General features: G+C 40.7%; 2 protein-coding genes across 7 annotated transcripts; both read right to left on the bottom strand.

The window, feature by feature from the left end:
• Window positions 1-35,416: 35,416 nt before the first annotated feature.
• Window positions 35,417-40,424, bottom strand: LOC147622797 (pentatricopeptide repeat-containing protein At5g27110-like). 2 transcript variants are annotated; one of them, XM_086822443.1, is made up of 5 exons: window positions 40,268-40,424; window positions 40,067-40,154; window positions 39,915-39,973; window positions 39,441-39,592; window positions 35,417-39,209 (listed from the first exon to the last, which is right to left on the bottom strand). In XM_086822443.1, the coding sequence occupies exons 1-5, from the start codon at window positions 40,337-40,339 to the stop codon at window positions 36,257-36,259; spliced, it is 3,324 nt and encodes a 1,107-aa protein (XP_086678569.1). In that variant the 5' UTR covers window positions 40,340-40,424; the 3' UTR covers window positions 35,417-36,256. The 2 variants fall into 2 exon arrangements, with proteins under 2 accessions (XP_086678569.1, XP_086678570.1); XM_086822444.1 differs by lacking the exons at window positions 39,441-39,592; window positions 39,915-39,973; window positions 40,067-40,154; window positions 40,268-40,424 and having other exon boundaries at window positions 35,417-38,948; window positions 39,043-39,203.
• Window positions 40,425-55,831: 15,407 nt separating this feature from the next.
• Window positions 55,832-115,125, bottom strand: LOC147622796 (katanin p80 WD40 repeat-containing subunit B1 homolog KTN80.4-like). 5 transcript variants are annotated; one of them, XM_086822437.1, is made up of 19 exons: window positions 114,760-115,125; window positions 114,404-114,534; window positions 114,084-114,201; window positions 113,768-113,994; window positions 113,390-113,492; window positions 109,652-109,722; window positions 109,496-109,570; window positions 109,277-109,420; window positions 109,011-109,185; window positions 108,126-108,689; window positions 100,242-100,301; window positions 100,032-100,171; window positions 61,758-61,886; window positions 57,392-57,466; window positions 57,167-57,279; window positions 56,887-57,003; window positions 56,626-56,694; window positions 56,290-56,409; window positions 55,832-56,187 (listed from the first exon to the last, which is right to left on the bottom strand). In XM_086822437.1, exons 1-18 carry the CDS (start codon window positions 114,779-114,781, stop codon window positions 56,349-56,351), a joined length of 2,394 nt encoding a protein of 797 aa, XP_086678563.1. In that variant the 5' UTR covers window positions 114,782-115,125; the 3' UTR covers window positions 55,832-56,187; window positions 56,290-56,348. The 5 variants fall into 5 exon arrangements, with proteins under 5 accessions (XP_086678563.1, XP_086678567.1, XP_086678568.1 ...); XM_086822441.1 differs by having other exon boundaries at window positions 57,388-57,466; window positions 114,760-115,081; XM_086822442.1 differs by having other exon boundaries at window positions 57,388-57,466; window positions 100,071-100,171; window positions 114,760-115,081.
• Window positions 115,126-144,179: the final 29,054 nt, after the last annotated feature.

The following is a 144,179-nucleotide window of genomic DNA, read 5'->3' as shown; positions in this document are numbered from 1 at the left end:
AATCGCCCGTGCTTTCCGGGTAAGGGAAGTTTTTCCGAGTCCGGTTTTGGAAAAACCGACGGATTAGTCTCTTGTCCGGATATCCGTGGGGACCAGGCCCCGAATGTGGGACCTGGTCCCGCGCGAGAAGTGCTACTTCTCGCGTGGGACCCCTGTCCCGCGCGAGAAGTGCTACTTCTGCTGCTAGTACCCCGAATCTGTTGCTCGGTGGGAACAGGGATCTCACAGTTGGTATCAGAGCGAATTGACTAATAAAGATCAACTGAGAAGCCAAAGATGTCAAAAATTTATCAAGAAGCACAAAAAGTTGTAATTGTGTGATATAATTCATACAATTTGATATTCAAACTGAAAATTCATAAATTAGCAATTGGGTCTTGAATTGGAAGTACCGCAATTGTATGGAATCTCGGACTTGCTTGAGGCCTAAATATGATAGTATTTACCTTATAGTTCCAAGTACCATGACTACCCGTATATACCGAGGGTATAACTGCAGCTCTTTACCGGCAGTATATACGAGTAAATCTAAGACTTGAAATTATAAGCGTTAATGCTATCCAGATGATGATTTCGAATGTGGTTGATATGATTTTTAATTCTATTTGAGAATTGATGAATTGATTTGGATGCTAATTGAAAAATGATGATTTCTAAAATTTAGTTGAAATATAATAACCTGAACAAAACCACAATGAGGGTGAATGGGACGAGTCCCTGTGATGATATTCATAACTGGAATGATGATAATGAATTCAGCAAATCACTATGAGATTAGTGGATTGTGTTGTCAGATTGCTATTGTTAACACTTGATCGGTATACCAAGTTAATGGATGACAAATTGAGAACTTACTTGACTGAAATTTCCGTGGAGGAATGTTCAGAAAGAAATTTGCGGTCTAATGGACCATTATCGCGTTAAAAATATGAATGTTATGATCCGAATGAATTATATTTAATGATGAGTTCTATATAAGGGATATTTATCCCAGTATTCTGTTGAGTTGACCAGAATATAAGGAACCCCAGAATAAATTGGATCTTAAGAAAAAGAGTTGTCCTCTACCTTGCGAGCTGAGGACATCTCGCATTTTTAAGTGGGGTAGAATGTAAGATTCTCCTCCAGCCTTCGAGGTATACAGGAGTAAGAATATCCCTTTTTGATCTTATAATTATTCTCTCTCTAAAATAAAAGAAAGATTCTGTTTAAAAAAAGGAAGACCCTTTCCCTAGAATACTTCTCAGGAGTCACGCCTGTTTTAAGGATTCAGAACAATGAGTTCAGAAGTGAAAATCGGTGTTTTGGATACCAAGGTTTTGGTTTTCATTCGAGTACGGCCCAAAAGAAGTTCTTTATCTCTTGGGGAGTGTAGGAAGTTATCTCCCAGATATTGTGAGCCTTATATTTGAATTCAATGAAAGTAGGTGACTTAGCCTACAAGCTTCTTTTACCTCCTCATCTCAAAGTTCTTAATGTATTTCATAGAAATATGTGCCAAACCCAAATCATGGAAAGACGGTAAAACTTCAGTGACAAGATACCGTTGGCTTCTAAGTTACGCTAGCTCCTTCCTTTATATAAGTCGTAACTTTTACTTGTCGCTCACAGTAATCTTACTTCCATCGATCTCCCTTCTTCTTAATATCCTTCATGGCTTGGCAACAGGAATTAGTTTTATCCATGATGATTTCTCACCTTCAAGACGCAAGCGAGTCTGTGAAGAAAGATTTTATAGAACAGTATGAGCGCTCACTTTTTCCTCACTTGGAAACTTCTGTAGCTCAGACCAAATGGCGGACCTATCAAGACATAACTAGGGTAACACCCTGGGGTCAGCAGCACTTTTGTAACAATGTCCGCTTGGCCATGGTTATTGAAGCCTTGGGTTTAGGTCCCCGATACTACTACGTCATGAGATCAAGGCATCTTGGTTTTTCTGAGCGAGTCTTCTTACTGGCGTGTTTTCTTCCTCATCAGAAGATATGCCTTTATCCCGTTTTTGGCTTGCCTCTCAGAGGTCCTTTTCTTAGATCACCTCATACCACTGAGATAGGTGCGGCAATAACCAACAGAATTATTCCCATAGATGAGTTACCTTATACGTGCGCAGCTTGTGAGTGCTGCTTTTGTGATCATATGATGGACGGACTTATGGAAGTGTAAAGAGTTCTTCTATCTTTACTGTATATGTTCCAAGAATGAATAAAGTTTAAATCTTGTTCTTGTCTTGACCCTTACTCTCTTTGAGACTTTTTTATTTGGTGGTTAATCTTAATTAAATTTTTCTCTAAGTCTCATGTTCGTGCATCTTGCGAAATTATCCCAAGTTTACGAGATGAGGACATCTCGCATTTTTCAAGTGGGAGAGAATGTAAGATTCCTCCCCAGCTTCTCAAAATGTCCAGCATCTTCCCCTGTAATCAATCCCCTCTTTAGAAATATAAAAGATCTTGTCTCTGCCTATTTTGACATAGGGAAATTTGAGAATCAACCGGATAATTTGGAAGACTGTGATCAGTGGTACTATGGTTTCATTAAAGGATTGTTTTAAAGTTAGCTGATGCTAAGAAAAAGGCAATTTCATATTGGGTGTGTAAGTGGTGTGCCTAATTTTATGTTTGCATGAACTTCCGGCTAGGGGGCCTTGGAACTCTTTTCCTTGGTACCCGGGACAAAACCTAACCAAATTCCAAATTGGATCCCATCACTACAGTGGTTGGGCGGTTGGCTAACCCATGGGATCGGATGGGGTTGTTGAAAGAACGATAGAGGAGGAGGAGACACACACACAGGAGCAAACCCTAATGTATATTCCAAACCCTAACCATAGAGGGAAGCCATGTCCACTCTCACACAAAGCATAATGCACTAATCCATAATCCACACTACTCACAATGAGTTGTGTCCACACTCTACTAACCCTAGCTATGTCCACACACTATGACCAGCTGGACACGCGGTCATTTATGTCTCACACATGTTCCTACCTAATCTGCCAGCACATAGCATAGCTGGCTCACTGACATCGAGCTTGAATATCTCAACAGCCCCTCTCAAGCTCATGATGTACTGCCGATGAAGATGTAGATGAGCTTGGGATATCAACACTCTCAACACTCCCCCTCAAGCTCATCCCATGTACTCCCAACATAGTCCGGAAGTACTCAAACTTCTCCCTGCTAAGTGGCTTCGTGAAGATATCAGCCACCTGCTCATCAGTCTTCACATAGTGAAGATCAACTGTACCATCCAGCACCTTTTCTCTGACAAAGTGATAATGGACCTCTATGTGTTTGGTCCTCGCATGAAATACTGGATTCTTTGCCAACTGCATACTGCTCATGTTGTCACAATGTATGACAACTTTCCCATCAAGAGGCTCACATAAATCTGCCAAGAGACTCTTTAACCATATAGCCTCACAAGTAGCAATGGCTGCACCTCTGTACTCAGCCTCTGTACTGGATAAAGCAACTGTAGGTTGGTTTTTGCTACTCCAACTCACGACAGCACTTCCAAGTGTAAAAGCATATCCACTAGTAGACCTCCTGTCATATGCGCTACCTGCCCAATCAGCATCTGTGTAGCCATGTATGTCCAAGCTTTTACCACTCTCATAGAATAAACCATAATGTGCTGTGGTTTTCACATATCTCATGATGCGTCTCACTGCATCCAAATGTGGTTTCCTGGGGCTCTGCATAAACTGGCTCACTAGCCCCACCGCATAACTCAAATCTGGGCGTGTGATAGTCATATATATGAGACTACCAACCATCTTCCTGTACATGGAAGGATCATCCAATTCCTCGCCATAATCAGCCCGCAACTTCACATTTTGCTCCAATGGTGTACTCATAGGCTTACACCCTGTCATGCCATACTTTGCCAACATATCCAAGGCATATTGGCGCTGTACTAACCAAGTACCTGCATGATCTTTCACCACTTCAATGCCAAGGAAGTATCTCAACTCACCAAGATCTTTCATGTCAAATTGCCCACTCAAAGCTTTCTTGACATGCATCACATCTGCACTATGATCACCTGTAATAATCAAGTCATCCACATAGATGACTAGTAAAACAATCCCATGCTGTGTCTTCTTCACATAGAGTGAAGAATCTGCTGTAGAAGTCTGAAAACCAAGTGAGATAAGATATCTACTCATCTTATCACTCCAAGCACGAGGTGCTTGCTTTAGACCATACAATGCCTTTTTCAACCTGCATACGTGAGTGGGATATCTAGGGTGTACATACCCTTCTGGCTGTGCCATGTATACTTCCTCTTGTAGATCTCCATTCAGAAATGCATTCTTAACATCCATCTGATGCATTTCCCAGCCATTAGCTGCAGCCATAGCAATGACTGCTCTCACTGTGCCCATCTTAGCCACTGGGCTAAACGTCTCATCATAATCCAATCCATGGGTTTGTGCATAACCCTTTGCTACCAATCTAGCTTTATGTCTCTCAATAGAACCATCAGATTTGCACTTCACTTTGTAAACCCATTTACATCCAATAACATTCTTATCCTTTGGTAGTGCAACCAAGTCCCATGTATCATTATGGACCAATGCGTCCATCTCCACATCCATTGCTTTTTCCCATACATGCTCTCCAATAGCCTCTGTATAGCATGTAGGTTCCACATGCTTCACCATAGATGTCATGTATGCATAGTGCATAGCGAAATCTCTGTATGTCAACCTGTCAACAGGATATCTGACCGTCTGGGATCTCCGCAATGCATGCGGGTCACTCTGTACACCTGTGACTCTAGCATGTGGTGGCACATATCTGTCCTGTCTAGCACCAGGTGTGCGTAGAACAGGTATGCCAAGTTCCTCATCCAAACTTTCAGAACTGGATGACTCATATCCTGTGATTCCAATTCCTTCGACTTTCTTTTTGCCTTTATCCATAGCACTACTCCCAGTGCTTACACTCTCATGCCTCAAACGTCCTGACCATGGACGTACACTGCTGCTCTCAGCTTCTGCTCTGCTGGCCCAGACATAGTAGTTGAACTAGAACTTGCTTGTGATGGCAAGTTCACAGGCACATCTGCTTCCAGTGACTCAATAACACCTTCATCTTTTGCTTTATACCAACTAGCAAGCTCATCAAACACCACATCACGTGAGATGACCACTTGTCTAGTTTGTGGATTATAACACTTGTAGGCTTTTCGATCCTGTGCATATCCCACAAATATACATTTCTCTGCTTTAGGATCCAACTTTCTTCTCCTTTCATCAGGCACATGCACATAGGCTATGCATCCAAAAACTTTAAGATGTCCAATGTCTGGCCTGTAACCTGTGAGTCGCATCTCTGGCGTGCTTCCATGAATGGCTGCTGTAGGTGTTTTGTTCAATATGTATACTGCAGTAGCACATGCTTCTGCCCAATAGTAATCTGGCATGCTCTTTTCATTAAGCATCGCCCTTGCCACTTCACATATAACTCTATTCTTCCTCTCAGCCACACCATTCTGCTGAGGTGTATACCTGCAAGTCAGCTGTCTCCTTATTCCATGCTTCCTCAAGAAATGCTCAAAGGCCTTTGAGGTGTATTCACCACCTCCATCTGTCCTCAGACATTTAATCCAACAGCCATACTGCTTTTCTGCAAAAGCTTTGAAATCCATGAATTTTTCCAATACTTCACTCTTCTCCCTGAGAAAATATATCCATGTCATCCTGCTAAAGTCATCAATGAATGTAACATAGTATAAGCTGCCTTTGATAGATGGGTTTTGTGCAGGACCCCATACATCACTGTGCACGATCTCAAGTGGCCTGTTACTCATATTTCCTTCTCTAGGAAATCTCAATCTTGCCTGCTTCCCAAACTGACAGGCTTCACAAACATGCATATGTCCATCATACTTGAACCTAGGCAATCCATTGACAATGCCTCTTGTTTGCATGTTCTTTAATCTCTGTATATTTATATGGCCAATCCTCTTGTGCCACATATCAATATCCTGTACCACATTCCTGCTCTTTGAGAACATGGCTAATTTTAGCTCAGGAATTCCAGCATCGCTTAAACAATCTTCCTTCTTTCTTGCCTTTAGCAATCACTCTACATCCATGTTTGAAATCTTCAACAAAGCATCCATGCTCATTGAAGCGAACCTGTAATCCCTGTTCCACCATTTGACCAACTGAGGCCAAGCTTTTAGTGATTGAAGGCACATACAGCACATCTGACATAGACTTTGTCTGACCATTATGCATGACCAAAGGTACACTTCCAACATGTGTAATGACATGCTGGGTATCATCACCTGTTTCCACATAGCCCTTCACATCCATGGGCTTCATATGCTCAAACCATTCTCCATGGCATGTCATATGATTTGATGCTCCTGAGTCCATGTACCATGTATCATCATTCTCAGCATTTGTTGTCATAGAACCCACAACATGCTTCATGGCAAACAAATGATTTGCAGTTCCATCATTGCTACTTGATGCATAGTTGCCACCATGTTGTGCATAGTTTCCACCATAATGACCACCATGTTGTGCTCTTCCCCCTCTCAAATCATTCTGTTTGCGAAAGCAATCTCTCGCCATATGACCATATTTGCCACAATAATGGCATTCCACATCTTGCATAGAATTTTGTTGGCCTTGCCAACGTCCTCGACCACGGGGGTTACCTCTGCCTCTTTGTGGTGCATATCCACGACCACCTCGAGCACCATATGAAGGCTGAAAATTTTGTTGTGGAGGTCTATCCTGCCATCCACGACCATTACCACCACGTCCACGTGATGCAAATCTCCCCCTACCTCTAAAACCTCTCTGCGAGTAAAATGCCTGATTTCTGCCATCATCATGGCTAGTAGATGCATCCAGAAATGAATCACTGAGCTTGATTTCCTCAACCAACAAGAGGGAAACCAACTCATCGAAGTCGGGTAAACCTGTACTCCTCACTGAGATAGATGTATCAAATGATTTGTATTCCTTGCCAAGACCACGCAAGGTAATATCCACCAAATCATCATCAGGCATGGGGGCATTTATTGTGGCCAATGCATCTGCAAACTTCTTGATTTCTTGCACATAATCATGTATGCTCCTTTTATTCCTTTTCACATTGTGTATCTGCTGTCGCAATTGAGACTTGCGAGCACTCGTATTTGTATCAAACATTTTGACCAAAGTATCCCATGCATCTTTGGGATTCTCAGCATCCTGAATGTGTATGAGCATAGCATCAGAAATGCATATAGACAAATAATGCAGCACTTTGAATGCTCTCTCTGACCACTGCTTATCAGCAATAAGCTGCTGCTGTGTAGGTTGCCGAGGTAGCTCAGGCTCTGGCTCAGCACCTGTAATGAGATTCCAAAATCCTTTCCCTTTCAAGAAACTCTTTATCCTGTACTTCCATGCCTGGAAGTTCTTCCTATCCAACTTTTCACCAACAATCTGAACTGGATTATCCGACATGTTGCTCAATGCGTACACCTTCCGCACACGTCAAATCTGTAAATGAGCCTTCCTCAGCTCAACCACACTCCAATTAATGTTCCAGATACTCCAAGATAGCCAACAAACTCCAAATTTGATGTAGAAAATCAACCTGTAATGATCCAAGATGAACTGACTCACGTAGTGCGGGATACCCTGAACTGACACGCCTTCCAAGGCTCCAGATCGCAATGTAATGGTGCAATCAAGTATGGGCAACTTGCATTCACACCTAATGAACCTCAATGTTGAGTATCAACTCCATTTGACATGTGTAATTATCAATTTTTGAAAACCCCTTTTTCTGTTTTTGGAAAAACCAGAAAAACCAGAAAAACCAGAAAAACCAGTAATGATTTGGCTCTAATTCCTTCAATATTTCACCAAATTGAGCAACCAGGAATTCATTTGCTTAGCAATAGTGTCCATCAACTCCATGTAAGAGGAATTTGTCCAATTGTAAAACACCAAAGATTAATTGCTCGATTAAAATGCTCTGTTTCTCTGCAACCAGTGGACAGCCTGTTTTAATCAGCTCATTCCCAGCTCAATTAAGCATCATTGGCCAAACAAATCACATAGCCCTCTTCTCCAAGATGTAAAGCATCCAATTGCTAAGAAGATTGTGGAAGATATCAAGCACCAAGTAAGAAATCGACCTCCTCGTAGTGAAAAAACCAGTTTTCTGCCCTGTTTCCTCCTGTCTGGCTGCGCCGCCTGTAATTGAGGTGTTTGGGAGTGATTGAAGTGTTATTTGATGTTGTATTTAGGTGCCCAACACACTTGGGTACATGTGCAACCCACCAATGCTTTGATTTTCACCAAAAATAGGCTCCAAATGCATCAATTTTTGACTGTCTTCTCTCTGTTTTGTGTGAGGTCAAAAACCAGAGTTTTCCACTCAATTAAATACATCCAAATTGCTCCAAAATTTGTTCAAGGCTTGCACATGGTTTTCTAATACATCCCTCTTTGACAAATGCATATGTCTTTTGCCAGAATCACTTGTATTTTCACCATACATCAATGTTCCCCAAGCTTTAATGGAAAGCTTCAAAAACCAGAATTTTGCCTTGCTTTGATTTGCTCTAAAATGCTTTGCTTTTGCCTGTTTCACCTGCAATCCGCTCAAGGATGTTTAGAAGACCTTACCCGGTAGGCCAAGCTTTCAGATCTGATAGTATTTGGTGTGCTCCAAGCTTCACAGCTCCAATGGCAGCTTCACAGCTTCTTTTCACAGCTTCTTCTTCTCCCTCTTCACTCACTCACTCATAAACCCTAATAAACAGCACAAGGCTCTGATACCATGTTGAAAGAACGATAGAGGAGGAGGAGACACACACACAGGAGAAAACCCTAATGTATATTCCAAACCCTAACCATAGAGGGAAGCCATGTCCACTCTCACACAAAGCATAATGCACTAATCCATAATCCACACTACTCACAATGAGTTGTGTCCACACTCTACTAACCCTAGCTAATGTCCACACACTATGACCAGCTGGACACGCGATCATTTATGTCTCACACATGTTCCTACCTAATCTGCCAGCACATAGCATAGCTGGCTCACTGACATCGAGCTTGAATATCTCAACAGGGGTTAGGCTGGACTGATGGATCCATAAATCGAGACTCAATTTTTGTTATTACGATAGATAAAGTAAATCCCGGATAGTAATTGTTCTATGGATAGGAATCAACGGCTGTGCCTCTTGATGGGGAAAAAAGCGTTGATTCCAATGATCCAAGTGCAAGTTTCTTCCTTGATCCGAACGAGTACCTTTATAGGTGCAATCGGATCAGCTTGATCAGTAATGGTCTTGACTACGTTAGAGTAAAAAGTTATCCTGGTGGAATCGCTCGTGCTTTCCGAGTAAGGAAAGTTTTTCCGAGTCCGGTTTTGGAAAAACCGACGGATTAGTCTCTTGTCCGGATATCCGTGGACGAGGCCCCGAATGTGGGACCCCTGTCCCGCGCGAGAAGTGCTACTTCTGCTGCTAGTACCCCGAATCTGTTGCTCGGTGGGAACAGGGATCTCACAGTTGGTATCAGAGCGAATTGACTAATAAAGATCAACTGAGAAGCCAAAGATGTCAAAAATTTATCAAGAAGCACAAAAAGGTTGTAATTGTGTGATATAATTCATACAATTTGATATTCAAACTGAAAATTCATAAATTAGCAATTGGGTCTTCAATTGGAAGTACCGCAATTGTATGGAATCTCGGACTTGCTTGAGGCCAAAACATGATAGTATTTACCTTATAGTTCCAAGTACCATGACTACCCGTATATACCGAGGGTATAACTGCAGCTCTTTACCGGCAGTATATACGAGTAAATCTAAGACTTGAAATTATAAGCGTTAATGCTATCCAGATGATGATTTCGAATGTGGTTGATATGATTTTTAATTCTGTTTGAGAATTGATGAATTGATTTGGATGCTGATTGAAAAATGATGATTTCTGAAATTTAGTTGAAATATAATAACCTGAACGAAACCACAATGAGGGTGAATGGGACGAGTCCCTGTGATGATATTCATAACTGGAATGATGATAATGAATTCAGCAAATCACTATGAGATTAGTGGATTGTGCTGTCAGATTGCTATTGTTAACACTTGATCGGTATACCAAGTTAAGGGATGACAAATTGAGAACTTACTTGACTGAAATTTCTGTGGAGGAATGTTCAGAAAGAAATTTGCGGTCTAATGGACCATTATCGCGTTAAAAATATGAATGTTATGATTCGAATGAATTATATTTAATGATGAGTTCTATATAAGGGATATTTATCCCAGTATTCTGTTGAGTTGACCAGAATATAAGGAACCCCAGAATAAATTGGATCTTAAGAAAAAGAGTTGTCCTCCATCTTGCGAGATGAGGACATCTCGCATTTTTAAGTGGGGTAGAATGTAAGATTCTCCTCCAGCCTTCGAGGTATACAGGAGTAAGAATATCCCTTTTTGATCTTATAATTATTCTCTCTCTAAAATAAAAGAAAGATTCTGTTTAAAAAAAGGAAGACCCTTTCCCTAGAATACTTCTCAGGAGTCACGCCTGTTTTAAGGATTCAGAACAATGAGTTCAGAAGTGAAAATCGGTGTTTTGGATACCAAGGTTTTGGTTTTCATTCGAGTACGGCCCAAAAGAAGTTCTTTATCTCTTGGGGAGTATAGGAAGTTATCCCCCAGATATTGTGAGCCTTATATTTGAATTCAATGAAAGTAGGTGACTTAGCCTACAAGCTTCTTTTACCTCCTCATCTCAAAGTTCTTAATGTATTTCATAGAAATATGTGCCAAACCCAAATCATGGAAAGACGGTAAAACTTCAGTGACAAGATACCGTTGGCTTCTAAGTTACGCTAGCTCCTTCCTTTATATAAGTCGTAACGTTTACCTGTCGCTCACAGTAATCTTACTTCCATCGATCTCCCTTCTTCTTAATCTCCTTCATGGCTTGGCAACAGGAATTAGTTTTATCCATGATGATTTCTCACCTTCAAGACACAAGCGAGTCTGTGAAGAAAGATTTTATAGAACAGTATGAGCGCTCAATTTTTCCTCACTTGGAAACTTCTGTAGCTCAGACCAAATGGCGGACCTATCAAGACATAACTAGGGTAACACCCTGGGGTCAGCAGCACTTTCGTAACAATGTCCGCTTGGCCATGGTTATTGAAGCCTTGGGTTTGGGTCCCCGATACTACTACGTCATGAGATCAAGGCATCTTGGTTTTTCTGAGCGGGTCTTCTTACTGGCGTGTTTTCTTCCTCATAAGAAGATATGCCTTTACCCCGTTTTTGGCTTGCCTCTCAGAGGTCCTTTTGTTAGATCACCTCATACCACTGAGATAGGTGCGGCAATAACCAACAGAATTATTCCCATAGATGAGTTACCTTATACGTGCGCAGCTTGTGAGTGCTGCTTTTGTGATCATATGATGGACGGACTTATGGAAGTGTAAAGAGTTCTTCTATCTTTACTGTATATGTTCCAAGAATGAATAAAGTTTAAATCTTGTTCTTGTCTTGACCCTTACTCTCTTTGAGACTTTTTTATTTGGTGGTTAATCTTAATCAAATTTTTCTCTAAGTCTCATGTTCGTGCATCTTGCGAAATTATCCCAAGTTTGCGAGATGAGGACATCTCGCATTTTTCAAGTGGGAGAGAATGTAAGATTCCTCCCCAGCTTCTCAAAATGTCCAGCATCTTCCCCTGTAATCAATCCCCTCTTTAGAAATATAAAAGATCTTGTCTCTGCCTATTTTGACATAGAGAGAGAAAATATTCTAGAGAGAGAATATTCTGATTTTGAATATTTTTAGATAGAAAAATTTCTAAATATTATTAAAATGAATTCCCCTGAAACAGAAATTCAAAAAGAACTTTCCAATGTGCAATTGGAATTTATTAGAAATGGGTATAAAAGACCTGAGCCTAAGGGTCTAGATTTTCAGAAATTTTTGGATTATGGTCCAATTAAGGTTCCTATGGGCCAATAGCATCAATCCATGTGTAGGGAGGAAATAAATCTAATTTGTAAAAGAAGATACCCAAAAATGAGTAAATGCTCACATAAGATGAAGAGTTGAAAATGTACAAGGTTTATTAGTAAAAAACTGTGAGCAATATTAAAAATATGAGATATTTTGGGTATCCAAAAATGAGTAAATGCTCACACAAGATGAAGAGTTGAAAATGTACAAGGTTTATTAGTAAAAAACTATGAGCAATATTAAAAATATGAGATATTTTGGGTATCCAAAAATGAGTAAATACTCACACAAGATGAAGAGTTGAAAATGTACAAGGTTTATTAGTAATAAACTATGAGCAATATTAAAAATATGAGATATTTTGGGTATAATGATTCCATTTTGACATATATGTAAGGAAGGGGAATTCTTTAAAGGAGGTGCATATTTCACATGCTTGAATGAGTTTTAAACTAAAAAATAATGTGATATTTTTATCTCTCCTCTCTCTTGAACCAAACCAAATCAAAATGGAACCAAACCGAATCAAAAAGGAACCAAACTAGGTCCAAATCTAGTCCAAATTCAACCAAACTGAATTTAAAAAATTCTAGAATTCAGTTAGCTCTGGTTAGAGCTTCCCTCTCCTATAAATAGAACATGAGTCCTTTGAAAAAAGGAGAAGAATTTTACTATACTAGAGTTATGCTGAAATAATGCTAGTTTCTACTATTCTCTAAAATTCTCTCCAAATTGAAGAAATTGGAACTTCCCTCTTTCTTCAATCCCCATTGGTGGCTCCATCAACGTACTTAACCAATTGATTGGTTGGGAGCCTCTACCGTGAACAAAGAATCAAGCAATTTGTAAGGTAAATGGTGAATTTTGATCTTTTCTATAATTTCAATGCTTTTCTCTTCGCAACCCCTCTCAAGCTTGAGAAGCTTAATTGGAATGGTTTTTGAATGCTATTGAAGTTAATTGATGAATGGTAGTGAAGAGTTACATAATTTGATGAATGCTATTGAAGTTAATTGATTAATGATAGGCAAGAGTTACATAAATTTTCATTTATGTTTAATTCAAATGGTTTTTATGTAATTTCTCTCTCTCACTCAAGAAATGGTCATGCTCATGACCCATTCTCAATCCAAATGAAGCTTTTCATAAAGTTTTTCCTTAATCCAAGATTAATCTATGCTTGAGGCCAAATTAATGGCTTTTTTCTATGCTTTTAGTTTATGTATTTCATGAATATTGATGATTCAATCCATTAGGGATTAATGATCCAATTAGGGGTCATTGTAATTATTTCCTTAAAGATAAGCTTTATCCCTTAGAAAAATTGAGATTTATCAGTCATAGCAGCGGAGCTATGGCAAAATTTTTATAAAAATTACTCATAAAATAATTTCATTCAAAGCATAAAAAGAGGACTTCCTACCATATTCTAGGAATTATCATCCTAGATTAATTGAAAGATATTCATTGTAATCCTAGAGAAATTGATTTTTATATTATGCATAATTGAATTTCATGCATAGAGGTATGCATAAGAGATGAATATTTTATTATAAAAGAGTTACTTTTAGCTTAATTGAAATTCATGCATAGAGGTATGCATAAGAGATGAATATTTTATTATAAAAGTGTTACTTTTAGCATAATTGAATTTCATGCATAGAGGTATGCATAAGAGATGAATATTTTATTATAAAAGTATTACTTTTAGCATAATTGAATTTCATGCATAGAGGTATGCATAAGAGATGATTATTTTATTATAAAAGAGTTACTTTTAGCATAATTGAATTTCATGCATAGAGGTATGCATAAAAGATATGGGAAGTGATAAGATATGATAAGATGCATATGAGATGAGTTAGGATGTGATAAGATGAGTTAAAAAGTGATAGGATGTGTATGGGATGAGGTAAGAAGTGTATGTGATGGGATAAGATGTATATGGGTTGTGATAGGGTGAGAATATGGATGTGAATGTGGATGGGTATGTATGGATGTATGCATGTATATGTGGATGCATGAATGTGGATGTATGGATGTGAATGAGGATGTGGATGTGGATGCATGGATGTAAATGTGGATGTGTATGTATGGATGTATGCATGTAGATGTGGATGCATGAATGTGGATGTATGGATGTGAATGAGGATATAGATGTGGATGTATGGATGTGAATGTGCATGTAGATATGGATGTATAGATGTGAATGGGAATGTGGATGTGGATGTATGGATGGGAATGTGCATGTAGATATGGATGTATAGATGTGAATGAGAATGTGGATGTGGATGTATGTATGTATGTGGATGTGGATGTATGAATGAGGACGTGATAATGGATGTATGCATGTGGATGTGGATATGGATGTGTATGTATGAATGTGGATATGGGATGTGGATGTATAAATGAGGATGTGAAAATAGAGATAAGTATGTAGATGTGGATGTATGGATGTGAATGTGGATGTGGATGTGGATGTATGGATGTGGATATGGAAGTGAATATATGATATGTGATGTGAAGGAATCTAAAGTGAAGAGATGGAAAATGAGGTGATTGGATGAGTACACATATAAATCGAATGTGGAATAAGTAATGTGGATTAATGAGGGATAATGTGGAAAAATGAGAGTTAATATAGAAACTGTATTTGTAAACTGTTTGTAAATGATGTTTGTAAATGGCTGTTTTATGTCAAGAATGCTGGGGAAGCATTTTGACCGTCTTGTGATTAAGGTCATGGAGACCTAATTGATAAAGTTGCAACTGCTGACGGAGGAAGATATTGGAACAAGGAGTAAGAGTTGTTTTTCTGAAACCGGGCATGGATCTGGTTGATTGACCTTGCTGGTCTTCAATGGATGAGTCCATGGCTCTTTTTATGGATCTGTTGGTTGATCCTGCTGATCTTCAACGAGAGTCCATCTTGATTTTTATAAGTGATTATATTGCCGAGTATTATGGGCTAGGAACTATTGAAAAGGCCCCTGAGTGGACAAGTGGTGAGCGTTCTAGTTGCCAATGATGCCATAGATACTCTGATGAAGGAATGATGGGAAATTTGAGAATCAACCGGATAATTTGGAAGACTGTGATCAGTGGTACTATGGTTTCATTAAAGGATTGTTTTAAAGTTAGCTGATGCTAAGAAAAAGGCAATTTCATATTGGGTGTGTAAGTGGTGTGCCTAATTTTATGTTTGCATGAACTTCTGGCTAGGGGGCCTTGGAACTCTTTTCCTTGGTACCCCGGACAAAACCTAACCAAATTCCAAATTGGATCCCATCTTTACAGTGGTTGGGCGGTTGGCTAACCCATGGGATTGGATGGGGTTAGGCTGGACTGATGGATCCGTAAATCGAGACTCAATTTTTGTTATTACGATAGATAAAGTAAATCCCGGATAGTAATTGTTCTATGGATAGGAATCAACGGCTGTGCCTCTTGATGGGGAAAAAAGCGTTGATTCCAATGATCCAAGTGCAAGTTTCTTCCTTGATCCGAACGAGTACCTTTATAGGTGCAATCGGATCAGCTTGATCAGTAATGGTCTTGACTACGTTAGAGTAAAAAGTTATCCTGGTGGAATCGCCCGTGCTTTCCGGGTAAGGGAAGTTTTTCCGAGTCCGGTTTTGGAAAAACCGACGGATTAGTCTCTTGTCCGGATATCCGTGGACGAGGCCCCAAATGTGGGACCCCTGTCCCGCGCGAGAAGTGCTACTTCTGCTGCTAGTACCCCGAATCTGTTGCTCGGTGGGAACAGGGATCTCACAGTTGGTATCAGAGCGAATTGACTAATAAAGATCAACTGAGAAGCCAAAGATGTCAAAAATTTATCAAGAAGCACAAAAAGGTTGTAATTGTGTGATATAATTCATACAATTTGATATTCAAACTGAAAATTCATAAATTAGCAATTGGGTCTTCAATTGGAAGTACCGCAATTGTATGGAATCTCGGACTTGCTTGAGGCCTAAACATGATAGTATTTACCTTATAGTTCCAAGTACCATGACTACCCGTATATACCGAGGGTATAACTGCAGCTCTTTATCGGCAGTATATACGAGTAAATCTAAGACTTGAAATTATAAGCGTTAATGCTATCCAGATGATGATTTCGAATGTGGTTGATATGATTTTTAATTCTGTTTGAGAATTGATGAATTGATTTGGATGCTGATTGAAAAATGATGATTTCTGAAATTTAGTTGAAATATAATAACCTGAACGAAACCACAATGAGGGTGAATGGGACGAGTCCCTGTGATGATATTCATAACTGGAATGATGATAATGAATTCAGCAAATCACTATGAGATTAGTGGATTGTGCTGTCAGATTGCTATTGTTAACACTTGATCGGTATACCAAGTTAATCGATGACAAATTGAGAACTTACTTGACTGAAATTTCCGTGGAGGAATGTTTAGAAAGAAATTTGCGGTCTAATGGACCATTATCGCATTAAAAATATGAATATTATGATCCGAATGAATTATATTTAATGATGAGTTCTATATAAGGGATATTTATCCCAGTATTCTGTTGAGTTGACCAGAATATAAGGAACCCCAGAATAAATTGGATCTTAAGAAAAAGAGTTGTCCTCTACCTTGCGAGATGAGGACATCTCGCATTTTTAAGTGGGGTAGAATGTAAGATTCTCCTCCAGTCTTCGAGGTATACAGGAGTAAGAATATCCCTTTTTGATCTTATAATTATTCTCTCTCTAAAATAAAAGAAAGATTCTGTTTAAAAAAAGGAAGACCCTTTCCCTAGAATACTTCTCAGGAGTCACGCCTGTTTTAAGGATTCAGAACAATGAGTTCAGAAGTGAAAATTGGTGTTTTGGATACCAAGGTTTTGGTTTTCATTCGAGTACGGCCCAAAAGAAGTTCTTTATCTCTTGGGGAGTATAGGAAGTTATCCCCCAGATATTGTGAGCCTTATATTTGAATTCAATGAAAGTAGGTGACTTAGCCTACAAGCTTCTTTTACCTCCTCATCTCAAAGTTCTTAATGTATTTCATAGAAATATGTGCCAAACCCAAATCATGGAAAGACGGTAAAACTTCAGTGACAAGATACCGTTGGCTTCTAAGTTACGCTAGCTCCTTCCTTTATATAAGTCGTAACTTTTACCTGTCGCTCACAGTAATCTTACTTCCATCGATCTCCCTTCTTCTTAATCTCCTTCATGGCTTGGCAACAGGAATTAGTTTTATCCATGATGATTTCTCACCTTCAAGACGCAAGCGAGTCTGTGAAGAAAGATTTTATAGAACAGTATGAGCGCTCACTTTTTCCTCACTTGGAAACTTCTGTAGCTCAGACCAAATGGCGGACCTATCAAGACATAACTAGGGTAACACCCTGGGGTCAGCAGCACTTTCGTAACAATGTCCGCTTGGCCATGGTTATTGAAGCCTTGGGTTTGGGTCCCCGATACTACTACGTCATGAGATCAAGGCATCTTGGTTTTTCTGAGCGGGTCTTCTTACTAGCGTGTTTTCTTCCTCATCAGAAGATATACCTTTACCCCGTTTTTGGCTTGCCTCTCAGAGGTCCTTTTGTTAGATCACCTCATACCACTGAGATAGGTGCGGCAATAACCAACAGAATTATTCCCATAGATGAGTTACCTTATACGTGCGCAGCTTGTGAGTGCTGCTTTTGTGATCATATGATGGACGGACTTATGGAAGTGTAAAGAGTTCTTCTATCTTTACTGTATATGTTCCAAGAATGAATAAAGTTTAAATCTTGTTCTTGTCTTGACCCTTACTCTCTTTGAGACTTTTTTATTTGGTGGTTAATCTTAATTAAATTTTTCTCTAAGTCTCATGTTCGTGCATCTTGCGAAATTATCCCAGGTTTGCGAGATGAGGACATCTCGCATTTTTCAAGTGGGAGAGAATGTAAGATTCCTCCCCAGCTTCTCAAAATGTCCAGCATCTTCCCCTGTAATCAATCCCCTCTTTAGAAATATAAAAGATCTTGTCTCTGCCTATTTTGACATAGAGAGAGAAAATATTCTAGAGAGAGAATATTCTGATTTTGAATATTTTTAGATAGAAAAATTTCTAAATATTATTAAAATGAATTCCCCTAAAACAGAAATTCAAAAAGAACTTTCCAATGTGCAATTGGAATTTATTAGAAATGGGTATAAAAGACCTGAGCCTAAGGGTCTAGATTTTCAAAAAATTTTGGATTATGGTCCAATTAAGGTTCCTATGGGCCAATAGCATCAATCCATGTGTAGGGAGGAGATAAATCTAATTTGTAAAAGAAGATACCCAAAAATGAGTAAATGCTCACATAAGATGAAGAGTTGAAAATGTACAAGGTTTATTAGTAAAAAACTGTGAGCAATATTAAAAATATGAGATATTTTGGGTATCCAAAAATGAGTAAATGCTCACACAAGATGAAGAGTTGAAAATGTACAAGGTTTATTAGTAAAAAACTATGAGCAATATTAAAAATATGAGATATTTTGGGTATCCAAAAATGAGTAAATACTCACACAAGATGAAGAGTTGAAAATGTACAAGGTTTATTAGTAATAAGCTATGAGCAATATTAAAAATATGAGATATTTTGGGTATAATGATTCCATTTTGACATATATGTAAGGAAGGGGAATTCTTTAAAGGAGGTGCATATTTCACATGCTTGAATGAGTTTTAAACTCAAAAATAATGTGATATTTTTATCTCTCCTCTCTCTTGAACCAAACCAAATCAAAATGGAACCAAACCGAATCAAAAAGGAACCAAACTAGGTCCAAATCTAGTCCAAATTCAACCAAACTGAATTTGAAAAATTCTAGAATTCAGTTAGCTTTGGTTAGAGCTTCCCTCTTCTATAAATAGAACATGAGTCCTTTGAAAAAAGGAGAAGAATTTTACTATACTAGAGTTATGCTGAAATAATGCTAGTTTCTACTATTCTCTAAAATTCTCTCCAAATTGAAGAAATTGAAACTTCCCTCTTTCTTCAATCCCCATTGGTGGCTCCATCAACATACTTAACCAATTGATTGGTTGGGGACCTCTACCGTGAACAAAGAATCAAGCAATTTGTAAGGTAAATGGTGAATTTTGATCTTTTCTATAATTTCTCAATGCTTTTCTCTTCGCAACCCCTCTCAAGCTTGAGAAGCTTAATTGGAATGGTTTTTGAATGCTATTGAAGTTAATTGATGAATGGTAGGGAAGAGTTACATAATTTGATGAATGCTATTGAAGTTAATTGATTAATGATAGTTAAGAGTTACGTAAATTTTCATTTATGTTTAATTCAAATGGTTTTTATGTAATTTCTCTCTCTCACTCAAGAAATGGTCATGCTCATGACCCATTCTCAATCCAAATGAAGCTTTTCATAAAGTTTTTCCTTAATCCAAGATTAATCTATGCTTGAGGCCAAATTAATAGCTTTTTTCTATGCTTTTAGTTTATGTATTTCATGAATATTGATGATTCAATCCATTAGGGATTAATGATCCAATTAGGGATCATTGTAATTATTTCCTTAAAGATAAGCTTTATCCCTTAGAAAAATTGAGATTTATCAGTCATAGCAGCGGAGCTATGGCAAAATTTTTATAAAAATTACTCATAAAATAATTTCATTCAAAGCATAAAAAGAGGACTTCCTACCATATTCTAGGAATTATCATCCTAGATTAATTGAAAGATATTCATTGTAATCCTAGAGAAACTGATTTTTATATTATGCATAATTGAATTTCATGCATAGAGGTATGCATAAGAGATGAATATTTTATTATAAAAGAGTTACTTTTAGCTTAATTGAAATTCATGCATAGAGGTATGCATAAGAGATGAATATTTTATTATAAAAGTGTTACTTTTAGCATAATTGAATTTCATGCATAGAGGTATGCATAAGAGATGAATATTTTATTATAAAAGTATTACTTTTAGCATAATTGAATTTCATGCATAGAGGTATGCATAAGAGATGATTATTTTATTATAAAAGAGTTACTTTTAGCATAATTGAATTTCATGCATAGAGGTATGCATAAAAGATATGGGAAGTGATAAGATATGATAAGATGCATATGAGATGAGTTAGGATGTGATAAGATGAGTTAAGAAGTGATAGGATGTGTATGGGATGAGGTAAGAAGTGTATGTGATGGGATAAGATGTATATGGGTTGTGATAGGGTGAGAATATGGATGTGAATGTGGATGGGTATGTATGGATGTATGCATGTATATGTGGATGCATGAATGTGGATGTATGGATGTGAATGAGGATGTGGATGTGGATGCATGGATGTAAATGTGGATGTGTATGTATGGATGTATGCATGTAGATGTGGATGCATGAATGTGGATGTATGGATGTGAATGAGGATATAGATGTGGATGTATGGATGTGAATGTGCATGTAGATATGGATGTATAGATGTGAATGGGAATGTGGATGTGGATGTATGTGGATGTATGTGGATGTATGGATGGGAATGTGCATGTAGATATGGATGTATAGATGTGAATGGAAATGTGAATGTGGATGTATGTATGTATGTGGATGTGGATGTATGAATAAGGACGTGATAATGGATGTATGCATGTGGATGTGGATATGGATGTGTATGTATGAATGTGGATATGGGATGTGGATGTATAAATGAGGATGTGAAAATGGAGATAAGTATGTAGATGTGGATGTATGGATGTGAATGTGCATGTAGATATGGATGTATAGATGTGAATGGGAATGTGGATGTGGATGTATGTATGTATGTGGATGTGGATGTATGAATGAGGACGTGATAATGGATGTATGCATGTGGATGTGGATATGGATATGGATGTGTATGTATGAATGTGGATATGGGATGTGGATGTATAAATGAGGATGTGAAAATGGAGATAAGTATGTAGATGTGGATGTATGGATGTGAATGTGGATGTGGATGTGGATGTATGGATGTGGATATGGAAGTGAATATATGATATGTGATGTGAAGAAATCTAAAGTGAAGAGATGGAAAATGAGGTGATTGGATGAGTACACATATAAATGGAATGTGGAATAAGTAATGTGGATTAATGAGGGATAATGTGGAAAAATGAGAGTTAATATAGAAACTGTATTTGTAAACTGTTTGTAAATGCTGTTTGTAAATGGCTGTTTTATGTCAAGAATGATGGGGAAGCATTTTGACCGTCTTGTGATTAAGGTCATGGAGACCTAATTGATAAAGTTGCAACTGCTGACGGAGAGTCAATGGAGGACATCTCGCGTAGCAAAGTCGGCCGAGGTCTTGACCAGCCTCGGTTCGATTAAAATGGTGAGCTTCCGGTACGGTGGATGAGGGACCAAGGAAGTGGCCTATGAGTGAAGCGCTAGGTCACCTGCGAAGGATCCTAGAGGGGCTGACCATACGGTGCTCGGGCTCTGGGTCGCCTAGGATACCCACGCGTGCGTCGAGGAAGATATTGGAACAAGGAGTAAGAGTTGCTTTTCTGAAACCGGGCATGGATCTGGTTGATTGACCTTGCTGGTCTTCAATGGATGAGTCCATGGCTCTTTTTATGGATCTGTTGGTTGATCTTGCTGATCTTCAACGAGAGTCCATCTTGATTTTTATAAGTGATTATATTGCCGAGTATTATGGGCTAGGAACTATTGAAAAGGCCCCTGAGTGGACAGGTGGTGAGCGTTCTAGTTGCCAATGCTGCCATAGATACTCTGATGAAGGAATGATGGGAAATTTGAGAATCAACCGGATAATTTGGAAGACTGTGATCAGTGGTACTATGGTTTCATTAAAGGATTGTTTTAAAGTTAGCTGATGCTAAGAAAAAGGCAATTTCATATTGGGTGTGTAAGTGGTGTGCCTAATTTTATGTTTGCATGAACTTCTGGCTAGGGGGCCTTGGAACTCTTTTCCTTGGTACCCCGGACAAAACCTAACCAAATTCCAAATTGGATCCCATCTTTACAGTGGTTGGGCGGTTGGCTAACCCATGGGATCGGATGGGGTTAGGCTGGACTGATGGATCCGTAAATCGAGACTCAATTTTTGTTATTACGATAGATAAAGTAAATCCCGGATAGTAATTGTTCTATGGATAGGAATCAACGGCTGTGCCTCTTGATGGGGAAAAAAGCGTTGATTCCAATGATCCAAGTGCAAGTTTCTTCCTTGATCCGAACGAGTACCTTTATAGGTGCAATCGGATCAGCTTGATCAGTAATGGTCTTGACTACGTTAGAGTAAAAAGTTATCCTGCTGGAATCGCCCGTGCTTTCCGGGTAAGGGAAGTTTTTGCGAGTCCGGTTTTGGAAAAACCGACGGATTAGTCTCTTGTCCGGATATCCGTGGACGAGGCCCCGCGAATGTGGGACCCCTGTCCCGCGCGAGAAGTGCTACTTCTGCTGCTAGTACCCCGAATCTGTTGCTCGGTGGGAACAGGGATCTCACAGTTGGTATCAGAGCGAATTGACTAATAAAGATCAACTGAGAAGCCAAAGATGTCAAAAATTTATCAAGAAGCACAAAAAGGTTGTAAGTGTGTGATATATTTCATACAATTTGATATTCAAACTGAAAATTCATAAATTAGCAATTGGGTCTTCAATTGGAAGTACCGCAATTGTATGGAATCTCGGACTTGCTTGAGGCCTAAACATGATAGTATTTACCTTATAGTTCCAAGTACCATGACTACCCGTATATACCGAGGGTATAACTGCAGCTCTTTACCGACAGTATATACGAGTAAATCTAAGACTTGAAATTATAAGCGTTAATGCTATCCAGATGATGATTTCGAATGTGGTTGATATGATTTTTAATTCTGTTTGAGAATTGATGAATTGATTTGGATGCTGATTGAAAAATGATGATTTCTGAAATTTAGTTGAAATATAATAACCTGAACGAAACCACAATGAGGGTGAATGGGACGAGTCCCTGTGATGATATTCATAACTGGAATGATGATAATGAATTCAGCAAATCACTATGAGATTAGTGGATTGTGCTGTCAGATTGCTATTGTTAACACTTGATCGGTATACCAAGTTAATCGATGACAAATTGAGAACTTACTTGACTGAAATTTCCGTGGAGGAATGTTTAGAAAGAAATTTGCGGTCTAATGGACCATTATCGCGTTAAAAATATGAATATTATGATCCGAATGAATTATATTTAATGATGAGTTCTATATAAGGGATATTTATCCCAGTATTCTGTTGAGTTGACCAGAATATAAGGAACCCCAGAATAAATTGGATCTTAAGAAAAAGAGTTGTCCTCTACCTTGCGAGATGAGGACATCTCGCATTTTTAAGTGGGGTAGAATGTAAGATTCTCCTCCAGCCTTCAAGGTATACAGGAGTAAGAATATCCCTTTTTGATCTTATAATTATTCTCTCTCTAAAATAAAAGAAAGATTCTGTTTAAAAAAAGGAAGACCCTTTCCCTAGAATACTTCTCAGGAGTCACGCTTGTTTTAAGGATTCAGAACAATGAGTTCAGAAGTGAAAATCGATGTTTTGGATACCAAGGTTTTGGTTTTCATTCGAGTACGGCCCAAAAGAAGTTCTTTATCTCTTGGGGAGTATAGGAAGTTATCCCCCAGATATTGTGAGCCTTATATTTGAATTCAATGAAAGTAGGTGACTTAGCCTACAAGCTTCTTTTACCTCCTCATCTCAAAGTTCTTAATGTATTTCATAGAAATATGTGCCAAACCCAAATCATGGAAAGACGGTAAAACTTCAGTGACAAGATACCGTTGGCTTCTAAGTTACGCTAGCTCCTTCCTTTATATAAGTCGTAACTTTTACCTGTCGCTCACAGTAATCTACTTCCATCGATCTCCCTTCTTCTTAATCTCCTTCATGGCCTGGCAACAGGAATTAGTTTTATCCATGATGATTTCTCACCTTCAAGACGCAAGCGAGTCTGTGAAGAAAGATTTTATAGAACAGTATGAGCGCTCACTTTTTCCTCACTTGGAAACTTCTGTAGCTCAGACCAAATAGCGGACCTATCAAGACATAACTAGGGTAACACCCTGGGGTCAGCAGCACTTTCGTAACAATGTCCGCTTGGCCATGGTTATTGAAGCCTTGGGTTTGGGTCCCCGATACTACTACGTCATGAGATCAAGGCATCTTGGTTTTTCTGAGCGGGTCTTCTTACTGGCGTGTTTTCTTCCTCATCAGAAGATATGCCTTTACCCCGTTTTTGGCTTGCCTCTCAGAGGTCCTTTTGTTAGATCACCTCATACCACTGAGATAGGTGCAGCAATAACCAACAGAATTATTCCCATAGATGAGTTACCTTATACGTGCGCAGCTTGTGAGTGCTGCTTTTGTGATCATATGATGGATGGACTTATGGAAGTGTAAAGAGTTCTTCTATCTTTACTGTATATGTTCCAAGAATGAATAAATTTTAAATCTTGTTCTTGTCTTGACCCTTACTCTCTTTGAGACTTTTTTATTTGGTAGTTAATCTTAATTAAATTTTTCTCTAAGTCTCATGTTCGTGCATCTTGCGAAATTATCCCAAGTTTGCGAGATGAGGACATCTCGCATTTTTCAAGTGGGAGAGAATGTAAGATTCCTCCCCAGCTTCTCAAAATGTCCAGCATCTTCCCCTGTAATCAATCCCCTCTTTAGAAATATAAAAGATCTTGTCTCTGCCTATTTTGACATAGAGAGAGAAAATATTCTAGAGAGAGAATATTCCGATTTTGAATATTTTTAGATAGAAAAATTTCTAAATATTATTAAAATGAATTCCCCTGAAACAAAAATTCAGAAAGAACTTTTCAATGTGCAATTGGAATTTATTAGAAATGGGTATAAAAGACCTGAGCCTAAGGGTCTAGATTTTCAGAAATTTTTGGATTATGGTCCAATTAAGGTTCTTATGGGCCAATAGCATCAATCCATGTGTAGGGAGGAAATAAATCTAATTTGTAAAAGAAGATACCCAAAAATGAGTAAATGCTCACATAAGATGAAGAGTTGAAAATGTACAAGGTTTATTAGTAAAAAACTGTGAGCAATATTAAAAATATGAGATATTTTGGGTATCCAAAAATGAGTAAATGCTCACACAAGATGAAGAGTTGAAAATGTACAAGGTTTATTAGTAAAAAACTATGAGCAATATTAAAAATATGAGATATTTTGGGTATCCAAAAATGAGTAAATACTCACACAAGATGAAGAGTTGAAAATGTACAAGGTTTATTAGTAATAAACTATGAGCAATATTAAAAATATGAGATATTTTGGGTATAATGATTCCATTTTGACATATATGTAAGGAAGGGAAATTCTTTAAAGGAGGTGCATATTTCACATGCTTGAATGAGTTTTAAACTAAAAAATAATGTGATATTTTTATCTCTCCTCTCTCTTGAACCAAACCAAATCAAAATGGAACCAAACCGAATCAAAAAGGAACCAAACTAGGTCCAAATCTAGTCCAAATTCAACCAAACTGAATTTAAAAAATTCTAGAATTCAGTTAGCTCTGGTTAGAGCTTCCCTCTCCTATAAATAGAACATGAGTCCTTTGAAAAAAGAAGAAGAATTTTACTATACTAGAGTTATGCTGAAATAATGCTAGGTTCTACTATTCTCTAAAATTCTCTCCAAATTGAAGAAATTGGAACTTCCCTCTTTCTTCAATCCCCATTGGTGGCTCCATCAACATACTTAACCAATTGATTGGTTGGGGACCTCTACCGTGAACAAAGAATCAAGCAATTTGTAAGGTAAATGGTGAATTTTGATCTTTTCTATAATTTCAATGCTTTTCTCTTCGCAACCCCTCTCAAGCTTGAGAAGCTTAATTGGAATGGTTTTTGAATGCTATTGAAGTTAATTGATGAATGGTAGTGAAGAGTTACATAATTTGATGAATGCTATTGAAGTTAATTGATTAATGATAGTTAAGAGTTATATAAATTTTCATTTATGTTTAATTCAAATGGTTTTTATGTAATTTATCTCTCACTCAAGAAATGGTCATGCTCATGACCCATTCTCAATCCAAATGAAGCTTTTCATAAAGTTTTTCCTTAATCCAAGATTAATCTATGCTTGAGGCCAAATTAATGGCTTTTTTCTATGCTTTTAGTTTATGTATTTCATGAATATTGATGATTCAATCCATTAGGGATTAATGATCCAATTAGGGGTCATTGTAATTATTTCCTTAAAGATAAGCTTTATCCCTTAGAAAAATTGAGATTTATCAGTCATAGCAGCGGAGCTATGGCAAAATTTTTATAAAAATTACTCATAAAATAATTTCATTCAAAGCATAAAAAGAGGACTTCCTACCATATTCTAGGAATTATCATCCTAGATTAATTGAAAGATATTCATTGTAATCCTAGAGAAATTGATTTTTATATTATGCATAATTGAATTTCATGCATAGAGGTATGCATAAGAGATGAATATTTTATTATAAAAGAGTTACTTTTAGCTTAATTGAAATTCATGCATAGAGGTATGCATAAGAGATGAATATTTTATTATAAAAGTGTTACTTTTAGCATGATTGAATTTCATGCATAGAGGTATGCATAAGAGATGAATATTTTATTATAAAAGTATTACTTTTAGCATAATTGAATTTCATGCATAGAGGTATGCATAAGAGATGATTATTTTATTATAAAAGAGTTACTTTTATCATAATTAAATTTCATGCATAGAGGTATGCATAAAAGATATGGGAAGTGATAAGATATGATAAGATGCATATGAGATGAGTTAGGATGTGATAAGATGAGTTAAGAAGTGATAGGATGTGTATGGGATGAGGTAAGAAGTGTATGTGATGGGATAAGATGTATATGGGTTGTGATAGGGTGAGAATATGGATGTGAATGTGGATGGGTATGTATGGATGTATGCATGTATATGTGGATGCATGAATGTGGATGTATGGATGTGAATGAGGATGTGGATGTGGATGCATGGATGTAAATGTGGATGTGTATGTATGGATGTATGCATGTAGATGTGGATGCATGAATGTGGATGTATGGATGTGAATGAGGATATAGATGTGGATGTATGGATGTGAATGTGCATGTAGATATGGATGTATAGATGTGAATGGGAATGTGGATGTGGATGTATGTGGATGTATGTGGATGTATGGATGGGAATGTGCATGTAGATATGGATGTATAGATGTGAATGGGAATGTGGATGTGGATGTATGTATGTATGTGGATGTGGATGTATGAATGAGGACGTGATAATGGATGTATGCATGTGGATGTGGATATGGATGTGTATGTATGAATGTGGATATGGGATGTGGATGTATAAATGAGGATGTGAAAATGGAGATAAGTATGTAGATGTGGATGTATGGATGTGAATGTGGATGTGGATGTGGATGTATGGATGTGGATATGGAAGTGAATATATGATATGTGATGTGAAGGAATCTAAAGTGAAGAGATGGAAAATGAGGTGATTGGATGAGTACACATATAAATGGAATGTGGAATAAGTAATGTGGATTAATGAGTGATAATGTGGAAAAATGAGAGTTAATATAGAAACTGTATTTGTAAACTGTTTGTAAATGCTGTTTGTAAATGGCTGTTTTATGTCAAGAATGATGGGGAAGCATTTTGACCGTCTTGTGATTAAGGTCATGGAGACCTAATTGATAAAGTTGCAACTGCTGACGGAGAGTCAATGGAGGACATCTCGCGTAGCAAAGTCGGCCGAGGTCTTGACCAGCCTCGGTTCGATTAAAATGGTGAGCTTCCGGTACGGTGGATGAGGGACCAAGGAAGTGGCCTATGAGTGAAGCGCTTCCTGCGAAGGATCCTAGAGGGTGCTGACCATACGGTGCTCGGGCTCTGGGTCGCCTAGGATACCCACGCGTGCGTCGAGAAAGATATTGGAACAAGGAGTAAGAGTTGTTTTTCTGAAACCGGGCATGGATCTGGTTGATTGACCTTGCTGGTCTTCAATGGATGAGTCCATGGCTCTTTTTATGGATCTGTTGGTTGATCTTGCTGATCTTCAACGAGAGTCCATCTTGATTTTTATAAGTGATTATATTGCCGAGTATTATGGGCTAGGAACTATTGAAAAGGCCCCTGAGTGGACAGGTGGTGAGCGTTCTAGTTGCCAATGATGCCATAGATACTCTGATGAAGGAATGATGGGAAATTTGAGAATCAACCAGATAATTTGGAAGATTGTGACTAGTGGTACTATGGTTTCATTAAAGGATTGTTTTAAAGTTAGCTGATGCTAAGAAAAAGGCAATTTCATATTGGGTGTGTAAGTGGTGTGCCTAATTTTATGTTTGCATGAACTTCCAGCTAGGGGGCCTTGGAACTCTTTTCCTTGGTACCCGGGACAAAACCTAACCAAATTCCAAATTGGATCCCATCACTACAGTGGTTGGGCGGTTGGCTAACCCATGGGATCGGATGGGGTTAGGCTGGACTGATGGGTCCGTAAATCGAGACTCAATTTTTGTTATTACGATAGATAAAGTAAATCCCGGATAGTAATTGTTCTATGGATAGGAATCAACGGCTGTGCCTCTTGATGGGAAAAAAAGCGTTGATTCCAATGATCCAAGTGCAAGTTTCTTCCTTGATCCGAACGAGTACCTTTATAGGTGCAATCGGATCAGCTTGATCAGTAATGGTCTTGACTACGTTAGAGTAAAAAGTTATCCTGATGGAATCGCCCGTGCTTTCCGGGTAAGGAAAGTTTTTCCGAGTTCGGTTTTGGAAAAACCGACGGATTAGTCTCTTGTCCGGATATCCGTGGGGACGAGGCCCCGAATGTGGGACCCCTGTCCCGCGCGAGAAGTGCTACTTCTGCTGCTAGTACCCCGAATCTGTTGCTCGGTGGGAACAGGGATCTCACAGTTGGTATCAGAGCGAATTGACTAATAAAGATCAACTGAGAAGCCAAAGATGTTAAAAATTTATCAAGAAGCACAAAAGGTTGTAATTGTGTGATATAATTCATACAATTTGATATTCAAACTGAAAATTCATAAATTAGCAATTGGGTCTTCAATTGGAAGTACCGCAATTGTATGGAATCTCGGACTTGCTTGAGGCCTAAACATGATAGTATTTACCTTATAGTTCCAAGTACCATGACTACCCGTATATACCGAGGGTATAACTGCAGCTCTTTACCGACAGTATATACGAGTAAATCTAAGACTTGAAATTATAAGCGTTAATGCTATCCAGATGATGATTTCGAATGTGGTTGATATGATTTTTAATTCTGTTTGAGAATTGATGAATTGATTTGGATGCTGATTGAAAAATGATGATTTCTGAAATTTAGTTGAAATATAATAACCTGAACGAAACCACAATGAGGGTGAATGGGACGAGTCCCTGTGATGATATTCATAACTGGAATGATGATAATGAATTCAGCAAATCACTATGAGATTAGTGGATTGTGCTGTCAGATTGCTATTGTTAACACTTGATCGGTATACCAAGTTAAGGGATGACAAATTGAGAACTTACTTGACTGAAATTTCTGTGGAGGAATGTTCAGAAAGAAATTTGCGGTCTAATGGACCATTATCGCGTTAAAAATATGAATGTTATGATCCGAATGAATTATATTTAATGATGAGTTCTATATAAGGGATATTTATCCCAGTATTCTGTTGAGTTGACCAGAATATAAGGAACCCCAGAATAAATTGGATCTTAAGAAAAAGAGTTATGCGAGATGAGGACATCTCGCATTTTTAAGTGGGGTAGAATGTAAGATTCTCCTCCAGCCTTCGAGGTATACAGGAGTAAGAATATCCCTTTTTGATCTTATAATTATTCTCTCTCTAAAATAAAAGAAAGATTCTGTTTAAGAAAAGGAAGACCCTTTCCCTAGAATACTTCTCAGGAGTCACGCCTATTTTAAGGATTCAGAACAATGAGTTCTGAAGTGAAAATCGGTGTTTTGGATACCAAGGTTTTGGTTTTCATTCGAGTACGGCCCAAAAGAAGTTCTTTATCTCTTGGGGAGTATAGGAAGTTATCCCCCAGATATTGTGAGCCTTATATTTGAATTCAATGAAAGTAGGTGACTTAGCCTACAAGCTTCTTTTACCTCCTCATCTCAAAGTTCTTAATGTATTTCATAGAAATATGTGCTAAATCCAAATCATGGAAAGACGGTAAAACTTCAGTGACAAGATACCGTTGGCTTCTAAGTTACGCTAGCTCCTTCCTTTATATAAGTCGTAACTTTTACCTGTCGCTCAAAGTAATCTTACTTCCATCGATCTCCCTTCTTCTTAATCTCCTTCATGGCTTGGCAACAGGAATTAGTTTTATCCATGATGATTTCTCACCTTCAAGACGCAAGCGAGTCTGTGAAGAAAGATTTTATAGAACAGTATGAGCGCTCAATTTTTCCTCACTTGGAAACTTCTGTAGCTCAAACCAAATGGCGGACCTATCAAGACATAACTAGGGAACACCCTGGGGTCAACAGCACTTTCGTAACAATGTCCGCTTGGCCATGGTTATTGAAGCCTTGGGTTTGGGTCCCCGATACTACTACGTCATGAGATCAAGGCATCTTGGTTTTTCTGAGCGGGTCTTCTTACTGGCGTGTTTTCTTCCTCATCAGAAGATATACCTTTACCCCGTTTTTGGCTTGCCTCTCAGAGGTCCTTTTGTTAGATCACCTCATACCACTGAGATAGGTGCGGCAATAACCAACAGAATTATTCTCATAGATGAGTTACCTTATACGTGCGCAGCTTGTGAGTGCTGCTTTTGTGATCATATGATGGACGGACTTATGGAAGTGTAAAGAGTTCTTCTATCTTTACTGTATATGTTCCAAGAATGAATAAAGTTTAAATCTTGTTCTTGTCTTGACCCTTACTCTCTTTGAGACTTTTTTATTTGGTGGTTAATCTTAATTAAATTTTTCTCTAAGTCTCATGTTCGTGCATCTTGCGAAATTATCCCAAGTTTGCGAGATGAGGACATCTCGCATTTTTCAAGTGGGAGAGAATGTAAGATTCCTCCCCAGCTTCTCAAAATGTCTAGCATCTTCCCCTGTAATCAATCCCCTCTTTAGAAATATAAAAGATCTTGTCTCTGCCTATTTTGACATAGAGAGAGAAAATATTCTAGAGAGAGAATATTCTGATTTTGAATATTTTTAGATAGAAAAATTTCTAAATATTATTAAAATGAATTCCCCTGAAACAAAAATTCAAAAAGAACTTTCCAATGTGCAATTGAAATTTATTAGAAATGGGTATAAAAGACCTGAGCCTAAGGGTCTAGATTTTCAGAAATTTTTGGATTATGGTCCAATTAAGGTTCCTATGGACCAATAGCATCAATCCATGTGTAGGGAGGAGATAAATCCAATTTGTAAAAGAAGATACCCAAAAATGAGTAAATGCTCACATAAGATGAAGAGTTGAAAATGTACAAGGTTTATTAATAAAAAACTGTGAGCAATATTAAAAATATGAGATATTTTGGGTATCCAAAAATGAGTAAATGCTCACACAAGATGAAGAGTTGAAAATGTACAAGGTTTATTAGTAAAAAACTATGAGCAATAATAAAAATATGAGATATTTTGGGTATCCAAAAATGAGTAAATACTCACACAAGATGAAGAGTTGAAAATGTACAAGGTTTATTAGTAATAAACTATGAGCAATATTAAAAATATGAGATATTTTGGGTATAATGATTCCATTTTGACATATATGTAAGGAAGGGGAATTCTTTAAAGGAGGTGCATATTTCACATGCTTGAATGAGTTTTAAACTCAAAAATAATGTGATATTTTTATCTCTCCTCTCTCTTGAACCAAACCAAATCAAAATGGAACCAAACCGAATCAAAAAGGAACCAAACTAGGTCCAAATCTAGTCCAAATTCAACCAAACTGAATTTGAAAAATTCTAGAATTCAGTTAGCTTTGGTTAGAGCTTCCCTCTCCTATAAATAGAACATGAGTCCTTTGAAAAAAGGAGAAGAATTTTACTATACTAGAGTTATGCTGAAATAATGCTAGTTTCTACTATTCTCTAAAATTCTCTCCAAATTGAAGAAATTGGAACTTCCCTCTTTCTTCAATCCCCATTGGTGGCTCCATCAACGTACTCAACCAATTGATTGGTTGGGGACCTCTACCGTGAACAAAGAATCAAGCAATTTGTAAGGTAAATGGTGAATTTTGATCTTTTCTATAATTTCTCAATGCTTTTCTCTTCGCAACCCCTCTCAAGCTTGAGAAGCTTAATTGGAATGGTTTTTGAATGCTATTGAAGTTAATTGATGAATGGTAGTGAAGAGTTACATAATTTGATGAATGCTATTGAAGTTAATTGATTAATGATAGTTAAGAGTTACATAAATTTTCATTTATGTTTAATTCAAATGGTTTTTATGTAATTTCTCTCTCTCACTCAAGAAATGGTCATGCTCATGACCCATTCTCAATCCAAATGAAGCTTTTCATAAAGTTTTTCTTTAATCCAAGATTAATCTATGCTTGAGGCCAAATTAATGACTTTTTTCTATGCTTTTAGTTTATGTATTTCATGAATATTGATGATTCAATCCATTAAGGATTAATGATCCAATTAGGGATCATTGTAATTATTTCCTTAAAGATAAGCTTTATCCCTTAGAAAAATTGAGATTTATCAGTCATAGCAACGGAGCTATGACAAAATTTTTATAAAAATTACTCATAAAATAATTTCATTCAAAGCATAAAAAGAGGACTTCCTACCATATTCTAGGAATTATCATCCTAGATTAATTGAAAGATATTCACTGTAATCCTAGAGAAATTGATTTTTATATTATGCATAATTGAATTTCATGCATAGAGGTATGCATAAGAGATGAATATTTTATTATAAAAGAGTTACTTTTAGCTTAATTGAAATTCATGCATAGAGGTATGCATAAGAGATGAATATTTTATTATAAAAGTGTTACTTTTAGCATAATTGAATTTCATGCATAGAGGTATGCATAAGAGATGAATATTTTATTATAAAAGTATTACTTTTAGCATAATTGAATTTCATGCATAGAGGTATGCATAAGAGATGATTATTTTATTATAAAAGAGTTACTTTTAGCATAATTGAATTTCATGCATAGAGGTATGCATAAAAGATATGAAAAGTGATAAGATATGATAAGATGCATATGAGATGAGTTAGGATGTGATAAGATGAGTTAAGAAGTGATAGGATGTGTATGGGATGAGGTAAGAAGTGTATGTGATGGGATAAGATGTATATGGGTTGTGATAGGGTGAGAATATGGATGTGAATGTGGATGGGTATGTATGGATGTATGCATGTATATGTGGATGCATGAATGTGGATGTATGGATGTGAATGAGGATGTGGATGTGGATGCATGGATGTAAATGTGGATGTGTATGTATGGATGTATGCATGTAGATGTGGATGCATGAATGTGGATGTATGGATGTGAATGAGGATATAGATGTGGATGTATGGATGTGAATGTGCATGTAGATATGGATGTATAGATGTGAATGGGAATGTGGATGTATGTGGATGTATGTGGATGTATGGATGGGAATGTGCATGTAGATATGGATGTATAGATGTGAATGGGAATGTGGATGTGGATGTATGTATGTATGTGGATGTGGATGTATGAATGAGGACGTGATAATGGATGTATGCATGTGGATGTGGATGTATGAATGTGGATATGGGATGTGGATGTATAAATGAGGATGTGAAAATGGAGATAAGTATGTAGATGTGGATGTATGGATGTGAATGTGGATGTGGATGTGGATATGGAAGTGAATATATGATATGTGATGTGAAGGAATCTAAAGTGAAGAGATGGAAAATGAGGTGATTGGATGAGTACACATATAAATGGAATGTGGAATAAGTAATGTGGATTAATGAGGGATAATGTGGAAAAATGAGAGTTAATATAGAAACTGTATTTGTAAACTGTTTGTAAATGGCTGTTTTATGTCAAGAATTCTGGGAAAGCATTTTGACCGTCTTGTGATTAAGGTCATGGAGACCTAATTGATAAAGTTGCAACTGCTGACGGAGAGTCAATGGAGGACATCTCGCGTAGCAAAGTCGGCCGAGGTCTTGACCAGCCTCGGTTCGATTAAAATGGTGAGCTTCCGATACGGTGGATGAGGGACCAAGGAAGTGGCCTATGAGTGAAGCGCTAGGTCACCTGCGAAGGATCCTAGAGGGTGCTGACCATACGGTGCTCGGGCTCTGGGTCGCCTAGGATACCCACGCGTGCGTCGAGGAAGATATTGGAACAAGGAGTAAGAGTTGTTTTTCTGAAACCGGGCATGGATCTGGTTGATTGACCTTGTTGGTCTTCAATGGATGAGTCCATGGCTCTTTTTATAGATCTGTTGGTTGATCTTGCTGATCTTCAACGAGAGTCCATCTTGATTTTTATAAGTGATTATATTGCCGAGTATTATGGGCTAGGAACTATTGAAAAGGCCCCTGAGTGGACAGGTGGTGAGCGTTCTAGTTGCCAATGATGCCATAGATACTCTGATGAAGGAATGATGGGAAATTTGAGAATCAACCGGATAATTTGGAAGATTGTGACTAGTGGTACTATGGTTTCATTAAAGGATTGTTTTAAAGTTAGCTGATGCTAAGAAAAAGGCAATTTCATATTGGGTGTGTAAGTGGTGTGCCTAATTTTATGTTTGCATGAACTTCCGGCTAGGGGACCTTGGAACTCTTTTTCTTGGTACCCGGGACAAAACCTAACCAAATTCCAAATTGGATCCCATCACTACAGTGGTTGGGCGGTTGGCTAACCCATGGGATCGGATGGGGTTAGGCTGGACTGATGGATCCGTAAATCGAGACTCAATTTTTGTTATTACGATAGATAAAGTAAATCCCAATTTTGGGCTCATATTCAAGGAAGAGAATGTAGGAGATGATTGAGGAGAAGTATGACTTCAACAATGATGTATTTTTTATGCTTGTATTCAACGTATATAGAGGCACTATCTATAATGAAGAAATATACTTGATTTCTCCTTAATGGACTCGTGTGTAATTAGGATGTGACTTGTCTTCTCTTAATCCCTTTTTAATCATCACTAATCATGTATCTAATCTAGCTTACGTGCTACCTTGATCCATCATAGCTTTAGCCTTTGCTCTTGCTCAAGCTCTAAACCATGAGCTCCAACATGTATGGCTCAGATACCTTTTGAGAGATCTTGGTGTTGGACATTAGTCTCCCACCTCCATCTTCACTGACAGCGCGAGTGTATTGGCCTTTTGCGAAGGAACCCACTGTTTCATGCTTGCACAAAGCACATTGAGATACATTATCATTAAGTCAAGAAGAGGCTCAGTGCAGGAGAGATTAGCCAAGCTTACGCCTCCACACACAACAATGTGGTAGATATGTTCACAAAGGCTCTCTTACAATAGAACATTTGGGAATCGATCAACCGCATGGTCACTTTACATGTTCACATCATCATTACACGGAGGATTTGTAACCATTTATATGGTAATAATGTGTCGACGCAGGTTAACAATGGACTGGAGCACTTTTTCCCTCCTTCGGAGGTTTTTTTCTCCAAAAGTGTGTACATTCTTATAAGTGTATATAAGTGACCTTATCATGTCACTTCACTTATACTTCACTCATCCTCATGAATCTACTTTGAGTGTTGTGTTTCTGTCTCTCTCCTTGCTTGTTGCATTTGTGTGTGTTGCTACCTTCGTCTCCACTCCAACGTAAACTCTCTTTTTATAGGAAAAACATGTCAAGTTGGATTCAGATCGGCCAACCCTTAATCTCAAAAATCCTTCCAAATGCTCTAATATTGTGCCTAAAGGGTGTCCCATCCATGCATGCCTTTGTTTGGGCATTTTTGGGCACCTACAGGGCTGCTAAATTGGCCCCAAATCAGCCCCAAACCTGGCTGTCCAAACACAACCCACAAAACTTGTCCGCCACCTACTTGCAGGTGCATCGCACATGTATCAAAGAACATCCACTGTGGGCCTTGTACTCTATCTAGCTGTATGTTTATCTCATCGCTTTGATGATGGGCTCTACCTTTTCAGTGAATACACTTCTTGTGTTGTTAACCTCAATCCAGATCTATTCACTAGTGTTTCCTGCTTGCTCTCTAGCTCTCATTTCTATAATTTTCTTTGAATCTTCCCACATACAATTGGCTGCATATATGCTTGCCATCTGGACATATCCTGCAGCATTCCCCTTATCACTTCTAACAAGGAAGTCGAAAGCTCGCCTGCCTAACTCCATACTTTTATATCTGGCACAAGAGCTAAGCAAAGCCAGCCAAACAACTGAATCAGGTATTGATGGCATGGTAAGTACTAAATCTTCTGCTTCATCTAATAGCCCTGACCGCCCAAGAAGGTCAATCATGCAAACTAAGTGTTGACGTGTGGGCATGAGGCGATAATCTTCAATCATAGATTTGAAATACTGTTGGCCCTCCTTGACCAGACCTGCATGACTGCATGCTGAAAGTAAGCTGACGAAAGTCACAGCATCTGGCTTAACACCATTACTTTGCATACCCTCAAAATACCATTGGGCTATCTTGCAGTGCCCATGCTGAGCAAAAGCTGTAACCATTGCAGACCATGCCACAACATCTCGCTCCGGCATCTTATTAAACACTTTCTCGGCATCCTCTAGGCTTCCGCACTTACCATACATGTCGATAAGGGCAATGCCAATATATAGGTCTGTATCAAGTCTCTGTTTCGATAATTCAACATGAATCAATTTGCCTTGATTGAGGGCTGCTATGCTAGCACAGGCCTTAAGAGCACATGCAAACGCAACACCATTAGGCTCTATTCCCTCCTGCTGCATTTTCTCAAACAACTGAAGGGCTTCCTCACCATGTCCACGCTCAGCATATCCTGCTATCATTGCTGACCAGCACACAAGATTACATTTTGAAAGTCTCTCAAAAACCCTACGTGCATCATCCAAGCTACCGAATTTCGCATGCATGTCAACCAAGGTGCTTCCAATAAACATGTCTGATTCAAGGCCATATGCTATAACTTCAGAATGGATGACCATGCCTTTATTCAAGTCTGATATATCTGCACATGCTTTGAGTACGCAAGCAAGTGTGAAATCATCTGGAATAACACCGTCCAACTGCATATTTTCAAAAAGCATGAGGGCCTGCTTACCCTGCCCATGCTCGACCTGCCCTCCAATGATGGCATTCCATGACACAACATCTCTCATCGGTAACTTGTAAAAGACTTTCCAAGCACTCTCAAGGTTTCCACATTTAGCATACATACTAATTAGAGTATTACCAATATATATGTCCTGCTCAAGCCCACCCATAATGATATCACCATGGAGCAGCCTGCCCTTATCTAATGCTGCAGTGCTGGCACATGCTTTAAGAGTGCAAACAAAAGTGATATCGTTTGGCTCCATGCCTTCCAGTTTCATCTCATCAAACAGCTCTAGGGCACACTTTCCATGGCCTAGCTCAGCATATCCTGCAATCATGGTTGACCATGACACCACATCCCTTTCCGGCAATTTGTCAAAGACTTTCCTCGCCTCCTCTAGGCTTCCACACTTGCAATACATGTCAATCAAGCTGCTTCCGACAAACAGATCCAACTCAAGCCCACATTTTTTGATATCCGCATGGATCAGCTTGCCCTGATCTAGCCCACCTATGCTTGCACACGCTTTGGCAATGCTTGCAAATGTGACCTTATTTGGCTCAATGCCATCCTCCTGCATACTTTTGTACAGTTGAAGGGCCTCTTGACCCCAACCGTCCTCGGCATATCTTGCTATCATCATGGACCATGCTACTATATCTCGTTCACACAACTTATCAAACACCTTACGTGCCTCCACAAGGTTCCCACTTTTAGCATACATATCGATCAGACTGCTACCAACTAAAAGGTCTGATTCAAGACCTTTCTTTCTGATTTGGGAATGAATAACCTTGCCCTGATCTAAAGCTCCTATGGTGGTACATCCTTTGAGGATGCACATATAAGTAAACTTGTTTGGTTCCGTGCCCATCTGTAGCATTTTCTTGAACAAACTGATAGCTTCGTCACCTTGCCCATGATCAGCATATCCTCCTATCATTGCATTCCAAGAGCCAACTTCTGGCTCCATCAAACCGTCAAACACTTTACGAGCATCGCAGAGATTCCCACACTTCGAGTACATGTAGATCAGAGCAATGCCGATATCTGTGTGAGAATCAAGCCCACACTTCCTGATAAAATCATGAATCAGCACACCTTTATCTTGATCTGGTACGATGGCACAAGCCTTGAGAACATAGACAAATATGACCTTATCTGGCTCTCTGCCCTCCAGTCTCATTCTCTCGAGCAGTTGAAGGGCTTCATGACCATGACCATGCTCAGTATACCCAGCAATCATTGTTGACCACGTCACCAAATCTCGTTCCGGCAACTTAGCAAACACTCTGCATGCATTCTCTAGACTGCCACATTTGGAATACATGTCAATCAAGGTGCTTCCAACATGTAGATCTGATTCTAGCCCATGTCCAACAACGTGGACATGAATTTCTTTACCATAATCTAAAGTCTCCAAGTCGGCACATGCTTTGAGAACTGCAACAAAAGTGTACGAACTTGGTGCAATACCCGTCTTTCCCATTTCCTGATACAGCATAATAGCTTCTTTGCCTTGTCCATGCTGGGCGTACCCAAGGATAATTGCACTCCATGTGAACACATTTTGTTCCGGCAGAGTGAGAAAAACCTTGATAGCATCAAGCATACTACCACATGAAGTGTACATGCGGATCAGGAGACACCCCAACTTAATATTTGACTCAAGATAATTTAAGATGATCAGGGAATGCACACGCCTACCAGACAGTATATCCTTGTTTTTTATGCATCCTTGCAAAAGGGGAAGGAGTGTTTCCAGACCAGTGTAGTCAGCACTTTGATGGAGATCCTGCAGCTGTACATCCTTGTGCCATCTAGGCAACATTTGATTGAGATCTCCAACCGACAAACCAGTATCCTCTGCAACCCTGGAAAGGAAGTCACAAATCACAAAATGCTAGTAAAGCTGCCCAGGCCTTCGATTTCCATACTGAATTGGCAATACTGGCACACTTGACCTTTTTTTAAAGAAATTCAGGTCCTTTGCAATATTCTAAGTGTCCTATTTTGAAATAGCAAATCCTTTAACCATTTTTATATGTGGTTTGCATTTGTGGTACAGAAGTGCAGTCTTTTCAGCATTACAAATGTCCAAATACCCGGAATGAACCTGAAATCGTGTAGATTCTTTGGGCGCTGACAAGGTTCCTTCAGATTCTTGCAAAGAAGGGAGGTTAGTTATCGCCCCATCATCTATCCACAAAGCTTGATCCGATGTTTGAGGCTTGAGGTCCACATGGTAGTTACTCATCTGTTGAAACACCATAGGTGTGGTCATTTTAACTCCATAATTAACCTCCATATATGTGCACCCAGCTCTGTGCAAGAGAAGAAAGCTTTTGCTGACAGTACAAGTGTGCTCAAAACATCCAAAATTCATGACTTATATGAACCAGATTTAGAGGATATGAAAAACATGGATTGAGAAGGTTTCAAAAAAGTCACATAGCCGATCTGCAATGAAAACTTAGTCAAATGGATGTTATAGTTATGTGGCTAATCTGCTATAAAAACTAGATTAATGTGGCCAAAATCTGCTATATGAACGAGCAAACGAGAGCTTCATGGCATACCTTCTCCAACTTCAATCTCTGGTCTGTCCGTTGTAAAGGGTGCTTAGTATTTGTTGTCTCTGAGCAACCCAAGCAAAGCAAAATATACATCAAATAAATGCAATACAAAATTTTTAATCATCCTTATATATATCATTAATATATTTACACACCGTGCATGATTGCATTTGAAGTTGGGCGAATTGGCAGAGTAGTTGTACGACTACTGTCATGGCTGGGATCGGGAAGCTTCCAATTCACCTGCAAACACCACATGAAGTGAAACCTTACCCCTATGATTGATAATTTTGTTTGCAAGACCAGACGCCCCCGCCCCCAAAACACACACACACACACACACACATTGAACTCACCTTGTGATAAGACTCGCCCCTCGGCCTTGCTTGCGAGGAGACTGTTGTGAAGCAATTGGGCCACACTTCCATCGTTCTTTCTTCAACGAACTGCAATAATACTTGCCTGCCTCAAGTGAGCATATCAGATCTACCTTCAAAATTATTTTCTTATAAATCTAATGGAAAGGTGACCAATAAAGGTTCTACACAAACTTTTTTATTTACGAAATCCCACATTAAAAAAAACATTATTATTGGTAAATAATATGATGGTTGAAACTTGACACTAAACTAGCATGGAAATAATCTTGTTATAATAATTCATTTGTATAATAACAATTGACATCTAGTACAACTTGTTATATTTCGTTATTGAATTGTGTATTTTTTCGCGGTCGAAAAAGGAAAATCCCAAATCTTTTTTCACACTCGCTCCCGTTCTCTCTAAAGGGTTCTCACCATAGTTGCTACAATGTTAAAATCACCTTCTATTTCTTCTTCTCTCTAAGGGTCTTATAAGGTGAAGTTTGTTACATAACCAGTTCTTGATTAGCCCACATACTACAGAGCTACCAACGACACACACACACACACACATACACATACATAACATAGTGACAGTCGTTTGTAGACTCACAACCCAATCATAGATTCGTTACTTTTGACCACCCGCAAGCATGGGAGAAAAGCTAGACAAAGTGAGGCACTTGAACTTCCACCTCGCATGCCTACAAAGTTGGGCCACCTCACATGCGAGCTCATATCCAAACTCATTGTTAAGCCTATTTCCTAAACAAACCAATGGGTCACTAGGAAATGTATCCTCTCCATAGTGTGGTCACCAAAACAAAGTAAGGAAAGCAGGAAATGTATCCTCTCCATAGTGTGGTCACCAAAACAAAGTAAGGAAAGCTTACCTTTGTCGTGAAATGTAAGCGATACCCGTTTTTAGCTTCCCAAGGGAGGCTTTCCAACCGCGCTTATGTTGCAACCAACTCTTGAAGCAGTTTCCACCATTGTCACCCATGGTGTTGGATGTGAAACTCCTTAGACAAGCCCCTCACAGCAAAAGGCAACCAGACTTGGGTGGTCAACATTAGTTGAAACTATGCATATGTGTGTCCTAGGCTAACTAATATGCATCTCTTTGTTGCTAGCATTACACTTAGCTTGATCATCCCTTGTTTACATCGTTATGAGCACACTAGAGTGAGATAATTAATAGATTTACGTGAAGTGCTAAAAAACCGCTTAGGTTGACTAATTTACAAAGTGATAAAAAAAAAATAAGAGATTTTATGGTGCCAATCACTTGTAATAGCTCTGACTTTATAAAGATGTTGACCCGTCAAAGCTGCCCACCTTATTAACCACCATTAAGTGGCTACTAACGTCCACTTTGGTTGGTCATTATTACAAAGTACTGAAAATTGATATAACTCGAAGCTTGGGTACTCCATAACTCTGGCAATGAAAATAATTATGGATGGGAATCGCTAGAGTTGTCCGCCTTGTTAACCAAGGAATTGGTTAACATCTCGTCCTTCTTGATGTAGGTCCATCCTCAAACCTATATGTGATGAAAGACAAAGTCGAGTGGTTGGTCCATGTGTCGATGAAGTAAAAGATGGGGACTTGAATATGGCGTGCACTAATGTCTTTGAAGCGCATTACAATCCAAAAATGCAACTCGTGTAGTTGCATTTGAATTGTCACACTTCTAGAGTCTTGAATATTTATAATTAGATATCACTGATGAGGTTGCAAATGTCAAGTGCAATGCATGTGCATGGGTAAAAACAATTAAATTGTGCCTAATGTAAGCACGCTTTACCATCTATGAGTAGCCAGAGAGCACCTAGGGGAAGTGATGCAAATGTAAATACTCCTAACCACCTGAGAGTAGTTAATCAAGCACCCAGGAGGGGGAGATGTCCCATGTCCAAGTCGAAATGTCAATCCACCTACCATCTACATTAAGGGGGTGAAGTATTTGTAAACCTCGCATCTAACTACCTTGCAGTAGCCTAAGAAAATGGGACCAAGGGAGAGTGTTGAGAAATGTGATGCCATTGAGCACAAGAGTTGGTAGGGAGTGAGTATGAGTAGTCCAAATGAAGTACAAGCCTAGCAAGCTACCACATGAGCAAAGGTGGAATTATCCCACATGAGCTAGCAAAGCCAATATTGTACCCACCCATATAAAAGTTGATCATTTCAAAGAAATATGAAGCAAGCTTTCAAGCCTCAATATGAGTACAAGTCTCAATCTTGTAACCTAATTGTGCTTGGGTCTTCTGTTTAATTAGATTAGCATTTTTTCATCATGTGTGTGCTTAGACGCCACCCACACATTGATTAGATTAATCACATTAGATTAGTATAAGATTAGTACTAATTAGATTAGCATTTTTTCATCATGTGTGTGCTTAGACGCCACCCACCTTAGATTAGATTAATCACATTAGATTAGTATGAGATTAGTACTAATCACTTTGACAATGCACATGATACCCATGATTTTAACATTGTTTTTTCCCCTGTGCTAGTAAACACCCATCTTGGGATACACTTGTCATCTTTGTACAACACACATTCATTATCAATCTATCATCTCATTGTGTGCTCCCTTGAGCTTCTCTACTATGTGTACGTGTGTGTGCATTTCTGCAACCCTATTTCCAACATTTAGTATTAGATCATATGCTCCTTGCCCCTGTTGTGCTACCACCTACCGTTCAACCCGAGTCACCTGTCTTCTTGAATCAGATCAAGGAGCCCTTCTGCCTACCATTCACCCCTCCCCCGAGTGACCTGTCTGCTTGAATCAGATCAAGGGAGAAGAAAGAGGAACATGAAGTGTCTAATACTTTTGTACTACAATTTGGTGGTCAAATTTTTATTCCGAGCACATTTTGGGGGCTGTTTGTGCGGTCTTCAATTTTTTGCAAACATCTTTCGGGGCGGGACCAGATTTGCACTATTCTTCTTCGAATTCTAGAGTAGTATTATCATATTTACTATAGATGGGTGTGCATATACACGTGAAAGCATCATCAGACACTCACCACACCAGATCTTGTCTACGAGCTACACTTCAGCGATATCAATCTCTATATCTTACGAGTAAAATTTCTATTGCATTTCTTTTATACACTTTCCAAATCTCCATTGTTAGTGGTCTTATTAGCAACCACCTTGGTTGCACAAAAGGATCACCTAGCACTTGTGCAGGTTGTGCCTTGCTTGGGTATTATTAGAAATGGCAGATAGTGATGTATTTTGAATGTTATCTGCCCCACTGAGGATAAGCTTGATGGGACCAACTACCCATTGTGGTCCTATATGATGTGGAATGTATTGGTAGCCAAAGGACTATGGAATGTTGGGGTTGAGAAGCGTCCTCATTCCTCAAATGAACATGATGTAGAAGGCACATCTATAAACATGGACTCAACTTCACATGGTACATTACCACCACATGACAACATACCTCCTACGTGTGGAACAACAAAGTGGGATGGAAGAGATATTCAGGCACACGCATTGCTTGCTTTGTCGTCTCAAAAGGAGTATCATTCCTCACATTTGGTCATGCAGGACTACTAACACATGCTTGGGATACACTTGTGTCATAGTATCAAGTACGTACTGAAGCACGTGTTGCTTATCTATGCAAGAAGTTAGAGTTAGAGCATATGAATAAGGGAGACTCCATGGACATTTTTCTTACAAAAATCAAGGATTTTAAGGAGCAGTTTGCTAGTGTTAATGAAATATATCATCCTGATAGTTCATTGGTGCCTATTATCTTGAATGCATTTTCGGACTCGTATCAAAGTTTTGCTTCTACCATTAGGAAAGGTAATCCAAATGCCTTAAAGTTTGAGGAGTTGGTTTCTGTGCTCTTACAAGAAGAGCAATCCAAGAAAAACAAATCTGTCTGCGTACAAGAGATCAGGCTTTTTCTACTAGTCAACAAAGAGGTGAAGGTAAATACTTTCCTTATGGTAGTTTTACAGGCCGAAATAAGAGTCATTAGGCAAGCCTACAAACAAGGAAAGCGACAAGTCAAAGAAAAAGGCCAAATGCAACTATTGCAAGCAAACTTGGTTACTACATTAATAAGTGCACGAAGCGGCTAGAGAAGGAGAAAAAGAAAGACACAGGTATGGTTGTAGTAGCGGGTATGTCAGCATCTAATGTGGAAAACAATGAATCTGCAAACTATGCACATGTTGATTGGGCTTTCATTGTGCAATGCATTTTTGACCCTTCGCATAAGCATGTATGCATGGCTGTTTACAAATGTACATGTTTGGTACTTTGATAGTGGTGCTAGGAAGCACATTACTTCTCAATTTATTCTCATCACCAAATTATTCTCACTACTGCAAATGGTAGAACAATCACGCTCTCAGATGTATTATATGTATCAGGGATCAAGAAGAAGTTTTTATCTATCTCTGCCATTACTAAGACTAGCTTAATGGTTTAGTTTGTGGATGACAGATATACTTTGTCTCATGGCCTTTTCAAGCTAGATGTCTATGAAACACAAAAGCATGTTGTATTTACAGTTTCTACCACAAAGGCAACACAGTTGTTGCTTTTGGTACTTTGTCTCATAGCCTTTTCAAGCTAGTTGTATATGAAACACAAAAGCATGTTGTATGTACAGTTTCTACCACAAAGACAATGGGTACTTTGTCTCATGGCCTTTACATAATAGATGCATATGAAAGAAAAAAGCATTTTGTATGTAAAGCTTTTACCACAAAGTCAATGGGTGATGCTAAGTTGTAGCATGCACGATTTGGTCACTTGAACTTTGGCAGTTTGCTATATATACATAAGCATAACATGGTGTCTGAGCTACCACATCTTGAAGCCCTTATCAAACATGTTTGTGAAGGCTCTGTTCTTGAAAAAATGCAGCAGGCAACATTGTTTCCCAAATATGGTTCAATTTAGAGCTGTCAAAAAATTATAGCTTATACACAGTGATGTATGTGGTTCTATGATCACACCATCTATTGGGGGATACATCTATGTTGTCACATTCATTGATGATTATTCCATACATACTTGGGTATATCCATTGAAACATAAATCAAAGGTTTTTATGTGCTTTAAGCACTTTGTTGCAATGGTTAAAAATGTTTCTGCATGTAAGATTGGTACCCTGCTTACTGATCAGGGGGGGAGGGGGAGGAGTATATATCTAACGAGTTTCATGCATATATGGCTGAAACACCAATGTATTGTGCCCTATACATGTCAGCAAAATGGTGTAGCTAAATACCAAAACAAGTCTCTCATGGAGATGGCACATTGTATGGTCAAAAGTTAGGAGCTACCTCATGGTTTCTGTCTAGAAGCAATCATGTGTGCAACATATGTTTTGAATAGGTGTCCTACAAAGGTTTTGCATATAATTATGCCTTTGAAGATTAGAATGGTAAAAAGCCCTCTATGGCTCACTTACACATTTTTGGTTGTATTACTTATGCACTTGTGCTTGAGAAACTTTACCAAAGAAATCCTGGCGATAAGACTGTTAAATGTATTTTTGTGGAGTATAGCTCGAAAAGTTAAGGTTACCATGTGGATTCTTATGAGTAGAATTTGCAACATGACAAGAAGGCCATTGGCACAAAATGGGTTTACAAGCTTAAACATAAAGCTAACGGTAGTGTCGAGCAATATAAAGCAAGGCTTGTTACAAAGGGTTATACACAAGAAAACGGCATTGACTATGGTGAGGCCTTTGCACTCACATCTCGTATGACTACTATACGGAATATTATTGCATTAGAAGCACATAAAGGTTGGAATGTATGTGGTTTTGTTTAGAAAGGTCATGAATCAAAATTATGCAGATTAAAAAAAGCTTTGTATGGTCTTAAGCAGGCTCCCCAAAGCATTTTCTCCCAAAGCATGGTATGAGAAAATACATGCATACTTGGTTGCACAAGGTTTTAACAACAATCCTACTGAGACAATGCCCTCTACATTAAGAGGACTAAAGATGAATTTTTGGTCATCGTGCTATGCGTTAGTGGCATGCTACTCATCACAGGCCCTAAGGATGATCATGTTTCAACTTTTATGTAGCTAATTTACAGAGGTCTTTTGAAATGTTAGATCTTGGTCCATTGCACTATTATTTGGGCATTGAGTTTCAGCAACATAATGATGCCATTGTTATGCTATAGACACAATACATAAGAGGCATTGTTGAAGAGGTTTAAGCTTGGAAACTACAAACGTGTTGCTACACCTATGGAACCTGGGGCAACTTAGTCTTGAAGATGCAGGTGACCCTTTTGATGCTCGCACGTATCAAGTTGTTGGATGACTTGTCTTCTTATGTAACAATGGGCTTGACATTCAATATAGGGTCTCAGTATTGAGAAGAAATAGCCCAGGTATAAAGCATTAGGAGTCAGTCAAACGAGTGTTCCATTACCTAAAGGGCACTAAGAATTTTGGGTTATTTTATCCTAAGGGGGTAAATCACAGTTACATGCATTTAGAGACTCAAACTATGCTAGAAGTTACGACTCACCCCACGAGTGTTTTTTCTTTCGCCTTGGTGATTCATGCGTATCATGGCTCAGCAAGAAGTAACCCATTGTGGCCACTTCTAGTAGCTGTGAAGCTTAGTACAAGGTAGCATTTACAACCTACAATTGAGTATGTTTGGCTCATATGTCTTATTTTTTATTTGGGTATTGGCGAGTCCTTAGCCACTAGCATCGTGATTCTTTACTGACAGTGAAAGCACTACGGTAATTGTGAGAAATCTAGTTTTTCATGCTTGCACAAAGCACATTGAGGTGCATTATCCTTATGTCATAAGGAAGAGATACTCCGTAGGGGAAATCAGCTTGGCTTATGTGCCAACACAAGACAACATAATAGATTTATTCACAAAGGCTCTCTCATCACAAGAGAAAGTTTGAAGCTTTCGCAAAGCTTTGAACTTACTTCCCTTTGGGGATTAGTTTGGGATCCCTCTCCAAAGAGCCTAGCATATCTTTGTATTTTTAGTGCCAGCTCACTCCTTATTCACACCATCACTCCCAAGGGGGATTTGTAGCCATATTTGGTAGTGATGTGTGTGAACACACTAGAACTAACTAGGGCACTTTTTCCCTTTTTAGGAGGTTTTTTCTCACATGCTAGTATACACCCATCTTGGGTATACTTATCATCTTTGTACAATACACATTCATTATCTATCTATCATCTTTTTAGGAGGTTTTTTCTCCAGTGCTAGTATACACCCATCTTGGTATACTTATCATCTTTGTATAGCACACATTCATTATCTATCTATCATCTCATTGTGTTCTCCCTTGAGCTTCTCCACTGTGTGCATGTGTGTGTGTGCGTGTGTGTGTGCGCGCGCATGCACGTGCGTGCATTCTTGGAACCCTATTTCCAACTGATAAACAACTACATTGCTTAGATTTTTTTTCCAAATCTCCACATATGAATACTTCTTAGGTTAAGAGAAAATATATGTATAGGAATTATTTCTTAAAATTTCCTAGATGACAATAGAGAAAACAATTTTCTAGATAGAGGAGACTTTAGAACTATAGGAAATTCCTTCCCATTCTCTTCCCTATATAGATGTTGGTTAAAGCTCCTCTTGAGAGAGCACCAAAACTTGCAATTTCTTCTTCTCAAAGAGCACCCTCCCTTTTCCAGGTAATCACCAAGGAGGCCTACCATGTGGGTATAAGCAATATATCCATTTCCTTACCCTCCCTTTGATCAACGTGGACTGCATGTTCACCTCTTTGTTTTCATCTCAAAATTAAAAACATTACTCTCTCCTCTCCTCAAACTTTCCGCCGAAGAGGTCCTCCATGACTACGTTAGCAATGCTCTACTTCTTGGAGTGTTCTTCTCTACACTACCTGCCCCTACTTCTCAGCCTTCAGCCCCTAGCCCTACATACACTCCTAAGGAAGCATCATACTCTCTCTCTCTCTTTTCATGGACATCGGTGGCAAGCAGTAGCCAAGGAGCTACAGGTGCCTCGATTTGCTATATAAGTAGGGCCATTTCTTTGTATTGATCACCAAATCCTTCCTTAGTGAAGCTCCTATGCTAGCATTTCTTATCTCTAGCCATGTTTTTGGTTCTCTTCTCTAGATGTGAGAGTGGAGGAGAGCCCTTGTATATTTCTTTTTACCCTAAATAATCTAGTGTATTGGTGTGTAGTCTTCTCTTTTAAAAGTAAATTCTTAGTTTGTACATACTTTAGCTTAATATCATCATGGGTGTGATAGTTATGATTGGGTATGTGTTTGGGTTGAAAAAGCATTACTTGCAAGATAGGGTTGTTGGGAGGTGTTGAAAGATTTGGAATGGTTTCTTATTCCATCCCTAGAGTGACTTTGGATACACTCCAACTAGTGAACCCGATGTGAAACAAAGCAAATGATGAAGTCAATAGCATGATCAACTCCATCACGAGTTCATCTCCATTAAGAATAGCCAATGAGGTTAATAAATCGATAATCAAGATACCCATCACCCAATTCTACAACTTAAACTTATGTCTAAATGACAGTTATTATCCTAACAAGCTTATTCCACAAGAAACTTTGAAAATCAAAAGATAGATCTCCTTTATTTATGTTGCATCAGATAGATATTCTCACAACAATGGCATGTGAGCTAGAGAGATAGGCAACTCTATTTTCTTCGTGCTATGATTGCGAGAGTAGTAGGTGAGAGGGTTGATTCTCCATCTTTTGAGAAAAAGAATAAAGGCTTGCTCTTGTCCTTCCATAAAGAAAATAGTCCTCTTGTTTAATGGAGAGAGTGAGTTGTGTAAGGTGACCTTAAGGGATAGAAAAAAAATCATCTATCCCTTAAGGTGACCTTAAGGGATAGAAAAAGAATAAAGGCTTGCTCTTGTCTTTCCATAAAGGAAATAGTGTCCTTGTTTAATTGAGAAACTGAGTTGTGTAACGTGCTTTTAAGGGATAGAAAAAAAAACATCATCTTTATATGAAGGAGAGAGAGAGAGAGAGAGAGAGAGAGAGAGAGAGAGTGAGTTGTGTAAGGTGGTATTAAGGGATAGAAAAAAATTATTAAGTAGAGAGAGAGAGAGAGAGAGAGAGAGAGAGAGAGAGAGAGAGAGAAGGGGGGGATGATTGATGGAGACTCACACACAAGCCTTCATGTAATCACCACAAAATCATCTAAGACTTGCTAATTTCTTGGTGAGGTTTTCCTATTTCAAGGTTTTTTAGAAGGAGAATCAAAGGCACCATTTCACAATCTTAGATTCCTTACTGTAAAAAGTTTTTGTACGGAGACAAGTTTAAGAACAAGTATTTGAAACCCTTGTTGATAGCTTCTTCTCCCATAATGTTCCGACCTTGACAACCCTTTCCACCTAATCAACCATTCCAAACTGAGCATATCAGCTCTCAATCAACATAATTCTGGACCATAAAATTCACTATCATCAAAGGTTGGTTCTTCTTTTTGGTGTTCCAAGGATGGCTAAAGTAATGGAGTCTCCTCAAGAACCATTAATCCTTCCCGTTGTCCCTTTGGATATCACCATTCTTATTTTCTTGTAATGACTAAATGGTCCTTACACTTGGATGAGACCTATTCTAGATCAAAGAACAATGGGAGAGTCAGGGTAAATCTTACATCTCTAGAAGGTAAAATCTTCACTTTCAGAGCTTCAAATTCCTTTACACAACTTGTAACCAAGTAGAATACCAAGCTCTCATCTTTGGTCTTAAGAAAGCCATAAATTTTAAAAAACAAAGAAATTAAACGCATTTGATGATTCACAACTAATCTACAAACAAATAATGTAAAATCTCGTCTCTTTTTGGCATGAGGGCCTCTCTCCACCTATATATATATATATATATATATATATATATATATATATATATATGTATAATCTGAGGATCAGTAGCCGCCGACCATCCCCCCTCGTGCAGGTTGTGCTTCTGTTCCCGGCCGGCTAGCCACTTTTGCAGTGATCTTCCACTGATAATATGCCCGTGTCTTCTTCCCCAATCGGTGTTCACTTCTTATCTCTCTCTCTCACGTGCTCGTGCTCGTGCTCGTACTCTCCTCTCTCTCTCTAATTTTTAATAGAGTCTCCATTCAACAGTTTTTTTTATTTTATGACTTATAGGCAAAACCTTAAGTTTGCATACTGTCGTCCAAAACTTAGAAGACTAAGCACAAAGGACTATAGGCTTTATAACATTAATCTAACTTGGTAGACTTACATGCTAGTCTAACATGGGCTTCAAGATGTTGAGGTCGAAGTTGAGATTGGGTAGGCTTTTGGAACATCTTGGCCGGGGCAGCCCAACGGCCTAAAAATGAATGTTGAAAATATCTTTGTATTCAACAATGATGCAGTGGGCTAAAAACCACTGCACATGTTGCTGGAAATAGTTGAATATCTGCTACAAAGCGGGGGCTTGGTTAATGTCGAACGCCAAAAGCTGGATCTGAAACCTAATGGTGGGTGGTAATGATGGGTTGTCCAGTGATGAAAGTCTCTACTATGAGTCAGAAGAACCTAACGTTGGCAATGATGGCTGGATCCAAAACCTAATCATATGCTTCTTGCAAAAGCTGTCCATGGTTCAGATCATCTAGTCCTTGGTGATATATGCTCCTTTCTTTTGGGGGCAGAATGAATGCTTGTATGTTGATTTTTTTTCTACCATCCAACCCCTCGTCTTCAATCCCTTGTATGTTTACGTCTTCCATCCTCTCAAACCCACCTTCTTTGGTCCCATCTATCCCTACATCCTCAGTCGTTGAGAAGACCCAATCCCTTGTATGTTTATGTCCTCCATCCTCTCAAACCCACTCACTTTCTCTGGTCTTCTGTGAGAAAGATGCCGCCCAGCTAAGCAAACACTCGGCCTTTACATCATGAACCTTGCATGCTCAATTCTTTTTTCTACCTATCGCTACATTCTCAGCCGAGGAAGCGTTCGCGACAAGAAGGTTCTGAAGGCAAGTACCACAGTCCTTGCAAACTAGGCGGCAGCAAGAGGAGATCTCTCAGGCAACTGGTAGGAGGTCGGAAAGATGCATGGATGGGACCAAAGGAGGTGGGTTTGAGAGGATGGAAGACATAAACATGCAAGGGATTGAAGACGAGGCATTGGAAGGTAGATAGAAAATCAGTGTGCAAGGTTCAGGATATAAAGGCGAGGAGCTTGCTTAGCTGGGTGGTGTAAAGAGGTGACAGCTGCATCACCTACTAGCGTAAAGGTGCTTAGCTGGGTAGCGTAAAGGTAGAAAAAAAAATCAGCGTGCTCCATCTGGGCATACTCCTTATTCCAAGATATCCACCAGCCTTTTACCACCTACCTCTCACACTGTTGGAGTTAAGTAGTTTGCAAAGGAGATTCCATATTTCATCTTACCATACAAAGGAGGACTGACTCCAAGATACATAGTTACCAAGTTGCACCATCATAGGTTCAGTAGTAAATCCTTTGAGTAGAAGCTTTTCCAAAACACATTTACCAGCCCACACCTTCACCATGGGTCTAGTACCTAATAAAAGGAGTGAGCTTACGGCTAGACAAGACGAGAAATAGCACTAATGTTAAGAGTTCTTTGTGAGCAAATATATATATATATATATATATTGGCACCAAAATGTTTTTTGCATTTCCATTAAATATATTCTATAAGATTTTCAAGAATAAGAGTGGTTTTCTAAAGTTTCATTTTAGTATGTAATGAGTAATGCTTTAAAAAGTCAATTAAATAATAATCCTCCATATCCTCTCTATTTAACGTAATAAAATGATGACCCTCCATATACTTTCTATTTGCATGCATTCAAGGTCTCACAATTCTCTATAAACACCTCAAAGGGCATTCAAAGAGTAGAGGGAGGGACAGAGAGAAAGAGGAGAGGGAGGGGGTCAGGGGAACTCACATACTAAGGTTGTCTTAATTAAATACCACGTAAGTGACATTTAATTAATACGCCTACAATAAAAGTTATGAATATATATTACACCTACAATGAGGAGATTTGAGTATATGTTGGTAAGTGTGCTGGGCCAAGGTGGAGATAAGTTGGAAATGCCAACTAGAAGAGCAAGAAGTCTGAAGAGTATATAAAGAGAACACCAATGATGATGTAGCACACATGGAATAAACCTTAAAGGAGATAAAGAAGTATTTACCCCTCTACAACAATGGCAATCAACCCAAACAAATCAAGGAAGGTAAAATTAACACCAAATGGTAACTCAAAGGTTACATATGTTTAATTATGGAGTAAACTTCACCATAAATACTTGTTATTACACAATAGTTCCTTTTGTATATGTTCATAAAGGATCCATTTACATATTTTCTTAGAGTGTCATTCTTTTATGGGTCAGTTATGAGCTTATCTTCAATATAAACTCAAGATCATTGTATATATATTGCAACTCATGTGTGTAAGAGTGGAGAAGTGAGAGTGATTATATACATGGCATGCCTCCTTCATAAAATGAGGGTAGTCTCAATTGCAAAGAAAATTAAAGTTTATAGTGTAAAAATGGTTTACTATAAAACTTTAAATGAATGAGAACTTTTGAAGATTGTATAGTTCCAAAATTTTCTTGATAAATCTATGAGTTTGGTTTGATTTCATCTAGCAAGGGCTCATTTCATAGAAGGGCTTATTTCATGTCACACGTATAACATAACACAATGCTTGGATAAGACACTCGAGAGGGTTCAATGCCCCTTTTTTGAATGGATGCAATGATCTTCAAATAGTATACAAATTAATCCACACAATTTATATATGTGTGTATGTGTCTATACACACACACACACACACACGCACACGTGTGTGTATGTATTTATATATGTGTGTATGTATCTATACAACACACACACACATATGTATGTATGTATGTATATGCACACATACATATATGTATGTATGTGTGTTAACATACATGTATACATATGTATACATATATATACATCAGTACACACACACACGTGTGTGTGTGTGTGTGTGTGTGTGAGAGAGAGAGAGAGAGAGAGAGAGAGAGATCTCTCTCTCTCTCTCTCTCTCTCTCTCTCACACACACACACACACACACACACATCAATGTAAGTATATAGGTAAAGAATATAGCAGTATATATAGAGATAAAGTTGAATATAGCAGTATGTATAGATAATGAATATAGTAGTATGTATATAGATAAAGTTGAATAAGAAAAAATGAAACATGCATGTGTGTGCGTGCATGCATGAGAGAGAGAGAGAGAGAGAGAGAGATGTATGCTCTGTGTGTGTGTGTGTGTGTGTGTTACAATTTTATGATCCTATTCCTAAGAAAACAAGAGAGAATATTATTACGATTTGAAAAGTACATAATCCTTGATTACACTGCCATACAAACACTTTGAGGCAATAGTATGTGTTTGTAAAATGAGTAGCAAGTAGGAGTGATAGCTGTCAATCATTAAGTAGGGAGGAAAGAAACTATTGGATCCAGCTTTTTCTATTGAACCCAGAATTATTAAAGGGGAAGAGCTGTTACCTGCCACCACATGCATTAGTTCCAAGACAAATCCACTCCCCCCCATATGTCAAAGATGTCACAATAATCCTAGGTTCATAGAAAAACTTAATTCAATACTATAAGAGGAGTCATTAAACCTAGGGATGTGAATTGATTGTGAACAAAGAGAAATCAAACAAATTTAAAGAATTGTGAGATTGAACAAATATAGAATGAGAAAAGATTATACAACCTAAAGGTGATGATAAATTATCTTGCATTGCTTAACATTGGTATAGACTGTATACTAGCCATTTCTCCATCTATAGCTGTAGATATACATGAAGCATCGTAACCTCCCTGCCCAACTGTTTTCTAGACTCTGCTCTTTGCCCTCTCTAATGTTCATCCCTCCTCTCGTCTCGTTTCACACGCATCAAGGCTAGGCCTCTAATGACACCACGCGCATTTGCTTACCCATTCTTCAAACAATTGATTGAGATAGTCCCCTTACATATGCTTAAACAACTAAGCAGTGTCTTGATGTGTGTTTTTGCCAATCCGATGCACACTCCTGTGCACGACATGCACTACCATTATCGCAGATCCTAGCCACCGTGAATTTGACATTATTAAAATTCTCTTGAATTAATTTATTTTCGCTTCAAAATAATTGTGGGCATTGATGCAAAACTGCACCAAAATTTGGATTTCATGTAAGAACCACCACCAAAGCCCTTGTTGCGCTGCTCCTTCATTGCTATACCTCCAATATGAAGAAATTAAAGTCCAACGCTAGTAGTAACTCCCGTTCATGTAGAACTCAAAGCCTCGATAATAATGCTTGATAAGAAACAGGGACTCAAAAAGGGACACCATTGAGTTGGTCAAGGGACGGCAGCATTGGATAAGTTCCAAAGCCATGCACTCTTAGATAGAGACAATGTTGCTGGTATAGTACTTGCTTGAGATTCACAACAATCATTCATGGGACAGAATTTGAGAGGGTGTGCTCCTCTAATCCAACAGTGAGTCAAAAAGGGACACCAGTGAGTTGGTTAAGGGAATGCAGAATTGGATAAGTTCGCACTCTTAGGTAGAGACAATGTTGGTGGTGTAGTATTTGCTTTAGATTCACAACAATCATTCATGGGACAGAATTTCAGAGGGTGTGCTCCTCTAATCCAACAGTGCTAAGTATCAGGTGCAATGTCCTTACTTCTATCTAGCCAAGTGCTTCTTTTTGTCGTTTGAACTCATGATTTGTTAGGCTGTTTAACATGGATAAAAATCATCAATTTGACAGGGTTCCCGAGCGGACAAAATAGCCGATTTGACAGGGGGCCCCACACTTGGTTCGTGAGTGGACAAACTTATAGTTATCATTGGGTATATGTAAGTGGTTTTAATGTTGTTAACTGACAATTCAACCTAGGGCACTAGTTTGGGCAACCCCTAAAACATCCCCGTCCCCTCCAGGGGTGAGCCTCGTGTCCAGTCCAGTACTGTGGCCCAATCCAGCTCAGCAAAAGCTTAAACAAGTAAAACAACGTACTCGTTTTTCTTCAATAGCAAGTATAACGTGAAACATCTTACAAATTCCAGGATTGCACAAAAATGGTGTTAAGAGGTACTTCTGCACAAAGCAATTGCTTACAAACCCTTTTTGCACAAAAAATGGCCACCTGAAGTTGCACCACAAGCACTTTATTATTGATGAACAAACATATTTCGTCTGATTGTCTAGATTCAAGGTGCATCAATTCATAACATTGATTTCAAGGACCACTACTACACTAGCGTTTGAAAAGACGGCATGTACACAAGCAACATTACCTTGATCTGGCACATTTCTGGATGCTACATTAGGAGGTCGCACTGGCCTGTCAGCCTACGGCTCTGTCCAACACGTTACGATGAGGAGACACTTCACGCACTCTGCCATAAAACTAAAATTTATCCTACTTTAAGAAAACAATCAGGCTGGATCAATGCATGACCCATCGCCCATAAGCCATCAGAACTATTTTTTAATGCTGATTTGCATTAGTGTAAGATGCTATACAAGATATTTACAAGGAGCGAAGCAGCATATACAAAATATGCATGACCTTAAGACCTCAGAACGCTTGGTCACTGAAGCACCTGTCTTGTTTCCATGTATAAGAGCTCATTACATTGAAAGTTGTACCTCACTACCAGCTTCCAGGAGGAAGAAACTTCGCTTGACTTACAAAATGCCGAATGAGTTTGGAACCCCACTTCCTTCCCATTGCACGCACCCTGTCATGATGATATTTGAGCAAGCTTCTCGAGTAAAGACAGTTGGCCTCCTGAGTGGATTCTCTTTAGATCACATGAAATTCCTGATTAAATATGCCTATCATAGAGAGAACACAACTCAGTATGTACAGCATGAGTCAGTACATTCGAATCAAGGGACCAGCATCAACAAATTAGCTAATATGATAAGAGATTTCACCTCTACTTCCAAAAAAGGACCTCTGCAAACGTCACTGACAACATAAAAAAGCCTTGAATTCACACTTCTTGAAGTGCTATACTCAAATCCTGGGCAGACTTTCCAATATCACCGCCTCTCCTGTAAAACCAGCTATCAACTCTCCATAGGGGACTTTTTCCACATAAAAAGAACCCAAATAATCTCAAAAAAATTTGTCATAAAGCAAGCCCAAATGACTTCATTGCCACTTCGGACCACACAAATGTGAATGGAGAAAGTATTGTAAAAATGCATCAAAACCTCAACAATAAGCTGAATGTGAAGAAAAGAGGACCATACAGATGCCAACTGTACCTTAAAAGTGGAGTTAAACTTTGCATTATGACTTGTAGTTCCAAGTAGCATGTATTGCACCGCTCAATCCTGCAACAGAGCCCAGTATTATGCAGTAGCCAACAAAAGCTAAATCAGCCCCACCATGTACTTGCCTAGCCCCTCAGAGAAATAGTCATGGGACTAAACCAGTTGACAGTTTCTAAAACCAAAAGAAAGAACATCAAATGGCTTCAACAAAGACAACCAAAACATCAAGAGCTGCAAGCTAAGGGTGTGCACCTCTCTTCTGCATGGAGATCAACCCCAAAAGATGGTGATGCAGTGCGGGTTGTATGAATGACCTGCCCAAAATTCCTTACCAGCACCGATAACACTGCCAATGCAGTACTCAGATATCTGCAAAGGACCGTGACAACCTCATTTAGTAAGAGATACTTATTTTTTCAGCAACCACCAGAAGCATGAAAATATCAAGGTCTCAAAAACCAGACAATTGAAACCAAACTGAGGCCTCTTATCAGTTCAAGTCAAGCTACCTCAAGCGCAGTTGTTGCCTTACCTGTCCAGAGCACTGCTTAGTAAACCATTCAACAATGGGAGAAGCAGGGTGCATACTTCTAGACTGAAGGCCTCACTTCGATCCACCAAACAACTAAGGACATCAACCAGTACCTGTAGATACAAAAGAACAAATACAAAGACATTTTTCTTTTTTAGAACTGCAATATCATGCATAGAAGCTAAAATTACAAATTTTTCAGTTTCTGCATCTGAAGGTACCCACAGAATGATCTGCCATTTTTGCTATTGCCTCCACTGCACCTTTCAAATCATTCTTTGTCCAAAAACGCCTTATAACCTACACACAAGTAAGCACTTAATAGTGGTCACACAAGTAAGCAATTTATAGTGGGCTCTCTCTCTCTCTCTCTCTCTCTCTCTCTCTCTCTCTCAGTATTGATGGTCTACCACCTTTCCAGTATCCGTATTACATGGCTAGACCCTCAGGAGCTGCCCACCAAATCTCAGTTCTACAGTGAGCATTTTCTCAAGCTCACACCAGACAGATTCATACAGCGGCCACACTACCTACAAAGACACATGTCACATGCCGCCATGAGGATGGCGATTGGCCATATCCGAGTCTCATCACACTCACTGAGGATAGAGACAGGGAGATATGAGGGCATACAGGAGGAGCAGAGGATCTGTCAGATATGTACCACCCAGAAGGTAGAGACAGAGGAGCACTATATCTGCAGATGCCCAATATACTATGAGATTTGGGGCCGATACCATTGCCTATTCCAGGAGGGATTTGGCACTCTCTCCAGGGTAATGGATTACTAGGATCAACGTTGCCTAGGCCTATTTCAGCTGGAGATGCGTCGCCATAGAGAAAGACTATTCAGGGCGCAGAGACGAGGACAGGACACACCATACAGAGAGACAACCCCCCAAGGAGACAAGATGTCCTACCAATGAGCAAGAGGAGCCCTAGCTTAGGCAGACCTGCCAGCGCCTTACCCAGAGCACCCATCAGCATTGAGAGAGCATGCCAGATCCACCACGCCTGACGTCCACCCCCACCTAGGTGCAGATCCTTGACACAAATACTCCAGTCTGGGACATACTTGAGAAGTATCGGAACCCACCCCCCCACCCCCCCCCGGGGGCAGAGTTGATGATAAAAACTTCTAGATGATGTGTCAATGAAGAGTTGCCCTTTTGTCTTGGCATTGCCAAGCGATTGACCTTTGGGCCATCAGTTTAGGCTCGGGGGCCAAGGCAGATGACCATTGCCCAAATTTTTGTATTAATGCACATTGGCTTTGATTTGATGCAATAGTCTTAATTTTGGAAAACCCCCAAAATTTTGTGGCTCCAGGAGCCTTCAATTTGATGATTTTCATCATATTTCAGAAAAGCCCCAATTTGTTTTTAAACTGCAAATGCTCTGATTGAAGCAAAGAGCTGAATTTTTGCATTAAGCCCCAAAAATCTGTGTATGCAATGTGCATAAGCTCTAATTTGATGAACTTTCCTAACTTTGGAAAAATCCCCAAATTTTTATGATTGCAGGATCTTCAATTTGGCCAATCTTGACCCGATTTCTGAAAACCCCAAGAAATTGTGAGTGTAAGAGCATCAATTTGATGGATTTCACCTTATCTCTAAAATGCCCTACTTTTTGCAAACGTGGCACAATGCAAGTACAGACAAACATATGGGTGGTGCAGATCTGAGGGAGGAGCTGCTAGTGGCGAGCTCTACTGGTGCAGAGACGGTGGCTGATGTGTAGCAACTGCTCCTCAGGTGGTGCTGATGGTGTAGGGCGGCTGTCAAAGGGGCGGAACCGGGCGCATACACTGCAGCTGACGATAGACGTTGTGCACAATAATGGGTGACCAACTGAACATGCAGTCGGATTGCGCACAGGTGTCGAAGGTGATGATGAACTGTGGAGACTACATGACATGGCTGCCAATGAGTCAGCGCAAAGGCAGCAGCTGGGGTGACCGCTGCAAAAAGTGGAGGTGAGGTCAATAGTGGTGGCAGCTTTGTTGGCGGTGGCTGCAGCTGATGTGGCTGCATTCAGGCAGCAGCAGCGGCGCTCAGAGCAAGGGCAGCAGAAGGACGTAGACAAGGCTCTGATACCAATAGTAGGTCTAGGGTTTACACAGGTACAAGCCTAAGCTAAGGGGGATCAAAGAGATCCATGGGGGATGTGTGTGTGTGTGTGTGTGTGTGCAGAGAGAGAGATGTGACAAAGCTCAAAAAGAGAGTATTGCATGGCTCAATGATGGATTGATTGTTTGATAGAAGTTGTGTCTACTCACCAAGTACAAAGCTTTTGTAGGGTTGCACCCTGATGGTTGACTCCTATTCCAGAGGGCGACCCCCCCCCCCCCCCCAATGTGGCTAGGTGTGTTTACTAGACACGATATCCTCATGGCGGTCCATGGAGCAGATGAGGACAGTGGTCTACTCACTTTTTTTATTGGATTACATGGCAGATTAGAGAGATTAGAGCACCCCTTGGAGGATTTTGGAGGCTGCACCTTGCAGAGGGTGAGGGTGATTGGTTTTCGGGCACGGGCATGGCACATAGATCCAGCACCGGCCAAGGTGGCCAAGGAGAGATTTTGGCGGTTATGGATTTGGGAGTGCCGACCTCTCACACGGTTGCAGTGGGACCTTGGAGAATGGACTTGGCATGATCCCATAGATCGGGTGGAGACTCTGGATGCCCCTTTCTTTGCATATACAACGCGGCTCGGCCGCCCGATCTAGATGCTGGAGATAGATGGCACACCACCACCACCAGCACACTAGCAATCTCAAGGCCTATCAAAGCGCTTCCTTTCAAATTTCTGGAAGAGGCTTTGGGACAGCTTTTGGCCGAGGAAGATCACTCTCTTCCTTTGGCTAACGGCACACAAGAGTTTGGTGGTTGGTACTTGGTTCGCAGTCAAGGTCGGTCAGCAACTTGCCCGAGGTGCGACGACCCCTAGGAGTCTCAACGACACTACCTTTGGGATTGCTCAAAGGCTTAGCAGATTTGGCAACGAATTCTCCGCATCTTTGCTATGGACAGGGCATCGACCCAGATCATCACTTGGGGTACTGTCGCTTGGACCACCGAGGCTACAGTGGTCAGGACTTACGAGGAGGACAAGGGAGGACTTGCCCTTCATGTCTCCCACCATCATATTGCAGTAGTAGTACCAGTCACAGCCCCACCAGCAGGTGTCTGGCGACCAAGCTCATGCCAGTGATGGGAGATTTGCAGTAGCATAGCTGCCTGGCACATATGGCGTGCTAGATGTAGCGAGGCCATCCACACTCCGTCGGTTGAGACTATCAGGAGCATATGGCTCGACATCATTCACACCCTCCGCGGTCAATGGGGGCTGCAGGGAGGTTCTGACCGCTTGCTGAAGCCTTCTTGAGACTTTGGCGGCATGGCCCTTTCCTCACGCATAGAGGCAGTGACCCCATTTGGCATTACAGACCACCTGTATGGTTGTTTCGCCACCCCCCCCCCCCATGAGATAGCCTTCTCCTCACAGAGCATCCAGCCAGAGGAGAAGCATCTCTTCCCCTTTGATCATTTGTCTCCCGCCCTTATATGAGGTGAGGCTGTATATAGCCTGTCGTGGTTGTACTTAGCCCTTTGCGGTTGTTTTTCTTTAACTAATTGAAGGATCTTTTTCCCGGAAAAAAAAAAAAGCTGTGTTCACTCACCAAGTACAATGCTTTTGTGGGCTTGCAGCCTTATCTTTTCACCCATACAGAAATCACACTCTTATTAAAGTGCATGCCACATGGCACACTTATCTTATCCACTTATAAGAGTGTGTTCACACACTACTATAGCACATAACCCTTTTAGGGGTTGTTCACACACACACACACACATACGGACACACAAACAGGGGTTCACACACATGAGACTCCGAATCCCAAAAGAGGAGGGGGGGAGGTCACTTGCATCATTGTTGTGTTAGTGACTGCATTTGCATACTACAGAAATGTGATCCTTCTCAGTTTGCTCAAGCAATTCTCAGCTCTCAACTTTCAGCTTGTGGAGCAAACCTCTAATAACACTCATGTGGGAGATCTAAGATCAAAATCGTCACGATTCTTTTTTGGTAATGTTATAATCTTAAAAAAGGTGTGGGTGCAATCTCCAATTCCCGTGCATGACGTGATTTCGCACCCTTCGTAGAATCAGAATCTTCCACAAGTGTGTCCCAGAATTTAAATGAAGTTATGCAGGTGACTGGGACACCCAACAGATTGCAGTGTCATAAACTTTCATTTTGAAAAAGATTTTTGGATGACAAGAAGAATACTTTACTCTCTGCATCTACCGGCTGCCTAAACATGATATTAGAAGCCTGTTACACCTTGCAAACACTTTCAGGATTACATAATTCTTGTTGATGAACGCAGATTTTAGTTCTAGAAAACACAATTCAGATTTGCACATCATTGAGTATTACACTGTGTATTCATGAGAGATGCCTGGCTTGCAGGCTTAGCAGAGCAGTAAAGCAGAAAACACATCCACACAACCAAGAGAGCTTATTTAAAGTTAAAGAGAGCCAAAATATATATATTAAGGTGAAGTTACATATAAGAACCTGTAATTTCATCAGCCTTGATTGCATTATACTAGCGAAGGAGCTGTGCTGTTGCATCAATTGCTCTATAATATCAGCATCCTTCCCCATGAGAATTGGGGACTTATCCAAAATGCTTTGACCCCCTTTCTAATGCACACGCACCAAAAACAAGAACAAAAACAAAGCACATTCAGTCCTGTAAAGTTTTAATACAGATTTACCTTTGTACTGATACATGCTTGAATAAAAAGCCAGCTTGCTGTGACACAAAAAAATCTGCCCTACTTTATGGAAAATCTAATTCATTTGATTAAGAAAGATGCAATTCACTCTGCCAGCAGGCTTTAGCCTAAGTGGTAACACCTTGGCCTGTTGACATGCAGGTCTGTGAAGCTTGTGAAAAACCTTTTACTTGACATGCAAAGAACATTCACAAATCTGAAATTATGCGAGAGAGAGAGAGAGAGAGAGTCTAATTAAGACCCAATGGGCCTATGAGACCAAAGTGATACAATAATGTCCATGGCATATCACAACATGGAATGGAAAATGAAAGAGAAACAAAACAAAACTATCTCACTAGAGTGATAAAAAACTGTCCATGGAAATCTCATCATGGAATACCAAGAACATGAAACATGCGAGGAGCATCAGCCCCCAATAGATAGTATACCACTCTCCAAAATATCAAGCATGGGACTAATGAGTATGGCCGAGAGGTCTCCCACAGAAAGTAGCTCGATGGCGATGGATCGTGTCTTGGATCTGGAGCTTATGAGGTGATCGTGGCATGCCGGAATGTGGAGGACCAATCTAAATAACTGCTATCGGGCAAGGTGGGACCCCAAGGTGGGTCCATGGGATATGGGTGTCCTCCTCTTCCTAGGTCTCGCAGAAGCTAGTGATGGTTGGCTGGCAAGGGAGGGGTCGGGTGGCTGGGCCCAAAGCTCTCTCAAGAACGTATCGCTATGTCTGCGGAGCTCGAGCAAGAAGAGCCCTAGGTAACGATGGTCCAGGAAGTCAATGTTCCTAGAAACTGGGCCAAATCCCTCATGGTACAGACAATGAAACCTCTCACAGATCTCATAGCATACAGGACAGTGACATGGAATGCTCCATTGTCTCAGCCTTTGTGTGGCATAATCAGTAGATCCTCTCCTTCTTGGGTGTCCGTAGGAGCTCCCCACCTCCTAAGGACACACTCAACTCTTCTTGTCTCCACTCTGAGGTGGTGGGATGAAACCTGTGTCTAGCCAATCACAATCCACATGGCATGGGACATGTGAACACTTAGGTAGCCCGGATGTTGAATGAATCTATGCTCAATCAACGTGGGGAAGTGATCACCTTCAGTGGGAACTCCGAAGGTGTGATCCATGTGCAATGGGTGTAGAGGCTGAAAAGATCTAACTAGATAATCCAGTTGATTTCCTCATGAGAGAGTTGGAGAAAAGGGGAGTCCAAATTGTATTTAAGGGGTGGGAGGGAGCCCATAGCCTGAGAACCAAGTGGAAACTCAGGCATACCAAACTCCAGGGTGACCCTCAACTGCTAGCTATCTCGAGGACTCCAGGGCAAGCCTTTGGTACATGTGGGGATACATGTGATTGATGCGAACCTTTTCTAGGATTATTTGTCATACGGCATGACCCCATTGTGAGCCCTCAATCCAACGACAGTCAGGCACGCAGCACCCAACTAGCTCTACAAGGCAGCCGACTATGCATGTTGCTAGTCAGTCGTAAGCATTAAATGCAGCAGACAGGTGAAGTACAGCAGCCGACTAGGCATCTTTGCTAGTCGTGAGCATTAAATGGGTTATTAAACCAGCCAACTGGCATTGATCAGTTGTGGGAAATATTTCTGCAGGCTGACTGTGCATTTGCAGCAGCCGACTGTAACCAAGAGGGCATATAAAAGCATGGCCTCAGTCCCACACCAATTCATTCAGGTATTTCAGCAAAGTACACACAGTTTGCAGCATCCAATCAACTCCAGGCTAAGGAAGGAAGATACTCTTCACATTCAGTTAGCATATGTGCAGTCCTACAGCTATCTGGACTTACATCAGTGGCCAAGGAGAGTCTTCAGCAGAGCCTCGGGATAGGTGGAAACTCAACTGACGTACGGTCTCCCTCGTCCTTGCGTTGGGCATTCATATCACTTGTACTCAGCATTGTACCGCATTTCTCCAAAAAATAATATAAGCAAGGGGGGGAGGGCTTCAGTGAGTATTGGGACCCAATACTATGTCATCTACTATATTCTCATTCTCTTCTCTCTCTCTACTCTCTAGAGTTGATGCTAAAGATTCTCACCACATAAAGGTATAAAGAAGGCCCTGTTGTGCATTATCAAAATCGAGCTCAATGCATGTAACAGGAAGAGTGTCTCCACTACCATCAGAGCTGCAGTGGACTCTGCCAGGATAATCCTCCTTCTTACCTAGCCAATGTAAGACTCCTCTTGTAGACCCTGCTACAGAATCCAATGCTTACTGTCAATCCAACTCTCGTCCTAATTCTCTCTCTATATGTCCAAGGCTACTACAAGTGTCCGTGACCTTGACTAAAGTGCTCACACATACATCTACCACATGGCCTACGTCATCAGTGGCTCAGAGGTGGTTTTACTCTGTTGGGACAGGATACATTGGGTTGTGGGGTTTCTCTCTCTTTCTCTCTCAGAAAAGATGTCATGACTCCTCTTCCTTAAGAGTCTCCATGAAGTTTGCCGATGTCGATCTTTCTTCATTGGATTTGCTGTAACAGTCTCTAGCCATATGTCCTAGCTTCCCACAGTTATGACAAGTGAAGGTCCTTCCTCCTCCCCTGCCTCTTCCTCATCCTCGCGTAAGAATCCTCCTCATGTGTAGAAAGCTCTTTCCTCTCCAATTGTTGAGTCCAATCCTTTCTTCTCTTTGACCTTGGTCTCTTGCTCTAGTAGAGCTCCTTCTATCTCATGCAGCTTCAATTCTGGTACATTCTTTAAGGTTGCCACAATGTTCTCATATTCTCCTTTGTCCACACTCTTCAGAAGCACTGCTAGTGCCTCATCATCCTCTATCTTCTTCCCAATGGCTGGCAGTTGTTGCTTAATGCTTTTGTATTCGTTCAAGTGTGTGGTTAGAGGTTTACTTTCTTTCATGTCAAGTTTGTAGAATTGCATTAGCAGATTTATCTTTGAATTTGCCAAATAATTTATTGAGTTCATCCCATGCATCTTTAGTCCGTTGTATACTGCAATGTGGTGAATGATTTCATCATTTAAGCTCAGTGCAATGAGTCCTAATGCTTTCTCATTCCTGTTCTTCCACTCATTCTCCCCATGCTCCTCTGGACATTCATCTCTTCCCTCAACTAGCTCCCACAAATTTTTCCTTGTGAGTAAATACATGGTCTTTGTTTGCCATGTAGGGAACTCCTCCCCATTAAATTTAGCTATTTCTTGTGCATTGCTCATGATGATGTGAAGGGAAGTCTTACCTCTTGATCCAATTCAAGATTCAAGGACAGTGTCTACCCTTTTACAACTCAAATCTGATGTTTAATGATGATTGCAACAAGTTTATCAGCATGAATTCACCAAAAAATCACATAAGGCCAAGGGTAACTGATTTGTACTGAATGGTTGGAATATCAAACCATCTCCGAATTGCAATCTGAAGTAATAGAGATCTGTATCAAATACCCAATGGTAAATTTGAACCCTCAATTGCACCAAAAAACAATGATTAGTACTAATTAATCACTGATTAGTAAAATAATCCCCTGTTTTGTGTGCAAAAAATGGAGTATGCGGGGAGGCCATATTTGGTGCCTTAGAGTTCAAATGAGCTCAGATCCTTTCAAGAGCATCAATAGCAGTTAGTCTAGTTCAAGAAACAAAAGATTTGACCAAACATTGAATGCTTAATCTCTGTTTTACCAAAGTCACTTGCAAATTTGATGCAGAGCTTGATGCCACTTCTCCTTGAAAAATTTCACAAATCTGAGATTACCAACATGTTCAGAGCATCCAAAAACCCCTTGGGCTAGCCCCTTTGCTCCCAATTCCAAGTAGTGAAGACAATTTTACAGATTTACTCGGAGAAAAAGACGTTGGCGATTTCGCGAATTTCTACTGCTCTCGACGGCAGTTTGAAGAGCTGAATTGATGGGCTGATGCGTAGGAAGGTTAGCTATGTGTGGCTAATAGCTTGTTGCCTAATGTTAAGACTGGAGGGAGATCAAGCCCCTCCACTAGCTAGGGGTGCAGAAAGATGTTGAAAAGAGACTAAAAAATGTGATTAACTCCTAATCTATAATTAGTAGAGTGATTAGGCTTGAATACTAGCTGAATCCTAAGCTTGGCTCTGATACCATGTAAAATTTGCAACAATGTAATGAGCTATGGTAGATCAAATGCAAGAATCAACATAATTAGTATGTGATTAAGATGAGATTAAGACGAGATTAGTGAACAATTAATCTAATACAATAATGTAGGCATGGGTACTCAAAACCAGCAATTTCTCATTAGGCCAATGCCTTAATTTATAGGTTGTACATCCACAAGATGCCAAGCATCTAATCTCACTGATTTCTCCTTGATTTGTGCCACCTCCCCTACATCTGGAGGCACCTTTTCCTAGAATCCTTCCACACCCCTATATTCACTCATGATACCCTTGATTCTCTCATCAGTGGATTCCTCTCACCTTTTCACTGCTACCCACTCGATTACAAACTCCCTTTTACAGTCTCTTGCTAAGGGCTTGTTCCCGTACAAACCCATTCACTCGCATATTTCAACAGATTGAACAGAAATTGTGTTTTCACACACCAAGTAGATACCTGCGTCTACTTTAGGGCGAGCATAAAACTCCCTATCAATTTCTATGTATGTCCCATGTCCTCAAACAGCCTAAAGACAACATACAGCTTCCAAGTACTTTTCACCCCACCTAATTGGAATGAACTTAAGCGTACAAAAAGTCCATGAAATCCCATTAATAGAGATCCTACAGGACAATGGTTATAACATACTAACATGGCGCGAAGACTGTTTTGCGCAGCGAGGTACAAGCGGGATACGCTGTCAAAGCAGGCAACGTATGGGCACTCTGGCAGCGTTCCAATCTGTGAGCACGGACGCCTATGCGCATCCTGCAACGTGGACAGCGAGCCGTGCGGCGCAGGCAGCAAGGTTCGTGCGGCGCAGACGTAGGCGACGTCAGACCCACACCGGCGATGTTGGCGCTAAATCCAGGTGGGCAGAAGGAAAAAAAAACAGTAAAAGCATACCAGCGCCGAATTGAGATTTTGTTTTTTTTTTTTTTAACATACGCTTGCTTTCGTTTTTTTAATGGATTAAACCTTATTAAAGAGTTTAAAGTCCCACTTATTGCTTAAGGGTGTTTTTTTTTAAGAAAGCAGAATATATATATATATATATATATATATATATATATATATATATATATATATATATATATATATATGAAAAAAAACACCCCAAAAAAAAAGCAAAAGCTCAAGAGTGCTTTTGGGGAAGCTTATATAAACCCCTTAAGCGGGCTTCTTGCCACACCTCTCTCAAGTTTTCAAGCTCTCAAGTTCTCTAGCACTTTTCTTGTGCAAGATCGAATTTTCTCTCCCCTTGCCCTCTTCAAGATGTCGACCCAAGAATCCGAGTTGGAGGCCCTTATCGAACACGAAGGCTTGCCGGCTACGGAAGACACCAATGCCGATCTTTTTGACGATCATGTGTCAAAATCAGATTTCCAAGAGTTTAAAGTGGCTCCGAAGCTTCTTCTTCGGAACGTCAAGCACAAATCACCACGCAGAAGCAGGCTTTGCAGAACTCCATCTCTCTTTTGACCACTACCCTGTCTACTCTTTTGGGTATGGATACCTTGGCCTCTGCTTTAGGCCCCAACATTACTCCGGAATAGTTCGGGGGCGAGCGAAAGCAGCGTACTAAGGAGATAGTGGACACTTGGCTACATAAGTGGCAAGTCCATTTTCAGTTCCATCCATATGACGAAGGGAAAAAGATCCAGCTAGCAGCATGTTTCCTCTCAGGCAAAGCTTTGCTTTGGTGGAAGTAACTCAACCCTAAGCCAACGACTTGGGCACAATTCGAAGATGTCTTCAAGAAAGAATTCCTCAAGAAAGAGGATGATTATGATGTGGTTGCCCGGTTTACAGCTTTGACCATGACCTCGCAGCACCTCACTTATGAGGTCTACCTCCAAAAATTTAGAGACTTGCAGATGAAAGCTACGAAGATGGATCCCACAACTCTTTTAGGGTTCTTTGTACCCGGTTTACCCAACTCATACCATTTACAGGTTAAAAATAACAAATGCAAAACTTTGTACGAGGCCATTCATTCAGCTCGTATCTATGATGATACAATGGTCTCTTCCAAGTCTAAGCCCGTTACCGAGCAAGGGAACAAGCACAAAAGAAAGTTCTCCGCACCAATAACTAACACGACAGAAGAAAAGTCTTCGGACCAACCTTTGAAGAATTCAAGTTCGACACCAGCGAAGAAGAAACGTCTCCTTAAAGCTTTGAAGCTCAAGAAGGAGGGGCGTTACTTCATCTGCGAAGAACAAGGACACATGCGTAACGAGTGCCCGAAGCAAAAGGGTGCAAAGACCAACGCAGGATCCAAGCCAAAGGCAGCTAACCAGTTGTCTTTGACATGTACGTCAGTTATTGTACTTCCTCGCCCTAGTACATGTTCTGATTGTTTGTTCAACTCTAAAGTTTTTGGCTTGCATGATCTTCTCCGAGTTTATGGAGAAGTGAATGGCCATAGAATCCACATTCTTCTAGACCCTGGCAGCTCACACAACTTTGTTAACTATAAACTTGTGCAGAAATTGGGTCTTGATACGACATCCAGCGATCATACCTATGAGGTACGCCTACCTGCGAGAAGGCAAGTATGGGATCGAAACGTGGAGATGCTACCAATCCGGATTCAGGACTACAAAGATACTCTGGAATGGTATATTATGCACCTAGAACATGTGGACTTGTTATTAGGAATTGAGTGGTTTAGGACTCTTCAAGTCCAGATAGATTGGTCTAGTCATATTTTTTCTTTTCAAGATAAGAACACCCAGTATAGTATCTTAGGTGATTGTATACATCCCTCTCAGGGACCTCTTGTAAATACAGTTGATTTTGGAAATATAATGGATTCTTCTTTGTATACTGCTTTCCATTGTGTATTGATTCCACTTTCTTCATTTCTCATACCTTCTATGGATGTCAATGAATTAAGTGTATTTGAAAGCAAAGAATCACAGAAGATACTTGATTCATTTCAAGATGTATTTCCTAAGAAACTGCCATCGGGCTTACCACCTAAAAGGACAGTAGATCATCATATTGACCTGATCCCTAATCCCTGGTGCTCATCTTCCTCAATCCAGCCGAGGAAGATGAGTTGGCTAAACAACTCGAAGATTATCTGAGGATGGACTAGATTCGTCCAAGTAAATCACCTTGGGGTGCACCTGTGTTGCATTGGAGAAAGAAGGACAACACCTGGAGAATGTGTATAGATTACAAGTTGACAATTAAGAACCATCTCCCTAGATCAGATGACCTGATTGACCGAGTAGCAGGAGCAAGATATTTCACGAAGATAGATTTACGTACTGGCTATCACCAGATATGTATTCATGAAAGGCATGTCGAAAGAACCGCCTTTCGGACTAGGTATGGCCATTACGAGTTTCTCGTACTACCTTTTGGGTTAACCAATGCTCCAGCCACTTTCCAGCAAATGATGAACGACCTTTTCCGTGAACATTTGAAAAAATTTGTGGTTGTATTCTTGGATGATATTTTGATATATAGTCGTACTCTTAAGGATCATGTTAGATACCTCACGATTGTCTTATCTATTTTAAGACAGAATCGACTATACGCTAAATTAAGTAAATGTGAGTTTTTCATGACAGACATCATTTACTTGGGACACAAGATCACTAGAGATGGATTGAGCATTGACTATGACCGAGTTCAGAAGGTTCTGGACTGGCCTATACCGCGAACAATGAAACAACTTCGTGCTTTTCTCGGTTTTGTTGTTTTTCTTTGGAAATCTGTGCAGGAGTACTCTCAGCTCACACTACTGATGACCGACTTGTTGAAAGGTCATGGACGTAAGTCAAATCAACCTATCACTTGGAATAACGATTTGGATATGGCCTTCAGACTTTTGAAAGATAAAGTCAAGGAAGCACCTATCTTAGCATTACCCGATCCTAGTCGGCCTTATGTTCTTGAAACTGATGCCAGTGACTATGCCATCGAGGCTCCTTTATTTCAAGATGGTAGACCTGTTGCTTTTGAAAGTAAAAACCTAGACGACACTCAATCTCGTTGGCCAACCCTTGAGAAGGAGCTTTATGCTGTGATTCATGCTCTCAAGGTTGGAGACATTATTTTTATGGCTCCAAGTTTGTGGTATTGACTGATCATCAGTCAATCAAGTATGTGTGTGATGCGGATGATTTGAGAGGAAGGAAAGCTCGTTGGGCTGAGTTAATGCAAGATTTTGATTTTGAGATTCGTTATCGTAAAGGGTCCATGAATAGTGTTGCAGATGCGCTTAGTCGAATTAGAGAGGTGAATACTTTGTCGTTCACCGAGATTTCTACCGACTTATTTCAGTCATTGAGAGGACTTTGCGGAACTGATAGTTATTTTGGTCCATTTTGGCAGAAGATCCAGGATGGGAGCTCATTGATTGACCAAGACTCGATAACTGAACAGCCTTCCATTCAGGCTGCAGGAGGCCAGTGGATGATTCAGAATGGTTTACTATTCCATAATGACAAAATTTGTGTACCATAGATCCCGGACATTAGGTCGAAGATTCTTAAGGAGTGTCACGAAGCCCCTTCTGCTGGACACCCTGGGGTACACAGGACATTATCATTAGTGAAACACACTTTTTATTGGCCAAAGATGAAAGGATATGTAGAAGATTATGTTCTCAAGTGTCAAGTTTGTCAAGAAAATAAAGCTGAACGCTTTAGACAGGCTGGGTTGTTGTATCCTTTGCAAATCCCAGGCAATAAATGGAAAAGTATTTCCATGGATTTTATTACCGGATTGCCAAGAACACATCAAGGCAACGATTCTATTTGGGTTGTGGTAGCTCGCTTGACAAAAAACGGCTAGATTTTTTCCGACCCAGAAGACTATTACAACTACGCAATTAGCACGGCAGTCTATCAAGCAATTGTTTAGACTGTACGGGTTACCGCAGGACATAGTCAGTGATAGGGACTCTAAGTTTACGAGTGATTTTTGGAAACTTGTTTTTGAGAAGTTGGAAACAACTTTGAATTTGAGTTCTTCAGATCATCCTCAATCTAATGGCCAGACTGAAAGAGTGAATCAGATTTTGGAGGATATGCTTCGGGCATATGTATCCAAAAGACAGTTCATGGGAGGATTATCTTCCTATGTTAGAATTTGCATATAACAGTACTAAGCATACAAGTACAGGTTTTAGTCCTTTCATGCTTATGTATAGTTTTCAACCTAGATCACCTGTTACAGTAGGATTCTCAGGACTTCAGCATGATGCAGCACGTAATTTTTTGCAAGATATGCAAGAAATGTTACAAGTTGCGAAGAAATCTATTAGAAGTGCTCAAGACCGAGACAGATTTTATTCTAATAGACATCGTTCACCCAGAGAGTTATCTGAAGGAACGATGGTGTATTTGCGAGTTCCGAAAGATTCCAAGACTTTACGGACAGGTCGATCTCCGAAATTATCCCCTAGATACTGTGGACCATTTCGTATTACACGACGGATTGGTTCAGTTGCATATGAACTGGATTTGTCTTCTCATGTGAAAGTTTATCCTGTATTTCATGTCAGTAGACTTAAGGAAGTACTGGGTGGAACAGACTAGTTAGTTACTCCTCAAGAAATCATAGATGTCGAGGACATTACATTTGTTGCACACGAACCTGAAAAGATTCTTGGATTTCGTGAAAGAAGATTGCATAATCGCTTATCACGGAATACAAGATCAAGTGGAAGGATCGTGTTGAGAAGGATGCTACATGGGAGACATTGACTACTCTTCAGAGAGATTACCTTGGCTTTTTAGTGAGCTCTTAGAGAAAGGGGAGTATATCATGTGCACGGTGAGTATCTACCGTGTGCTACACGCACACAAGACTAGCTTCCAGGTTTGGGAAAGCTTGGAGCTAGGCAGGTAGATTGACAAGCTGAGTTAGGGATAGACTAACGGGTGGGCACCCAAGTATGGACGAGCGGGCGCCCAAGTGTGGACGCCTGATGACCGGCCAAGAGCCTATAAAAGGGTGGCCAAGGTTAGTCATTAGTCATATAGAGTCTCGCGTGACTTGTGAGAGCTCTATGGTCTGGAGCCTGGATCTAGTGCAGACGTGCACCTACTACAAGCAGCCAAGGCCGGCAGCAGTCTCGAGACCCGCATGGGTAGATTCGTGGCGGTATGGGACGTCACGAGATAGAGATTGGTCGGTATGTCCATCTAGTTAGCTCAGCTCGTGGCTCGGTGGGCACAGCCAAGTCTTGTGGGTTTACCCACGACTGTCATGGTTAGGAGGTGAGTCAGGCCTGCACCCCCGTCTCGTTTGTTGTTTTGTTTGCAGGTTTCGAGTCTTGTACCAAGAGCATTCCACGAGGAGATTCTATGGGGATTTGACACCTGGGTTATGCAAACTTCCAACAAGAGCGTCTAACTAGGTGTGATCTCTTCACCATTTTAAAAAGAACCATCCACTTATGTGGAAAAGTCAGAGTAGCAACAAATTAGATTCCATCACAATTCGGCAAAGATCTCGAAAAATTAAAATTTATTAATTAGGGGTTTTACAAAAGAGTACTTGAAAACAAGCATCACAACTTAGGGTCTGTGCAGGCAAGACTATTCAGCCATTCTTGGACCCACCAATGTGTGTGTGAATTCAGACTTGAATCCCTCTTAGTTAAAAACCTCCACACACCACTTGACAACCCCACAGTTATTGGTTTGGAGCACAAATCAAGCTTCGGCCTGACACTATTCTCCCTCAAAAGATCATGGATAATGCGATCTTGTTTATCTTTTGGCCTTAGTGATGGTGGCGGGTAAAATCCTAGCCATCCCGATGGATTCACATGCTCAAAGTTGTCACCGCCAACCGACTCCACATCGTTATTGCTGGATGACTTCACATAATTATTGCCCATTAACGCATTATATCTCCGGTGCACACTAAACCTACGTGCTAACTTGGAGAAAAGCAGTGGCAAAAAGGTGACTTTTTGCACAATGTCTATGTATTAGCCAATAGTAGGAAGTAGTTATTTTTTTCCTGAGAAAAAAGATCCTTCTATTAGTTACCAAGAAAAACAGCCAAAATGGCTAAGTACAAATCCATCCCCAAATGGGAAACGAGAGTCAATATGAACAAAATGGAAGGATGCACTTCTCCTCCGGCTAGCCGCTCTAGGAGAAGAAGGCTATCTCATACAATGGGGGGAGGGGGAAATAACGGGGAGGCGGGGGGGGAGGGGGAGGGGGGGTTTGTGCACGGAAGGTGGGTATGATACAGTAAACAAGCATTCACGTTGGAATTGGGTATGATCGGGTTTATGAGTGCCATATATGACTAAATTGGTCAGAAACTCTGCCAGGAATGGTCATCACAGGCCCCTGGATGGTAGATGGGTTTCCTCATTGCTCCTTGGAAGCTGTCTGCAAGTTGTTGGGCTCTGATTTCTCATGGGAATATTGAATAAAGACTCTATTCTACTGAGCTAATCAGTGTGTGCAGGGAAGGTGCAGTATGATATAGTAAACAAGAATTCACGTTGGAATTGACTATGTGAAACCGGCCTTCAAAAATTTGATGGGCGGTGGAATAAACACTTGCACACAAAACACTTCATCACCCATGAGAACCTGGAAAAGGAAAACAAACAAGGGAGCTAGAATGCTCTTGCAAATAGTACAAAGACACCGATTGGTCCCAAAACGCAGTGGCGCACCTTGCGGTATTTCTTTACTTGATCAAAATTTGAGTACAAAGTACAACTTGTAGAATCCTCTACCAATAGGATCCCTTTTAGCTTTTCACCCACGACTTTCCAAATAAGAACTCTCGTTATTACAGCAAAGCATTCCATAGAGAAGGCACACCTATACGACACCTCCCTACTTGAAAAGGTCTTCTCCATCTCAACCATGGATCCCACAACTGTGATATGCAGCGGAAGTCTTTGTATTGGTTGATCTTGTCACACAATATGCTCACACCGTCTTCTGTATCCTGAGTTTCGTGAGTTTAGCAATCCATTTCATTTACTTCAAACTTTAAAGAGATGAGAGAGAGAGAGATGAGAACTGTACACCAGATTGCGTCCCGAATTACCCACTGAAGGATCCCCTATCCCGATAACGAGATAGTATTTGCTTTATTACTTTAGAGAGAACGACTTTGGACTGTAGATAAGCCAAACGCAAGATCTTGGAGGATCGGAGAGCGGCTGTTCTGTACACTGCTGTAGAAACACCTCAATGACTTGATCTCGAGCCTATGCACTCCTCCCAAGGGCATGAGGAAGGGCTGCACACTTGAGGCTCAAAGAAGAAGAAGGTGGACTGTTCTACACACTGTTAGAATGCTGAAAACACATATGAATGCTGTGTTACCTTCACCAGATGACTGCTGCATGTGTTGATGATGCAGAGAATGCTGGACACTGATGCAAACAACTGTTTCAGGGCTGGAAACTGCTGTAGACTGTTGCTTCAGGGCTGGATTCTGCTGTGGACAGAAACGCAGGTATCTAGAGAAGGCTGTGGACTGAAACGCATGAGCAACTGATGACTGTAGTGCTGCTGCTGTACGGCTGGAGCAAAACGCAGGTAGACTGCTGTAAGGCTGCACCAAAACGCAGATATGCAGGCTGAATGCTATTGGTTTTCAGGCGTGGAACTGAGCTGAGGATGTATGCTGATTCTAGGGTATGAACTGATGCTGAGGACAAGCACCTAGGGCTGGGCTGAAGCTATGGATCTCAAGGGGCTGGAGAAGAAAGCTTACGGGCACTAGGGCTGGATTAGTCTTGGGCTGAAAGCAAGAGAGAGGAGAGCTCTTAGCACAATGAAGACTGAATGAGCAAAAGAGGCTCTAGGCAAGCCTATTTATACTAACTGGAGGTTGGTCATTTAATAAAATTAATATTTATAAATGCCCAATAATGCAAATAATGATAAATAAATACTAATAAATATGGAAAAAATACCAGATAAATCCCAGTAAATTCCCTAAGGCTTTGGGGATGTTCTAAATGATGCACAGGCATATGTATGCATATTATGCAAGATGCAGAGTGCTTTCTGATGCAAACCCTAAGGCTTCTACTGACTCTACATGCATGAATGATTCTCTCCAAGTGGGTTAAGGGACTTGACTGACTGACTGACCGACCCACTAAGGCTGAGGAATGACCTACGTAGCTCGTGCCTGACTTATCCTGGACTGAGGATGTACAATGGGGTCACGGCGTACGACAAATATCATCCTACTGGGTTCTAAAACTGTACAAATGTTGCACTTCTGATGATGAGCCATCTTGTCACCATGCACTAAGTGCAGAGTGCATGTGACATTCCCTCCTGATTAGCTTGGCGGCAGGTTCATGGCTTCCAAGTAGTCCGCCAATAACTGGGGGTACTCCTGGAAGAACTCCTCGTCGAGCCATACGGCTTCGTGGGTGCCTCGATCTCGGAATTTCGTATAGAACTGACGAATCCGTCGACCGGAACCAGACCATCTGTCTGGGATATGCAGCGGAAGTCTTTGTATTGGTTGATCCTGTCACACAATATGCTCACACCGTCTTCTGTATCCTGAGTTCGTGAGTTTAGCAATCCATTTCATTTACTTCAAACTTTAAAGAGTTGAGAGAGAGATATGAACACTGTACACCAGATTGGGTCCCGAATTACCCACTGAAGGGTCCCCTATCCCGATAACGAGATAGTATTTGCTTTATTACTTTAGAGAGAATGACTTTGGACTGTAGATAAGCCAAACGCAAGATCTCGGAGGATCGGAGTATGGCTGATCTGTACACTGCTGTAGAAACACCTCAATGACTTGATCTCGAGCCTATGCACTCCTCCCAAGGGCATGAGGAAGGGCTGCACACCTGAGGCTCAAAGAAGAAGAAGGTGGACTGTTCTACACACTGTTAGAATGCTGAAAACACATATGAATGCTGTGTTACCTTCACCAGATGACTGCTGCATGTGTTGATGATGCAGAGAATGCTGGACACTGATGCAAACAACTGTTTCAGGGCTGGAAACTGCTGTAGACTGTTGCTTCAGGGCTGGATTCTGCTGTGGACAGAAACGCAGGTATCTAGAGAAGGCTGTGGACTGAAACGCATGAGCAACTGATAACTGTAGTGCTGCTGCTGTACGGCTGGAGCAAAACGCAGATGAACTGCAGTATGGCTGCACCAAAACGCAGATATGCAGGCTGAATGCTACTGGTTTTCAGGCGTGGAACTGAGCTAAGGATGTATGCTGAATCTAGGGTATGAACTGATGCTTAGGACAAGCACCTAGGGCTGGGCTGAAGCTATGGATCTCAAGGGGCTGGAGAAGAAAGCTTATGGGCACTAGGGCTGGATTAGTCTTGGGCTGAAAGCAAGAGAGAGGAGAGCTCTTAGCACAATGAAGACTGAATGAGCAAAAGAGGCTCTAGGCAAGCCTATTTATACTAACTGGAGGTTGGTCATTTAATAAAATTAATATTTATAAATGCCCAATAATGCAAATAATGATAAATAAATACTAATAAATATGGGAAAAATACCAGACAAATCCCAGTAAATTCCCTAAGGCTTTGGGGATGTTCTAAATGATGCACAGGCATATGTATGCATATTATGCAAGATGCAGAGTGCTTTCTCATGCAAACCCTAAGGCTTCTACTGACTCTACATGCATGAATGATTCTCTCCAAGTGGGTTAAGGGACTTGACTGACTGACTGACCCACTAAGGCTGAGGAATGACCTACGTAGCTCGTGCCTGACTTATCCTGGACTGAGGATGTACAATGGGGTCACGGCGTACGACAATTATCATCCTATTGGATTCTAAAACTGTACAAATGTTGCACTTCTGATGATGAGCCATCTTGTCACCATGCACTAAGTGCAGAGTGCATGTGACATTCCCTCCTGATTAGCTTGGCGGCAGGTTCATGGCTTCCAAGTAGTCCGCCAATAACTGGGGGTACTCCTGAAAGAACTCCTCGTCGAGCCATACGGCTTCGTGGGTGCCTCGATCTCGGAACTTCGTATAGAACTGACGAATCCGTCGACTGGAACCATGCTTCCATCGATGAAGAAGGATCTGCTCAGGCTCAATAACTTCTGCCTCGTCTACCACGTCTGGCTGCTGTTCATCTGAAACATCAAACACTTTTGGACCAACATATGGTTTTAGCCAAGAAACATGAAAAACATCATGCATTGTCCAACTGGCAGGCAACTTTAACTTCATTGAGACATCACTTATCTTCTTAACTATTGGAAAAGGGCCAAAACTACGGAATGAAAGCTTGGGACAACGTTTGCCCACTTGTTTCAATCTCTGCTTCATGATACGCAAATAGACCCAATCCCCTTCCTTGAAGTGGACATCTCGTCTAGATTTATTTGCCTGTCTGCTATATGCTTCCTGAGCTTTGGTCAAGCGGTCTTTGACTGACTCAATGATCTCGGAAAATGCTTCCGTGGTTTTATTAGCCTCTAAAGATGGAGACACCATTCTCGTCAAAAGAGAAGAAAAACAGCGACCAAAGGCTGCTTCATATGGAGTCCGTCCGACACTGGATGAATGCGTGTCGTTCAAGATAGCTTGGACCAGCGGAAGATAGTGCTCCCATTTGGACTGCTGGTCATGACAGTATGACTTGAGGACATCAAAGGCCAATTGATTATAAATTTCTGTATGGCCATCTGTCTGGGGATGGAATGCACTAGACAACTGCAACTTAGTTCCAAAGTTTTCAAATAATGCCCTCCAGAAATGCGAGGTAAACTTGGAATCTCTATCTGATGTTATGGTGCTAGGCAAACCACAAATTGGATACCGATGCTTGAGAAACAGACGGGCTACGTCCTCGGCTGTGGCCGTATGCTTGCATGGGATGAGCATGCAGAACTTACTGAAGCGATCCACAATGGTAAAACACTGAGTGTTACGGGATCCAGTGGATGCTGGTAGAGGCCCTACAAAGTCCATAGATATGTCGATAAAAGGTCCATCGGGGATAGGCAAAGGTTGAAGTAAACCTGCCTTCTTTGAATGGGGAACCTTGACTTTTTGACAAATCTTACAGGCTTGTACATGTGCATAGACATCACGCCTCATCTTTGGCCAATAAAAGGACCGTTCTAATTTCTCGAGGGTACTGTTGATACCCCTATGTCCTCCAACTAAGGAGTCATGGGCATCATGGAGAAGAGCAGAACGCTTTTCTCGAGTAACACAGAGACGGTTCTTGTAGAACAACCAACCGTTCTGTACTGAATAGTGGCCAGGCTCAGAAGTGAGGGCCAAACTATACTGAGTACCAAACTCAGGGGAGTCGACATATTGGTCTTTCATACTATCTAAGTTCTTCCCCGTGATTTCGAGAATGGTAGCTTCTTGGACTGCCTGGATGCTGGACTTTCGACTGAGAGCATCTGCTACTGGGTTATGCTTACCAGGGATGTATTCAATCATACCTCCAAACTGTTGGAAGATTTGACTCCACCTGGCTTGTCGATCACTCCACTGGGCACTTGGCATAGTCTGAAGCCACTTAAGTGCTTGGTGGTCTGTTTTCACTGTGAAAGCCTGTCCATAAAGAAAAGGCTTCCAATGTTTGAGCGCTGTGATCACACCCAAAAGCTCTTTGTCATATACCGAACAATTCTTTTCAGCGACATCCAACTTTCTACTGTAATATGCCACGGGTCTATTGTCCTGCTGGAGGACTGCACCTATGGCTACATTGCTGGCATCGGTGATGACCTCGAAAGGTTCATCCCATGATGCTAACTTTAATACAGGTGCTTCTGAGGCAGCTTTCTGGAGTGCACAGAATGCATCAAGTGCCTTACCTGTAACTGAGACTTTCTGCTTGCGAGTCTTCACTCCCTTGAGCAAGTCGGTAAGAGGTGCTGCAAGGTTGGAAAACTGATGGACATGTGTGCTATAGGCCTGACAAAGACCTACGAATGAACGGATTTCTTGGGCGGTCTTAGGAATATCCCAATCTAAGATCTCCTGAACCTTTGATGGGTCCAGTCTAATCCCATCGGAACCGATGATGTAGCCCAAATACTGAACTTCCTTAACACCAAAGATAGACTTTTTGGCGTTTATGTAGAGCTGATTATCTCGCAAAAGTTGCAAGACTTTTTCCACATCTTTCTCATGCTGCTCCGCAGTGGCTGAGAAGACTAGTATGTCATCAAGGAATATGAAGACACACTTCCCAATGTGGACTGCGAAAATCCTAGACATCATCTTATTGAACGTTGCGGGTGCATTTGTAAGCCCAAAAGGCATGACTACGAACTCGTAGTGACCACGCTCTGTCCTGAAAGCTGTTTTTGGAATGTCAGCTTCAAAAATGCGGACCTGATGGTAACCACTCTTGAGGTCGATCTTAGTGAAAAACTTAGCACCGTCTAAACGCTCCAAAATGTACTCTATCCTGGGCATAGGAAACTTATTCTTGATAGTGAGTTTGTTTAATGCCCTGTAGTCTACACAAAGGCGTGCAGACTTGTCCTTCTTTGGGACAAATAGGATAGGTGCAGCAAATGGGGAGGAAGAAGGCCGAATAAATCCGGCTCGGAGAAGTTCAGATAATTGCTTTTCCAACTCGCCCTCTAAAGTCTTGGAAAGACGATAGGGAAACCTGCTAGGAGGGTCTGATCCAGGGACCAAATCAATGTGATGGTCCTCAAGGCGAGAGGGTGGGAGACTGGGCAGGAGATCGTCCCTAAGCATAATGTCCTGGTGTCTGGATAGGAGGTCTGCTAACTGAGGGACTGAAGATGTAAAGGATGCTACTAATGAGGGAGGGGCTGTTTAAGCACGAACATAAAGGAGTGCTCCTTCTGCTCCCTTGCGGATAGCTCGTCTGGCCTGGAGATGTGAAATCAATGGGATGCCAAGAATGCTTCTATCCCCCCGAATCATGACAGGCTCAGGAAAACCTTTACAAATAGTAAAAGTGTCCTGCCCCCAATTGGGAATAGGCTCATACTGACGGAACCACTGAATTCCTAAGATCATGTCACACCCTAACAGAGGGGAGACGATGAAATCTCGTTGAAATGAGGCCTTCTGAACTTCAAAGGCAAACTGCTGTGCCTTCTGGGAAATGTGGGTGCGAAGACCAGGTGTAAACCCGTCCACATCCAGATGATATGGGACTAAAGTGTAGTTCAATTTATTAGCCAACTGGGGAGAGATGGCGTCTTCAGAACTACCCATATCGAAAAGGACTACAAACTGTCGGCCCTGGGCAGAGCCATAAGCTCGGATAAGGCTCTTCTGAGAAGCATCGCTCTCACCCTCCTGCTTAGCATCGAATACCACGGATGGTATAGGATGCATGGAAGGTACTGCATTTGAGGTAGTAGGCGGGGCTGGAGGAGCTGGGGAGGCTGTGGCAACTGTGGCAGAAGGAGCTTTGGCAGCTTGTGCCGCTTGCCATTTGTGGCAATCCTTCTTACCATGCCCTATAATATGACAGAAAAAACATCTATTTTCTGACTGATACTTCTTTTGCTCCTCTGGAGGAAGATAACCTCCAGTAATGCCTGCTTTAGCCTTTTCATCAGGGGTTTTCTTAGGTTCTTTATCCTTCTTACCCCCTGAACTGGAGCTATTACTACTGTCCTTCTTAGCATCTTTAGAAGATGCGTTACCTTTCCCTGACTGTGCAGCTGATTGCTGCTGCTGGGGTTTGGTACTGGACTGAGATGTCTGCTTGGGCTTGCCCCCGTTGAGCTTCATTTCTTCGTTCTGAGCGAGAGTCAGAGCCCGGTCATATGTACTTGGTTCAAAGTTACAAACTATGAACCGAATGTTGGAGTCCAATCCACGAATGAATTGCTCCATCTTGGCCTGCTCAGATAACCCTAACTGCTGTGCTAACGTAATAACCTTACCGGAAAACTGAAGCACTGGGGAACCGTTCTGTCTGCGTCCATAGAACTCGTCTTTCAGACCGGTCATGTACTGGGGCGGGAGAAATCTGGTCTTCAAGTCATGGACAAAGATGTCCCAGTCAAAGGCTGTGACACCTGTGGCCTGGTCAGTATGAATACTAGACCAATGCTGCCACCAAGTGACTGCCTCACCAGTGAGATGGGGAGCCGCTAAGTGGACTTTGTCTTGTGGGTCTGTGATCCTAGCTAATGGAAAATGAGCATTAAATTGATGAACAAATTGATTAACTGAAGAATGATCACACTTACCATCATACTTGCTGAAATTCGGTTGACTGCGAATGATGGTGGTTGCTGCTGCGGGCTGCTAGCTGGTGCACCTATGACTTAGGAGACTGAGGAGAGCTGCTGATACCTCAAGTGTATGGCCTCCTTTTCCCGTTGGTGTTCGAGTAGCATATGTTCTCGATCAAGCTCACGTTGGTGTTCCCGAGCGGCGAGTTCAGCCTGACGCCGGTCTTCGTCGATCCTGCGTTGGGCTTCCTCATAGTCCCGTCTTTCTTCTTTCTCTCTTCTCCTTCGGGCCTCGTCCTCTCTCCTTTGTTGTTCCATCTGAAAGAAGAGGGAGATGTAGTCGGGTGCTGCTGGAGGTGTAGAAGGACGTGCTGCTGCTGCCTCCAAGAGTTGGAGACGCTCCATGAGTAGCTGGTTCTGAGCTCTAAGAAGAGCTATAGTGTCTGCTGTAGGCGGAAGAGCAACGTCTCCTTCGGGGGAGACGTCTTCCGGCTGATGAGTACTCTCTCCTGTAGACATGATGCTGAAGTCGGTGGTCGTGCCGGAACGCAATCTAACCATCCGAGGATGCCCCCACGCTAGGATACGGTGTGTGTGGACTATCTGAATCTGATACCAATGTGATATGCAGCGGATTCTGTCTGGCCATCTGTCTAGGGATGGAATGCACTAGACAACTGCAACTTAGTTCCAAAGTTTTCAAATAATGCCCTCCAGAAATGCGAGGTAAACTTGGAATCTCTATCTGATGTTATGGTGCTAGGCAAACCACATATTGGATACCAATGCTTGAGAAACAGACGGGCTACGTCCTCGGCTGTGGCCGTATGCTTGCATGGGATGAGCATGCAGAACTTACTAAAGCGATCCACAATGGTAAAACACTGAGTGTTACGGGATCCAGTGGATGCTGGTAGAGGCCCTATAAAGTCCATAGATATGTCGATGAAAGGTCCGTCGGGGATAGGCAAAGGTTGAAGTAAACTTGCCTTCTTTGTATGGGGAACCTTGACTTTTTGACAAATCTTACAGGCTTGTACATGTGCATAGACATCACGCCTCATCTGTGGCCAATAAAAGGACCGTTCTAATTTCTCGAGGGTACTGCTGATACCCCTATGTCCTCCAACTAAGGAGTCATGGGCATCGTGGAGAAGAGCGGAACGCTTTTCTCGAGTAACACAGAGACGGTTCTTGTAGAACAACCAACCGTTCTGTACTGAATAGTGGCCAGGCTCAAAAGTGAGGACCAAACTATACTGAGTACCAAACTCAGGGGAGTCGACATATTGGTCTTTCATACTATCCAAGTCCTTCCCCGTGATTTCGAGAGTGGTAGATTCTTGAACTGCCTGGATGCTGGACTTTCGACTGAGAGCATCTGCTACTGGGTTATGCTTACCAGGGATGTATTCAATCATACCTCCAAACTGTTGGAAGATTTGACTCCACCTGGCCTGTCGATCACTCCACTGGGCACTTGGCATAGTCTGAAGCCACTTAAGTGCTTGGTGGTCTGTTTTCACTGTGAAAGCCTGTCCATAAAGAAAAGGCTTCCAATGTTTGAGCGCTGTGATCACACCCAAAAGCTCTTTGTCATATACCGAATAATTCTTTTCGGCGACATCCAACTTTCTGCTGTAATAAGCCACGGGTCTATTGTCCTGCTGCTATGGCTACATTGCTGGCATCGGTGATGACCTCGAAAGGTTCGTCCCATGATGCTAACTTTAATACAGGTGCTTCTGAGGCAGCTTTCTGGAGTGCACGGAATGCATCAAGTGCCTTACCTGTAACTGATACTTTCTGCTTGCGAGTCTTCAACCCCTTGAGCAAGTCGGTAAGAGGTGCTGCAAGGTTGGAAAACTTATGGACATGTGTGCTATAGGCCTGACAAAGACCTACGAATGAACGGATTTCTTGGGCGGTCTTAGGAATATCCCAATCTAAGATCTCCTGAACCTTTGATGGGTCCAGTCTAATCCCATCGGAACCGATGATGTAGCCCAAATACTGAACTTCCTTAACACCAAAGATAGACTTTTTGGCGTTTATGTAGAGCTGATTATCTCGCAAAAGTTGCAAGACTTTCTCCACATCTTTCTCATGCTGCTCCGCAGTGGCTGAGAAGACTAGTATGTCATCAAGGAATATGAAAACACACTTCCCAATATGGACTGCGAAAATCCTAGACATCATCTTATTGAACGTTGCGGGTGCATTTGTAAGCCCAAAAGGCATGACTACGAACTCGTAGTGACCACGCTCTGTCCTGAAAGCTGTTTTTGGAATGTCAGCTTCAAAAATGCGGACCTGATGGTAACCACTCTTGAGGTCGATCTTAGTGAAAAACTTAGCACCGTCTAAACGCTCCAAAATGTACTCTATCCTGGGCATAGGAAACTTATTCTTGATAGTGAGTTTGTTTAATGCCCTGTAGTCTACACAAAGGCGTGCAGACTTGTCCTTCTTTGGGACAAATAGGATAGGTGCAGCAAATGGGGAGGAAGAAGGCCGAATGAATCCGGCTCGGAGAAGTTCAGATAATTGCTTTTCCAACTCGCCCTCTAAAGTCTTGGAAAGACGATAGGGAAACCTGCTAGGAGGGTCTGATCCAGGGACCAAATCAATGTGATGGTCCTCAAGGCGAGAGGGTGGGAGACTGGGCAGGAGATCGTCCCTAAGCATAATGTCCTGGTGTCTGGATAGGAGGTCTGCTAACTGAGGGACTGAAGATGTAAAGGATGCTACTAATGAGGGAGGGGCTGTTTAAGCACGAACATAAAGGAGTACTCCTTCTGCTCCCTTGCGGATAGCTCGTCTGGCCTGGAGATGTGAAATCAATGGGATGCCAAGAATGCTTCTATCCCCCCGAATCATGACAGGCTCAGGAAAACCTTTACAAATAGTAAAAGTGTCCTGCCCCCAATTGGGAATAGGCTCATACTGACGGAACCACTGAATTCCTAAGATCATGTCACACCCTAACAGAGGGGAGACGATGAAATCTCGTTGAAATGAGGCCTTTTGAACTTCAAAGGCAAACTGATGTGCCTTCTGGGAAATGTGGGTGCGAAGACCAGGTGTAAACCCGTCCACATCAAGATGATATGGGACTAAAGTGCAGTTCAATTTATTAGCCAACTGGGGAGAGATGGCGTCTTCAGAACTACCCATATCGAAAAGGACTACAAATTGTCGGCCCTGGGCAGAGCCATAAGCTCGGATAAGGCTCTTCTGAGCAGCATCGCTCTCACCCTCCTGCTTAGCATCGAATACCACGGATGGTATAGGATGCATGGAAGGTAAAAGTTGAACTGCATTTGAGGTAGTAGGCGGGGCTGGAGGAGCTGGGGAGGCTGTGGCAACTGTGGCAGAAGGAGCTTTGGCAGCTTGTGCCGCTTGCCATTTGTGGCAATCCTTCTTACCATGCCCTATAATATGACAGAAAAAACATCTATTTTCTGACTGGTACTTCTTTTGCTCCTCTGGAGGAAGATAACCTCCAGTAATGCCTGCTTTAGCCTTTTCATCAGGGGTTTTCTTAGGTTCTTTATCCTTCTTACCCCCTGAACTGGAGCTATTACTGCTATCCTTCTTAGCATCTTTAGAAGATGCGTTACCTTTCCCTGACTGTGCAGTTGATTGCTGCTGCTGGGGTTTGGTACTGGACTGAGATGTCTGCTTGGGCTTGCCCCCGTTGAGCTTCATTTCTTCGTTCTGAGCGAGAGTCAGAGCTGTTGGGGTAAAGGCGTTATGCCCACCCTTATAGTGTGTACAAGCCCATAAGTTATAGTACATAGTACACTTAGTACTTTTAATGTACTAAGTGCACTATGTGTACTAGTGCAATATACATGTGTGATAGGGGAGTCACACACTCATGCTTCTCATGAGTTGACTTATCCCCACAACTCTCTCTCTCTCTCTCCCTTGTTCTTCTCTGTGTATGTCTCCCATGAATACTCTAACCTAACCCTAATTCTGGTTTTCTCCCCATCAACTGGTATCAGAGCTAGAGGGAGGTTTGCCTGGTTCATTCGGAGCCTGTAGGTGTTGACAAGGGGGGTTTCTTTCCTTGCTTCCTTGCATGGCAGCCCTTTATAGCTCGGCTCTGCAGTCTATAGAATGCGTGCAGAAGTTGAATGTGAAGTGTGAGGCTGAGATAGTGAGGATCACACTGGTCGCCTGCTGAAACCCCCTTGGAGCGAGCTACGTGTAGCATTACACAAGGCAGCATAGCGAGCGAAGGCAGCAGCCGTAGGCTGGGCGTCAACATAATTAGGCGAAGCTAGGCGAAGGCAAAGCGAACAACGCTGGGCATAGATGCGCTAGGCGAAAGCAGCCATTGGCGAAGGTCAGCCCACACAAGGCGGAAGCGCACAGCTGCCAGCGTAATCGTGGGCAGGGGTGCGTGAGTGCATATATGTCATTCCGGCGACCTGATCCGCCTTCTCTGCTCAACCTTGCCATCAACGCAGCTGTCTGCAACGTGCACCACATCACCAACCTCAACTCCATCCCAGACGCCATTGTAGCCGACCTCTTCCAGAAAACTTTAGCTTCTGGGAAGCTGACCGATTCTGTCCTGAAAGTCTTCATGGCCACTGGCAACAAGGAAGTCTTAGGCATCGACAGCTGCAGGAGCATCAGCATCAGCATCAGCATCAGCATCAGCATCAGCATCAGCATCAGCATCAGCATCAGCATCAGCATCAACATCAACATCAACAGCAAAATCGACGCCCTCCTTTCCTGCAAATCAGAGTAAATCAGAAAATTTCAAGGTATTCTGCTTCAATTTTTTTTTGGGATTTGCAATTGAGCAAGTACAGTAATCAATTGAGCAGGTACAGGTGCCCAATTGCTCAATTTTTGAGCAAAATTGGCAAAATTGGGTGACATTGGTCACAATCAGGATCAATTTGCAGGAAATTGGTCACAATCAGGTTCAATTTGCAGGAAATTGGATGTCGAAATTTGGGGCTTTTGATGTAATTGTGCAATTAAGCACTCATACATGCTGTATGATGTGAAAAATCGCACATTTGGGCAAAATTGCAGCAAATTGCAGTGCAAATCAAGGGGCTTTTGTGCCGATTGAGTTGATTTGCATGCAGGCAATCGCGTTTGATGCTGTGGATAATGTGTTGATGCCTTACAAGCACTCAATGTGCCTGTAAATCAAGGGGCTTTCATGTATTGGATGTATATGTGGCCAGGGGGAAGCATCGTGAACACTCTTGATGCCTTCATGTGCGTCAATGTACCATGCATGATCAGAAATTGATCTCAAATCAAGGAGCTTTTCAAGTTTGTATGCTTGTTGAGCTTGGCAAAGCAGCAGGCAAGACATTTATGCCTTGAATCCTCAAAAATCAGCTTGCAGTCAAGGGGCTTTTGCCCAATTTCTGTTCGGGACTGTTGTATGCAGTGTACGGGACTGTAAAAGTCTGATTTTTACTCATTTGGACAGCCAGGAGAGCATTTATTGCTATTGTACCTGCTGGTACAGATTTGGCACAGCTTTGTGCATGTTTTGGCATGGCTGTACACTGTTTTGAGTGACCAAAAGGTTCAATTTCAGCTGCTGTACTTGCCGGGACAGGTTTGGTACATTACAGGTGAGCACTTAGTACTGCTGTACAGTACTTTGGAAGGGCAAAAGAGCACATTTAAGGTGCTGTCCAAAATCTGCAGCAACCAGATTTTGGTGTTTTCATCACAAAAAGTGGGAGAAAAGTTGCATTCTTGCTTCCGCAGTGGGAGATAAAGCTTGGGAGAACATTTGTGAGCACTTTGTGTGCTTTGGGTGCAGTGTTTGCACATCTTGGGTGCAGTGTTTGCACATTTGCAGGGAGTCAGGCATTAAAGGTTGCATATTGCTATGGCAACCACAGGTGAGAGCTCTTCATTGCTTCACATCAAGAAGCTTGAAGGCTCGCATAATTATGATATTTGGCAAACCCAATGCTACAATGTGTTGCTCCAGAAAAAGCAGCACAAGCCTATCAAAGAAAGGGGTGTGATGCCCGCTTCTCTTACTGCTGAAGAGTGGGAAGATATGGATGAGCTGGCAAGATCTACTATCATGTTGTCTGTGTCAGACTCATTACTTTTCAGCATTCGTGAAGAGAAGACAGCTTGGGGAATGTGGCAGAGATTGCAGGACTTGTATGCCCAACAAAGTGCCTCAAGCAAAGTGTATTGGTTGAAGAAACTCATAGGCCTTCAGATGAAGGAAGGGGCTTCTATGACAGCCCATCTCAATGAGTTTAATGGTATTGTCAGCCAGGTCATCAATCAAAAGTTGGCAATGGACGATGAGTTCAAAGCCACTTTTTTGTTATGCACTTTGCCAGAGAGTTGGGACACATTCAGGACAGCCACTAGCAATTCGAATGCTATGCTGTCATATGCAGATGTTGAGGGTGCTCTTCTTCAAGAAGAGATGAACAGGAAGAACAACTCTGTTGGAAAGTCCAATGCAATGAATGCACGTGGGAGATCCCAGCAAAGGGGGAAAAGCCAAGAACGGGGAAGGAGCAAGTCTCGCTCCAAAAAGGATTTGGAATGCCATTATTGTGGCAAGAAGGGACACATCAAAAAGCAATGCTACAAATGGAAAAATGATCAAAAGGAAAAGGGAAAAGGCAAAGACAAAGAGAAGGATGAAGCCAAAGATGTAAAGCCAAAGGGCAAAAGTGGAGTCAAGATCGAAGAAATCAATGTGTCACATGCAGGTGGCAGTGAGGATGAGGTCCTCTTTACGTCTTCACTTGATGCCCATTCACTTCTTACAGGTGGTCATGGTATGCACTCATGGATCATTGATTCAGGTGCCTCCTTTCATGTCACAGGTTGCAGAGACTTGTTTGTCAGGTACACTGCTGGCAATGAAGGAGTTGTTTATTTGGGTGATAACCATGCATGCAAGATACTTGGCAGAGGTGATGTGAGGCTTGTATTTTCAGATGGCTCACAGCTTATGCTCCATGATGTCAGGCATGTGCCTGAGATCAAGAAGAATCTGCTTTCTACTGGACAGCTTGATGATGCTGATTATGTTACCACATTTGGTAGTGGAAAGTGGAAAATTAGTAAGGGCTCACTGGTTGTTGCCAGAGGCTCTAAGGTGGACACTCTTTATTTCATGCATGCAGGTGTTTGTCACCATGCTAATGTAAATGCAACCGAGCTGCCGGAAATTTCTATGTGGCATAGCCGGTTGGGACACATGAGTGTCAAGGGAATGGAGCAATTGTCTCGTTTGGGTTACTTGCCTTCTCTAAAGTTTTCAAGTTTTCAGTTTTGTGAGCATTGTATATATGGTAGGCAACTACAGTGCCCCCACAAGAAAGCTCTTGGACAAAAAGATGCTCAGTTAGAGCTTGTGCATACAGATGTATGTGAGATGCCTCAGCTTTCTTTGGGAGGGGCAAAATACTTTGTGTCTTTTATTGATGATGCCACACGCAAGGTGTGGGTTTATCCTCTTCGTTTGAAGAGTGACACATTCTCAGTGTTTCAAAAGTTTGTTGCTCATGTTGAGAATCAAACTGGCAAAACACTGAAGGCTTTGCGTTCCGACAACGGTGGAGAGTATATGTCCAAACAGTTTCAGGACTTTTGTGATGCTAAAGGCATCAAGAGGGAGCTCTCCACTCCTTATGATCCTCCACAAAACGGGACAGCGAGAGGATGAACAGGACCATACAGGAGAAGGTCCGTTCTATGTTGTCACATGCTGCATTACCTCATGGTTTTTGGGCTGAAGCTGTTATGACAGCCGTTTACCTTATAAACAGGTCACCTAACACGAGGCTTGGTGGGAAAGTGCCATAAGAAGTATGGACAGGGAAGCCTCCATCATACAAGCACTTGAGAGTATTTGGTTGCGTTGCGTACGTGCACATACGCAGGGAAATGCGCACCAAACTTGATCCTAAGTCTCATAAATGCATATTCCTAGGATATGGTGACAGAGGTGAAATGGGGTATAGACTTTGGGATCCCATGAATAGAAAGATCATACGCAACAATGATGTCATTTTTTATGAAACATGCATGTATAAGGAGCCTGCAAGGCAATAGGAGCCTGGCAGAGTCATCTTTGATGATGATGGACATCATGGACAACAACAAAGGGCTGTAAATCAGCCATTACAGCAGGAAAACCAGCCCTTAAATGGTGCTGAAAATGGTCCAAATGGACAGCCAGAGATGGCAGAAGATATCCCTATGGATATACCACAGTTAGAGGAGATACCGGGCATGATTTTTCAACCTTATGGCATGGAACAGGAGCCACCAATGGGTGATATGCAGGCTGGACAGCAACCTGCAAATGATGGTCATTGGGTACGGAGGTCCACTAGACCCTCCAGAGCCCCTGACAGGTTTGTTCCAGGGGTTGACTACTTGATGCTTACTGACTGTGGGGAGCCCTCATGTTATAAAGAGGCTTTACAGAGGGCAGACAAGGCTCTATGGGAGCGTGCCATGAAGTCAGAGATGGATTCTCTGCATAAAAATGGAACATGGAAGTTGGTGCCTTTGCCTGCAGGCAAGAAGGGTTTGCCATGCAAGTGGGTATACAGGCTCAAAGTTGTATCAGATGCTAAGCCAAGATACAAAGCCAGGTTAGTGGCTAAGGGCTTCAAGCAGGAATATGGTGTGGACTTTGATGAGATCTTCTCTCCAGTGGTCAAAATGACCACACTTAGAGCTGTGTTGGCTTTGGTTGCACATGATCATCTGGACCTGATTCAGATGGATGTGAAGACTGCTTTTCTTCACGGTGATCTCCATGAGGAGATATATATGCAGCAGCCAGAGGGTTATGCAGTGAGTGGAAAGGAGAAGCTTGTATGCAAGCTGAAAAAGAGTCTTTATGGGCTCAAACAGGCACCAAGAGAATGGTATCATAAATTTGATACATTCATGAAAACTCAGAAATTCAGGAGAAGTGACATAGATCACTGCTTGTACACCAAGAAAGCTTTGGATGGCAGTCTCTTGATTCTCATTTTGTATGTTGATGATATGTTGATTGCCGGGAAATCTCGTAAAGAGATGGATGCCTTGAAGCAGAGGCTGCATCAAACCTTTGATATGAAGGATTTGGGTGATGCAAATCACATCTTGGGTATGCGGATACTTCGGGACAGAAATCAGCATGTGTTGTATTTGTCTCAGAAGGAATACATTGGCAAAGTCTTGCAAAGGTTCAATATGGACGGGGGGAAGAAGGCTAGTACTCCTTTGCCTCCATATGTGAAACTCAGTGCTATGGACAGCCCACATTCAGATAGAGACAGGGCTGATATGGCCAAGATTCCGTATGCTTCAGCTTGTGGCAGTCTCATGTATGCCATGGTTGCTACTAGGCCGGACATTGCATTTGCAGTGGGAGTGGTTTCTAGATACATGGCCAACCCTGGCAAGAAGCATTGGGAAGCAGTGAAAGGTGTCATGAGATACCTGAAGGGCACACAGGATTTGTGCATTTGCTTTGGCAAACAGGATGCATTAGTGCATGGTTACACGGATTCGGATTATGCCGGTCATCCAGATAACCGGAAGTCTACTACCGGTTATGTATTTACATTCACAGGGGGTGCTGTGTCATGGATATCCAGGATGCAGAAGTGCACTGCCTTATCTACTACAGAGGCCGAGTATATTGCAGCCACAGAGGCTTGCAAGGAGGCATTATGGCTATCTCGGTTAGTGGTTGATTTGGGTTATACAGGGGATATTCCATTGTTGCATTGTGATAGTCAGAGTGCCATCCAGTTGGCAAAGAACCCTGTCTTTCATGCAAAGACGAAGCATGTGGATGTGAAGTATCACTTCATCAGAGAGGTGATAGAGAACAAGCAAATTCAGCTTGTTAAGATTAATACGGATGACAACCCGGCTGATCTGTTGACGAAGAGTTTGCCTCCGGAGCGGTTTGCTCATTGCAGACACTTGATGGGCATTGGATGAGGCCATTTTCAGCCTTGATTTGGCCTTGTATATTATCATGTACATGCTGATTTTTTTTCTTTTCCTTTACTTAAGGGCACTTTGCCTTTAAGTGGGAGGTTGTTTGGGTAAAGGCGTTATGCCCACCCTTATAGTGTGTACAAGCCCATAAGTTATAGTACATAGTACACTTAGTACTTTTAATGTACTAAGTGCACTATGTGTACTAGTGCAATATACATGTGTGAAGGCAAAGCGAACAACGCTGGGCATAGATGCGCTAGGCGAAAGCAGCCATTGGCGAAGGTCAGCCCACACAAGGCGGAAGCGCACAGCTGCCAGCGTAATCGTGGGCAGGGGTGTGTGAGTGCATATATGTCATTCCGGCGACTTGATCCGCCTTCTCTGCTCAACCTTGCCATCAACGCAGCTGTCTGCAACGTGCACCACATCAAGAGCCCGGTCATATGTACTTGGTTCAAAGTTACGAACTGTGAACCGAATGTAGGAGTCCAATCCACGAATGAATTGCTCCATCTTGGCCTGCTCAGATAACCCTAACTGCTGTGCTAAAGTAATAACCTTACCGGAAAACTGAAGCACTGGGGAATCGTTCTGTCTGAGTCCATAGAACTCGTCTTTCAGACCGGTCATGTACTGGGGCGGGAGAAATCTGGTCTTCAGGTCATGGACAAAGATGTCCCAGTCAAAGGCTGTGACACCTGTGGCCTGGTCAGTATGAATACTAGACCAATGCTGCCACCAAGTGACTGCCTCACCAGTGAGATGGGGAGCCACTAAGTGGACTTTGTCTTGTGGGTCTGTGATCCTAGCTAATGGAAAATGAGCATTAAATTGATGAACAAATTGATTAACTGAAGAATGATCACACTTACCATCATACTTGCTGAAATTCGGTTGACTGCGAATGATGGTGGTTGCTGCTGCGGGCTGCTGGCTGGTGACACCTATGACTGGGGAGACTGAGGAGAGCTGCTGATACCTCAAGTGTATGGCCTCCTTTTCCCGTTGGTGTTCGAGTAGCATACGTTCTCGATCAAGCTCACGTTGGTGTTCCCGAGCGGCGAGTTCAGCCTGACGCCGGTCTTCGTCGATCCTGCGTTGGGCTTCCTCATAGTCCCGTCTTTCTTCTTTTTCTCTTCTCCTTCGGGCCTCGTCCTCTCTCCTTTGTTGTTCCATCTGAAAGAAGAGGGAGATGTAGTCGGGTGCTGCTGGAGGTGTAGAAGGACGTGCTGCTGCTGCCTCCAAGAGTTGGAGACGCTCCATGAGTAGCTGGTTCTGAGCTCTTAGAAGAGCTATGGTGTCTGCTGTAGGCGGAAGAGCAAGGTCTCCTTCGGGGGAGACGTCTTCCGGCTGATGAGTACTCTCTCGTGTAGACATGATGCTGAAGTCGGTGGTCGTGCCGGAACGCAATCTAACTATCCAAGGATGCCCCCACGCTAGGATACGGTGTGTGTGGACTATCTGAATCTGATACCAATGTGATATGCAGCGGAAGTCTTTGTATTGGTTGATCTTGTCACACAATATGCTCACACCGTCTTCTGTATCCTGAGTTTCGTGAGTTTAGCAATCCATTTCATTTACTTCAAACTTTAAAGAGATGAGAGAGAGATAGATGAGAACTGTACACCAGATTGGGTCCCGAATTACCCACTGAAGGGCCCCCTATCCCGATAACGAGATAGTATTTGCTTTATTACTTTAGAGAGAATGACTTTGGACTGTAGATAAGCCAAACGCAAGATCTCGGAGGATCGGAGAGCGGCTGTTCTATACACTGCTGTAGAAACACCTCAATGACTTGATCTCGAGCCTATGCACTCCTCCCAAGGGCATGAGGAAGGGCTGCACACCTGAGGCTCAAAGAAGAAGAAGGTGGACTGTTCTACACACTGTTAGAATGCTGAAAACACATATGAATGCTGTGTTACCTTCACCAGATGACTGCTGCATGTGTTGATGATGCAGAGAATGCTGGACACTGATGCAAACAACTGTTTCAGGGCTGGAAACTGCTGTAGACTGTTGCTTCAGGGCTGGATTCTGCTGTGGACAGAAACGCAGGTATCTAGAGAAGGCTGTGGACTGAAACGCATGAGCAACTGATGACTGTAGTGCTGCTGCTGTAGCAAAACGCAGGCAGACTGCTGTAAGGCTGCACCAAAACGCAGATATGCAGGCTGAATGCTGTTGGTTTTCAGGCGTGGAACTGAGCTGAGGATGTATGCTGATTCTAGGGTATGAACTGATGCTGAGGACAAGCACCTAGGGCTGGGCTGAAGCTATGGATCTCAAGGGGCTGGAGAAGAAAGCTTATGGGCACTAGGGCTGGATTAGTCTTGGGCTGAAAGCAAGAGAGAGGAGAGCTCTTAGCACAATGAAGATTGAATGAGCAAAAGAGGCTCTAGGCAAGCCTATTTATACTAACTGGAGGTTGGTCATTTAATAAAATTAATATTTATAAATGCCCAATAATGCAAATAATGATAAATAAATACTAATAAATATGGAAAAAATACCAGATAAATCCCAATAAATTCCCTAAGGCTTTGGGGATGTTCTAAATGATGCACAGGCATATGTATGCATATTATGCAAGATGCAGAGTGCTTTCTGATGCAAACCCTAAGGCTTCTACTGACTCTACATGCATGAATGATTCTCTCCAAGTGGGTTAAGGGACTTGACTGACTGACTGACCCACTAAGGCTGAGGAATGACCTACGTAGCTCGTGCCTGACTTATCCTGGACCGAGGATGTACAATGGGGTCACAGCGTACGACAAATATCATCCTACTGGGTTCTAAAACTGTACAAATGTTGCACTTCTGATGATGAGCCATCTTGTCACCATGCACTAAGTGCAGAGTGCATGTGACAACAACCCTTTCCCAAACAGCAATAGGGCTGTACCAAACCATATGTCCTTCCTATAGTCACAGCTTGCATGTAACCTCAAGAAAACTAGAACCTGTTCACATGAATCCAAAGACATGCTTTCCTCACGAAACCAAAGACCTGTATCTGATAAACCAGAGACCTGTATCCATAAACCATAGGCCTGTATCCTCGAAACCAAAGTCCTATTTCTTCTCGAAAGACCAATGTCCTGTTTTCATGACAAATAAATCCTCATATGCATCATCCAATCACGATGCCAGAAACCCAGAGAGAGAAAGATAGAGGACGTGTCAAGCCATCCCTCAATACACATAGGACCAAGACGAAAAGCAACACACATCTTTTCCAAGAACATCATCCTGTGTATATATAGCCTGATCCACTATATCCTAATCTTGTAAACAAAACCTGCTTGCGAAGAGAGAGAGAGAGAGAGACTCCTTGGCTGTTAGCCCCTCGATGTCTCCTTTAGCTCCCCTTCTTCCAAGAGAGAGACAGAGTGAGACCCACGCTGACTGCTTCCACACATGCAGCCTCCTGGCGTAGAGAGCCTCCCATCTGACACTCGTCTGATTGCCATATTGTCTACACAGAGACTTTTGCCTAACGCCAACCTAGCTGTAGCCTATAGATGTAGTCGCCTGGTCGCTCTTTACTTGGTAGAAACCCATGCTCAACCACCTAATCATTTGCCTAGCTGCCCATGTGCAGCAGCACCCTGCTATAGGTCATGTGCATCAGCATCTTATCAGCGCCGAACAGCAACACGGCAGCAACAGCATCAACCAACAGCAACGGCAGTGGCTGGTGGCAGTAGCAGCAGCTAGCGGTGGCGACAGCTGCATCAGGCGGTGGCAGCTCGTCAGGCGGCGGCGGCAGCTCATCAGGCGGTGGCCAACAGCAGAGCAAATAGCGGCAGCAAGCAGCATCACTCAGCGCAGCAGTACCCGCCTGGTGCTTGTAGCCATATGTGCAGTAGCCCCATCCGCCGCTTGTAACCGTATGCGCCTCAACCTGGTGGCCGCCTGGCGTTATAGCTTTTGTGCATAGAAGTCGAAGACTCCACACGGCGACCACCTCATGATTCCGCCACCTTGTGCTCTTTTTGAAGAGGCGAGGTGTTTTTTTCTCCTAAAACGCCAAAAGGAACTTTAGTGAAAACGCATGCTTTTCAAAGAATAATATTTATTTTTTTATCATTCAAAGGTTTAAAAACCTTATGACTTTAAAAATCCTTTTTGTCCCCTTTCACACTTGGGCTGGCCACACTTATAGGTTTCCTTTTCACATTCAAACTTGATGCTTGTCCACACTGTGCGTCCTGTGCCCGTGCCCGTGCCCACCTGCTCATTGTCCAGAGGGAAAAACACAGGGTCGTAACATACCCCCCTCTTGAAAAATAGCAAGCGTCCTCGATTGCACTCAATAACACAGTAAGCATCCAATGAAGAAAGATTCCCATATGACCAAAGCAATGTCCCTCCAGTGCAACTGGGTGATGAAACAATCATCCTGAACAATAAGGTCACACTGTCACATCGAAGTGACAAACAACTCTTGCTTGTTCCTTCAGAACCTGCAGCAAAAGTCTAAAATCAAGTGGAAACACGTAATCTGTGTTAGCCAAAAACAAAACCATGCATCATTCTACATATGACACGCATATGCATGACACATATATGCATTTGCAAACAATATGCTCCTCAAGATGCTCTACCCACTCCAATATAACAGTCTAAGGGTTGCTCGCAAGCCTTACACCCATGTATATCCCGTAGGACCCACGACTGATGGAGCATATGAAAGCACTCAATGCATCTAAACTATACATCCACGAAGTACTTCCCACATATGTCCCTCTTGATGCTTTACACACTCTACACATGGCCATCCCGCAAGAGCCACATTCAGTGATACACCATGAACATGGTAAAGTACCTGATGTATCATACCAACATACATGCATCTCATCCTGACACATCCAGAGTATTAGCTATGTATCCCCAAGGGTACTAGGATCCAAGGGCACCAGAATACAATAATACCTCAGAAAGTGTATAAATACATGCACAGATAGAGTTCAATCCATATATCAATGAACCAAACCAACTCTAGGACTGCTCGCAAGACTTATGCCATCATAGAGTCTCGAAGCTCAGGTTGCTACAAACTTTGAGCTCAACCAAACCATGCCATTCCAAAGGAGACCAACTCCGCAAATAGCATCATCTCAAAATCCAATTGACCGATCCTGTGGTCAAGCACAGCCAGAACCATATGACAAAGATCAATGTTCCAATCTTCCTCAGTCATACCTTAGTTCCAAAGGCAAAAACCATCCATAGTTGCAGTTATAGTTCAAGGTGCGGCCGACTGTGAACCATACCCAACTTTACCATCTCATGTGACTAGTACACAATATCATAGAAGTCCCATAAGCAGATGTACTGTCAGCCTCAGTACCTTCGGGTGAGTACAAAGATGTCACTAAGCGACTTCTAGATGAAAAAACTGAGCCTGTCTGTAACAAGGGAGTGGAGGTGCTACCCCCTCTTGAGCATTAGGCAATGCTCCAGACCCATGCTTTGCTGAACCTGAATGAGCCGTCGCAAGAGTCGGCTCCAACTCAAAAGCATCAAGATAAAGCTGCAATACCTTAGGTGAATCTGCTAAGTCACCCTCCTCCATCCACTTCGCATCCATCGGTGAATAGTTCTTGAAACTTCACAAGATAGCGACACGAAACTTTACGGTTTACCTCCTACCTTTCCTTCCTTATGTGCCAGTATCTGCTCTGGAATAAGAACCTCATCAAGTTCCTCCGCTTCCAACTGAGCCTCATCTGATACATCCACAGGCACCCAAAACCTGCTTGCACTCCATCCAAGTGGTAAGCACAAGTCCCCAATGAAGCATACTAGATCACCACTGCTAAACATAGAAAGAAGCTGCTTTCCGAACCCCATGAAGCCTCTGTGAAGGTACCACTGGTGACAACCTGTCGAAAGCCATAACCTTCAACCCATCTTTCGCACCATAACACTTCAACTGCTTCTTGTTCCTGGCTGGCTACTTCTTGTCCTTGGTGTCTTTTCTCCTGAGCTTCATCTTCAACTTTTGCTCTTCACCTCATATAGGCAAAGACTCATTATCCTGTACTGCCTCCTTACTTCCTTGTCACTTTCCACATGTTGAAGCTTTTGATGTGCAAACACGGGCTCGCCTCCTTGAGAAAGTAGACGATATCCCGGCAATGGAACCATGAAACCGGCCTTCACAAATTTGATGGGCGGTGGAATAAACACTCGCACACAAAACACTTCATCACCCATGAGAACCTGGAAAAGGAAAACAAACAGGGGAGCTAGAATGCTCTTGCAAATAGTACAAGGACACCGATTGGTCCCAAAACGGAGTGGCGCCCCTTGCGGTATTTCTTTACTTGATCAAAATTTGAGTACAAAGTACACCTTGTAGAATCCTCTACCAATAGGATCCCTTTTAGCTTTTCACCTAGGACTTTCCAAATAAGAACTCTCGTTATTACAGCAAAGAATTCCATAGAGAAGACACACCTGTACGACACCTCCCTACTTGAAAAGGTCTTCTCCATCTCAACCATGGATCCCACAACCCTTTCTCAAACAGCAGTAGGGTTGTACCAAACCATATGTCCTTCATTAGTCACAGCCTGCATGTAACCTCGAAGAAACTAGAACCTGTTCACATGAATCCAAAGACATGCTTTCCTCACGAAACCAGAGACCAGTATCCATAAACCATAGGCCTGTATCCTCGAAACCAAAGTCTTGTTTCTTCTCGAAAGACCAATGTCCTGTTTCCATGACAAATAAATCCTCCTATACATCATTCAATCACGATGCCAAAAACCCAGAGAGAGAAAGATAGACGTATCAAGCCATCCCTGAATACACATAGGACCAAGACGAAGAGCAACACACATCTTTTCCAAGAACATCATCCTGTGTATATATAGCCTGATCCTCTGTATCCTAATCTTGTAAACAAAACCTGCTTGCGAAGAGAGAGAGAGAGAGAGAGACTCCTTGGCTGTTAGCCCCTCGGTGCCTCCTTCAGCTCGCCTTCTTCCAAGAGAGAGACAGAGTGAGACCCACGCTGACTGCTTCCACACATGCAGCCTCTTGGCATAGAGAGCCTCCCGTCTGACACTCGTTCTGACTGCCATATTGTCTGCAGAGAGACTCTTGCCTGACGCCAGCCTGGCTGTAGCCCATAGATGTAGTCGCCTGGTCGCTCTTTACTTGGTAGAAACCCATGCTCAACCACCTAATCATTTGCCTAGCTGCCCATGTGCAGCAGCACCCTGCTGTAGGTCATGTGCATCAGCATCTTATCAGTGCCCAACAGCAGCACGGCAACAACAGCATCAGCCAACAACAACGGCAGTGGCTGGCGGCAGTAGCAGCAGCTAGCGGTGGTGGCAGCTGCATCAGGCGGTGGCAGCTCATCAGGCGGCAGTAGCAGCAGCTAGCGGCGGCCAACAGTAGCAGATAGCGGCGGCAGCAGCATCACTCAGCGTAGCAGTACCCGCCTGGCACCTGTAGCCACATGTGCAGCAGCGCCGTCCACCACTTGTAACTGTATGCGCCTCAGCCTGGTAGCCGCCTGGCGTTATAGCTTTTGTGCGTAGAAGTCGGCGACTCCACACGGCGACCACCTCATTATTCCGCCACCCTGCGCTCTTTTTAAAGAGGCAATGTGTTTTTTTCTCCAAAAACGCCAAAAGCAACTTTAGCGAAAACGCATGCTTTTCAAAGAATAATATTTATTTTTTTATCATTCAAAGGTTTAAAAACCTTATGACTCTAAAAATCCTTTTTGTCCCCTTTCACACTTGGGCTGGCCACACTTACAGGTTTCCTTTTCACATTCAAACTTGATGCTTGTCCACACTGTGCGTCCTGTGCCTATGCCCGTGCCCACCTGCTCATTGTCCAGAGGGAAAAACACAGAGTAACACTATGATCGGGATTATGAGTGCCATGTATGACTATATTGGTCAGAAACTCTGCCAGGAATGGTCATCACAGGCCCCTGGATGGTAGATAGGTTTCCTCATTGCTCCTTGAAAGCTGTCTGCAAGTTGTTGGGCCCTGATTTCTCATGGGAATATTGAATTAAGACTCTGTTCTACTGAGCTAATCAGTTGCTCTCCTCAGTTGCCTTAGTTGGTGTCTCTTTGTGCCCTGCACTCTTGGGTTTGGTCTGGTTATACGTGTGTGTGTGCGCGCCCGTGCGCGCACGCGTGCTGCAAGTTATATGTATCAGGCTTCCCTTCATCATCAGTGCCTGGCTTTTCTGCTTCCGGCAGATGTTTAACTAATACACTAACCTTTCACCCAAAAAAAAACTAGCTACCTATCACACCTGCCAGAGAGCCTCAAGACAAAGGCACCAGAGGCAGCACAGAGGATGCAGACACGGCATATCCATGCAAACAAGATGCAAGAAACAGACATGTGCATGTTTTACAGATGTGCAGACCAACCCCAGTTGATTAGTTACTGTATGGGTTGTGGAGCAACCAGTTGAACCTGCACTACACACCCATTATATCTGCTCCCATAAGTGTAGTACCACGGCTGCCAATCCCATAGAAAATGTCATCCCATCACCCTCTTGGACATGATTCCATCCCTTTAAAAGTGCATGCAATTGTATATTCATTCACACATTCAGGACTCAGCAATGTAATTCCATAATCAAGAAAACCATCCCAAACTCCTTTACAAATTGCCAAGAAACCTGACGCCTTATTTCTTATGAGCCTTTGATAATTCAGCCTCCACATACCAGAATAAAAGAGTTTGCATCAAGAATTGATGTTCTCACTCCATGCCCACTACGCATACTCATCATATCCACTCCCACTGCTGTATCCTTCTTATTATATGTGCCTGCCACAGACCATGCCCGCCCAGCCTCCATAGCACCTGCATTAGAAAACTCACAAGATGACTGCCTGTTCTGCTTTCAGAAAATGCAAAAAATAAGAATGCTTACCCATCAATGAAGCTTCTCTCGCACTGGTATATCGATCTTCACCCCTCACTGCATCATCATCTGTACAAAAAGGTAAAAAATCATTAACATTTGCAAGCCTATTAGAACATTAAATTCCACTCTAAGCACGAGTTTGGTTCTTTTAAATACATTTGATTCTTAACTTTAGAATAAAGTAAAAGCATATTATAATGTTCAGATTTCACTTATCCTAGCCTACCCCCGGGGTCTCCCCCCCCCAAAAAAAAAAAAGGGTCACAAGTTTGAAAAAAGTATGAATAACTCATTACATGCAAACAATATTGTTTTTTGGCATGCCAACATCAATAAAGGTCCAAAAGTGGTGCAAATACACTATTTTTTAATCATAAACCAAGCTTGATTCAACAAATTTAATCAAAAGTTCATGATTCATAGCTCACGAGAGCTTACACAATACAGGGAAAAAAAACAGCAAGAAAAATCAGAAATAAATGCCCCAAACCCACATTGGAAAAAGCCTCAAATCTGCCATGCATTTCTTGGGCAGCATGCAAGAGTAGTGCACATCTGTAACGGAAGATTGATGGCCACGGGCAGATCGTGAAACAAGGTATGGAAGTGGCATGCAGAAGGAAATGAGCCAAAAAAGGGCATGCATGGGTTTTCTGGGCCCTAACTTTTTTTTTTAAACGACTGCATAAGGTTTCGTACAGTTTCATACTGTATGAACAGCATCTCTATGCAACCTTGGACACTGCTGTCCCAACACCCCTACTGATTTGAGGGTAAATCTTCCACCATAGGAAAATAAATTCCTGATATTTGGTTTTAGAGGGTTAGGAGCAGCTGCTATAATTCCAATGCCATGAAGTCTATGCAGGAGCAAAGTGCATTAGCAACATTCACAGCCATACAAAATGCCCAACTGATGTTCAAACCATAGTGGCACCTGGTTCGCCCAGGCAGTCTGGTTCAATACGGACGGTTCGGTTCAGTACGGGCGGTACGGTGGCGGTTCGGTCGAATCCAGTAGACCGTTTTATTTTCCCCATTTTTTTCTTGGCCTTTTTTTTTTACCTTTTTTTTCATTTTTCTAGCCGTTTCTTGGGCATTTTGGGGATTGTTTAGGCTTTAGCCTTTGGCCCTTTGCTTGCCTTTGCTTGCATGATGTATCCTATAAAATAGCCCCTCCCCCAACCCCATCCTCACAAATGCTCATTGCTGAACCCTCCCCTCACAAGTACTCATTGCTCAAAATCAATCCTCTCCCTCGAGCTCTCCTTCAAGGCTCAAGCCTCTCTCCCCTCTAGGCTCTCTCAAGCATCTCCCTCTTCCTCTCTCCCTCTTCCTCAAGCCCCTCCCTCCCTGTCAAATCCCCACCGGATCTCCTCGTGGAACGCTCCTGATACGAGACTCGAAACCTGCAAACAAACAAACAACAAGGGGGTGCAAGCCTGACTCACCTCCCAACCATGACAGTCGTGGGCAAGCCCACAGTCTTGGCTGTCCCCACCGAGCCACTAGTTGAGCTAACTAGGTTGACGTACCAACCAATCTCCACCTCGCGACGTCCCATACCGCCACGAAGCTACCCTCGCGGACCTCGAGATTGCTGCCGACCTTGACTGCATAAAGCAAGTGCGCGTCTTCACTAGATCCAAGCTCCAGACCATAGAGCTCTCACAAATCACGCGAGACTCTATATGACTAATAACTAACCTTGGCCACCCTTTTATAGGCTCTTGGCCGGTCATTGGGCGTCCACACTTGGGCGCCCGTCCGTCCATACTTGGGTGCCCGCCCGTTAGTCTATCCCTAACTCAGCTCGCCAATCAGCCTGCCTAGCTCCAAGCTTTCCCAAACCTCGAAGCTAGTCTTGTGTGCGTATAGCACATGATAGATACACACTGTGCACATGACATACTCCCCTTCCTCTAAGAGCTCACTCCTGAGCTCACTAAAAAGCCAGGGTAATCTCTCTGAAGAGTAGTCAATGTCTCCCATGTAGCATCCTCCTCAACACGATCCTTCCACTTGATCTTGTATTCCGTGATAAGCGTATTACGCAATTTTCTTTCACGAAATCCAAGAATCTTTTCAGGTTCGTGCAGAACAAATGTCATGTCCTCGACATCTATAATTTCTTTGAGGAGTAACTAACTGGTCTATTCCACCCAGTACTTCCTTAAGTCTACTGACATGAAATACAGAATGAACTTTCACATGAGAAGGCAAATCCAATTCATATGCAACTAAACCAATCCTTCATGGAATACGAAATGGTCCACAGTATCTAGGAGATAATTTCGGAGATCGACCTGGCCGTAAAGTCTCGGAATCTTTCGGAACTCGCAAATACACCATCTTTCCTTCAGAGAACTCTCTGGGTGAACGATTCCTTCGCAACTTGTAACATTTCTTGCATATCTTGCAAAAAATTACGGACTGCATCATGCTAAAGTCCTGATAATCTTACTGTAACAGGTGATCTAGGTTGAAAACCATACATAAGCATGAAAGGACTAAACATGTACTCGTATGCTTAGTACTGTTATATGCAAATTCTAACATAGGAAGATAATCCTCGCATGAACTCTGTCTTTTGGATACATATGCTCGAAGCATATCTTCCAAAATCTAATTCACTCTTTCAGTCTGGCCATCAGATTGAGGATGATCTGAGGAACTCAAATTCAAAGTTGTTTCCAACTTCTCAAAAATAAGTTTCCAAAAATCACTCGTAAACTTAGAGTCTCTATCACTGACTATGTCTTGCGGTAACCCGTACAGTCTAAACAATTGCTCGATAAATTACCGTGCTAATTGCAAAGCTGTAATAGTCTTCCGAATTGGTAAAAATCTAACCATTTTTGTCAAGCGATCTACCACAACCCAAATAGAATCGTGGCCTTGATGTGTTCTTGGAAATCCGGTAATAAAATCCATGGAAATACTTTCCCATTTATTACTTGGGATTCGCAAAGGATGCAACAACCCAGCCTGTCTAAAGCATTCAGCTTTCTTTTCCTGACAAATTTGACATAATCTTCTACATACCCTTTCATCTTTGGCCAATAAAAAGTGTGTTTTACTAACGATAGTGTCTTGTGTATCCCAGGGTGTCCAGCAGAAGAGGCGTCGTGACACTCCTTAAGAATCTTGGACCTAATGTCCGGAATATGTGGTACACAAATTTTGTCATTACGAAATAGTAAACCATTCCGAATCATCCACTGGCCTCCTACAGCCTGAATGGTAGTTTGCTCAGTCATTGAGTCTTGGTCAATCAATGAGCTCCTGTCCTGGATCTTCTGCCAAAATGGACCAAAATAACTATCAGTCTTGCAAAGTCCTCTCAATGACTGAAATAAGTCAGTAGAAATCTCAGTGAACGACAAAGTATTCACCTCTCTAATTCGACTAAGCGCATCTGCAACACTATTCATGGACCCTTTCCGATAACGGATCTCAAAATCAAAATCTTGCATTAACTCAGCCCAACGAGCTTTCCTTCCTCTCAAATCATCCGCATCACACACATACTTGATTGACTGATGATCAGTCAATACCACAAACTTGGAGCCATAAAAATAATGTCTCCAAACCTTGAGAGCATGAATCACAGCATAAAGCTCCTTCTCAAGGGTTGGCCAACGAAATTGAGTGTCGTCTAACTTTTTACTTTCAAAAGCAACCGGTCTACCATCTTGAAATAGAGCAGCCCCGATGGCAGTCACTGGCATCAGTTTCAAGAACATAAGGCCGACTAGGATCGGGTAATGCCTAGATAGGTGCTTACTTGACTTTATCTTTCAAAAGTCTGAAGACCATATCCAAATCGTTATTCCAAGTGATAGCTTGATTTGACTTACGTCCACGACCTTTCAACAAGTTGGTCATCGGTAGTGTGAGCTGAGAGTACTCCTGCACAGATTTTCGAAGAAAAACAACAAAACCGAGAAAAGAACGAAGTTGTTTCACTGTTCGCGGTATAGGCCAGTCCAAAACCTTCTGAACTCGGTCATAGTCAATGCTCAATCCATCTCTAGTAATCTTGTGTTCCAAGTAAATAATGTCTGTCATAAAAAACTCACATTTATTAGCATATAGTCGATTCTGTCTTAAAATAGATAAGACAATCGTGCGGTGTCTAACATGATCCTCAAGAGTACGACTATATATCAAAATATTATCCAGGAACACCACCATAAATTTTCCCAAATGTTCACGAAAAAGATCGTTCATCATTTGCTGGAAAGTGGCTGGAGCATTGGTTAACCCAAAAGGTAATACGAGAAACTCGTTATGGCCATACCTAGTTCAACTTTCCATATGTAAGTCGAGACACCCGTGAACTATGGCATGCCGTTTTTATTTTAAGCATCAATCTTTATTTAGTGATCAAATAATCTAAATATAAGCACGTAGTTTGAATTTTTTTGAAATCGCTTCAATTGGATCATGATTTTAAACATGTGGGTAAAAATGATCATATTTTTGGTAAATCTAAAATCTACTAAGCATGATGGATAGCTATGACTAGCCAACTAATTGTGGTGGGACCACCAAGTAAGCTTGATGAACTAGCATACTAATTGGACACTGTTGCTTATGAAAGTGGAACCAACATGCTTTGTTAAGAGAATAACATCAAACTAGTTAAAGTTGAAATTTGTTAGTATAGAGCACATGAAGAAAGTAAGAGGCATTTTGGGGATAATTTTCATATTTTCTTTTTTCTTTTCTAAAGCTCGCAACCTCAAACATTTCTATCGCTAGATTTAGCTTTTGACCCTTAAACAAGAAGACTTAGGTATATTCTTCTAATATGACTTCTAATAAATAATATTTTTTACTTTAATATTATAGATACTTTCTCATTTACCTTTCAAAACTAATGCAAGACAAAGAAAAGCTAATATTATACACAATGAAAATGTGTCTCTTCTGTGTTTAATTTTAAGTTCTCATGAATGAAAAGAAATATCAAGCTTGTGGCACTGTATTTATGTTATAACACATTTTAACAACAAGAGAAGATGTAGAAAGATTTAAGATAGTTGTAAGATGTAGAAAGATTTAAGATAGTTGTCATGCATCTCAAAAAAAATGCATATGATAGCATGATAAGGAGGCAATATGTTAATTAGTTATGCAAATGTTCAATTTGTTCAATGTGTTGATTAGGTATGCAAATGTTCAATTTGACCTTCTTCTTAAATTTCACCAAAATCTTTTAATCTATAGATTAAGAAGGACTTTGAAATCTATTAAGCAAGATATATTGTGAACTAAGAAAAAAACAATGTCGCTGCCATCACAAACTTTTTGTTATTATATTGCATGGGAAAAAAGTTAAAATATAAAAATTATCAATAAAGTTGATATATTTATAATACTTCTCTATTCTTTTTCTCAAGTTCCTAGTCATCTCCATGATCATGTTTTTGTAAGGATCCTCACACAACTCTAAATTTACCTCACACAACTCTAAATTTATCATAGTCCATGCCATGTTTAAAGGCCCCCCTTAATATATTTATATTCATGTCAATTAAAACCTATAAAGTTTTTTTCCCTCTTGGAATTAACGCCGCTAGCCCGCTGCTTTCGTCACCTGCGCTACTGCCGTCACCAACCGAGCTACAGGCGCCTGCTTTGCTGTCATCGGCCACCTCACTGCCATCCACGCGTTCCAACCAACGCCTATGCTCAAGCGTCCAGGGCAGCCTGCGCCTAGGCTTGGCTGCCTGCACAGGCCAAGCCACCTGGTTGAATAGGCCCAGGCACCCGCCAGCCTGGTCACCTAGCTGCGTAGGCCTAGGCGCCTGACCGCCTGGCTACGTAGGCCTGGGTGCCCGCCTGACCGCCTGAAACTGCCAGTAGCCCACGTCCAGTATGCCAACGCCCGCCAGCTTTCACACCTCTCACACACTTGCTCTCTCTCACGTTCAACAAAAAAAACGAACATGCTTTTTTTTTCTGTTTTCTCTCACGACTTGTTCATGCGACTGCACAAATACAACCAGCCGCCTTCTTGCAAAGCAAACCAACCCTACTAGACCACCTTCTCCATCACGGGTTCTTTGATGAAAAAGCACATACTATCTAAAAAAAACAGCAGCATGCATAACAAAACAGCAAGCTTCTTGAACACATACCTTTCTTCGACCTCATCTTCTCTACCTACCGACTTGCTCGTTCACGAGGCACGCTCTGATACCACTGTCAAATCCCCACCGGATCACCTCGTGGAACGCTCCTGGTACGAGACTCGAAACCTGCAAACAAACAAACAACAAGGGGGTGCAGGCCTGCCTCACCTCCCAACCATGACAGCCGTGGGCAAGCCCACAGTCTTGGCTGTCCCCACCGAGCCACGAGCTGAGCTAGCTAGGTTGACGTACCGACCAATCTCCACCTCGCGACGTCCCATACCGCCACAAAGCTACCAACGCGGGTCTCGAGATTGCTGCCGGCCTCAGCTGCATAAAGCAGGTGCACGTCTGCACTAGATCCACGCTCCAGACCATAGAGCTCTCACAAATCACGCGAGACTCTATGACTAATGACTAACCTTGGCCACCTTTTTATAGGCTCTTGGCCAGTCAATCGGGCGTCCACACTTGGGCGCCCGCCCGTCCATACTTGGGTGCCCGCCCGTTAGTCTATCCCTAACTCCACTCGCCAATCAGCCTATCTAGCTCCAAGCTTCCCCAAACCTCGAAGCTAGTCTTGCGTGCGTATAGCACACGATAGATACACACTGTGCACATGACACTCCCTCTCCCTCTCGCTCGCTCTTCCTCAAGCCTCTCCCTCCATCAACAATATATATTTATATTTTTAAGTATTTTTTAAATGGACCGTACCTCCACCATATTTTTATTTTCAAAATTTAGTGGTGCATTCCAAGACCGTATTTGAACATACCGTCCGAATTGAAATTTTCATACCTGACAACTATGGAACTTCAAATTCTATACAGAAAGCTACTGAGAGTTGACATGCGAAACAGCTAGAGCGCACACATGCAAACTGATCTTTGAACAGCATCAGAAGCATCAGACCATGGCAGCAGACAGGATTGGTAAAGGGTGAGGCTACATGTGAGACCTTCCGAGCAGCATGTGGGTTTGAAAATATCCCCTCCTTGTCAAAAGAAAGCTAGTCTTCCAGGCCTCCCTTTGTACCCAGAACACATACACACATACAAAACCTCCAAATGAGAGACAACCCCCCCCCTCCAAAAATAATAATAATAATAATAATAATAATAAAAGCGGCTGTGTGCAAGAATCATAGCTGCTACAAGAATGCAATGTGTGCAAGCCATAACACCCATGAGAATGGACAGTGTTTGCTGAGTAGCCAGCCTGGTGGGATCACTAGCTTGTTATGAGTCATGACCCCTGGCTGCAACCCAAGGGCTAATCCAAAACAAAGCTTTCCCTCACTCTCCAGTCCACTTGCATTGCAAACAGGATCCCCACCTCCTCACCAGGTTCCTCGCATTCAAGCTCCTGCCTTCTTAGAACACCGTAGCAAAGATCTCCTGTAAACGTGGTAAAGTGACTTCTCCTGTAGTGCCTATAACGCAGCTTGTGCAGCAGTTTTATGTGGGAAGATCATAAGCTTTACACTCATCCTGTAGCAGCTCATCAAGCTACCTTCAAACAATTTCTCCTCCCATCGTCTTGCCAAGCAGGTTCAGTGATTAACAAGGTGGATCCCAAATCAAGGTTGTGATTCTTCAACAAATAGGACAGCATTCGGCGTTCTTACATCCATGTATAATATCAGTCATTGCTTTGACATGCTAGACACACAAGTGACAAGATGATCAAAAATTGAAAAATAAATTTGGCCTAAAGCTGTAGTAGTAAACAGGCTAACATTTACCAGGAAATGGCCACACTCTTCGTATAACATTCTCTCTTTCTGCTCCAATGGAGGCAATTCTTCTAAATTTTCCAGACCCAATCCACTTGACATTTCGATGTTCATTTTCATCAACAACGGGGGCTCCCTCATTTGGCGTCTCTGAACACGATACAGTAGCACTAGGCAGTAGCCTTCCCCTGTTCACAGGACTCTTCCTTTCTGAACCATCAATCTCTGCAATTAGTTCAGTCCTTGGGCTGCCATTGGTACCTTTGAAGTTGTCCGCCTTGCTTGAATCATTGGTTTGGGATGAAACTAAATGAGCCATAGGTCTAGCAGAATTTACTTCTAGAACTGGCCTTGCAATAACAGATTCCACCCCTGGCACATGTCTTGGTACCACAATGGGTGCCGTATCAAGCTTACTGGTTGGCTGAGCCATGGGAGTAGGTTGAACCTTTCCAGCACCAACTCTTCTTGATGCGAGCACATATGCTGAGGCTGCAGAAGACCCTGATGCATACACTTTTGTGGAACCTGTGCTGGCAACTCTTTGTGGTGTACTTGGCACACTATCTGCAGCTGCACATTTCCATCATATTTCAGCTGGTAGTGTCATTTGCACGAGGAAATGAATCCTTCAAACTTGAACAAGAAGAAATTACGCCTTGTTTAACAAGGCGCTACAGCTATGGCAGCTAATGCTCCATGCATTATGGAAAAAAAAAAACTGATGACCAAAAATTTGGAAGAAACCTGACGTAATGTCTTTCATTATAGTTTGTGTCATGTTTTAAGCCATTTTACATTTGCTGTTGTCATATGCAAACTGTAATTTCCATGGAACAAAAATTACTCACTGAACACTACATCACAAAAAGATTCAACATAATCACAACATACATATTGTCGGAGTACTCAGCTTCATGTCTTTCATGGAAGATTCCACATGAGCTAACGCGTTCCGAACCACACTGCTACTCTTCAAGCTTCCATCCACCATCTCCTGAGAGGGCTGATTAATTGTGGTGATGCCATTCATACAACTATTATTTCCAGGGGCATAAGGCCCTACACACTGCAATGTGCAAGAGAGAAAGGCATGACACTGCAATTAAAGAACTAACTGACTTCAAGGACAAGCACTCTCCTTTACAAGAACTACTTACTGATAAGTCAACTACCCAGATGCCAACACAGCTTTGGTTGTAGGAGCAACCAAGAAGCTTCCCTTCGTGAATATTAAGATCTGCTAGCTTGGACCACCCAACATCAACAACATCATGACATCTCAATGGCTCCCATGAGAAGACCTGCAAATTGCTGTTCAGTTTAATAACACTCCCAATACATAGTACTGATCATTACAGCACAAGCATGATGCTCACCTTCAAGTTTTCATGTAAACCAGCCAGTAAAGTACGGCCATCTGGATTAAATATCATGGAGCGTACACCAGTAGCCTGCTTAAAACAAGCCCATGCATAAGATGAAATATGGGGTGTAGAATCTCACAGCACAAAATTTACCAGACTTGAACCAACCTCCGGTCCGGCTGAGCCAATCAACTCAAAGGTCTCAAGATCCCAAAACTTCACAGTTCTATCAGCAGATCCTGCATGGAAAGCGTATAGCATATTTTAGGCAATACAAATACAAGACGTTAGTAAGAAACAGCTCTGGAAAATTTTCAACCGATGCGCCATCTACAAACTGTACACTTGTTTCCTCTTGTTGACAAACGTCAAGACTTAGAAGGGAAACCAAAAATCACAGGTCAAGAGTCAAATGCACTCACATCAAACATAGCCTGAATCAAATAACTGGTAGCCAAGGAACATGCATACGCACCAACCTTATAAATAAAATGGTGATCATGCTTTAATGTAGTACATGAGGACTTTTACACTAAATCCATAAACAAAACTCATAAGAGGACATTCATTCAGAATGACTCTCGAGAGTATACCAAGCTAGCCAGATTGTAAGAAAAGATGACTACTGAAGGCAACCGATACATTTTGAAGGTCCTAATGCAGTGCAAGGCATGTAAACGTGACACATTAATATGCTCTCGCATATCAGACTCTTCTATATCTTATGAAAGCTCATTCATTGTATAATGTATGGTATGTGCCAAGCCCAACTACTTTTGAAGAGGCAGAAATAAGGTAAGGTGTATGTCCTCTGGTGATCACTCACCAGCATGTCCTGACCTGTGAATTCAGTTTAAGGGCTTATTGTAATATCCTATGATTGGGGACCTCTCTCAAAACCGTGCCTTTAATACTAGACCCCAGTTGGTTGAAAAAATCAAGTCTATATTGTGTATCAAAAATTTGATAGTGAGTGCACAACTAGGGGTAGACCTGATTCAAGGAAACAAAATTTGTTACAAACTTACATGTAAGCTTTGATTTAAGACAAAATGTAAGCATGAAAGTGGGGCCCTAGTTGATGTGAAAGACCTCCTCAATTGACTTTGATGTGCTTAGTAACCTTTCAGTAAAGCAGTCTACAAGTTGCTTCCTTGCAGTTGTTCTTAGGCATGCTCACTTTTAAAGTCATCGATGCCATGCACGTGTAACATCTTAAACATTGCAGCTCTTCTCTTTTTGCAGCTGTTGTCGAAAAAAATTTGAAAAAGTTCCAAAGAGCAAGATAGCATGGCTTGAAACAAAATTACTTGATTTACATGCCAAGAAATAAGTGCATCAAGAGCTATTGAAATGGATGTTTTTCACTTTTCCAAAATTGAACTAAAGCAACACAAGTGCAGACAAACTAGTGTCTGCTTTTTGGCCAGATAAAATAGAGCACAAGTGCCTCTTGAATTGACTTCTGCATCCTTCACCTTCCATACAATAATGCTGCACATCTCCAAGCCTTCACTGAAAAAGTTTGCTTTCCTTCACATGAAGCACACTGAACACTTGAGCTTTATTTAAGGTCTTTTTGACCTGTTGAAGGGTGTCAACACACACAGACAACAGGATCACATGACAGCACCTGCTTTGCAAACACTATGAAAGCTCAAGAAGCCATACTTCAGGTGGCCTCCTGAGTGAGCCATTTACTATCATATGCAAGCAACCAAAACACTGCACTGTAATATACAAGAGCAGAATGCTCAGTGCAGTGTGTTAGAATTGTGCATCTCAATGTTCTGGGGCTTTGTATTTCTCCTATTTATTTGTCCTATGAGCAGTCGGCCAGCCCTAGAGGCAATCAGCCAGCTCACTGATGTACTATATAAGGAGTTCCCCATTATTCACTCCTTCGACCAATTCCCTTGCACATAGTTCAACACTCAGTTGCTGGCCATTGCCATTGTAAAGCTTTACTACTGTTATAAAAGGTGATCTTGTCCAACTCTCTCTATCTCCTTTGCACTCTCTCATATGTTTACTGTTTATGCTTCCGCCTGTGCTTTCTCCTTCATGGTATTAAGCTTAGGTCCAGGCTGCTCCAAACCCTGCAAATCTGCCCACTTCTGCTGTGCGTTTTGCCTCCATCACTTCTCTAGCTGTAGATCAGTCCATACGGTTGCTACGTTTAGTACCTTGCTGCGTTTCTGGTCCAGCCCTCTTCTGGTTGCTGTCGGCCAGCCCTACAGGCTGTGTTTTGCTCTTTAGGAATCAGAGGCAGATCTTGAAGTGTTTTGGCTGCGTTTTCTCCTATAGACGCTATCCAGCCAGTTTTGGTGGCTGCGTTTTCTTCTACAGAGGCAAACGGTGGAGTTGTGGCTGTGTCTTCTGCACCGGCATCGGATTTGGTGAGTTCTCTTGCATGTGGAGTTGCCAGACAAGTGGCTGTACATTTTCTTCTTCCTCCACGAGTCCCTACCCTTCCGGTAGGAGGTTCCCAGTGGATCTTGGACTGTTTTGCTTCTGTCCCGCCGCCTCCTCTCTACGGTTTGAGAGGGGGTTGATTGTTCCTGGTGCCTCGCTTCATTGGAAAGCACTTGAGAGAAGTGTTTGAGAGCTGAGATTTGTTCTTTGCTGCTGTGGATATGGATCCCCCCTTACCAACAAAGATGACAAGTTCCTTGCTATTCGTGGTGGCATCTTGTTTCAAGGAAACAGGTTGGTGGAAGCTCTTTCCGAGGTGATTCCAGTATTCCCGGTGCTGGAGGGTCCATGGTTGCATCTTCATCAACTTATCTTCTTCCAACTCTTGCACACTATGAGCTGCAAAGGGGGTGTTAGAATTGTGCATCTCAGTGTTCTGGGGCTTTACCATTTATCTGGGCATTTTATTGTATAGTTCAACACTCAGTTGTTGCTGGCCATTGCCATTGTAAAGCTTTATTGCTGTTATAAAAGGTGATCTTGTCCAAGTCTCTCCATCTCCTTTGCACTCTCTCATATGTTTATTGTTTAAGCTTCCGCCTGTGCTTTCTCCTTCTAGTGTTCAATCAAGAGTTGCTAATAGAAATGCACACCCTTCAGCTGTAAAAGTAATTTTTTTCAGGCCAAGGGCATGTGGTCATTGGTCACCAAGAAAAATCAAGTTCTCAGGTAGCTAAAAACTATGCCTGCCAGTTCTACTCCAAATGGGCCTTTTATACACGGGACAAAGGCTAAAGCCAGGCAACCTAACTGACAACTGTTTCTTCCCTTATTTAAATTTTAATGGCCATTGTGCTATCCATTGGCTGAACCTTCCATCCCCCACTTTCATTGCTTTACCGCTGCTCCTCTTCTGCCTGGCTGCTCCTTCTTGTATCCTCAGATCATGACATGCTGAAGCACAAAATCAAATCTTGACTGCTCTGCCATTTCAGTTCCTTGTCATCCAGCCTCCAATTCTTTTCAGCCCGGCAGTCTAATTTCGTTGCCTCCCTCACAGCTCTCATCAGAAGTTCCTAAGCAGTTTTTGGCAGAAATTGCCCATTGGCATCCCGCATTTTTGGATCCAGCAACATGTCTAAACCAAGGCATGTCATAGCTTGCCTTTGGACAACATCAAGCAGCACATCTTAGGAGAATTGCTTGGGTCAGTCAAAGTCCAAATTGCTAATACCCAAGGAGTATAAGCAAGAAATGCAAACTAAAACTACATGAACTTTGCATTTTATTTGATGTCCCAGAGTTGTGGCCTGATAACTCCTATAAAATAAGGAAACAATTAAGCTACAAAAAAAAGGCATGTACAGGTTTTCAACCATAGCCTCAAATAGAAAATAATGTAGCCAGACTTCATACAAATACAGATAATTACTGGCTGGAAATTCTTTTGACCAGTCTCCACTAGAAAATGCATAGAAATTTCGGAATCACCTGTTGCAAGCAGAAATTCATGCGGATGAAAATCCAAGCATAGAATCTTCCCTTCATGACACTTGAAGTCATGCATGAGCTTGCCAGCAGTTAAATCCCACAGCTGGAATCACATGTGCCAAAACAAACCATTAAAAAATCAAGCTGCAATTGCCCCTTCCTCATTATTCATTGCACCGTGAACAACAAGTGTTGAGTTGAAAAGCTCAACAACAAAATGTTATCTTAGAATCTTGCACATGATACGCTAACCTGTGCATAACAGACGAACTCAAACAAGATATAATGTATCAGCTCTGAAAGTTTTTGCTTCAACTTGAATTTGACAACTAGCATGTTAACATGCACATACACCAGAAGTTCAAAAAGATAGCGCACTTTCACAATGTTGTCCTCTCCACCAGAGACTACCCAGCGGCCATCAGGGCTAAATTTGATTGCATTCACACCACGAGTATGCCCCTTGTACGTGTGGATGCAGCCCTTCCGTCTGATGTCCCATATTTTGAGATTTGTATCAAGTGAACCAGAGGCAAAAAATTCTCCAAACGGATGGAAATCCACCGCTATACAATTGGATCGATGACCAGTTAGGGTTCTTACAACTGCAAAGACGTTCCAAGCGATTCCCACCATGTTTAGAAATAGCCACATGGCATGTTCCGTATCAAACAACCTGGCTGATAGTACTTACTTTTTGCTTCTTCTAGATCCCATAGCTTGATTGTTCCACTTGCAGCTCCTGCTGCAACCAGAACTTCCGCAGTATCAAATGTAACTGACTCCACGGCGCTTGAGTGTCCAGACAAGCTCTGAAGAAGGACAAAATTTGCAACAAGGGATGGTTTATAAAGTAGATGTGGACACCTTTGCCCTCAGTCTCAATAAGATCATGTCTCTTTGTTGATGAGAGGTTGATGCCATCAAAATAAGGATGTCCTTGAGAGGTGTAATGTGTTATGCCAGTCCGGCATACAACGTTTCTACAAGGAGCGAAAAAAATGGGAGGCTTACCATGATAGCATTCGGTCTGCCGATAGCCCACATGTTAACTTTATGATCTTCACCCCCGGTGACAAGTACCCTTGACGTTTTCTTGCCGATTTTCAAGCAATTGACATTCGTAGCATGAGCAACAAACTCCTCTGGGTATGTAGGTGAAGGATTCACATAACACATTGAAATTTTTTATGCTGATCACAGCAGTACTTCCTGGTAATAATGCACATTGATCTCTTACAAGTATATGAGCATGATGGAAGAAAATGGCGTAACGGGGGAAGCAAGAAATCGTTCTGCGGGCAAGCAAAAATCAAAATGCAGACTGTAGGAACAGGAAACTACCAGGCAATTAACCACATGTAGGATACGGAGTTTGTAAGCGCGCTTCATTGTGTTCGTCGCTGGTGTAAGCGACGACGCACGATCGTCGGAGCCCGAGGGAGCCAGGGTGCCGAAACCCCAGTGCTAATGCCGAACGAAGAGGAAGAAGAAGAAGGCCAGGGCACCGAAACCCTAACCCAACGCACGAAGGGTAACAGGCACCACTATCAGAATGATGGAAGAAGGGAGCCAGGAGACCGAGACCCTAATCCTAGAAGAGAGCAGGTCTGCAGGAAGAAAACACAGTGAGAACAAGAGAGAGCAGATCTTGTCACGCAGCCAGTGCATGAAAGAGACGGGCAGACAGACGGACATGAAGATTATCCTTAACTCCGATTCATATTTTTCCGCTCATTTATGATTGGTCGCCGTTTTTTTTACCACATGACCCCACCCCTGCATTTGAATACTTTTAGGTTGAACATCAAACCAACAAAAAGATATCATGGGCCATGGCTTGCAAAAAGACAGGTCACGGTTCACGGGCCATATGCCCCACATTAAAAACACTTCTAAACCCGCTTCACATGGGAGGCTAGAGTGGTGGCCGCTTCCTGGCTTTTTTTTTAAGAGGATTTGAAAGGTTCCAACCCACCCTAGCAACAAGCAGAAAGGCATATGCCATACACGTGACGCACCCCCTAGGAGTAGAGAGATCAGTGTAGTTGACCAATACGCTCAGCATGATAGTATGAAGATGGCGATGTCTGTGAGCTAACGTGACAACTCCGGCCCATCTCACAAGTTTCAACCCAAGTGTCATTCGCTCACAAATCAAGCAAACGGGTGCCTAAGGGTTGTATCAATGTCACATCATTACAGACTAATTGACAACAGTGTTTAACATAATTTCATACTTAAGCATCAAAACATGATCATGTGCGAGAGTATGAGGTTTAAAAAAACCAAGTCAACTTTGTGGCCACATGGTCAACCCAATGAAACTCACAAACAAAACCCTTTTTTAAAACTAGTAATCCTGGAGTTCTACAAACTTCGCATGCAAATATGAATGTAAGGCCATCAAATAAAACTCTTAATGAGAACAATGAGACTATACAGTGAGATCGTTAAGAAAACAACTACATTTTATGGCATACTCTTCACTTCAACACAATACCATGTATATGTCACCAACTATGGGTCATGATACATGTAATTAATAAAAACTGACACCAATATTAAGGTATTAAAACTCAAGTATTTTAAATCATATGGTTTTTTTAGCTCATGAGGCCCCATTGTAAGCAAGCTAGCTTGAGATGTCAAGTATGAAAGCCAACCTACTGAGAGTAATGCAAAAATGTTGGTAGACAATCTATTCAATTGGAACCCAATTGAATAGATTGAATTCAAGTTGTTGAAACATATATTGGGAACTAATATAGCAATTGAATTCAAGTTGTTGAAACATATATTGGGAACTAATATAGCAATAAAAAGTGTGAACTCATCATCAGAATGTTAATAAAACCAACCAAATTTAAAACTTTTTGTTAAACCCTTCAATTAACCCTTTGGCAACCATGGATGTACCTTGCACATGTGCACATTTGCACCTTCTTTGTAATTATTTAGAGTACACAGTTTATATGGTTTATACCTTAAGGAATGAGGATGATAGGCTTGTTGGTTGTTATTTGGGGGCTCTCGTGATGTGCAAGATGTGGCATAGAGAATAGCCTCTTTTTATAGAGAAAGTCTTTTAGCACCACTCGAACCAATCATATTGTAAGGTCCCTCCCTCTCCACGTTTCATGACTTTAGTCATTTTTTTAAACATGCCTCTTTGTTGTAAAAAATGAGATTATGAATTTTAGAAAATTCTTTCAAGATGAAATTGACTATCTAGGACACATTGTTTTTGTTGATGGTATTCGAGTAGACCCCAAAAAGATCGAAAGCATTGCTAATTGGCCTAGACCACTTGATATTCACGAACTCCGATCTTTCCTTAGATTATGTAGTTACTATAGGAAGTTCATTAGAAATTTTGCATACATTACACATTCTTTAACCGGACTTCTTAAGAAAGCTATATATTTTGATTGGACTAGTAGACATGATCATTCCTTCTCTGAACTTAAGATCTGAACTTAAGAAAGCATTGACCCATGCACCAGTTCTTACACTACCAGATTTTCAACGACCATTCTTTGTTGCAGTTATGGATACAAGTGGACAAGGCTTTAGTGTTTTTCTTATGCAAGATGGATATCCCATTGCTTATGAAAGTCATAAGCTTAAAATTATAGTACATATGACAAAGAATTAGCTACTGTTGTTCATGCTTTAAGACTTCAAAAACATTATTTAATGGGATCTGAATTCTTAATCAAGACAAACCAACAAAGCATTCGTCATTTTTTGACCCAGCCATTGATCTCTGATCGGCATATCAAATGGGATTCATTTATCCAAAGTTTTCAACCCATGATTTAATATCAACCAGGCAAAGAAAATGTTGTGGCAAATGCTTTAAGTAGACATCCTAGTATTCACAACATTTCCGTTATTCAAAGTAAACCACTGAGTCCTATGAGAGAATCCTATGATAAGGACCAAATTTTGCTGACGTTTGGATTAAACTAAGAGACAATAATTGGAACCCTATTGGTGATTATTCATGCCATGATGGTTATATTTTATTCCAAAAGAGATTGTGTATTACACAACCTTTTAGATAATTCATATTGGAGAAAATGCATCAACCACCATATATGGGTCATCGAGGTGTTTCAACTACTCTATAATTAGTCTCTAGAGAATTCTTTTGGCCTTATCTTAAACAATATGTAGCAAAATTTATGGCTGAATGTTCTGTTTATCATAAAATAAAAGCTACAAAGGTAAGACCCAAGGACTTCTTACTCCTCTACCAATCCCTAATGATACTTGGGAACAAATATTTATGGACTTCATTACAAGTTTCCCTACTACATCAAGTCATAATGATATGATTTGGACTATAGTTGACCGTTTAAGTAAGCAAGCATATTTCTTACCTTGTAAGAAAACTGACTTCTCAACAAGCCGCGATTATTTTTAGTAAAAAAATCTTTGTATATCATGGATTGCCAAAAGTTATTGGTTCTAACAGAGACTCAAGATTTTGTAGTAACTTCTAGATCACTCTTTTCTCCAACTTAGGAACTAAAGTAGATTTTTCCACAACTTTCCATCCGAAAATAAATGGAAAAACTGAGGTTACTAATAGTACTATCTTGGATCTACTCATAGCCTATGTTGCCCAACAACCTAATTCATGGGATGAGTACATTCATCTTCTCTAATTTACTTACAATAATACTCCTCATTCGGCTACTAGTCGAGCATCTTTCGAAATTGTGTATGGAAAACCTTTGCCTATTCCGACAACTAGACTTTCCCACAAAATCAAAGCTATTGATCAATTCACTATCAATTTTAATAGCATTTTAAACGATGTAAAACATTTAATTGCTCATGCCCAAGAATAATATGTTCAAAAAGTAAACTGTAAACGTAAAGTAATATCTTTTGAAATCGAAGATTATGTACCTTTGAGAATTGAAAAGCGTCAACTTAAGCGTGTTGAAAAATTCCCAGCTGTTAAGCTTACCCCAAGATTTTATGGACCTTTTAAGGTGATTCACAAAATTAATAACGTTGTATATAAATTTGAATTACCTTCTCTTGGCAAATTCATAACTCATTTCATGGCAGTTTGCTAAAACCTTTTAAGGAATCACTTCCCACTCATCGTGTGTATGAGGAGCCACCTCTTATTGAGGGTGAGAAAGAAGTTTTGCTTCCACATGCTATCATTGATCATCACATTACATCAACCATACTGTGAAAATATGAAGGGGAGAAGAGAGCTTGAGCTCTTGCAAACACACACACACTCACACAAACCCTAGAAGAGAACACACAAGGTGAGAGGCTAAAAATTCTTCTTCTTCTTCACACAACAAAAGAGATCTATAAAGAAGATAAAATGACTAACACACATAATAGAGTATATACAAAGTGGTCCATAATGTGAACACGCTAAGTGGAGTGGGTAGGTGTGGACTAGTCGGTGTAGTCTAGTTGTAGAATCTCTGGCGAAGATATATTGGTGCCAGCTACCAAACCCACCAGTGATGTAAATATCAAACGTCATGCAGGCGCCTTGTGAGTGTTAGCTCATGTTGAGCTTGACATCTCAACACTCCCCCTCGAGCTCAACTCTAGCTCATGAACTCCAAGCATATCTCGAAATCTACGAAGCTTCTCAGCCCCCAAGGCCTTCAAAGATGTCAGCGACCTGATCCTATGTGCTGACATAGGCCAAGTCGATGTTGCTGCTAAGACTCTCTCCCTGATAAAGTGGTAATGTACTTCAATGTATTTCGTCCGTGTATAAAAAACTGGATTCTTGGCCAACTGTATATTGCTAAGATTGTTACAATATATGACAACCTTTCTCTCCACATGCAACCCCAAATTAGCAACAAGTAGCTTGCGTAACCAAGCTACCTCACACGCCGCCATCGCAGCTCCTCTGTACTCGATAAGGCAACTATGGGCTGCTTCTTGCTGCTTCATGTCACAGCAACACTCCCCGCCAATGAAAACATAAATCCACTTGTAGATCTCCTGTTAGAGATACTACTTGCCCAATCTACATTTGTGTACCTATATAGCTCCAATGGTACACCTGCTACATAAAACAATGCATAATCAACAGTGGCCCTCAAATACCAAAGTGTGTGTTGCACACTGTTAAGATGTGGTTTGCATGGAGCCTGCATAAACTGGCTCTCTAAGCCAATAGTGTAACTCAAATCTGGCATGCTGATTGTGACATAGATCAAACTCCCCACAATCTTCATGTACATATGGGGATCCTCCAACACATAACTTGCATCCACACTAAGCTTGCCATTTTGATCTAATGGCACCGAGATTGGCTTACCAATAAGCCAATCCTATACTTGGACAACATGTCTAATACATACTATCTTTGTGACAGTCAAATACCATTAGGCGTGCCTCAATTCCCAAAAAGTAACACAGATCTCCCAAATCCTTCATCTCAAACTTCCTTTTGAGAAGACTTTTCACATGCTCAATCTCTTCCAAGTTGTCACCCCCAACAATAACAACATCTACATAAATGGTGATAATCACAATACCCTTATCACTCTTGTGTAGATACAAAGAGTGATCTACATCTGTTATATGAAAACCAATAGTGACAAGATACTCAGCAATCTTGTCATGCCATGCTCATGGAGCTTGCTTCAGCCCATACAAAGCCTTATGAAGCTTACATACATACTCCGGGTGACCTGTATCCTCAAAACTAGGTGGCCACTTCATATACACTTCTTCTTGCAAGTCACCATGTAAGAACATATTTTTTACATCCATCTGATGTAAAAACCAGTCATTGCAATCACAACTCTCACAGTTGCCATCTTTGCAAACTGAGGTAAATGTCTCCTCATAATCAATCCCATGTGTCTGCGTACCAATCTAGCCTTGCACCTGCTTATCCTCCATCACTGCTATGTTTCACCTTATACACCCACTAACACAATAACTTTCTTGCCTTCAGGCAATGGCACCAAATCCCAAGTCTCATTTCCATACAATGCATCCATATCTTTCTCCCAACACACATTTCTAATAGCCTCATCAAAACATGTGGGTTCTACAACCTGCGTAATTTTTGCCATATAAGCATATTAATGTGCCACATAACCATCATAAGTCAACCTCTGCACAAGGTTTTTGACTCTTCCAAATCTTTGTAACTTTGCATTCATGGCTTCCATAGCCTTCTTCACACCAAGTGTCCTCATTGCTGGAATCCCAAGCTCCTCATCAAGGCTCATCTCCGAGCCATCAACAAGAGAATGCTTTGCAGAAATATCAGGCATACCAAGGGGCTTAACCACTTTCTATTTTTGCCTTTATGTGATGTACCAACTACATTTCTAGGACTGGTATTATGATGCAGCCTACCACTCCATGGTCTATCAACAACAGAACTGCTGGATGAGGACTCTCCTGCTCCACTCAATGACTGTGATTGCTGACTTGCATTCTATACAACCACATTTCCACTTACATAAGCTCCAACAACATCTTTTTCAGTAGCATACCAGCTACTTATCTCATCAAATACAACATCCCTGCTTACCTCAATTCACGCGTAGTAAGATTATAGCATCTATATCCCTTTTGCTCAAGGGAATACCCAATAAACACACATTTTTCTACCTTTGGATTTAGCTTAGTATGCAACTCATCTAGCACATGCACATATGCAATACATCAAAAAACTTTCAAGTGAGACAAATCAGGTTTTTTGCTAGTAATCTTCTCCTCTGGCGTTACATCATGTATGGTTGTAGTAGGAGTCCTGTTCATGATATAAACTACTATAGACATAGCCTCAGCCCAATAGCTATGCGAAATATTCTTCTCTGCCATTAATGCTCGTGCTATCTCTGCAATGTGCCTATTTTTCGCTCAACAGCAACTCCATTTTATTGCGGAGTGTATCGACATGTAAATTGTCTCCGAATGCCATTCTTTCACAAGAATTCAGAGAACTCATTGGAGAAGTATTCTCCCCCTCCATTTGACCTTAGGCACTTCGCATGCTTTCTTGTTTGTTTTTCAGCCCCATCACTCTGAGATTATGAAAATGAGTGAACACTTCACTCTTCACTCTTCTCCTTCATGAAAATGAGTGAACACTTCACTCTTCTCCTTCATGAAATACACCCACACTTCGCGTGCTTTCTTGTTTGTTTTTCAGCCCCATCACTCTGAGATTATGAAAATGAGTGAACACTTCACTCTTCTCCTTCATGAAATACACCCACACTTTCCTCGTGTGGTCATCAATGAATGTTAGTACCTACAGCCACTCATAGACATAGTCTTCGCTCGCAAGACTCCATACATCTGAATACTCAACCTCTAATACATTCCTGATCACATTTCTGTCATGTGTAAATACATGCTTTGTTTGCTTTCCAAATTGACATGCTTCACATACTTTATGCATACCTTCAACCCTAAACTTAGGCAGCCGTGTCACAATTTCTTTAGTTTGCATAGACTTCATTCATATGATGCACTCAAGCTCAAATTCATAGCCAAAGCAGCTATAATGCCAAAGTAGCATAAAGGCCAAAGTAGCCTAGCATAAGGGGAGATAGAGGAAGAGTGAAAGCCTAAAAATGGTACCCAATCTAGCATCAAGGGGGGGTGTTGAAATGAGTGATGTTAGAGTGCTAAGTCACCTAGCCAAGTTATCCCACATGAGCTATCATAGCTTTGTTGTACTCTCCTCATATAAAAGGAGGACATTTCAAGCATTGGAATACAAGCACAACATCTCAAGTCTTTTTATGAGTACAAGTTTCCATCTTGTAACCTAACCGAACTTGAGTCTAAACTTAATTAGCACACACTCATCACCATGAGTATTGTTCATTTTAATCCACCTTAGATTAGTGTTATAATTAGATTAGGATTAGGATCTAATTAGATAGTTCATTTTATCATTTTAGGGAGCTTGATCCATGAATATCAACACATATGACTCAAAAATCTCCAAAAAGATCAAAATTTCCTTCTATCATTAATGTTGACACTCTTCCTAAATCTTCAAAACGCTGATTCCCTGGTGGGATCATTATTAACTCTTCCTCAATATTTGGGAAGTGAAAGTATTAACACAAGAAAGATGTCTAATCCAAGACCTTTTATTTGTGAGATCAATTCGATTCCCCAAAGATCCCAATACTCATGTGCAAAGTAAACGACCTAGGGATACGAAATTACGAGATCAATTCGATTCCCCAAAGGTCCCAATACTCATGTGCATTTCTCACACGTGAAGTAAATAGCATAGGGATATGAATTGCTATAGACGATTGTGTCTACTCTAGTAGTAAATATGCCCTTAGGTCAACTGTTATAACCTAGGGATATGGAAATGTTGTAGATGATCATGTCTACTCTAGTAAATATTCCCTTCAACTGCTACATGGTAAGCTTGGAATGTGGAACAATGTATAAGATTGGTTGCAGACTCAAATATGATGAATCTAGTAATGATGGGAAGGAAGATTTAAATCATGATCTAGATGAAAGCATTCCAAAAGTTTCATTAAACAAGTTGGGAGAGTACGAGTATTATCAATTTATTAATGAAGATATAAATTCTACACTTCTAATCTCCTATAGAAGTTATAAGATTACATCCATCCTTGATGACGGAGCTAGTGTACGCATAGCCATTAAAACATGATGGGAAAGTGAAGAAAACTTAGACTTGAATCCTCATGAGTATTAATTAAGATGGCTGATGGTTCTCTTAAAGGACCCATTGAGAAAGTTAGCCGAATGCACATGGAAACATGTGGCATAACCTTTGAGCATACCTTTGTTATCATGGATTTTCCTAGGCCCATAAACATAGGAAGGCCATTCATAAGGTAGTTGTTGATGATCCATGATTAGGGAATCAACAACATTTATCTCAAAAGAATGAGTAGATGATTAAAGTGAATCAACATTTATCTCAAAAGAATGAGTAGATGATTAAAGTGAATCAACATTTATCTCAAAAGAATCAACAGATGATGATGATTAAAGTGAATCTAGCTAGTCACAGTGCTCATCTTGTCTCACTAGATCCCCTATAGATCTAGATTCTTATACAACTTCATTCAAGGAAATCCACTGAAACTTCATTCAAGGAAATCCACTGAAACTAATGCATGTCTCATGTGCAAAAAAAAAGGATTAAAAGATTGGACAAGAAAATATTTGTTGAAAAAGAGGCAATAATAAAAGAGAAATGAGACATTAATGTCAACAAAATTACAATCAAAACCAACAAACAAAAACAAAGAGATATCTTCAATTCCACGTCCAACTTATTGTGAAAATTGGATGTAATTGCCATGGATGTCATTCCCCAAAAAAATTGGAAACACATTGTGGAAAGATGAGAACATAGAGACTATTTGTTTTATGGATGAGTGCCATGTCCATAAAAGAAACGCCTTCATAAACTCTTCTAGTGGGAGTGACTTCAAAGATCTTGATATTCAAGAATCTTTCAGGCTCATGTGGAAGAATAAGTGGTTCTATGAAATCAACTACTATTTCTTTCTTGACATTCAAGAATCTTTTTATGCTTATGTGATAGGTGATTCTATGAAATCAACTATTGCCTGTTTTCCAATAATGTTGTCATCGTTTTCCATCTTGCGTTTCAGTCTACTAACATGAAACATAGGATGCACTCTGGATCCTTCAAGTAAAGCTACCTTGTAAGCTACACTTCCAATTTTTTTAAGTATTGTATAAGGACCACAATACCTTGGGCTTAACTTTGGAATTTTTCCACTCTTAAAGTTTCTTACTTTTCAGCAGAAACTTTTACATAGATTAAATCACCTTCCTCAAAATTTATTGGTCTTCTTTTACCTTTCTCATACCTAATAAAATGATTTTATGCTCTTTTAACATTACTTCTTGCAATGTTTAACATGTCTTGCATTTCTTTGAGAAAGTCTTTTACACTCTACATTTTTTTTTTGGTAACCCAATAGCTATGGGTGCTCTAGGTTGAAATCTATACATTAGCATGAATGGACTAAAACTGGTAGTAGCATAATGTTTAGCACTATTATAAGCAAATTCTAATATGGAAGATAGTCATCCCTATTGTTTTGCTTATGATTAACATATGCTCAAAGCATATCTTCTAGGACTTGATTAACCCTTTATGTTTGTGCATCGCTTTGTGGATATTCAAACGTACTTATACTAAGTTTGGTGTCCAACTTTTTGAACACTTCTTTCCAAAAATGGCTTGTAAATTTTGTATCTCGGTCGCTTACTATATCTGTTGGCAATCCATGCAATCTGTATAGATGATGGATAAACATTCTAGCCAATTCTTGTGTTTTTACTTCTTTTTTAGTTGGCATAAATTGTACCAACTTGGTTAACCTATCCGCTACTACCCACATTGAATCATGCCCTCTACTTGTTCGGAGTAGTCCTGTAACTATGAAATCCATGGAAATACTTTCCCACTTACTCTCAAGTAATTGTAGTGGGGTTGTAATATTCCACCTACTTTTAGGCACTCAGCTTTATTAACTTGGCACTTAGGGCATTTTATAACATAATTCTGGACGTCCTTCTTTAAACCTGCCCAATAAAACTGTCTTTTAACAAGTGCATAGGTCTTAGAAATTCCTGGGTGCCCTGCACTTGGATTGTCATGACATTCTAGTAAAATATTCTCACGAACATTTTCTTCTTTGGGTACACAAATGCGACTTTTATATAACAAGTACCCATTATCGATGGGAAAATTTTTCCAACGATCTTTTTCACTTATTCACCCTTCTTTAAGTGATTCCTTTGAACCGTTATCTTTTGTAAGTGACATTGTTTTATCTCACTAGGAGCTGCATTTTCTTTACTCTCTTTTTAATTCAAGTAATTCCAAACTAGTTTATAGCTAGGGTCATTAGCACATTTTCCTTTTAGGTGAGTTAGCAACTCACTTTCTAGTTGAGTAAAACTCAACTCATATATCATGGGTACTCGACTTAGAGCATCTACCACAACATTAAATTTTCCTTTTCTATATCTGATTTGAAAATCAAACTCTTTTTATTTGTTGACCTAGAAGAATTTCTAGCCATGTCACCTCCCAATGTTGGATCCGATAAGCAGAAATAACTGCATGTTAATCATGTATATAGCAATGTGATGCCTGGTTTGAGAGTTGGTTTGCATTTGCATATGAAAGTCTTACATAAAGCCAGTATGAAAGCATGCAAAGCACAATGTATGAAGAATGCGATGGAGGAAATGCTACAAATGGATAGAGCTAAGGAAGACTTTCAACAAGCAAAAAAAAATCAAATTCATAAAGAGCGCTTGGAAGAACATGGCCAAGTGTAAGTGGAATTGCTGATCAAAGACTTTGAATTATAAAAATATATCCTCAACCTCACAAAAGTGAGAAATGTGTTAGCATGAAGGGATAAATGTATTAACAGTAAGTTATGCTTCTTGAAAAAGCAGTGATGTATTTTTGTTTGACCTTTTCCTTTTTAATATAGTTTGTGCCTTTAAAAAGAAAGGAAAATAAAATCAAACTCTTATAGGATTAAAGAGAGATTTTATTTTTTCTTTAACAAGGAGGATTGGAGTGTTTGAGTAAAGAGTATTTTATTTTCTTAATCTAGGTCATGTCATCTTTACTTCCTTCTGATTTCTTGGAGTGTTTGAGTAAAGAGTATTTTATATTCTTAATATAGGTTATGTCATCTTTACTTCCTTCTGATTTCCCAAGACATCTAGATAATCCCAATCTTAAAGGATTTTAGTAACATATGACTCAAAAATCTCCAAAAAGATCCAAATTTCCTTCTATCATAATGCTGACACTCTTCCTAAATCTTCAAAACATGGTCTGATTCCCTGGTGGGATCATTATTAACTCTTCCTCAATATTTGAGAAGGGAAAGTAATAACACAGGAAAGATGTCCAATCCACGACCTTTTTGTGAGATCAATTCGATTCCCCCAAAGGTCCCAGTACTCATGCGCAAAGTAAACGGCCTAGGGATGCGAAATTACGAGATCAATTCGATTCCTCAAAGGTCTAACTACTCATGTGCATTTCTCACGTGTAAAGTAAATAGCCTAGGGATATGGAATTGATATAGATGATTGTGTCTACTCTAGTAAATATTCCCTTAGGTTAATTGTTACAACCTAGGGATATGGAATTGTTGCATGCGATCATGTCTACTCTAGTAAATATTCCCTTCAACCATTACAAGGTGAGCTTGGAATGTGGAACGATGTATAAGATTGGTTGTAGACTCAAATATGATGAATCTAGCAATGATGGAAAGGATGATTTAGATCTTGATCTAGATGAAAGCATTCCAGAAGTTCCAATAAACAAGTTGGGAGAGTACGAGTATTATCAATTTAATGAAGATATGAATTCTACACTTCTAATCTCTTATAAAAGTTATAAGATTCCATTCATCCTTGATGAGACGGGGCTAGTGTATGCATAGCCACTAAAAGATGCTAGGAAAAGTGGGGAAAACTTAGACTTGTATCCTCAACAGTATTAATTAAGATGGTTGATGGTTCTCTTAAATGACCCTTTGAGAAAGTTAGCCGAATGCACATGGAAACATGTGGCATAACCTTTGAGCATACCTTTGTTATCATGGATTTTCCTAGGCCCATAAACTATGATGTTATCATAGGAAGGCCATTCATAAGGTAGTTGTTGATGAGCCATGATTGGGGAATCAACAACATTTATCTTAAAAGAATGAGTAGCTGATTAAAGTGAATGAGTAGATGATTAAAGTGAATCTAGCTAGTCACAGTGCTCATCTTATCTCACTAGGTCCCCTATAGATCTAGATTCTAATACAAATTCATTCAAGGAAATCCACTAAAACTAATGCATGTCTCATTGCAAAAAAAGGATTAAAATATTGGACAATAAAATATTTGTTGAAAAAGAGGCAGTAATAAAAGAGAAACGAGACATAATCTCAACAAAATTACAATCAAAACCAACAAACAAAACAAAGAGATAGCTTCGATTCCACATCCAACCTATTGTGAAAATTGGATGCAATTGACATGGATGTGGTTCCCCGAAAAATTGGAAACACATTGTGGAAAGATGAGAATATAGAGGTTAATCTTTTCATGATGAGTGCCATGTACATAAAAGAAACGCCTTCATAAACTCGTCTAGTGGGAGTGACTTCAAAGATCTTCTTTATGAGTAAATAAGGAAAGCTAAAAAAAATCGGGTAAAACCAAGAACAAACCTTTGAAAATTAGGACAACTCTCTAACCAAATCTTGAAAGGGAGAAATGTTTCTTGTAATATGTGGGAGCGGTGTAGATTCATGATGAGAAGCTAGTCAGGACTCTTGGCAAGGAATTGAACCGAGTAACTCATGTTCAATCCATCAAGCCTATATGAGATATTACTAACACAATGGAAATAAATCAGGAAGAAGTTTCTTCTAAAAAATTGTCCAAGATTTCCCCAAAAGAAGAAAAATAAGCTTTCAAAAGAAGCTAGAAAAGCGACAAAGAAGAAAACTTGGGGAGAGAAATAACTTAAAGAAGATGTATCCAAAATCCCTGAGTACCTCAAAAACTATAACATAGGTGAGTGCTTTGTTTATGGGGGAAAATCCAAGCAAACAAAGGATGAAAGTTATGAAGGCCCAATAGAGGTTAAGAAAGAAGAAAACCTGGGGAGAGAAATAACTTAAAGAAGATGTATCCAAAATCCCTGAGTACCTCAAAAACTATAACATAGGTGAGTGCTTTGTTTATGGGGGGAAATCCAAGCAAACAAAGGATGAAAGTTATGAAGGCCCAATAGAGAGGTTAAGAAAGTTAATCTTACTGAGCCAAGGCAAAGTCCCCAAGCCAATATACATTGTCTTACCTCACCGATGAGGAAGAAAGAGATCTTATTGATCTTCTCAAGGAAGTTGAGGATGTGTTTTCTTGGAAATACACTGACATGAAGGGTGTATCCCCTAAAGTTTATAACCACACTATTCCTATTACCAGTGAGACAATGATCTCAAACTATGCATCTAAAGTATACCAAATAAGTTCGAGAGGAATCGGATAAACTCATTAAAGCAAAGTTTATTTATGAAATTGAGCACATTGAATGGGTCTCTTTAATTGTTGTGATTGTGCCTAAAAAGAATGGGAAACTCTGAGTGTGTGTTAATTTAAAGAAAGTAAAATGCGACAACACTAAAGGTTCACCCTGCCATTACTAAACATGCACTGGAAAGAGTGGCTGGAAAAGAGGCTTACAGCTTCTTAGATGGTCTCCCGAGATACAATCAGATTCAAATAGATCTTGCTCATCACCAACATAATACTGAACATGCACTGGAAAGAGTGGCTGGAAAAGAGGCTTACAGCTTCTTAGATGGTCTCTCGAGATACAATCAGATTCAAATAGATCCTGCTCATCACTAACATAATATGTAAAATTCCTCCCTCCAGCTTTTGAGGTGTGCAGGTGTAAGAACCTCCCCTTCTGATCTTATAATTATTCCTCTCTAAAATAAAAGAAAGATCATGTTTTACCTTGTTTTGGCCTAGAGAGAGAAAATGTCTAGAGGGAGATAATTCAAAATTGAGATATTTTTGGATATAAAAATCCTCCTAGTGTCTAAAATGGTTTCCCCTGAAATAGAAATTCAAAAAGAACTTTCCAATGTGCATTTGGAATTAATTGAAAATATGTATAAAGGACCTTAGCCTAAGGGTCTAGATTTTTTTAAAAATTTGGATTATGGTCCAATTAAGTTTCCTATGGGCGAATAGGATCAATCCAAATGCGGCTTGGCACATATGGAGAGCCCGATGCAGGGAGGCCATAGACTGCCAGGCGACTCCACCGGCGGAGGTCATACAGGCCCTCTGGGTGGACATCATTCACACACTGGTGGGGGAAACTTCAGGGCGACTCGGATCGCATGAGAGATTGCCACAAGGCGTTCCTCCGCACTTGGCAGCCTGGTCCTTTCCTCATCGCGAGAGGCGAGGATGTCACTTGGCACTACAGGCCTCCCAGTTTGGCTCTTCTCACCTCCTGCATGTACTACTAGGTAGCCCCCCCAGAGAGCGGCCAGCCACAGGGGTGGAGCTCCGGTGTTCACTGTGTTTATTATCCCTCCTTGTGAGGTGAGCTTTGTAGCCTTATGGCGTTTTCTCATTAACTAATAGAAGGATCGTTTTTTCAAAAAAAAAAAAGGATCAATCCAAATGTAGGGAGGAGATAAGTTGAAGAATTAAAAGAAAAACCCCCAAAAATGAGTAAATACTCACATAAGATGAAGAGTTGACTAAGGACAAGGTTTATTAGTAAAAAACTATGAATATTACTAAAAAAATGAGATATTTTGGGTATAATGATTTAATTTTGACACCTTGGTAAGGAGAAGGGAGCTCTTCAAGGAGGCACCTATTTCACATGTGTGGTGGAGTTTTAAACTAAAAAATATTGTGATATTTTTAGCTCTCCTCTCTCCTGGATCAAACCAAATTAAAAGGGAGCCAAACTAGGTCCAAATTTTGTCCAAATTCAACCAATAAACCTGAAAAATTCTAGAAACTAGTTGGACTTGGTTAGAGGCCTCCCTCACCTATAAATAGATCCTTAGCCCTTTGTAAAAAAATATGAGAACTATACCATGCCAGTATTATACTGAAATAATGATATTTTCTATTATCCTCTACTAAAAATCATCTACAAATTGGAGAGATTGGACTTTTTCTCTCTCTTCAATCTTCCTTGGAGTCTTTATCAACATACCAAACCAATTGATTGGTTGGGGGCCTCTACGTTGATTAAAGAATCAAGCAATCTAGGAGGTAAAGTGTGGTTTATGGTCTTTTTTTAAAATCTCCAAATGGTTCTCTCTTCTCAACCCCTCTCAAGCTTGAGAAGCATTCAATTGAATGGCTTTTTAATACAATTGAAGTTCTTTAATGAATTGTAGTGATAAACACATAAATTTTCATTTTAATTAAATGTTTTAAAAAAAAAGCATGTCTCTCCCCCCCAAAGAATGGTCATTCCTATGACCTATTCTCTTTTTAAACGAAGCTTCTCATGAAACAATTCTCTAATCTAAAAGTAATTTCTATGCTTGTCAAATTGAGGCCAAATAAGTGGCTTTTTAATGCTTTTATGCTATTTAATTCATGAAAAAATTAGGAATCAAGTCCATAATTGGATATTGATCCAATTAATGGTTATTCTATCATATGAAATTACTAAACTTTATGTTTTCAAAATTATTGAGAATTATGAGTAATAGCAGTGAAGCTATGGTGAAATTTCTGAAAAATTAACACATAAATCATTCTCATTCATAATATGAAAAGAGGACTTCCTACTATATTCTAGGATTCATCATCCTAGCTTCGTACCTCCTGTTTGGTGGCTCTTGGTGATCTCCTTCTTGATTTCTCAGCGGTCCTTGAATTTATCTTTCTAGCTGGAGTGGTATCCCTTCTACGAGTCTTCTTGGATGATGCAGTTATCCTTCATGTTCTACAGTTTTGGCATGTCTACAGTGGTGCCGCATTGCTATATTTGAGCTATCTTCATTCTCCATGCATACTCCATTGTACTCTTATGACTCTCTCTTGAACATTCCTAATACAAGTGTGTGGACACTTTCTTTCTCCATTTATTTCAACTAGCTTCACTCTCCCTACTAATAGTGCTGCAGGACTGACGTAGAACTAGCTTCACTCTCCCGACTAACAGTGTTGCAGGACTGACGTAGAACTAACCTCTATCTTCCTACTCACCTACCTGGTGTACCAGTTTCCTAGCAGGATCGCTAAAAGTATCGTGGTGTTTGGTCAGGACCCAACATTTACGTAGTTTCAGACCACCTAGTTAGCTCCGAAGGAGCAGGACTATTGTAGCTACATCCCAATGTGATAAGCCAATGCTAGGATGTTGAGCTACTGTCTGCCTAACTATGAGGAGATCAAGCATGACTACAAGAGGGTTAGCTCCTATGGCTATCCAGATTCCAAACAGTCTTCCACATCCAGACACGAATAACTTAACACAAGATTGAGCACTAAATAGACACATATGAATAGATAGAAAGCAACTGTAAGACAAGGTCTAATCCATCCTTGAGTATTATAGTATAATGCCTTAGAAGAACTCTCCTTATTATGAACTGCTCACTCAACTCTCATGTGTTTCTATTGTAATATTCCTCCCTCCAGCTTTTCAGGTGTACAGGTGTAAGAACCTTCCCTTTTGATATTGTAATTATTCCCCTCTCTGAAATAAAATAAAGATCCTGTTTTGGCCTGGGGAGAGAGAAAATGTCTAGAGGGAGGTAATCCAGAATTGAGATATTTTTGGATATAAAAATCCTCCTATTGTCTAAAATGGTTTCCTCTGAAACAGAAATTCAAAAAGAACTTTCCAATGTGCAATTGGAATTAATTGAAAATATGTATAAGGACCTTAGCCTAAGGGTCTAGATTTTCAGAAATTTTTGGATTATGGTCCAATTAAGGTTTCTATGGGCCAATTGGATTAATCCAAGTGTGGGGAGGAGATAAATCCAATGAATAAAAGAAAATATCCAAAAATAAGTTAATGCCCACATAAGATGAAGAGTTGACTGAGTACAAGGTTTATTAGTAAAAAACTATGAGATATTATTAAAAAAATGAGATATTTTGGGTATAATGATACATTTTTGACACCTTGGTAAGGAGAAGGGGACACTTCAAGGAGGTGCCTATTTCACACATGTGGTGGAGTTTTTAACTCAAAAAAATTGTGATATTTTTATCTCTCTTATCTCCTGGATCAAACCAAATCAAAAGGGAGCTAAACTACGTCTAAATCTTGTCCAAATTCAGCCAAACTGAACCTAGAAAATTCTAGAACCTAGTTGGACTTGGTTAGAGGCCTCCCTCACCTATAAGTAGATCCTTAGTTCTTTGTAAAAAAATCTGTGAACTATACCATGCCAGTATTATACTAAATAATGATATTTTTTATTATCCTCTAAAAATCCTCTACAATTTGGAGAGATTGGAGCTTCTCTCTCTCGTCAACCTTCTTTGGAGCCTTCCTCAACATACTAACCAATTGATTGGTTGGGGGCCTCTCCTAAGACTAAAGAATCAAACAAAACAAGAGGTAAAGTACGACTTTATGGTCTTTTTTCTTAATCTTCTAAATGTTTTTCACTTCTCAACCCCTCTCAAGCTTGAGAAGTATTCAATTGAATGGTTCTTCAATGCAAATGAAGCTCTCTAATGAATTTTAGTGATTAATCACATAAAGTTTATATTTATGCTTAAATTAGAATGCTTTTATGTTTATCTCTCTCTCCCCCCCAAAGAATGGTCATTCCTATGACTAATTCTCTATTCAATTGATGCTTCTCACATGCTCCATCCCTTCCAACTATGCTCCATCAGTGTTTGTTGGAAGATATTGTAGGTTTTTTGGAACCATCCCTTCCAACTATGCTCCATCAGTGTTTGTTGGGTAGGAGTGCCCTTTGCTACTTGTTGTGGCATGCTAATTTCCATATTTAATGGCGGTAAAGGGCTCTCATAAGACTGGATGGCACTTATGGGTTCTCCCTTATAGATGAGGAATGGAGTTAACACTTACGCAACAGCAAGGCAATTTGTACTTGTGTAGTGGGTCATTCTAGGGAAACCAATGGGGTTGGCTTGGATAGCCAACAATGGTTTTGTAACATTTTGTGATGTAGAAGCTTCATAATCAATCATCGTGTCTTGTGTGATATGGTTTCTCTTTGGGATCTAGACTTGTTTGGGCATTGGTGTGAAGATTCTTTTACAATAGTTTTTTCTTTGTTGGTATTTGAGCTATTAAAGCTTTTACCCATCATCGAGGAGACTTGGGAATTTGTAAGCGGAGGTAGTGAGACTAGTGGTATACATTTATGTTTTGGTATCCAAATACAATGTTACCCTTGTAGTAGCCTTGAGCTTTCCATAAGCATTTGGGTATCCAAATACAATGTTACCCTTGTAGTAGCCTTGAGCTTTCCATAAGCATTTGGGTATCCATTTTGGGTGTAATTTGGACTTCCTATGCCGATTATTGTGTTGAGTCCCTCTTTGTTTTGTTGGTTGAGGTGGTACACATGGAGAAATTTTGGGAACCCATTTCAAGGTAGATTTAGGTTGCCACTTTTTTGTAGCTCATCGTATCTCGTCGTCCTTTTTTTGACATCTGGTCATCTTTTTGACATGTGGGTGTTTGTTGCCGTGTGGGGCTAAAAGTATTGGGAGTTCCTTGAACACGATGGACACTAAAGTGGAGGGGGTTTACTTAGATTTTATGGATGTTGAAGATTCCTTCTCATCACGACTCTCAATAATAGTGAGAGGTGGTAGGGGTTCATGAATAGAATTTTCAATTGTGGCTTCACCCATAGAGACACATCATGTCAGCTAGTTAATCATACATCCAGTAGCTTTCATCCATGTACGACCAAGTATTATCATTTCAGGTAATGTTCTAGCAGGCATAACTAGGAAGTCTCCAACCAGATGCTTGTCGCCCTCACAGTATGTCTCTATTTTAGTAGCCTAAGAATCTTGGTATTTTTACCATGAATACCTTTTACCTTTAAAGAGGTATCTACAAGTTGAGGTTTTCCTTCATTCCATGCATTCAAGGAAATTAGATTATGACTAGCCCTCGTATTAAGTAATGCATTATAAAGCACTTTACCAAAAGGGCTAGGCAATTGAATGGATGTTTGTATAGGTGCTATTTGCCCCTCTGTGTCTCCTTCAACTTTTCCCATGAATGCTTGTGCGGATCCCAAAGTAGCTTCTCATTGTTGCTGTTATCGGATTTGCCTTTCCTAAACCTCTTGTTGAGCTTGAGATTTCTTTAGTTCCGCTTTCTCCTTGGTTGCCTTCTTATCATGTGCGACTCGCAAAAGTCTTCCTCGTTAAGAGGACCATAATACTTTTTGAATTTACTACCATTAAGGAAACCGTCAGTTTTAACTCCATAAAGATTCCAGTTGACATCCATATTAGGTTATGACATATTTATAGATGAACTTTGCTATACTTCTAGCAACAGCTTTGACCATAGCCTTGACTTCAACCCGCTTTGGATAATAATCTATAGCTACTATGAGGTATCTTACTCTCGTTGATTTCAAAAGGCTAGACCGACTGGACCAACAAAGTCCGTGTCCCATTTCTAAAACAATCCTAGGGACATTATAGTAGTTAAAGGTATTAGATCTTTGCCATGGGTTATATCAAACTGTTGACATTTATCACAACGATTGACAAATTCACCAGCATCTCCAAACAAAGGACCAACCAGCCTCCTAAAGAACTTTCTTAGAAGTGGTTTTTGGTTTGAAATGTCATCTCGCTAAGCTACTATTGGCCTCTAATAGTATAGAAACATACTCTGACTCAACTATACACCATCGATGAAGGATTTCATCTTTACTGAGCTTATAGAGTTGTCTTGCTATTAGTTAAAAAGTTGTTGCTTTTTATAAAGTTTGTGATCTTATCTTTTGGCATTAAACTGTCTATGCGGGTAAACCATTTGTTAAAATTCACTATATCAATGCTCCATTCAAGGATAATATCCACTTGGAATAGAGGAGCATCTAAAATATCATTATTAATTCCTTTCGGAGGTTCTCCACCATTAGTGACTCCTCTTAACAAGTGGTTTGCATGCACATGGGTATTTGTTGGCGATGCATCTAGTTGTACAAGGTTTGTTAACTAGGTAAAGAAGATCTTGGTGAGATAAACAAAGAGCATAAATTTATTTACTAACAAATATTGTGTTAGCTTTTTTACTATATACACCATTCCTAGCCCTTCCCGCTCAGTTGATGTGTAATTTTGCTCAACATCATTGAGTTGCCTACTAGCAAAAGTGATACAAAAGTCCACATTGTGTTCTTCATGTTGTGCTAGTATACACCATATAGAAAATGGAGATGCATCTATGTGGACATGAAAAATCACATCCCATTTTATGGCTCTGAGAATTAGGGCTAATACAAGTGCTCTCTTCAGTTTCTCATAAGACTCTTGGTGCTCATTAGTCCATACAAACACAATAAAAATTTTATATAATGCTTAGGCAAGCTCATACATAAAGATGAATCTTTGATAATAGCCCACATGACCATGAACCATTGCACGCCTTTAGGGTTAGTCGGAGGAGGAAAGTCTAGGATTCCTTTGCTTTTTCCTCATTAGTAGATATACCATTATTGGAAACTATGTGACCAAGTATTACCCCATGCTTTACCACCATGAACTCGCATTTTCAAGGTTTAAAGATATTTCATAGAGTACATTTGAGAAAAACTTTCCAAAGAAAGCTTAAATGCTCTTTCCAGAGAGATGCAATAGTGAGGTCACCCATAAAAATCTCTAAGACTACCCTAAGATAATCTTTTAATACTACACACATTAGTCTTTGGAATGTGGCTGGGGTATTTGTTAAGCCAAAATGCATAACCTTATAGGCAAAAGTGACCCATCGAAAGTGACCCATCGAGAGGCACAGCCATTGATTCTTTTTCCATAGAACAATTACTATCCAGGATTTACTTCATCTATCGTACTATAACAGAATTGAGTCTCATTTTACGAATCCATCAGTCCAGCCTAACCCCAGTCCCGTGGGTTAGCCAATCGCTCTAACCAACTACCCAACCATTGTAGTGATGGGATCCAATTAGGAATTTGGTTAGGTTTTGTCTCGGGTACCAGGGAAAAGAGTTCCCATGACCCCTAGCCGGATATTCATGCAAATTTAACGCCAGTCACACCCCTTACACACCCAATATGAAATTGCCTTTTTCACAGATTCAGCTATCTTTAATATAATCATTTAATGAAACCATAGTGTCACTAATCATAATCCTCCAAAATCTCCAGTTGAATCCTTATTTCCAATCATTCCTTCATCAGTGTAAGTATGGCATCATTGGCAACCAGAACGCTCACCACCTATCCACTCAGGGGCCTTTTCGATAGTTCCTGGCTCATAGTAACTGGCAATATATTTACATATCAAAAATGGAATCTCCGTTGAAGATCAGCAAGATTAACCAACGGATCCATATAAAAGAGCCATGGACTCATCTGTTGAGGACCAACAAGGTCAATCAACCAGATCCAGCCTGAATTCAGAAAACAACTCTTACTCCTTGTTCCAATATCTTCCCCGATGCACGCATGGGTATCGTCGGGGTGACCCAAAGCCCAAGCACCGTATGGTCAGCACCCTCTAGGATCCTTCGCAGGTGACCTAGCACTTCACTCATAGGCCGCTTCCTTGATCCCTCATCCACCGCACCGAAAGCTCATCATTTTAATCAAACCGAGGCTGGTCAGACCTTGCTATGTGAGACGTCCTCCATTGACTCTCCGTCAGCTGTTGCAACTTTATCACAATAGGTCTCCACGACCTCATTCACACAAGATGGTCAAAGTGCTTCTCCAGCATTCTTGACATAAAACAGTCGTTTAAAAATAGTTCAAAAATATAGTTTCTATAACGAACTCTCGTCTTTCCACATTGCTCCACATCAACCCACAATATTGAATTCCACGACCATTTCATAAGTATTCCTATTCTCATCCAATCACATCATTTTCATCTCATCACATCTTTCCTCAACATCAAATCTCGTCCACTCGCATCTACCCATATCCACATCTCATCACATCACATCTACCCATATCCACATCTCATCACATCACATTCATTCACATCTCATCCATTTAGACCACATCACATTCACTCACATCTCATCCACTCAGACCACATCACATTCACTCACATTACATCTCGTTCATTTTACCTCACATCTCATTCATTCACATCCTGATTCACATCACATTACATCTCATCCATTGACTCACATCGACATCACATTCACATTCACATCCACATCCATTCTTTCACATACACATCCACATCCATTCTTCCACATACACATCCATTCTTTCACATACACATCCACATCCATACACATCCATTCTTTCACATACACATCCACATCCATACACATCCACATCCATTCTTTCCCCCAAAATGTATATCGTGAATGCCCTTTTCCCCAACATGCATATAGTAGGTGAACACCAGCTAACCATGGCACGCCCGACCCTATAATAAAGTGTGACGGCTCATCGTCCTCTGACATCCGACGGCACTGCTCCGGCTCGTAGGGCGGCTAACCAGTTTCGGCCGCCAACACTTGGCACACCCGTTGGATTCCCAATCTGATGACTCGAACCCACAATCATAGGGTCATGCTAGTACAGTGCAACCATTTTATGACAACATGCTAGGGATGGGAACCTATTAAATACAATGCCATCCACCCATCATCATACAAAATGAAAACATAAAACCATGTCGTCACAAGTATGTCCACACTCCATTGGCACGGAGTAGACATGGGGTAGGCATAACACTACCCATCAAAAAGATATGTCGATAAAGCTCCAGCATCTTCTACATGCTTCCACATCCATACACATCCACATCCATTCTTCCACATCCATTTCACATCCACATCCATTCTTCCACATACACATCCACATCCATTCTTTCACATCTAGTTCACATGCTATTCCCATTTAGTAGCTTTTTCTAGTTTGATTCCGATAATGGGACTTTTTCTAAATTTCTACCAATTGCTTGGCCTAATTAAAGGTTCCTTTTCTCGAACGACTATTTCTATATTCCTTCTCAATTCCTCAATTGAATTATATTCAATATTCCTCTTTTGAAAAAAAGAATTCATGGGATTTACAGAAATCAATTCTACACATATTTTCACTTTTGATAAATAATCATAATTTAATTATACTAAAAATTCCTCTTCTTTCCATTTAATTTCTTGGATCTTAAATACCATGGGAATTCCTCTTTTTTGCATTTAATTATTTGCATCCCAATGTCATGGGAATTTCTCTTTTATCATCAAAATTTCTCATAATAAAATACCCATTAATTCAATATGCTAGGAATTTCTCTTTTCCCATCTAAATGATGGAATTCCAAATGTCATAGGAATTCCTCTTTTACCATTTAAATATTTCGCATAGATAAAATAAATTTATCTAAAATTCATCTTTGAATTTAAATAAAATACCCATTAATTTGAATATGCTAGGAATTTCTCTTTTCCCATCTAAATGATGGAATTCCAAATGTCATAGGAATTCCTCTTTTACCATTTAAATATCTCATAGATAAAATAAATTTATCTAAAATTCATCTTTGAATTTAAATAAAATACCCATTAATTTCAATATGCTAGGAATTTCTCTTTTTCCATCTAAATGATGGAATTCCAAATGTCATAGGAATTTCTCTTTTACCATTCAAATATTTCTCATAGATAAATTTAATTTATCTAAAATTTATATTTAAATTTAAATAAAATATCCATTAATTTCAATATGCTAAAAATTACACTTTTCTCATTTAAATATTTGAATTATTTTAGCATCCCAATTTTTCTCTTACTTTATTTGGATACATGGATTTCCATTGTCATGGGATTGCTCTTTTAACATAAAAATGAATTACTAGAAATTTCTCTTTTTTCTAATTAACTATTTATAAATAAACATAACAATTAAATTTTTCCATGATTATAATGAGAATCATTCAATTAATCTAGGATGATTAATCCTAGAATATAGTAGGAAGTCCTCTTTTCATATTATGAATGAAAATAATTTGTGTTAATTTTTCAAAAATTTTGCCATAGCTTCGCTGCTATTACTGATAATTCTCAATAATTTTGAAAACATAAAGTTTAGTAATATCATATGATAGAATAACTATTAATTGGATCAATATCCAATTATGGACTTGATTCCTAATTTTTCCATGAATTAAATAGCATAAAAGCATTAAAAAGCTACTTATTTGGCCTCGATTTGACAAGCATAGAAATTACTTTTAGATTAGAGAATTACTTCATGAGAAGCTTCATTTGAATATAGAATAGGTCATAGGAATGACCATTCTTTGGGGGAGAGAGAGACACGCTTTAAAAAAAAGCATTTAATTTAAGCATAAATGAAAATTTATGTGTTTTATCACTACAATTCATTAAAGAAGTTCAATTGTATTAAAAAGCCATTCAATTGAATGCTTCTCAAGCTTGAGAGGGGCTGAGAAGAGATAATCATTTGGAGATTTTTAAAAAAGACCATAAACCACACTTTACCTCCTAGATTGCTTGATTCTTTAATCAATGTAGAGGCCCCCAACCAATCAATTGGTTTGGTATGTTGATGAAGACTCCAAGGAAGATTGAAGAGAGAGAGAAACTCCAATCTCTCCAATTTGTAGAGGATTTTTAGAGGATAATAGAAAATATTATTATTTCAGTATAATACTGCATGGTATAGTTCTCATATTTTTTTACAAAGGGCTAAGGATCCATTTATAGGTGAGGAGGCCTCTAACCAAGTCCAACTAGTTTCTAGAATTTTCCAAGTTCAGTTTGGCTGAATTTGGACAAGATTTGGACCTAGTTTGGCTCCCTTTTGATTTGATCCTAGTTTGGCTCCCTTTTGATTTGATTTGATCCTAGTTTGGCTCCCTTTTGATTTGATTTGATTTGATCCTAGTTTGGCTCCCTTTTGATTTGATTTGATCCACGAGAGAGGAGAGATAAAAATATCACAATATTTTTGAGTTTAAAACTCCACCACACATGTGAAATAGGCACCTCCTTGAAGAGCTCCCTTCTCCTTACCAAGGTGTCAAAATTGAATCATTTTACCAAAAATATCTCATTTTTTTTTTAGTAATACTCAGTTTTTTTACTAATAAACCTTGTCCTTAGTCAACTCTTCATCTTATGTGAGTATTTACTCATTTTTGGGGGTTTTTCTTTTAGTTCTTAAATTTATCTCCTCCCTACATTTGGATTGATCCTATTGGTGCATAGGAACCTTAATTGGACCATAATCCAAAAATTTCTGAAAATCTAGACCCTTAGGCTCAGGTCCTTTATACTTATTTTCAATTAATTCCAAATGCACATTGGAAAGTTCTTTCTGAATTTCTGTTTCAGGGGAAACCATTTTAGACACTAGGAGGATTTTTATATCCAAAAATATCTCAAATTTGAATTACCTCCCTGTAGACATTTTCTCTCTCTAGGCCAAAACAAGGTAAAACAGGATCTTTCTTTTATTTCAGAGAGGGGAATAATTATAAGATCAGAAGGGGAGGTTCTTACACCTGGACACCTCAAAAGTTGGAGGGAGGAATCTTACATCCTACCCCACTTAAGAGATCAGAAGGGGAGGTTCTTACACCTGCACACCTCAAAAGCTGGAGGGAGGAATCTTACATCCTACCCCACTTAAAAAATACGAGATGTCCTCATCTCGCAAAATTAGAGGACAACTCTTTTCCTTAAGATCAACTGATTCCAGGGTTCCTTATAGTCTGGTGCTTATAGTCTGGTGAACCCAACAAAATCCTGGGATAAAGATCCCTTATATAGAACTCATCATCAGATAACAATTCACTTAGATCATAACATTCAAATCCTTATACAATAATGGTCCATTAGACTAAACTTTCTATCTGAACAGTCCTCCATGGAAATTTTCAATTATACAGATTTTTAATTTGACATCCCTTAATTTGATCCATTGGGTTAAGTGTTAACAACAGTAATCTATCAGCACAATCCACTAATCTCATAGTGATTTGCTGAAGTCATTAATGTCATTCAAGTTATGAACATCATCACAGGGGCTCGTCCCACTCATCCTCATTGTGGTTTTGCTCAGCTTATTCCATTTCAACCAAAATTCAGGAACCATCATTTTTGAATCAGAATCCAAATCAACTCATCAGTTCTCAACCAGAATTTTAAAATCATATTAACCACATTCGAATTCATCATTTGGATAGCATTTTTACTTATAATTTCAAGGTCTTAGATTTACTCGTATATACTACCAGTAAAGAGCCACAGTTATACCCTCAGTATATACGGGTAGTCACGGTCCTTGGAATCATAAGGTAAATACCATCATGACTAGGCCTCAGCAAGTCAGGGATTTCCATACAATTGCGGTACTTCCATCTAAAGACCCAATTACCAATTTATGAACTTCAGTTTGAATAACAATTTGTATGAATTCTATCACACAATTATCACCTTTTACTGCTTCTTCATAAATTTTTGACATTTTTGGCTTCACGGTTGATCCACATTAGCCAATTTGCTCTGATACCAACTGAAAGATCCCTGCTCCCTCCGCGTAACGGACTCGGAGGTGCTAGCAGCGAAAGTAGCACTTCTTGCATGGGGGCAGGATCCCTCACTCGGGGCCTCGCCCACGGATATCCAGACAAGAGACTAATCCCTTAGTTCTTCAAAAACCGAACCCGGAAAAACTTCCCCCTACCGAAAAGCACGGGCGATTCCTCCAGGATATTTGTACTCTAACGTAGTCAGGTCATTACTGTGATCAAACTGATCCGACTAAACCTGTGAGTCACTTGGTCAGATCAAGGAAGAAACTTGCACTTGGATCATAGAAACCAACGCTTTTTTGCCCATCGAGAGGCACAGCCGTTGATTCTTTTTCCATAAAACAATTACTATCCAGGATTTACTTCATCTATCGTACTATAACAGAATTGAGTCTCATTTTACGGATCCATCAGTCGAGCCTAACCCCATCTAGTCCTGTGGGTTAGCCAACCCCCCAACACTGTAGTGATGGGATCCAATTAGGAATTTGGTTAGGTTTTGTCTCGGGTACCAGCGAAAAGAGTTCCTCGGTCCCCTAGCTGGATATTCATGCAAATTTAATACCAGTCATACTACTTATATCTGGATAAGATAATTGGATTGTGACATGTGTCATGTGTGTGTGATTTGTTTGGGTCAAGAGATAAGGTTGTAAATCTAAAAAAAAGCATTGTACTTGGTGATTTACATATCAATCAAATCATTAATTATTGAATCAGGCTATCCTTCTTTCTCTTCACAATTCGTCGTCTCTATCTCTCTCTCATAAAGTGCCAAACAATGAAAGAGAACTGAAGTTCACAAATACAGGATGCACGGGAACTGAAGAAAGATTGTATACACCAAAAGGTGGTTAGAAAGCTGGAGTAGGCAGCACGAGGCACATCATAGTGCAGCCTATATACACACCCAATATGAAATTACCTTTTTTACATATTCAGCTATCTTTAAAACAATCATTTAATGAAACCATAGTGTCACTGATCATAATCCTCCAAAATCTCCAGTTGAATTCTTATTTTCAATCATTCCTTCATCGGTGTATCTATGGCATCATTGGCAACCAGAACGCTGACCACCTGTCCACTCAGGGGCCTTTTCGATAGTTCCTAGCTCATAGTAACTGGCAATATATTCACATATTAAAAATGGAATCTCCGTTGAAGATCAGCAAGATCAACCAAATGGATCCATATAAAAGAGCTGTGGACTCATTCGTTGAGGACCATCAAGGTCAATCAACCAGATCCATGCCCGAATTCAGAAAATAACTCTTACTCCTTGTTCTAATATCTTTCCCGACGCACGCGTGGGTATCGTCGGTGACCCAGAGCCCGAGCACCGTATGGTCAGCACCCTCTAGGATCCTTCACAGGTGACCTAGTGCTTCACTCATAGGCTGCTTCCTTGGTCCCTCATCCACCGTACCGGAAGCTCACCATTTTAATCGATGGTCAAGACCTCGGCCGACCTTGCTATGCGAGACGTCCTCCATTGACTCTCTGTCAAGCTGTTGCAACTTTATCAAAATAGGTCTCCACACGACCTCATTCACAAGATGGTCAAAGTGCTTCTCCAGCATTCTTGACATAAAACAATCATTTTCAAAAATATAGTTTCTATAACAAACTCTCGTCTTTCCACATTGCTCCACATCAACCCACATTATTTAATTCCACAACCATTTCATAAGTATTCCTATTCTTATCCAATCACATCATTTTTATCTCATCACATCTTTCCTCAATTTATCCTTATCAGATCTTGTCCACTCGCATCTACCGATATCCACATCACATTCATTCACATCTCATCCATTCAGACCACATCACATTCACTGACATCTCATCCACTCAGACCACATCACATTCACATCATATCTCATTCATTTTACCTCACATCTCATTCATTCACATCCTGATTCACATCACATTACATCTCATCCATTCACTAACATCTCATTCATTCACATCCTGATTCACATCACATTACATCTCATCCATTCACTCACATTGACATCATATCCTTTCACATACACATCCACATCCACTCTTTCACATACACATCCACATCCAGACCACATCACATTCAATCACATCTCATCCACTCAGACCACATCACATTCACTCACATCACATCTCATTCATTTTACCTCACATCTCATTCATTCACATCCTGATTCACATCACATTACATCTCATCCATTCACTCACATCGACATCACATCCTTTCACATGCACATCCACATCCATTCTTTCACATACACATCCAACATCCATTCTTTCACATACACATACACATCCATTCTTCCACATTTACATCCACATCCATTCTTCCACATACACATCCACATCCATTCTTTCGAGGGTGCTAGCAGTGGAAGTAGCACTTCTTGCGCGGGGCAGGATCCCTCACTCGGGGCCTCGCACACGGATATC

Source organism: Cibotium barometz, chromosome 28, assembly GCF_041138505.1.
Source record: "Cibotium barometz isolate CiBa-2024 chromosome 28, ASM4113850v1, whole genome shotgun sequence".
Lineage (NCBI taxonomy): Eukaryota > Viridiplantae > Streptophyta > Polypodiopsida > Cyatheales > Cibotiaceae > Cibotium > Cibotium barometz.
Note: the sequence above shows the minus strand (reverse complement) of the source record. Positions and strands in the feature narration are given on the sequence as shown.

Coding starts and splice junctions, on each gene's coding strand:
- LOC147622797 (XM_086822443.1), bottom strand. CDS start 40,339: ATGGAAGTGTGGCCCAATTGCTTCACAACAGTCTCCTCGCAAGCAAGG. Junction 39,974..40,066: donor TTCAAATGCAATCATGCACG/GTGTGTAAATAT, acceptor TGGGTTGCTCAG/AGACAACAAATACTAAGCAC. Junction 39,593..39,914: donor AGAGATTGAAGTTGGAGAAG/GTATGCCATGAA, acceptor GTGTTTCAACAG/ATGAGTAACTACCATGTGGA.
- LOC147622796 (XM_086822437.1), bottom strand. CDS start 114,781: ATGAAGCGCGCTTACAAACTCC. Junction 114,535..114,759: donor GAAGCGCGCTTACAAACTCC/GTATCCTACATG, acceptor CTACATACCCAG/AGGAGTTTGTTGCTCATGCT. Junction 56,695..56,886: donor GATCTCCATGCAGAAGAGAG/GTGCACACCCTT, acceptor GCTCTGTTGCAG/GATTGAGCGGTGCAATACAT.